This window comes from Prionailurus bengalensis, chromosome E2 (genome assembly GCF_016509475.1).
Source record: "Prionailurus bengalensis isolate Pbe53 chromosome E2, Fcat_Pben_1.1_paternal_pri, whole genome shotgun sequence".
Taxonomy (NCBI): Eukaryota; Metazoa; Chordata; class Mammalia; order Carnivora; family Felidae; genus Prionailurus; species Prionailurus bengalensis.
Window position 1 is genome coordinate 20,983,080 of NC_057352.1, and position 144,179 is coordinate 21,127,258.

Genomic DNA, 144,179 nt, shown 5'->3' on the forward strand with positions numbered 1-144,179 from the left:
GCACCCAGAGTTTGGTGCCACTGCTGGGGCTGGGAACAAGCGATTGAGCAGGAAGCCGGGCCTGCACCTTCTGGCCCTCTGCTGCCACCACTGCTGCTGGCCAGGCCACCGTCCCCTTCCCTGCTGGCCTTCTTCCACTATTGCTGGTACCTCTGTTGGGAGAGATGCAGAAGCTGGGAGAATGGCTTCTCGCTTCCTCTTGCCTCCCACTTTTCTTCCAGTGCTTTCTGGAACCTCACCCGAGCCAGCCAGCTAGCACAGGAACGTGCACACGATGGCTTGCAGGGGTCCAGCCCCGGTGCTGGGGGGGTGACTTTCACCGAGAGGCGGTACCTACTATGCTCTGTGTTCACCTAGGCCTGACTCGTTTTCTCTTTGTGGCCAAAAATGTGAAGATTAGAAAATTCAACAAATATGCACTGTGCGCCTGGTCAGTGTCAGGCACTCTGCTGGGCCCTGGAGCCGCAGTGATGAGCGAAGCCCACTTCCCGCTCAGAGGGAGCTGACGGGTCAGGGAGAAGTCGCCGAGACCGTGAGTGCGTTCCCGTGGCCAGGGACTGGGCTGCGTGTTGACTTGGCTGATTGCATTTAGCTCTCACAAGAGCCTGATGCATTTCCAGATGAGGTAATACAGGCTCGGGTAACTTAGGCTGCGATAGAAAACTTACACGAGATCGCATGCACTGGGAGGCTCAGTGCCGTCCTTTGGGAATGCATGGGAAGTCCCTGCCGTGTGGGGGTGGGGTGGGCGTCTTGCCACCCTAGGTGAGGAGGGGCCTGAAAGGCCTGTCTTGGACCTTGTCTAATGGGGCCCCAAGATGGGTGGTCCCGGCAACAGTGATCCCTGCTGCTGTTGCACGTCCTGGCACCCGCCCATCCCCCGGCGGCCCACCAGCGCACGCTAGAGGAGTTGATGGCACTCCTGTCTGGGCCTCGTGGGAGTGATGCAGCCATTATCCCTGCTCCGTCTGTGCCGGAGCCTCTTCCCCTCCTGGTGGGCGCCGGAGGAGGGCCCTAACTTATCCATCTTTGTATCCCTCGAATCTGGTATAACATCTTGCACGTAGCAAGTGCTCAGAAAGACATTATTCATGTAAATCACCTGTATAAAAAGACAAGGCCATGCAACCAACCCGTATTTGGCAGCCTTCAAAAGTAAATTCAGCCAAAAAAGTGGAAAGCAGGGACTTGAACAGATATTTGTACACCTGTGTTCATAGCAGCATTGTTCACAACAGCCAAAAAGTGGAGGCAGCCCAAGTGTCCGTCAATGGAGGCACGGATAAACAAAACGTGGTATATACTCACCGTGGAATATTATTCAGCCTTAAGAAGGACAGAAATTCTGACAGGTGCTACAACACGGGTAAACCTCGAGGACATTATGCTTATGCTAAGTGAAATGAGCCAGTCACAAAAAGATAAGTGCTGTATGATTCCACTCACATAAGGTGCCTAGAGTAGCCGGGTGGTTTCCAAGGGCTGGGGGCGGAGGTGCGGGGGGAGGAGGGAATGGGAAGTTCTGATTTAATGGGTACAGAGTGTGAGTTGGAGAGGACCAAAAGGTTCTGGAGGCAGAGGCACAAAGGTGTGAATGTACTTAATGCCACAGAACTGAGCTCTTAAAAATGGCCCAAGTGGTGTATTTCATGTTACGTATATTTTACCGCAATAAAACCAAGGAAACTCAGGATTCTTCACTGTGGCATCTTGGTTTGTGATGACTCCTGACTCTTCCAACCTGAGAATCCTGTTTAGGAAGGGGTCCTTGAGAGGGTTTGTCTCTGCCTGCCTCCATGAAGACTGCCTATCAATTGCAAGTAGTGCCTTGGGCCTTTATTTGAGCCCCAGAGAGGTGCATTTGTCCTGCTAAGATACAGTCTCTGGTGACACAGTGTTTGCTTCAAGATGTGACGTGTGAGCACTTCCTTGGTTGTTCTGGTAGCACATCCAGGGACAATGCCCATCTGTACTCATCAGCGGCTGAAATGAACTCTTGCAAATATCAGTACATTAGGAATTTACTGGAAGGCCCCAGATGGCTCCAGAACTGGGCTCAGAAGAAAGGGTGGAAGCGAGGTGGCCCAAGACCCTCAGGTGGTGTGATGGCTTCTGCGAGACCAGGCACCAAGGCTGGAGCAAAGGGCTTCCTTCCTTAAGATTCAGGGCCCGAGTTAAGCAGCCTGATTGGCCAACAGGACAGCAGGCCGCCTCTTGGCTTGGAGGGGGGGGTGGGGTGGGGAGAAGTCCTTCAAAGAGCACTGGGACCTGGGAAAAAGAGGCACTAGATGTCGAGTGGCCGCAAGTGGCCAACGTGCCCTCAGACGAGGGCCCCATCCCCGCTGAGACCTCATGGGAGCACAGTCCCCCTGGTACCCCACTGTGCCCCTGCTCTGAGCTCCAGATAGGTCTGGGGAGCAGGAGCAGTGCCCTCCTGCGAGGCCTGGACATGCCTGTAGCGTTTCCTAGGTCCCTGGGCCGCAGGCTGTGGGAGGCTGTGGGCAGGCGCTGCTGTCTCCACTTGCAGAGCAATGCTGCCATCTTGCAGCTGTTGCCTCCTGGTCTGTCTTGGGGAGAACGCTTACTGTTGCCTTTCACCGCAACCCCATAAATCTCCAGGAATAACAAAACAGCAGTGTTTGGGGGGCCTTCCCGAATCTTTACAGGACCCCGTGGAAGGGAAAACCAGCCACAAACCAGTGCATGACCTCGTTTGCCCTAGAAAAATATGAATCTTGGCTAACTTTTCCCTGCTTCCCAAACATGCAGTAAAATGTTTACTTCCACATAGACTTTTAAATGCACCACTGATGCGCTTGCTCCCCAAGTATATCAGCAGATTTAAAAGGTTCATAAAAATTCCCTTCATATGGCTACAGTAAACTTTTGTGCAATTGTTCTGTGAGATTAGTGGTTCACAGACCATCTTTTTAAGTTTGATCACTGATTTGTCTGAGAGCTCATTATCAGCAGACTGGGGAATGATGAAATTTATTTATCACCAAAGCTGGTGAGTCAACATAGCCCATTAAGCCTCCAGGGCCTTATATCTCAAGGACCTTATTCCTTTGTGGAGCATGAAGTGTGTTCTCTCTCCCTCTCCTTGTGCTCTTGTCTCTAGCACAATGCTACCAGCGAGCAGCTGTGGGTGCCTCCGTCCGGGGCCCGCACGGCACTCCTGGGGCACCTCGCGTGGGGCCTGTTAATCTACGATGTCATCTGCAGACACGTGTGCTGCCCAGAAGAATGTGCTTTACAAGATGCTTATTCCTCAAAACCCGACCGGTGGGGGCTTAAGCAAGTAGGTGGCAGATTGAGGCTTGTGTGTGAGGAGCTGAGGGTCTAAGACCTCTGCCCACGTGCACCATTGCCCGTGGGCTGGAGGTCTGGGCAGAGGCTATGATTCAGCCACACCGAGCATTTGACTACTCTAGGTATTTCACACAAGTGGGAATCACACATGTGGAATTGCTGGACCCTACGATAATTTTATTTTTAACGTTTGGAGGAACCTCCATGTTGTTTTCTATAATGGTTGTACCATCGTACGTTCTCACGGGCAGCGCACACGGGTTCCATTTCTCCATGTGCTTGCCGACACTTGTTGTTTTATGTATTTATTTTATTTTGTTTTTTATCGTAGTCATCCTAAGGGGTATGAGGTGGCATCTCACTGTGGTTTTGGCTTGTACTTCCCTAATGGTCAGTGTTGTTGAACATCTTTTCACGTGCTTATTGGCCATTTGTACGTTTTCCTTGTATATCTTCTTTGGAAAAATGCCCTGTTCAAGTCCTCTGTCCCTTTAAATCTGTTTTAATGCTTATTTATTTTTGGGAGAGAGAGAGAGAGAGAGAGAGAGAGAGAGAGAGAGAGAGAGACATAGAATCTGATACAGACTCCAGGCTCTGAGCTGTCAGTGCGAAGTCTGATGCTGGGCTCGAACTCATGAACTGTGAGATCATGACCTGAGTCAGTCAGAAACTTAACCGACTGAGGCACCCAGGCGCCTTTGCCCCTCTTAAAATTGGATTGTTTGGTTTTTTGTTGTTGAGTTGCAGGAGTTTTGGTTTATTCTAGATATTAACCCTGTATGGGGTATATGATTTGCGAATCTTTTCTCCCATTCTGTTGGTTGCCTTTTCACTCTATTGTGTCCCTTGATTAATTGAAGTTTCAAATTCTGACACTAATTGATCTATTTTTTCTCAATATCCAATAAGTCATGCCAAATCTAATGTCATGACACTTTATTTTCTTCTAAGATTTTTTTTTATATAGTTTTAGGTCTTATGTTTAAGCATTTGATCTAGTTGAGTTAATTTTTGTATATGCTGTGAAGTAAGGGTCCAACTTCATTCTTTTGCATGTGGTCTTCCAGTTTTCCCAGCACCATTTGTGGGAAAGACTGTCCTTTCCCCGTGGAGTGGTCTTGGCATCTTTGTTGAAAATCATTTGACTCTCTATGTGGGATGTTATTTCTGGGCTCTCTATTCCATTGGTGTGTAGGTCCATCAGTCTATATGGTACTGTCATGACGTCTGTATCACTCTCTTTTGTTTACTATAGATTTTGTACTAAGTTTTGAAATCAGGAAATATGAGGCCTCCAGCTTTGTTCTTCTTTTTCAAGGTTGGCCCAAATCTCACTTTCTCGAATAGGCCTGCACTCAGGGCCTGAGCTAGGGGGAGGTTCTAGAGGTGCCTGGGGCATGAAACATCGGGAGGGGCTCACTCAGGGTGGGCCCCGTGCTTGCCCGACCCTGACAGGGAGGGCCTCCTTACCCGTGGCACTGGCACCCTGAGCACCTGCTCGCTTTCCTCACCCTGGTCCCTGCCCTGCTCTCCCATCACCCTTTTTATTTCTGCAGCCCACTCTCTCCCCTACCCAATAAACCCCTTCGCCTTCCTCTCCTCTATGTTTTCCAAAGCACTCGGCCTCTGCTAGCCTACCATCGCATGTAATTATTTGTTATGCTATTGCTGTTGTCTGACTCCCTTCACTGGAAAAGAAGCATCCCTGAGGCAGAGAAATTTCCTGGTTTGATTCTCTATGTCTGCAGTGCCTAGGGTAGGGCCTGGCACATGGTAGGCACTCAATAAATATTTACCAAATGAATGAATGGAAGAGGAGAGAATACTGCTTTCCCTAGGCCCTTGTAACCTTGCCTGGCAGGCAGGCAGGACAGAGGGTTCATCCTCAGAAGCTTTCTCCTGCCAGTGACACAGCTGATGAGTCAGGGCCTCCTGCCCCGGCCATCAGGCTGGGGAGAGTCAGGGCCTCCTGCCTCTGCCCTCAGGCTGGGGAGGGGTTGGGGGAAGTGGAGAGAAGGATGCTGGCAGTAGCAGCTGGCTTTACGACTTCATGCTGCTTAAGCATTATGATGCTCTGATGGATAGTCTGGTCTCCTCTGCCTCATAGGACGCCGCTCAGGAAGGTCCTTCCCCTGCCCTTCCCAGTTCAGAGCATAGAGCAGCTGCCCCCAAGCCAGCCTTGGCGACTCTTTGCTCGGACCACTCAGGCAGCTCCCGGGCCCATGTCCTTCCATGTGTTCCTTCCACTGTATTTCTTACTCTATGGGAAAGTAGAGCCAAGATATTGCCCTCAATTTAAGACTGCTTGACCCCAATTTCCCCATTCACCTTTCCTCCATCATTGCCTCTGATGTTATTTTATGTTGGTGTGTTGAAGTTCCTGCTCATGTTGACTAAGCTAAAAGCAGCCTTGTGTATGTATGTATATAGTCTCTCCCTCCACTGTATTAAAAATGTTCACACACTGGTGTATTACAAGGAAGTGCCCAGGTTTGGGCTTCTTCAGCTAATTTTCACCCTCTAGGTAAGGTCCTCCTTTTGAAGTCGATGAGGACAATTTTATGTAATGTTTATAATTGATGTAACAAACGTTTAAACGGCACTTACTCTGTTCCAGGCACTCTCTTAAGCCCTTTCCACGTAGTATCTCATTTAATCCTCACATCACCCCAAGAGGTATGTCCTGTTATTGTCTCTATTTTTCAGATGAGGAAAACAAGGCATAGAGAGGTCACCTGTTCCAGGTCACCCAGCTGGTAAGCAGAAAGCCAAGGATCTATCCCAGTTCTGGAAACCAAACCCCACGTTTCTAACTGAGAGTCTAGCTCCAATAATCTGCTTTGGTTCTGGGGCTGCAGTCATGTTAAGTGGATTGACATTGCGGCATTAACTGGTTTCTGTTTTGTTCTGATCACTTTCTGATGCCTCTGGGCGGATCTACATGGGTCCAGGGAGAGAGAGGATTCCAGAGAGTCCTGGCAGTCCAGTGCATCATCAGCCTGGGAGCCAGGAACCCCTGGAGGAAGGCATGGTGGTGGAATCAAGAGGTCTGGTGGCATCCAGTGGTAAAGTGTTCCTTTTCCTTTTAAAAGTTCACACACAGGGCAAGGTGGACTGGAAGGGGAGGGCTCCAGCCCTCCCTCATTTCCCAAAGCCCGATGAACCTGAACTTAAGAAACTTTTGCTAAAAACTGGGGCTAATGGGAGGGAATATAAGATTTTTTAAGGCAAGAACAGAGAAGCTGATGGCAGTAGTCCGTGGGAAAGGCAGCAAGCACCAGGGAAGAACACGCTGGCTCCTCCCGCGTATCCACACACCTATGGGGGGGGGGGGGATCTGGGATTGCCCATCTTCTCCTGACAGGAGACAGGGCTCGGAGAGCATCGTGCAGGAAAGGCCGTGGAAGGGGGAGAACAAAGCCGTGTAGTCCCTGTCCCAGAGGGGAATGCGATCCCCCAGGGACAGCAGCTTGTCTCCAGCACAGATCTGATTCTGGTCTAGCTCCCACATTTTCCAGGGAAGAAGGTGGATCTAAGCCAAACCTGAAAGAATGATTTTTCGGAAAAACAACACGAATAACAGCAAAATGTCTGGACCCAACAACAAAGAAAGCTGATAGGACATTGTGGCAGCTGTCCCTGGCAGGGCTGGCTTAGGAGCCTTCTAGTGAGGCCTTACTGAATAGGATAACTACACAGCTTCCCAGCTCGAGGGGCCAGGGCAGTGTGATGGCACCCAGCACAGAGGGAGACTACAGAGGTGGGGAGGAGAGCCAAGCTAGGAAAGGCAGGGATGCTTGCGGTGGGGGAGGGGGTGCCCTGGAGCCTGCGGGAATCCCAATGACAGTCAGCAGCTGCGACGAAGCAGTGTTTCGTGGGAACTCCAGATATTGGTGGGCAGACGTCCCACATTAGCAAGACTTGGTGAAAATAGTATATGCCTTTATATTTTTGAAAATCGGGTAACATTTGTGTACAGCAAAATTCTCATCTTAAAAGTACGATTCCGTTAGTTTTTTTTAAAGTTTATTTATTTATTTTGAGAGAGAGCGAGAGCGTGAGAGCTCAGGGGAGGGGCAGAGAGAGGAGAGAGAGAGAATCCTAAGCAGGTTCCACACTGTCGGCACAGAACCTGACACGGGGCTCAGTCGCACCAACTGTGAGATCGTGACCTGAGCTGAAATCAACAGTCAGACGCTTAACCAACTGAGCCACCCAGGTGCCTCATACCATTCCATTAAAAAAAAAATTTTTTTTAATGTTTATTTTTGAGACAGACAGAGAGACAGTATGTGAGCAGGGGAGGGACAGAGAGAGGGAGACACAGAATCCGAAGCAAGCTCCAGGCTCCGAGCTGTCAGCATGGAGCCTGACGTGGGGCTCAAACTCACAAGCTGTGAGATCATGACCTGAGCCGAAGTCGGTCGCCCAACCGACTGAGCCACCCAGGCGCCCCACAATTCCATAAGTTTTGACAACAGTATACAACTAAAACCAACACCATGATCCAGATATAGAAAACGTCCATCATCCCAGAAAATTCCCATTCCAGTGAATGCGTACCACCCATAGCCAACTGCTGCTCTGATTTCTATCCCTATAGATAGTTTGATCTGTGCTGAACTTCAATAAAATAAGATTACATAGCATGTACTGTTCTGTGTGTGGCCACTTTCATTCAACATGTTTTAGAGATTCGTCCATGTTATTGCATGGATCAGCTGAGCTGTGTCCCACTGTATGAACACATACCGGTTTGTTGGTCCCTTCTTCTCTTCGTGGACATTTGGGATGGTTCTTAGTTTTTGTCTATTCTGAATAAAGCTCTTAAGGGGCACCTGGGTGGCTCAGTCGGTTGGACGTCTGACTTCGGCTTGGGTCATGATCTCGTGGTTCACAAGTTCGGGCCCTGCGTCGGGCTCTGTGCTGACAGCTCAGAGCCTTGGAGCCTGCTTCAGATTCTGTGTGTGTGTGTGTGTGTGTGTGTGTGTGTGTGTCTGCACCTCTCCCGCTCATGCTCTGTCTCTCTCTGTCTCTCAAAAATAAACATCAAAAATGTTTAAAAAAAGGTCTTATAAACATCTGTGGACAAGTCCTATGTGTGCATACATTTTCATTTCTCTCCGGTGAATACCTAAACGTACACTTGCTGGGTCATATAATACATGTAGGTTTAAATTTCTAAGAAACGGCTGCTTTTCAGAAATGATTGTACCTTTTTAACCCTCACTAGCAATGTATAAGAGTTCCAGTTGTTTTTTTTAACCTTGTCCACATTTGGTGGTGTTAGTCTTTTCAATTTTAGCCATTCTAGTTGTTGCAAAGTGGTGTTTCATTGTGATTTTAATTTATAGTTCCTAGGGGTGCCTGGGTGGCTCAGTTGGTTAAGCGTCCGACTTCGTCTTAGGTCATGATTTCACGGTTCCTGGGTTCGAGCCCCATGTTGGGCTCTGTGCTGACAGCTCAGAGCCTGGAACCTGCTTCGGATTCCGTGACTCCCTCTCTCTCTCTGCCCCTCCCCTGCTTGTGCTCTCTCTCTCTCAAAAGTAAATAAACATTAAAAAAAATTGTAGTTCCTAGAGGATTAATGATGTTGAACACCTCTCATGTGCTCATGTGCTCATTCATATATATATATATATATATATATCTATACCTTTCTTTCTTTCCTAACAATAGATAGATATTTTAATGTTTATTTATTTATTTTGAGAGAGGGAGAGAGAAAGAGAGAGAGACATGCGGGCAGAGAGAGAGGAGAGAGAGAATCCCAAGCAGGCTATGTGCTCTTAGCACAGAACCTGATGAGGGCTCCATCCCACGAACTGTGAGATTATGACCTGAGATCAAGACCATGCTCAAGAGTCAGATGCCACCCAGGTGCCCCAGCCATTTGTGTATCTTTTGTGAAAAGTTTGTTCAAATCTTTAGTTCATTATAAAAATTGAATTGTTTAGCTTTTCGTTATTGATCAGTGTACGTTCTTTATATTGCCAGGTATTTGAATTGTGAGTATTTTCTCCCCGTTTGTGGCTTGCTTTTTTGTCTTCCTAAAGTGACTTTTGATGAGTGGAAAATGTTAGCCTTGATGAAGTCCAATTTATCAATCATTTTTCTTTTAAAGTGGGTGCTTTTTGTATCTTCTTTAAGAGACCTTTTCCTACCAAGGGTCATTAAGATATTTTCTTGTGTTTTCTTCTAGAAACTTTATAGTATTGACTTTTCTAGTTAGTCTATGATCTAACTATCAAGTTAATTTTTTGCGTATTCCTGAGGTAGGAGTTGAGGTTCATTTTCCCCCATATGTTTATTCAGTTCTTCCAATGCCATTTGCTGAAAAGGCTTTTATTTCCCCCATTGGGAGGTACCTTGGTACCTTTGCTGAAAGTCAGGACATATGGGTCTGTTTCTGGATTCTCTATTTGGTTTTATTGATGTATTCATCTGTTCTAATCCTAATACCATATTGTCTCAATGACTATTAGTGATTAATTAGGTAACATAAGTCTATCAAATTGTTCTTCCTCCCTCTCTTTCTTTCTTTCCTTCCTTCCTTCCTTTCTCCCTCCCTCCCTCCCTCTTCTTTCTTTCTTTCTTTCTTTCTTTCTTTCTTTCTTTCTTTCTTTCTTTCTTTCTTTCTTTCTTCATGCCTAGTGTGGAGCCCCTCGTGGGGCCTGAACTCACAACCTGAGATCAAGACCTGAGCTGAGAACAAGATTTGGATGCTTAACTGACTGAGCCACTCAGGACCCCCAAATTGCTATTCTTTTTCATTATGGTTTTGTCTTTTTATAAGTTCTTTTCATTCCCATAAAAATTTTAGAGCTTATTTATAAATTCTTACAAACTCCATTGGGATGGTTTGAATCTATTGATCATTATTGACTCTTCAATATCAAGTCTTCTAGTATCAGAAGGCTAATTAGAGTATCAATCAATGTTGTGTCTTCCAAATGCTTAACCTACTGAACCAAATGCCCCAATGTTATGTCTTCCAAACCACGAACACGATATATTTTTTCCATATACTTAGGTCTTCTTTAATTTCCTCAACTGATATTTTCAGAGAATGATCTTTCTTTGTTGATGTATTTCTAAATATTTTATGCATATATATTAATTTTTTTGTTTAAAGTTTATTTATTTGAGAGAGAAAGCAAACAGGGAAAGACAGAGAAAGAGAGAGAGGGAGAGAGAGAGAGGGAGGGAGGGAGAGAGAGAGAGAATCCCAAGAAGGCTCTGCACTGCCAGCATGAGCCAAATTTGGGGCTCAAACTCACGAACTGCGAGATCATGACCTGATCAAGTCAAGAGTCGGACACTCAACTGATTGAGCCACCCAGACACCCCTCTAAATATTTTATATTTTTGAGGCCATTGTAAATGGCATTGTTTTAAAATTTCCTTCCCTTCCCTTCCCTTCCCTTCCCTTCCCTTCCCTTCCCTTCCCTTCCCTTCCCTTCCCTTTCCTTTCCTTTCCTTTCCTCTTTCTTTCTTTCTTTCTTTCTGCTGCCATTGTATAGGAGTACCTTTCATTTTTGCATACTGACTTATTTGCAACCATGCTAAATTTACTTATGTTTTTACAAGTTCTCTGTAGATACCTTAGGATTTTCTGGATAAATCATCATATTCTCTGTAAATGAATTCAATTTTATTTCTTCTTTTTTAATCCTTGTCTTTTTATTTTTTCTTATTGCATTGGCTAAGATCTCAGGACAATGTTGAATAGAGATGGTGAGAGAGAACTTTCTTTTGCCTTATTTCCAATCTCAGGGGAAAGAAGTTAACATTTTATCAGTAAGTGTGATGCTAGCTGTAGATTTATCATAGAAGGCTTTTATCAGATTGATGCAGTTTCTTTTTACTCTTAGTTTGCATTTTTCCTTCTATGAATGGGTGTGACATCTCAATAAAGTTTTTTTGGTATGTAGTCAGATGATATTTTCATTCCCTTTTTCTGTTAATATAGTTCATTACACTAATTTATGATTGTTAAACCAATTGCATTCTGTGATAAGCTCTACTTGATCATGATGTATTATTCTTTTTATATATTAGATTTATTTGCTAATATTTTATGAGCCATTTTGTGCCCATGTTAATACAGAAGTATATTTATTGGTAATTATCCTTCGTTGTAATTTCTTTGTCAGGTTTGGAAACAGTGTTCTCTTGGCTTTATACAACTGGCTGAGGAATATTTCCTCATCCTCTCTTTTCTTTGAGAGTTTATGTAATGCTGGTATTGTTCTTAAATATTTGATAGAATCCACCAGTAGAACCATTTAGGCCTCAAGTTTGTTTTTGTTTATGAATTCAATTCCTTTAATGGAATTAAGATTTTTCAGATTTTCTATTTCCTCTAATACCAGTTTTGGTAAGTTGAAATCTTCAAGGAATTTGTCCATTTCATATAAGCTGTTAAATTTACCTGCAATAAAGTTGTTCATAATATTGCCTTTTCCCCCTTTTCGTGTCTATAGAATCTGTAATGATGTTTCTTTTCTCATTTCTGATATGAATAGTTTGGATTTACTCTTTTTTTTCCTCTCAATTGGAAAATTGATTTCTACATCAATTTTGTTAATATTATAAATTCAAATTTTGGTTTTGTTGATTTTCCTGATTATGTGTTTGCTTTTTATTTTATCAATTTCTCTTCTTTATTACTGCCTTCCTTATACTTACATTAGGTTAAATCTGATTTTTTTTTCCAGTTTGCTAAGATGGACACTTCAACCATTGACTTTAAATCTCTCCTTTTCTAGCATACCCATTAAAAGCTATACATTCATTCTAATTACTGCTGTAGTTGCATCCTCCTAATTTTGATATGTTGTGTTTTTATTATCATTCAGTTTAAAATATTTTGCAGTTTACTTTGTGATTTCTTCTTGGACCCATGGGTCATTCATTCATTCATTCATTCATTTGTATTTTTTATTTTAGAGAGAGAGAATGTGAGACAGAATCTTAAGCAGGCTCCACACTCAGCACAAAGCCCAACATGGGGCTCGATCCCATGACCCTGGGATCATGACCTGAGCCAAAATCAAGAGTCAGATGCTCAACTGAATGAGCCACCCAGGCACCTCAGGGCTTTCTTCTTTGACCCGTGGGTTATTTAGATGTGTGTTGTGAATTTCCATATATTTGCAGTTGTTCCATTGTGGTCAGAAAACACACTGTTTAAACTTCCGATATTTTGAAATTTATTGACACTTGAATTTGGCCCAATATAAGACTTATCTTGGTGAACATTCTAGGTGCACTTGGAAACAGTGTGCCTTTTACTGTTGGGTGCAGTGTCCTAAAAATATCAATTAGGTTAAGTTCACTGAAAAGTGTTCTTGAAATATTCTATATATTTACTGATTTTCTTGTCTAGTTGTTTTATCAATTAACAAGGCATGGATGTTAAAATCTTCAACAGTTGTTGATTTACCGACTCTCTTTTGGGTTTGGTTAAGTTTTGCTTCATGTATTTTGAAGCTCTGTGCACATAGTTTGGATTTTTATGTCTTCCTGATAAATTGCCTATTTATCACTATGAAATGTCCTTCTTTATATATATTCATACTCTTGGTTGTAAAGTCTGTTTGATATTAATATACTCAAGCTAGCTTTCCTATTTACTTATTGTCTTTTTTCCACTCTTTTAAATTTAAACTAGCTATTTATTTTCATTTAAAATGTTTCTTGTAGGCAGCATATAGTTGAATTCCATCTGACTATGCTTTTCGATTTGAGAGTTTTGTCCATTATATTTGTAATGTCCAATATATTTAATAATTGGTGTCTACAAGTCTACCAGCTGCAGTATGTTTTCTAGTTGTTCCATTTGATTTTTATTTGTCCTTCCTTTCCTGAAGACTTTTGCATTATTGTACTATTTTTTAGCATTCCATTTTAATTCTTTTTATTTTTTTTATTATTTAAAGAAAAAAATTTTTTTTCAACGTTTATTTATTTTTTTTGGGACAGAGAGAGACAGAGCATGAATGGGGGAGGGGCAGAGAGAGAGGGAGACACAGAATCGGAAACAGGCTCCAGGCTCCGAGCCATCAGCCCAGAGCCTGACGCGGGGCTCGAACTCACGGACCGCGAGATCGTAACCTGGCTGAAGTCGGATGCTTAACCGACTGCGCCACCCAGGAGCCCCCATTTTAATTCTTTTTAATACAAAGAATTCTATTGATCAGTATTTTTTTTAAGTTGATCATGCTAGGCATTCCAATGTTCATTTTAAACTCATCACCATCTATTTTAGTTAATATTGTACTTCACATAAAGAGTAAGAGCATTACAATAATAACGTCCTTTTACCTTACCATCCTTTGAGCTATTGGTGTCATATTTTTAATAGTACTTAATAAGCCCTACAACACTGTGTTGCTATTTTTTGCTTACACAATTGTCTTAAAAATAAATTAAGGGAGGAACAAAATTTTTTCATTTTTACCCACATTTTCTGTTCTGATGTTTTTCATTTTTTTTGTAGATCTGAATTCCAATCTGATGAGAAATCAGCTGTCATTCATATTGTTGCTCCTCTGTATGTTGTGAGTCTTAAAAAAATTTTTTTTAATGTTTATTTTTTTAGAGAGAGAGCGAGAGAGAGAGCGAGTGGGGGAAGATCAGAAGAAGAGGGAGACCCAGAATCCAAAGCAGGCTTCTGGCCCTGAGCTGTCAGCACAGACACTGATGTGGGGCTTGAACTCATGAACCGTGAGATCTTGACCTGAGTTGAAGTTGGACATTCACTGACTGAACCACCTAGGTGCCCCTGTATGTTGTGAGCCTTTATTCAGTGGCTCCTTTTAATATTGTTTCTTTATATTTAGCTGTCATCAGTTTGGCTATGATGTGATCTAGGTGTGGTTCTCCACAAGGAGATTTATGTTCTTTGGGATTCACTGAGCTTCTTGGATCTATAAGTTCATGTGTTCCACAAAATTTCTAAAAAATTTGCTTGTTATTCTGTCACATAATTTTCTCTTTATTTTCTCTCTTTCCTTTCCATCCTGGACTCTAATCACATATATGTTCAACTTATTTTTTTGCCTAACAAGTCTCTGAAGCCCTGTTCATTTTTTTCTCCAATATTTTTCTCTCTGTTTTTCAGATTGAATAATTTCTGTTGATGTGTCTTCAAATTCATTAACTTTTGTGTTCAGCCCCCAACTTTCTGTTAAAGCTATGTATACAGAGCTTTCATTTCAGGCATTACATTTTTAATTTCCAGAATTTCCATTTGGTTCTTTTTGCATATGTGTGTGTGTGTGTGTGTGTGTGTGTGTGTGTATGTGTGTGTATCATTTTTCTGGATATCCCTGCTGTCACTCATGATTGCCTTTTCTTTTAAGTCCTTGATTGCATACATATTTATAAAGCTGCTTGAAAGACCTTTCCCTGATAATTTCAACATGTGGGTCATGTTAGGGTCAGTTTTTATCGAATTATTATTATTATCATTATGGATCGGATTTTAATGTTTCTTTTCATGTCTAGTAATTTTTGAGTGGCTAATAGACATTGTCAATGATGATGCTCTGTGGGGATTCCAGATTATGTTATTTTTCTCCAAAGAGTTTAACTTTTGTTCTGTCAGACAGTGATATTACTGGTGGAGATTTTCTGTCCTGTTAGGGTTGGTTTAATTTGTTAAGATCTATCTTAATTTTGAGTTTGTCTTCACTTTGGACTATGGTTCTTAATCTGAAGACATGGCCTTCTGAGATCTCAACTGGACACTGAGCTTTCAGTGAAGCTTCTCTACTTTGACTTGGCTGAAACTTTGAGGTCTTCTAACAGTGCATAACCTCTGGTATCACCATACCACTCTCAGCTCCATGGGAGGAGGTGTCTACTGGGCTTCCTGGAATCTGACTCTGTGCATGCACATCCCAGCCCTTGGTCAAGGTACCATGGTGAAACCCTAACTAGATGTACGGGGCCTCTCTTTGTGAAGTTCTTTTTTTGTTGTTGTTAATCTGCTCCACCAAATTCAGCCGCTTCAACAGCCTAGAACTCTGATCTCTCCCTCTTTAGCTTAGTGCAACTACTGGATTTGGATAGAAATAATGGGGTCCACACCACATGTATGCCTTCTTTCAAAATTACAGTCCTGCATCGTGTTTTTCACTGTCTGGAAACAGTTGCCTCATATAGTCATCCAGTTTTATAGTTGTTTTTGGCAGGAGGGCATGCCTCTTATCAGTTATTTTGTCATGGCTAGAAGCAGAGTTCTCCAATTTTTTAAAAGAGAGTATGTTATTAAAATATACATGCTGCTGGTTTTTGTCTATGTCAGTGCTTTAAATTTTAGCAGGACCCATTTAATGTATGGATGGATTAGATGTGATTTAATTTTTTCTCTGCTATTTGATAGAACCAACTCTTTTATTTACAGTTGGAGATACAGATTAACATTTACACTAAGCTGCTAAAAAATGAACCTTGGGCTGGTTGTTAGGACAACTGAGCCTTAGCCCTGGGTCTGCCACTAACCAGTGGTGTTACCTTAGATTTCTGGCCTCAGCTTCACTATATGTAAAATGAATTGAATGAGTTGTATGCCCTCAGGTCCCTTCTAGCTTTGACATTCTGGAATTGTCATATTGAATTTGACATTTCACTCTTTGCTGGCAGCAAACTTTTCTTAGACAGGTGGTTGGCAGAGATGCTGGGTAGGTCGGGCCCCTGAATGGTTGAAACAGGCAGAAAACAAAAAAGGGGCATCTTGAGGCACAAAAACTAAATTTTATCAATTGGCAATTTTGCATATTCTAGCCTTAATTATGAAAGATAAGAGTATCAGTGAAAAGGATTCATGGAACCAGGTGTGTACCATCTTTTCTAGACCTTTAGTAATGAAGGTAGTCATTTTTTGAGTACCTGGTGTGTTCCAGGTACTGAGATTCTCTCTTTCTGCCAACTCTGCTGTCACTCTTACTCTTTTTTGATACATTATGCCATTTTTTTCTTACAACAACTATCAGAGGAGTCTTACTATTCTTATTTCAAAGATGAAAAAACTTGAGGATCAAGGAGATTTGGCAACTCCTCAAAGGCCATGGAGTAAGTGCTGTGGACAGGACTTTAACCCAGGCTTTTCTAACGTGCTATTCGCTGCATTCCTAATATATGGGGAGATTTCTATCTTAATACCAGGTGACTGTAATATTAGCCAATAAGACCCACAGTTTCTTTCTAATCCCTAATATACATATATAGTCTTACAGTTTGCAAAGCACTTTTGTGTATAAAATCCAATTTGATTCTTACAAGAACATTATGATTATGGTCTCTTCGCACATCAAGAGTCTGAGGTTACATGAAATTCTCCAAAGAAACACTCACGGCTTAGGCAGGTGGTGAAGCCAGGGTTTATACTGAGCTCTGGCTGCCTTGCAGGCTCTACACGTGGTCACTTTAGTTGGGTCATGGTTAGGAACGGAGCTGAGCTGTTCAAGGAGGTGACAGCTAGTGGTTGAAGGTGTTCAGGGTCGTATTACTGCTGCTGGGAGCATAAATTGGTACATCCCCTTGAGAAGACTGTTTGCCTTGATCTACTAAAGATAAGCCCAAAACCCAATAGTTTCTCATATCTGCATATGTATAAAAATATTCATGATGGTAACCAAAAATAATGATCACCAATAGATTGCTTACATTGTGTCTTAGTCCTTTGAGGCTACTATAACAAACTATAGATTGGGTAGCTTATAAACAACAGAAATTTCTGTCTCATGGTTGTGGAGGCTGGAAGTCTGAGATTAGGGTGCCAGCATGGGCAGATTCTGGTGGGCCCTCTTCTGGGTTGCAGACTGCCGACTTCCTGTATCTTTAAGTGATGCAGGAGGATGAGAGAGTGCTCTGTGGTCCTTATATAAGGTCACTAATTTCATGCATGAGGGCTTCATCCCCATGACCTAATTATCTCCCAGAGGCCTCACCTCCTAATGCCATCTCACTGGGGTTTAGGATTTCAATATGTGAATTTTGAGGGTACATAAACATTCAGTCCATTGCATACAGATTACAGGATCTTTCTTTCTTTCTTTCTTTCTTTCTTTCTTTCTTTCTTTCTTTCTTTTTTAAGTTTATTTGGGGCACCTGGGTGGCTCAGTTGGTTAAGTGTCTGATTTTGGCTCAGGTCATGATCTCATGGTTTGTGGGTTCGAGCCCCGTGACAGGCTCTGTGCTGACAGCTCAGAGCCTGGAGGCTGCTTCAGATTCTGTGTCTCCCTCTCTCTCTGCCCCTCCCCAACTCACTCTCTGTCTTTCTCTCTCTCAAAAATAAAAGTAAAACATTAAAATTATTTTTAAAAAGTTTATTTTGAGAGAGACAGAGACAGCACAAGTGGGGGAGGAGCAGAGAGAAGGAGAGAGGGAGAATCCCAAGCAGGCTCCACGCTGCCAGCACAGGGTCTGATCTCATGAAACTGCGAGATTATGACCTGAGCCAAAACCAAGAGTTGGACACTTAACTGACTGAGTCACCCACCCAGGCACCATCAGATTACAGGATATGAATATTAAGCAACAATGAAAACAAATGAACTACCGCTACATGGGACAGCTGAGTGAATCTCTTTTGAAAAAAGAATCCCCACACAAAAGAGTATATACTGTATGATTCCATTTTTATGAAATTCAAAAGATAAGCAAGCTTCATCTATGTTGTTAAAAGTCAGATAGTTGTTAACTTTGTGTGGAAGAATTAGGGTAATGATTGGTAGGGGATCCAAAAAAGGCTCCTGGGGCTTTCTGGCTACCTCAATAGTAGTTACTCGAACGTGTTTACTTTGGGATAATGAATTGAGATATTATGAATATTATATGAAATATAATGAATCGGGATATGACTTGTGCATTTGTCCATCGGTATGTTGTATTTCAACAAGCAAAGTTCAATGAGTGGAAAAAAAGAAGCTATCAAAGTTGAAACTAAGTGGTTTCTTTAAAAAAAAAATCTTGGTGTAGCTGTCTCTCCAGGTTTATCTATCTTCTAGAAAGCAATTACTTAATCTGACTTGTAATCTTAATTAAAATTTTAGAAAATATATAAAGCACAAGTGACTTGGTCCTACAGTTCACCTTATTACTCTACTTCTTGAATAGGGAGTTTTTAATCATTTGGTGTAAGCTTTATAACTTGAGAGTGGCAGCTATTCAAATCCTGAACACTAGTGATTGCAAAGTTCACTTCCAGGAATCATTTCGGTGAACCCATCAGATTCTGGAGATGGCAGGGGCCCTGTGCAATCTGGATGCTGACAGCTACGGGGCATTCCACACAAGTAAGTGGCTATATTCACTACTCAGACTGCGAATAAACTCTGGCCAAGCTACCTCGGCCAATGGAAATTGGAGATTTTTGGTCCAACTGAAGATTGGGTCTTGCGATGCATTGAAGTGGGCATTTGTTGCATTTTTACTTCCACCATCCATTCCTCCTAATTTTACTGGGTGGGGCTTACACTTCACTTCTCTGAGCCTGCATATTTTGGCCAAGCTTTCGCCCAGGGAGATGCACGAGATCTAGTCTCAGCCAAGCAGTGCACTCTATCTCTCTGGCTGCAGTGATTGGCACAGGCATGTGCACATGACCCAAGTCAAATGCAGTTTGGGCCAATCAGTTTCAGTTCTGAGCTCTAGTTTGGACTCATCTTCCTCTGGCCTAAGTGTTGATTTATAGACACGAACCCCAGGCTACCAGGTCTCCCCACCAAGCTGTGGAAGAGGATTACCCCAGGAAGCATAGGCTGCGGTTGACAGCGGTAGGTCTCTGGTTCATTTCTTCCCTAAGCCAGCTCACCCTTTGGAACCTTCATTTATGTGAGCCAATACGTATACTCTTTCACCTTGAGCTTTTTTGCTTGGGTTTTCTGTCACTGGCAACCAAAAGTGTCCTAATTGTTACACTTACTTATTCTCTGCCTCACTTGTGTCTCTGGATCTGTTTTTCCACATGAGTGATGGAGATAGTTCTTTTTTTCCCTTCCTTCCTTCCTTTCTTCCTTCTATCCTTTCTCTTTCTCCCTCTTTCTTTTTTTCTTTCTTCTGATGGAAGTAATTCTATTTTTTTTTTTTTTTTTTGGGACAGAGAGAGACAGAGCATGAACGGGGGAGGGGCAGAGAGAGAGGGAGACACAGAATCGGAAACAGGCTCCAGGCTCTGAGCCATCAGCCCAGAGCCCGATGCGGGGCTCGAGCTCACGCACCGCGAGATCGTGACCTGGCTGAAGTCGGATGCTTAACCGACTGCGCCACCCAGGCGCCCCCTGATGGAAATAATTCTAATGACCACTCTCTCATGGCTCTTGAGAAAAATCATAAGCACACGTGCCTGGAAAATTTCTTTGGCCTGACGACAGTGATGACGAGGATAACAATACTGGCAAAACCCCAGGCTTTTCCAAACTTCTCAGCCATTGTGTGGCGAGTTCACACCATCTTCTGTTGGCAAGATGTGGCAAATAATTGCAGCTCAGCGGTAACAGTGAGACACCCAGGTCCTGAGCAGTTGGGTGGCTTTTCTTAGCAGCTTTAGCTGTGCTGAAGCCTCTCAAACTTTGCTCTGTGTGTGTGTGTGTGTGTGTGTGTGTGTGTGCGTGCGCACGCACGTGTGTGTGTAGGTGCATGCATGCGTGGGCATGTGCATGTGTGGGCGTGTGTATGCGTGTGTGGGCGCGTGCATGTGTGGGCGTGGGCGTGCGCGCGCGCGCGCGTGTGTGTGTGTGTGTGTAGGAGGGTTTGGACTCTCTTCCTCTTTTGTTATGAGGGAGAACAGGGAGCAGATGGGAACAGGTTGTAACACTTCCGCACGCCAGTGTCCTGGTGCTTATTTCATAGTGTCGTCTGCCAATTGGCGTCTGGATCCCATGCCTCTTCGATTTATGTATTTACTGTAAAGCAGCCAAATTTCAGAGAGAAGAGAGGATATTCTAATTTAATAGTAAGAGCAAGGTGTAATTTCTTATGAAGGGAGGGAAATACACCGCCTTCTTATGTGATGTCAGAAAATAAGACACTGTGCAAGCCTTTTCCCTACCCATTTAAAAATTAAGACATAGGGTGTCGTTTCACCAAATGGTTATCTCAGTGTTTTATAAGATCTGATCCTTTTATTGTGCATATGTGATTTTAAATTAGGTAGACATTGTATTACGAAATAAAGATAAGCAGAATAATAATAAAAAAAAAACCACAACCCAACCTTACAAACAAGCAGCCAAGCAAACAAATCCCCTAAATCTTCTCGCCAACCATTATTTTCCCTTTTAAATTGGTTAAAACTGGTACCTGAAGGCCAAGAGTTTGCATGCCGGAGCTTGAGGCTATTGCTACATGCGGGCTGAGGGGGCAAGCACCTGAGATGGCAGTTCACGGGGACTGGGATGGGTCTGTAGAAGGAGTTGGGGGGTGAAGAACCAACATGGCTACTGTGGCAACAGCTCCCCGAAATCCCGGGCACTGGGCTGGGTGGTTTTTGTGTGCCTGACTTGCACCAGGAGCTCCCGAGGATACGGTCGCCATTGCCCTGCAGGGATATTTTCCACCTTGGATACCACCCTCCCAGGCTTCTCTCGACAGCAAGTAAATGCATTTGATTGGTTAAGCGATGCTGCTTAGCGTGGTGGATGTGTGGGCATCGGGGACCACAGGCAGGGCTCGGGTCAGCAAGGGGCATTGTCTAACCTCTTCCAGCGCCTGGCGCTCAGGAGGGGCTCAGTCACCCTGCGCTGCAGCCCCAGAATTCCATTTGTCTCATTTTGAAATTTGAAGTTCTGTTTGTCTCCATCCTGCCCCAACTCCTACTTCCACTGGTACTTGCTCCTTTTGTATACTGGAGTTCTCGAACCCTCCCCAGCACTTCTGGGCGGCTCAGTCTTGTCCTGGGTGTGCTGTGACTTTGATAGGGCGGTGAGAGAATCCAGACCTGGGTTCCAGCCCTGACTGATAAGGAGAGTAATCTCAAATCTCACACTATGCCTCAGTTTCCCCTTCTTTCAAAATGGGTACAATAATATTTTACCTTTTTATCTCTTGCAGACCTTATGAAGTTCAAATGAGATCATGGATGTGAAAGTAATCAGGAGAAAGGGTCTATGCAAATCCATCACTGTGATTAGCATTATGGTTATTACTTTTATTCAGGCTCAGAATGATCACATACTTCTGTGAAAGACATGATCTGGGAACAGAAAAAGAAATGAAAGCTGCGTCTACCTGCAACCTTGGAGTAGAAAAATCCCTTATTCTGTTTCCTCTTTCAGAATAGGACTTGATGTGATCGGGTCATTGCATGTAAAATGCTTTAAGAATGTGATCTGCACTTCATCATTTTAAAATTCAAACATTCCTGAGCCTTTTTTCCCCTCACCCCGTTCATATTTATCTTCTCGGTCTTGCCTTCATTGGGCACCACATTTGTATTGATAAATTGTAGGTGGTAGGAGATGTATTGATGGGATTGAGACAGTTCCGAATGTAGAGTGCTGGGGCTTTGCATATCATTACACCTAGCTAGCTTTTTGCCTCCTGAAAGCTGTCGATTTGTGCATTATTGCTATTCAGGCTGATAAATGACAGTAATTGTTCTTAAGTTGAAGAGCTGGTTTAATATGCTGTCTGGCCTGGGAATTTCCTGAGCACCAGGGTTAAACTAGTGCTCCACTCGAGCTAGCAAAATGGCCCTTTTTTCATCTCAGACTATAGAGTTAATTGAATTACTCGCTATTCATGCAGTTTGTAGCCTTGATTCTAAAGATACCATGAACGGTAGGGGGAGGGAGAGGCTTTCTAGGGGGCTCAGGGTAACCGTGGGCCCTGCTTCAAGGACATGACCTCCCTTCCCCGAGTGGAGGGCGGTTGGTATACTCTGGCACAATTTACTTTCCTGTTCCTCTGCTTGCGGCTGATTCTTCGGGGTGGGGGTGGGGTGCCTGCAGGGCTGTCCAGATCATGGCAGTCCCGGTGCTGTGAACATGGTTTCTCCGAGGCTGTACCTGCATATTTCGAAAAAGTTGGATATCAGAACACTTGAGTTGCTCGCCTTTCATTTTGTTTACTCTCTTAGCTTCTGAGTTGGGAACGTGTGCTATGATTTAGGGAAGATGTGAAGTTTGCCACGTGTCTGTGGGGACAGCCCCTGGACACGCCTCTGGTGCCCCGGCCTCTCACTCAGCCGTTCAACCCAAAGGGCTGGCTCAAGCCATTCTGAACCAGAGAACCCTCCCCGCACAACGCCCCCCTCACCCTTCCTTTGACCAAAGGTGGGGAAGGTCTTAACTGCAGGAAGTTGGGCAGGAGAACCTGCCCTTCAAGGAATGTCTCACCTGAACCTGGAGTGTGGGCAGAGATTTCCAGAAAAGTATCGTCTTACCGGTGGAACCAACCACCTTGTCTTCATGCTGTCTGTGGATTGGTTGTCTGGCCTCCCTTGGAAAGAATGAACCGAAGGCAAATGCAAAGCAAGTGAGAGACCCAGCCTGCCTCATTTACCCCTAGCTTTTAAAAACTATTTTTATTTATTTTTGAGAGAGTGCAAGTGGGGGAGGGGCACAGAGAGGGGGCCAGAGGATCCAAAGCGGACATCAGCAAGCCCGATGCGGGGCTCGAACTCCCAAACTGTGAGATCATGACCTGAGCCAAAGTCGGATGCTCAACCGACGGAGCCACCCAGGTGTCCCTACTCCTAGCTTTGAGATGACCCTTTAAAGCACCAAGGGGTTGGGGCGCCTGGGTGGCGCAGTCGGTTAAGCGTCCGACTTCAGCCAGGTCATGATCTCGCGGTCCGTGAGTTCGAGCCCCGCATCAGGCTCTGGGCTGACGGCTCAGAGCCTGGAGCCTGCTTCCGATTCTGTGTCTCCCTCTCTCTCTGCCCCTCCCCCGTTCATGCTCTGTCTCTTTCTGTCCCAAAAATAAATAAACGTTGAAAAAAAAATTAAAAAAAAAAAAAAGCACCAAGGGGGTTGAAGATTCCAGATTTATTTCTGTTTGGGGACCAATGTCCAGTTTCCCCACTCTCATAGCTGTGTCTTGGCAGGGGAAAACCAAGTCATTTCTCTTATATGTTTTTGAAGCTTTTGTACAGCTTTTGGCTTCATAAGTGGGGAACCCTCTTTCCCTCTTTCTCTGTCTCTCTGGATGGATGAGAATGTTTGGTACCAAACGGTGTTCAGTGTCCTACCTGGAAACATTTCCTCTGTTTAGATCCAACTTAAAAAAAAGTTTGAAATGCTCTTTCCACGTGCCCTTTCTCTGATCTCAGCTCTCAGATGTGCCCACTGAAGCAAGACTGAGGGATGGGACCCCCACGCCCGAACAGCTGGAGTAGGGAGAGCCTCCCATTGAGGGGCATTAATCATTTCTCATCACAGAAGCCATAAAAATCCATCTTTTGCTACCCGACAAGGTACGAGATAATGAAAAAGATTGCTTAAAATGTAAATCATTTGGATCTGTTGGTAACACTGTTTAGAATTAAATTCATGTGTAATAGAACTTCCGATCAGAAACGAACAGTTTCCCAGACAAAGCCATCATACATCCCATAATCTCGTATAGGTGCTTCCAACGTTAATGTAGCTGGTGCAGCTCACTTGATGATGCTCTAGGCAGGAGAGGATCATTTTTCCCCGTTCTGTAACTAGCAAACATGACTGCAAATCACTCACTCCAGTTCTTCCTGTCCAGCATCCCAAAGAGTGCATCCCACACCTTTACTGGGCTAGAGAGAGGGGCCAGCTGTACCTGGGGCCTCTGTACCTGGGAGAAGACAACCCCCGAAGGTCTAAGGGTGACCTGCTGAGTCCCCCTTGGCCTAACAAAGGTCAGGGTCCCTCCTCACTCTCTGGGCCTCCTACTGCCCCCCTCTGTGCTGTCCCCCACTGGGGAGGGCTGGCTTGGAGCTCAAAGGAGCAGCAGGCGTCGGTCTAATCCGGGCTTTCCCTTGGGCTCGTCCGCAAAGCCCGGTGACCTCAGGAGCATGGGATGTGTAGCGCTTGTGGCCTGTAAATGCTTGTGGGTGCTGCAGGGACATGGCAATGAACGCCATTGAATCAAATGTCAGTCTTTCTTGAACCCACTTTTAAGCCTTCTCATTACATCTAAGAGAAAGGCTTATTTGGTGCAAATATATCTTTAACACTTGCCTCTCTAACATCTGGTAAATCTCCCTTTATTAAAAACAGGAGAGATGGCCTTGGACTCACAACCTTTTTTTTTTTTTTTTTTTTTTTTTTTTAAATTTTTTTTTTTTCAACGTTTATCCATTTTTGGGACAGAGAGAGACAGAGCATGAACGGGGGAGGGGCAGAGAGAGAGGGAGACACAGAATCGGAAACAGGCTCCAGGCTCCGAGCCATCAGCCCAGAGCCCGACGTGGGGCTCAAACTCACGGACCGCGAGATCGCGACCCGGCCGAAGTCGGACGCCCAACTGACTGCGCCACCCAGGCGCCCCAGACTCACAACCTTTTTTAGGAGACAGTGTCTAGGTAGAACCAAAAAAAATGCCACTTTAGAAAAATGGTGTTTATTTTATAGTTACATTTTATTAGTGACAAATGATACTGATTTCCTTTATGGTAGTGGTAACAATTCCCTCTAAATACATTTTTTTTAAATAAAAAGAGTCAATTTAAGAATAATATTAAGTAGGGGAGTATGGGTGGCTAAGTCGGTCAAGCATCCGACTCTTGACCTCAGCTTAGGTCTTCATCTCTAGGTCGTGAGTTCAAGCCCCGCATCAGGCCCTGTGCTGCCAGTGTGGAGCCTGCTTGGGATTCTCTCTCTCTCCCTCTTGCTCTGCCCCTCCCCCACTCATGCTTTCTCTCTATTTCAAAATAAATAAATAAACTTAAAAAAAAAATTTAAAAAGGAGGGGCACCTGAGTGGTTCAGTCGGTTGAGCATCTGACTTCAGTTCAGGTCATGATCTCACGGCTCATGGGTTAGACCCCTGCATCAGGCTCTGTACTGACGGCTCAGAGCCTGGAGCCCCGCTTTGGATTCTGTGTCTCCCTCGCTCTCTGCCCCTCCCCCGCTCATGCGTTGTCTCGCTCTCTCACTCCTTCAAAAGTAAATAAACATTAAAAAAATGAAAAACATTAAAAAAAAAAAAAGGATACCAGTAAGTAAACAAGAGTATAAGTGGTTCCAGTTTGTCGGGGAAATTCCGAGGGTGCCCTGAGAAGAGAGGGCTGCAGTCCAGGTGACCTCCCCTTTGCTGTGAGGCCCTGGAAGCGAGAGGGCAAGGCTGCTCCTCCTGGACTCCATCATTGTTGCAGAAATCACAGTAACTCAGCCCAGATTCCAAAGTACTTTAAAAATACCACGGTCTTACTGTCTGTTTAAAAAGGAATAGATGTTCTTTGTAGAGAATTTGGAATCTCTAGAAAACCCACACACATACAGAGGGCACAAAAGAAGGGAAAAGAAGGAAAGGAATAACCCCCTAAGATCCCATTCACCAGAGACAGCCATCGCTAATGTCTTGCCTTGTTTTCCTTCAGTCTCTTAATATGCAAACATACATACATTTTTCCTTCTTGAAACAGAACTGTGGTTACGATGCACATAGTCTTGCAATCTGTTTCTCTCTTTTCACTTACGGTATTGTGAATGTTTTCCTGCATCACAATTTTCCTGTGGTGCTTAGTGTTTTATCGCTGAGTTCAAATTAATCGGATACTGTTAATTGAAGCTCTTTCTAGGCCTTGGGGATACACTGATGCCCAGACAAAGACCCCAGCCTGGAAATGACATTCTAGGTACATTTGGATGGAAAGCAATCGCTTAACCAATCCCTTGTGGTTGGAGACATCGAAGCTTCCTTTTGTTGTTGTTGTTGTTGTTGTTGTTGTTGTTGTTGTAAGTAAATAATGCTTCAATCAACATGCTGGATCCTGACATATTTTTTGCACATTTCTGTTTCCTTCAGAGAAATCCCCACAAGTAGAATCTCTGGACATAAAAATATGGGCCTTTCAGAGCGTTGACACGTCCATTTTTCCTTTTCGTGTGATTATTTGCCATCCGTACATCCTTGTCAGTCAAGTGTCTTTTAATGTTTTTTGCCCACTTTGTAATTGGACTGTTTGTGTTCTGTTAGCTGTTGCGTTTGAAGGTCCTTTATATATTCTAGGTACTAGCTCTTTGTGGGATGTGTGGTTTGCAACTATTTTCTGCTCTTCACATGGCTTTTGCAGGGCCAACATTTTAATTTTGATGAGGCCAATTTGTAAGTTCACGTACTTTTCTTTTAAGCCCAACTGTATGCATGACTTGCTAATAAGAATCAATGCTCCATTAAAACTATGTATTTCCCAAGGACCTACTAAGCCCCAAGTACTTGTCTGGGGTGGGAGATACCAGGCTGAGAAAAATGTACTATTCTTGCCCATATAGAGCTAGACAGGTAGTAAAAATATAAATTTTAATATATAGTAGTATATCTAACTTAATATATAGTATATTATTTATAGTATTAATACAATACTATTATATACAATATATATTTTTAGCATATATTATTTAATATACAGTAACTATGTAACTTTACTGGTGAAAAATGTCTCCAGGGGAAGGGGGAGGTGTTCCAAGAGGTTGAACAGATGGCAGAGACCCTTGCCTGAAGAAGCATCATGTGTGTGGAATGAAGAGAATGAGGAAAAGTTGGCCAAATGGAGACAGAGGAGCAGACCCAGGGCCTGGCCTTGAACCAGAGGGAGATTGGCATGTTGTTTGAGCATGGGAAGACCTGGGGCGGGGGACCTGGCAGACATGCCCATTGGGAGGCACACCAAGCAGGTGCACCCCATAGGCCCTGGCGGGAGTTGGGACTTGATCCCGAGACTAATGAGAGCAGGGAGAGGTTGCATGGGTTGCAGGCCCTTGTGAGCCATTTACTGAACTTTGGGAGAGCAATGTCGTATTCTTTGTTCTACAGAAATCTCAAAGCTGCATTCGTGTGAATAAGCAGGTAGATGCTGAGATTAGTTGTTAACCTATTTACAGATCCTGAGGTCTAGAATCCAATGCAGTTAAAAAAAAATCATCTTAGGAACTTCCACGTTACGTCTAGGATATGAAAATAGCCTCTAAATTATGAGGGAGATACACATGCCCAAAGCAGAATGAAAACAGCTCTGGCATGCTCAGGTAAGTTAGAAGACATTAAGGATTTCCAGAGACCTGAGGTTTGGTGGGCGTACGACCTGGGGATTGGGCCGCTTGTGTTCGCTACTCACCAGGTGGGGTGGGGCCTGGCTGTGGCCGACTGGTAGGCACGGATGAGGCTTGGAAGTGCACATGTTGTTGGGTCTTTGTGGGGTCACCTTCTCAAATTTGCTTCTGTGTTTAGGGACCGTTTCTTAGCACCGTGGACTCAGCAAAATTCTGGAGACGCTCACTCCCTGGGAAACGGATCGCCCTCACGCATGTAGGGTTGCCAGGCTAACCCACAGTCTTAAGACTGTGTTGAGACAAAGGACAAGATTAAAGAATATACAGGGCTCTCAAGGGGCGCCTGGCTGGCTCAGTTGGTGGAGTGAATGACTCTTGATCTTGGGGTTGTACGTTTGAGCCCCGTGTTGGGTGTAGAGATTACTTAAAAATAAAATCTTAAAAACCAAAAAATGCTCTCAAGGCATACGGTGTGTCCGGAATTCTCATTTGTCATGCCGGTGGGACACACATGTCCTGTGTGACTACTCCTTAGTGGCACTGGCCCTTCCCTCGGGGCCTGTGGCCTGACCTATGAGGTGACGAAGGCATTCTCATGGCATAGAGTGTGTTTTGGACCCTGACGGTGTCCCCAAAGGCGTGTGTTGGAAAGTAGGGGATAAATATTTTAGGGGTGGTTCCTGTGCTGCCCCAGGACATCTCCAGGGCTGGGCGAGGCCCCCACAGCATCCTCACCCGCTTCTGCAACCCCCGCCCCCTCCCCGAGGAGAAGGTGGCTACCGGAACATGTGCGAGCCTCGCTGACGCCATCCACCCACTAAGTTGGCTTCTCTGTGGGGGCGGAAGGGAGTAGGCCGGTTGTAACACCAGCTGTCAGCACACACACTGCTTAATTTCAAAGCCACGTCATGGACAGAATCGAAAACACCGCACTTGAGTTAAAGTAAAGCCAAAGGAAGAAAGAGAGGAATTTTTGACACAGAGCGGAGTGGCCATGTGTAGGAGGGACCCGGGAGCCCTAGAAGAGGGTCTATCGCGGCGATGCTCAGGAAGCCTATCAGACAAAACAGGTAACCCTTCACCACCTGCCCACCATCTCAGAATGACCGGTGACTGTGGGTTCTCTGACTCAGCTTTCCCCTTGCTCGTCTGTCATGTGAAATGTGGTGAATTGTTGACCCAAGGATGCTACAGATCCACCTTTATTTCAACTGTAAGATCTGAGAGGGTGGGAAAGAGAAGAATGCTGATGCCCTGTCTGCCTGCCCTCCCCTAGGAGGGACATGCTTCTCTTCCCTCAGTGTCTCTAGGACTTGGTCCCCTGCCTGTGGTTAGATGTTCAGCACGCAGCTCCAAGCAGAGTAAACTGGGAAGCATTTAGGTAGTCCACTTTACTATTATGTATATCTTTTGCAAGTAGACACAGCCTCAAGTGAAATGCAAAACAGCAGCTCTGGGTAGCTAGCGGCAGCCTCTTTCCCTGTCATGGTATCTGGGACATGTCTGAAATACCTGATGGGACGGGAGGTGTGAGTCACCAGGTGGACTTGGAGAGTTTCCTTTCATTAGCTGAGCTGGAACATGGGCCACGGCCTATGGGGCCATGACTCCTTGTCCGTAGTAAATTTCTTCCTATTCTGTGCTCCTTCGGATGCTTGATGTTTCTCCTTGAGCAAGTCCCCGCCCAAGGCATTTGTAGGTACCTCTTCTGCACCTGCCTAGCGTGGGTTCCTGGGGAGACCAGAAGTAAGACACGGTTCTCCTTTATTTATTTCCGTGCCTCTCCTTTCCCCTCCCCGAGGTGGGCTGTGAGCATCTGGAGGGCAGAGGAAATGTCTTATTTACCTGTGTCTCCCCTGGGCAAAATAGAGCACCTAGCACCACGTGAGTGCCTGGAGAACCCTGAGTTGGAAATGGTGTTAGGAATGCTGACCTTTCTTCTTTCCCTCTTTGGGACTCAACATCTGCTTCTTTGGCCAACCCATTCTGAGCACATCGCCAGATGCTAGGGCTAAGTCATGTGGTGGCCCTGGTGTGTGTCTTGGGGTATCCTCACCATGGGTAGGATGTCTGGCTGTCTGTGACCACTCAGCAGATGTGGCCTGTTACGCCCCCCAGATATGATAGGAGGGGTGGTGGGAAGGGAGACTTAGGGTCCCTGCCTCTCCTGAAAGGAGGCAGTAGCCTTCTGCATTTCCAAACACATGGGGGATCCAATGTGTATCCAGGTTTACTAGTCAGGAAAACCTCTGATGCGTGAGCCAAATGTTCAGATCTTTGACAGAAGAGTTTAGTCTAGATAGGGTATTCACAGATGGGCACAGCAATTGCTCCCAATGAGAGCTGAGTTAGTTATAATACCAGAGGTTGAAGCAAACTTCCAACATGCCTCCTGCTGTAGTCCCTCAGCCAGAGATGGGTCCCCAGGGATCCATGGGTCTATCAGGGACCAAGGCAGACCTCTAAACTCACTCTTGAGCTCCCCTTTTCCTTGATGCCATTCCTGGGAAGGATGAAAAGTTGTTAAGAATAAGACACAGCAATGCGGGGCTGGGGGCCAGCACTGTGGAGCTGGGGGAGGTGAGCGCATATTCTGGAGTTCACGGGATTTTCAAGCTGACCTCAGGGAACATTCTGGAAACACCCAAGGCAACCCTCCAGCGTTGGCACCCAAGACCTACTCCTGGCCCGGACAGGGGTTTGCCACCCCTGGCCCCTCTCTCCAGCCCTCTTGGCCACATGGGCATGAGGCTCAGACTCTGAGCTTCCCTCCTCTCTCCCCAGGAAGCTGCTTCCAGGAATTCTCACCTTCCCCAAACCACTAGGGGAAGCCCCTCCTTGCCTCATTTGACTCGATTACATTGCTTCTTCTTTGAGACTCAAAACAGAGAAGTACACTGAGGAGGAAAACTTATTTTTTCTCTCTTCACTCTGGAAGCCAGCCTTGATCTGAATGTTCCTATAGCAACATTAATTCTCCCAAGTTGCACCTGCTGTACGATAAGTTATATATATAGAAGACCCACTGGGGTCCAAATACCCCATATGTGCAAGCGAATGAGTTAATGCTGCCGTGAGAATTAGCAATGTTCCGCTTCCTGCTTTTCTTGCTTTCAAGATACAACCCGTGTTTGCTGAGCGCTCTGGATGCAGGGTTTGGGGAGCAGTAGGTGTGGGTGCAGTACTGGCAGGGACCCGCCTTCACAGCAGAGGGAAGGGTGTCTGCAGAATGTTTGAGTCTCGAGATGGAAATAGACTTGGGGATGCCAATGTCCTTCCTAGTCACCACTGAATGATTCCTCGAGCTCAGCTCTGGCTGTTGGCCTCCACAATCCTCTGACGGTGAAGCTGCATAGCAGGGGCTTCAGGGTGAGGAAAAGAACCGGGGATGACTCACGGGCAGATGGGGGCCAGCCGGGGCCAGCGTCTGATGCTGCTTGAGTCCTGGGGGTGGGGGCGATGTAGGCAATCCTGGGCCAGTGTTTTTGCCTGTTGGTGCAAAATGTGGCTCTGGGGAAAGTTTGGGCCCTTTGTGGGTCTCTGGGCCGTTGTTTATATTGGGTAGGATAGATGCAGCGTCAGGAAGAAAGGAATGGCCGTGATGGCGGGAAAGATGGTTTACATTTCGCGCCAGGGACAGGCATGGCGCTCTGCACTTTTATGCAGGGTGTCATTCACTCTTCCAGCAAGTTCTGCGATTATCTCAATTGTGCAGGCTTCGATCCAGTAAGCCAGCAGTGCCAGAGCGGGAGTAAGACATCCCAGGCCCGTGTTGCTGGTAACACGCTACTCACCGTGCCTTGCTCTGACAGGGCCCCGTGCATGGCCTGAAGACCCGGTGACTCCTTGGCCTGCCCTTGCCCCTGTGAGCCTTGTCTCGCTTCCTAACCCAGAGCCCATAGTGTGTGAGAGTCCAAGGGCAGGGTGAGGTGTCCTGAGGATACGCGTGAGAAGCAGGGAGCCCTGGGGCCTCCCCAGCACGGCGTGCAGCTTGTGGTCCCTCTGCTCCAGAGCCCGGTGGACACGAGACATAGGTCCCATGGGACATGGGCCATCAGCTGTCCCTCACCGTCCCTGCCTCTCTGGCCCTCGAGGCCTGCACACCCAGCTAGGGGGCTTAACACTTCTGCTGCGTCTCAGGCTAGAGCTTAGACGGCCATCAGCTGCCAGACAGCCTCACCCTTCCATCTGCTGGCCGCTCGCAGGTGGGAACTCAGGGGTTCTAAAAGCATTACCTTAAACCAGAGGGTGAAGAGTCCGACTCATTTCTGGCTGTTCCTGTCTCCTGCATTTAATGAAAGGCCTTTTCTTCCTCTGCCCACAGCCGACGGATACCCTGAAGGGGTATAAAATTCAATAGACACTCACAGAGATAAAAACCCCTGTAAAAGTTCTTGGTTCTAAACCTTCTTTTATGGCCCCGTATGGGAGTGTTCCTGGAAGGCTGTTTTGGGAAATGAAACGGTCCATTTGTCCCCTTGTAAAGCCGAGCCGAGCCCTGGGATCCCCTGTCAGCCTGCTTCTGCCTCTGGCCCTAGCACCCGGAAGAGGGCCGGGCACTGCAGTGGGGTACCTGGCCCGGGCACCGGTGTCCCCAGGATGGATGTGTAGCCGTCGGGAGCATGCAGGCTGCTCTGGGGCTCCAGAGCCCGGGCTGAGCACCCACCTAGGGGCCAGCCCCTCGCATCGCTCTGTGTCCTCCGCCTCTCACCCAGGAGGCACAACTGCCAAGAGGTGCAGATGTGTGGGGGCTGTTCACTGGGCACCAAGGGGCAGACCCGGGTGGAAAAGACAAGGCTCAGCTCAGGGGTCGTGGCCCAGTGAGCAAGCCCAGTGGATGGGACGGTGGCTGGGATGTGGGCTGAAGTCCTCGTGTCGGTCTTCTCTTCCACCTTCTCTTCCACGATGACCGCGTGGGCAGGGTGCACCTTGTGGGAGGGACGGAGTGGCAGAACACAGGAAACTGTAAGTTGCTTCCCCACTCTTGGGGCTCAGAGGTGTGCCGGTTCACCCAGGCTGCCATAACAAAATATCACAGACTGGGGGGCTCACCATCAGAAGTTTGTTTTTTTGCAGTCCTGGAGGCATAAGTCCGGGACCGAGGGGTCGGCAGGATGGCTTCTTCTGAGGCCTCTCTCCCTCTCTGGCGTGTACGTGGCCACCTTCTCACTGTGTCCTCACATGGTCTTCCCTTTGTGTCCTAGTCTTTTCTCTTTTAAAACCATTTATTATGTATTTATGAGAGTGAGTGAGTGTGCATGCGTGGGAGGGGCAGAGAGAGAGGGAGAGAGAGAATATCCCAAGTAGGCTCTGAGCTGTTAGCTCAGAGCCCAATGTGGGGCTTGAACTCACGAACCGTCAAAATCAAGGGGCGGATGCTTAACCGACTGAGCCACCCAGGTGCACCCTAATCTTTTCTTATAAGGACAACAGTCATATTGGATTAGGACCCACCATAAAGAGCTCATTATAACTTAATTACCTCTTTAAAGACCCCATCTCCAAATATGGTCACACTGTGAGGTCCTGGGGGCTAGGACACCAACATCTGAATTTTGGGGGCATTTAATTCAGCCCAGAATTCCTCAAGTTTGATTGGTGCAGCTTATTGAGAAAAAAATAAACCACCGCAGATCCTCACTAGTAACTTGGATTATTTTTTGCTACAATATTTATTATTATAAAATAAATAAGATTCAGTAACATTTATTGAGTACTTCCCATGTGCCAGAGATGGTGCTAACTACTATCCCTGCATTATTTCACTTAATTCTTTTTTTTTAAGTTTATTTATTTATCTTGAGAGAGACAGAGGCAGCATGAGTGGGGGAGAACAGAGAGAGGGAGAGAGAATCCCAAGCAGGCTCCATACTGACAGCATGGAGCCTGATGGGGGGCTCGAACCCACAAACTGCGAGATCATGACCTGAGCTGAAATCAAGAGTCAGATTCTTAACTGACTGAGCCATCCAGGTGCCCCATGATTTCCTTTAATTCTTACAACCACTCAATGAATGAATATAGTGTTCTTGACTGCAATATTACAAAAGTAGGTTAAACTCCTTATGCTTATAACTTGTAGACAACTGTAAAACCAGGCCTCATGTACAAATTAAATACAGACACAATGATAAAACCAATGAAATTTAAAATAGCAACTTTCATTTAACAGAAAGGATGATGTTGTTTTGCTGACCCTAAATCACAACTCACAGGATGAATCTGGAACTGGCAAAGACAAGCCAGGTTCTTTCCAGATTGGTAAGATTGCATGTGTTGGGGGTGGGGTGGGGTGGGAGGAGGGCGGACTCAACTTTTCTACCATTTTTCTTCTGTTCGAACTATCACTGGTGACAGGACAGGCATTCCTTCTTTTCTTGACCCCTTCTTCTCTTACCTTCCTCATTCCTTGCCAAAGAACCAATGAAGAGAAGGTACGTGAATGGCATAACAACACATGAAAATTACACTCTAAGACCTGCCAAGATTAGGAAGAAAGGTTCATTGAGACAGTCTGAAGAATCCGAGCTATCTAAAATCTCAAAGTAATACAGCATCTGGAAAATCTGACCCTGCCCCTCCGGTGTGGGATGTGGATCCAGAGGGAAGGCGTAGGATGCAAAGAAACCAAGAGAGCTGGAGGAGACAAGAGCCACCAGAGAGTGAAGATACCAGGTGTCCACCTGGGGGACTCTGTGTGGACTGAGAGATGACTCAGAGGAGAAAAGCAGGGGCGTGTTATATGCTATCCTCTGCATTATCCTGATGGATCCTGGGTCAGTCTGTCACAGTACATGCCCCCTTTTTCCACACCGAGGTTGGAGTAACTCAGGGCTCACACTGCCATGAACAGAATTCTGGAATTAAGAAAAAAATGTATTTATTTTTGAGAGAGAGTGAGACAGCGTACAAGCAGGGTAGGGGCAGAGAGAGAGGGAGACACAGAAATCGAAGCAGGCTCCAGGCTCCGAGCTGTCAGCACAGAGCCCGACATGGGGCCTGAACTCATGAACTGTGAGATCACGACCTGAGCCAAAGTTGGACGCTCAACCGACTGAGCCACCCAGGTGCCTCCAGGCACCTAGAATTTTATTGCTCCTTCCATCAGCCCCAGTGCACACTCAGTCCCCACCCCTTTAGTCTTTGATGATGACAAAAGTGTGCTTTGACATCTACGGGATGGAAAACACAAAACCTAGCATGGGAATGGTTACCTATGCGGTCCAGAATATTTATACTCATTGTGTCTTTTAGATGGATTTTCACCAATGTAAAAATACTAAAAAAAAAAAAAAAAAAAAAAATTAAAAGCTGCCAAAAGCAGTGAGGATATATACATGGGCCTCAGTTTTGAGAGTCAGAGTCTGTCCAAAGGAGGACAGAGGTGCTCCCCGAAGGAGCACTAGCCCCAAAGGCAGAGAAGGTGGATTTTAATTCTGTGGTGCTATTCACTAGCTGGGTGACTTTAAGATAGAGACTTCATTCCTCTGGACCTCAGTCTTCTGAAAAATGGTGGTATTTATAAGATGGGGGGGGGGGTCAAAGTTGACCATAAGGACACCTGTAGTGTGACCTTCGTCAGCCAGGGTGGGCTGCACACCTGGATGATGGAGGGGTCTATAGGTGCCCAGTGTCTGGGGTGGATCTTCCTAGTCCCAGGGTCTAGGTGTGGGGGGTGGTTGGGGCGTGCAGGGGGTTGACTCCTGTTGGGGAACCCTCTTTGGTAAAAAGGGAGGGGTAAATCGGAACCACCCCTACTATGATGTTTGACTCAAAGGACAAGGGCACTGAGTGATGGCTCCTATAGAGGGCCAGGCTAGTCCTGAGTCAGGGCTGGGGGACAGGGCACAGGACTCCTGCCTGGTACTCAGAGACACTTCCCCCCCCCCCCCCCAACACCTGCCCCCAACAGAGCCCAGACTTTCTGTAGGGCCTTTCACATGCTAGGACACCTGGGACAGAATTCCCCAACCAAACAAGGGCCGAAGAAGGCCCAGGGAGTAGCTAGGCATGTCTCCCTGGCAGTGACCTTTGGAGACTCCACGAGCAGGGCTAATAGCTTAGGTCCCCTCCGGTGCTGGGGCACAGGCCAGAGCTGTGAGTCCACACTCCTGCATGGGCCGGGAGGGGCTTTTGGTGGGAAGTCAGGCGTCTGGAGAAGGGAGGGGGGGCAGGCGAGATGAGGCTGTGGAGGTGGGTGCAAGCCAGAGCCCGCTAGGCTAAGGTGGGGTCTTGCCCTCACAACAGGAGGCGGCTCACCTGGTACTCCTCGTCTCAACGTGGACGGAATAGATGTAGGTCCTGGACTGAGACCTTGCGTGGTCTCCTCTGGCCAGCGTGGCTTCCTTCTCCGTCTCTTTAGAACTCTGGTGGGTTCTACCTGCAGCTCCAACAAGGACCTGCAGAGGGGGTGGGGGTCCAGTTCTTTGTCACCCTCTGGTTCCCCAGCCTCCGAGGCTTTGCAGGGTTCAGCTCTGAACGTGTCCAGTGCCGGGGGCTTGTGCTTGTCTCATCAATAGGCACAGGGTGGGGTGGGGGTCCGGGGACGAAGGCCTGGAGGGAAGGGCTGCACGCGTACGCTCAGGTCAGGTGTGGCGAGGAAGTGTTTGGGCACCAGCCCGCTGCAGGCATCGTGTGGTTTTGTCCCCGCAACCCCCGAGGAGCTGGACACGCCCTCCCCTTCCTGCCGGAAGTCCCCGCTCCTCCTGTGGGTGGCGCTATTTTCTTATGCAGCCAAGTTGCGGACCGGGTGTCTGTCTGTCCACGGAATCGGAGCTGCAGAATGGGCTCCCCCAGTCATCCTGCTGCCCTCTCAGTATGGGGTGCTCTGAGACCCAGTTCAGAACGGTTTCCACCCTGGGAGCGGGTGGGGCCCGAAGTTAACTTGCTGCCCGCCACCCCCCCCCCCCCCCCCCCCCCCCCCCCCCCCCCCCCCCCCCCCCCCCCGGGCCAGTGCAGCAAATTTCCCGTTTATTCCTGCTCGGTAATTAACGCCCTTGCTGCCTGTTCCAGCAGCAGATGTGAGAGATTTAAGGGAATATTTGAATCTGAAATCTAGCAGCACGGAGATAAGAGTGGCATGGTAGACTGGGCTGCAACCGGCATATTTATCGTCCGAGGCTGACCGTCCAACGAGTGAGTTCCGTTCGTCACTTCAGACGGATAGCTCATCGCTCTCCGTGTTTATGATTTCAATTCCTGTCCTTCAACGGGGTTGTGGTGAATTAGCTCGGTGCCATTTTCTAAAATATCAAGCATTTTTATACATTAGGTATAGTGAATGGCAAATACTTGATGTAAAGTCTGCAGTTTTACTCCATAACCAGATTGTAAAATATGAACTGAATTAATCATAACTGCAAAGACTAATGGTACGTTTTCTCTTATTTTATCTTTAGTGCCTTTCAGATCATGTTTTAAAACCTTCCACGTCTGGCGTTGGGAACGCAGCCGCGGCTTGGTGGTGGATAGCAAGAGGCAAAGGTCAGACCGAAGGCTGCGCAAATATTGTGTGCTGGATTTATTGTTTTAATTAAGAGCGTGGCAGTTCATCATAAACTGTTTATGGCGTTTCTGCACAGTGCAGCATTTTGAAATCAGCTGTTTTAATGAAAACATAATGTCATATCTGTCAAAGTTCTAAATATTTTGAAAGTGAAATATGGAAACAAGAACTTTAATTCTGGGTTTACTGAGATTAGCTCATTGAATTGCTTTTAAATCCCTTAAGAGGGTCACATCATGGGTACCGTATGGCTTCCTGTAGGTGACTGGGAAGAAAAAAAATTCCAGGAGGTTCTCAGGCTGGTTGTTTAACAGTGAAAATACAAGTTGAAGGTTAATGTATCGCAAAACAAAACCATTACAGTTGGCGTTGGGGTTTCAGATTAAAGATGCAATAATGGGTGTGCAGAGCCCTGGATGCCCAGTTGTTTGGGGAGACCTAATTGTGTCGAGAGGGAGCCGAGAGCCTCTCAGGGCGGGAGAGAAATGGAGGCGCCCCTGTCCTTTTCCAGTGGTGAAGCCGCCACGTCGCCGTGTTTGCAACTAATTATTTATAATGACCTCAAAGATGATGAGGTTTCATGGACTTTTCAGGCTGAGCAGTTTGCAATCCTAGTAATTCCCTCTCATGGTCGCTGGGCATCTGTGGAGACATGTCAGCCATTCCTGGTTACATTTGTTAGGGAGTCGGATAAAATATTTGTCTAATCTGGAAATTGTATTTTTAGCTGTACCCTCATTGGAAACAGAAATTAAGCTTGTCATTAGATGCCGGGCCACAGGAGTTGACTGAACAGGGTAATGTATGTTATATTCTGTGCTATACTTGGTCAAGTTTCATATATATCGTATTCCACATTATTTTATTAACTTTAATATCTGCACTTCCTATTACCAGACATGCCCCTCGTTCAAAGCACAGAGGCACAGTTCTCTAATCAGAAGTGACAGGCTATATACTTTCTCTCAGCCATTACTTGGTAGCCTAGAGCAAAGAACTCTGTTTCCTTGAAAATGTTTTGAATTGGGTTATTTTTATTGAAGTATTAAAGTAATTCTTCAGATTTTAGGCTATTATTTAAGTACTTTTGGGAGAATACAATAACCTCTGGATTCTATAGGCTTTGTTACTTTAACAACCCAAGCTGCTAAATGCATCTTTTTAATGCTGGTTATATGAGTGTCTGAGAACTCATCTGACCAGCGGAAGCTAAGAGCATTCAGGTAATTATAGAAAATTAGTAGGCTAAATTAGTTTAGGAAAGCACAAAAGTGTAATATTTAAACCGCTTGCAAAATACAGGCCCTGCTTGCCAGATTTCCAGTGACGAATTAGCATTTCTGATTATTCTGTCTTGGCGTTTTTGGTAATTTGGTCGAAGGAGCCGATAGACTGGTTAAGGAAGCTGAATTAGGCACGGGTTGGTGTAATCTGAGAATGGACCCATGAAATCGATACCAGTTCACATCTGTGATGTTGGAGGAGGCAAGAACAGCAAGGGCCAGACTCTGACTGTGGGTGTCAGGCAGGAAGGCCCACGGTTGGATGGGATGGCCCTGGTGTTGGGTGCTTCCAGGAGTCAGAGTTCAAGCCACGAGGGCACCTTTCTGAAAGGGGCTCCATTTTACCAATAGGAGGTATAAAAAGGAGATGATTCACACGCATGCTCTGAGTCAGTGTGCCCGTGACACTTACATGGGGCCACGGTCATATGGCACTTTGGACGTCCAGGGGTGAGCATGTCACCAGAGGTTTGAGTAAGAGAACTACCCTTCACGGAGCACTCCATACTCACCAAGCCGCGGTCTTTGGCATGTTGTCCATGGAATCGTCCCTATATTGTCCTCCTCTCCTGCCGGGAGAGGCCAAAGAGAGGATGCCATCTGCTCAAGGCCAAGTTAGCAAATGGCAGAGTTAAGATTGGAACTCAAGGTCAAAGTCAAGATTCTTCTGCTCTCCCACACCATGCCGTCTCCACTGAACCAGTGAGAAAGGTTCCAGCTCATCTTTTTCCTTTTGTCGTGTCTCAAAGGTAGTTTAGTTTGTAATTGGTCATTTCTGATGGGCCTAGAGATGAGGCATCAAGAAGCTTTTAGGAATAACAGTTCGCAATACGTGGATAACCAAAAAAACAAAACACACAGAAACCCCCCAGAAACCCAGTGAGAAAATCAGCATTAGATCATTGGAAAAATGGCTGGACCTCATGCCCACACATACCCATTAGAATGAACTTTCCAGTGTGGGCAAACCAACAAAATTAACCATGTGCTAAGTGCAAATCTAAGAACCAGATAGGGAGTCTGAGCTGCAAGATACCCCAGGATAGTGTTGGAATTCATTTAAAAAACAAAATTTGGGCCAATAATCTAGGCATTCCACTGTGGGATCAAGTAGATGGAACCCAGAATTTCTGAAACTCAGTAAGAACTTGTATATAAAAGATAGGGGGTGGTGGTGGTGGGGAAGAGATGTTAAAGCAAATGGGACTATGAAGGGCATTAAAAGCAGTGTGGTTTCCAAAGCAACCAGCTAAACATCAGATAGAACTGAATGCGTATCACCATTTGTTGACCACTCTGGATGCCATGGTTCTAGCCATTGAAGCGGGGCACGTCCCAACATGCTGAAATGCACTGGCCATATGGCTATGGATGTTATTTCTACTAGCCTGTATGTGTGCACTAATAGTACGTGGTTTGAAATTCATGAAGTCTTAGATCTTTATGGTAGCCTGTTAGACTGGTATTGTGACCCCCATTTTATAGATGAGGAAACGACATTGCCTTGATCTCGTAGCCTAAGGAGTCCAGTTAAACAAAGCCCAGTTTAGTTGGACACGAAAGGAGAAATAGTGTTTTAGAAAAAGTGCTTGGAATGTGCTTCATTAGGTGTTCTGCTTAGGACCTGCCTTCCTTCTATCATGATTGACTCTCTGTGAAATGGTTTGTTCCCAGTGGTGGAGATGGCGATGTCCATCAAACATTCCCTTCTGTTCTCCCAAATTTCCCAGCTTCCTTGCAAACACAGAGAGTGTGCCTTCTGCTGGCCAAAGGGCTGCTTCTGGGTAAAAGCACAGACTAGCCTGTGTGTGGCTTATCATGGCTTTTTCTGGCTTCTTCTGCGCATAGGGGCCTATGTTGAGATGTAGGAACCTTAAGGTCAACACAGCCTGGGTCACTGAGTCACATGGTATGTGGCACAGCTGTCCTATGAGCCTCCCAGACCCTCAGGGGGTTTTGTGAAGCTGGGAAAGTAACCTCGCTGTGCTAAGCTATGGAAGTTCTGGGGTTGTTTGTTACAGTTGCCCAAGCCCGCCCTGTCCTAGCCTACATATCCCTCTAGGCACTTGCTTTGGCAACCCCTCCCCTCTTTCCAGGGCCCAGAAGTAGAGGCTCCTTGTCCTCCTCCTTCTACCTGGTTGACGTCCCATCCTCTTGGGTTTAGCTCAGTGATGACTGACTCCACGAAGCCATTTATGATCTTGGTGTTAGGGATGTGGTATGAAAATGAATTGTATTGTTTGTGTAGATGTCACCAATGGCTCCTCCTTGCTGAAATTGACTGTAACAAGTGGTTGGAGTTTCCACTGGAGGGTAATTTATATTTATTTGAGCTGCCACCAACTCTTATTTCGTTTGCATAAACTACCCAGGACAGAAGAGGAATCTCCCTGGACCCTGTTTATCTTGTGAAACTGGAGCTTGCTCCACAGAGTGGGTCACTCCTCACGTGGACCTCCCTCCATCCCTTTTAGTGATGAATAATCAGTCATCAGGAGAGGGAATTAAAAAATAGATTTATTGCTATTTCTAAAAGTCAGAACTAGAGGATGAGTAAACATAACAACAGATGTATAAGAACGTAAGTAGAAACACTATTTTACAATAACATGTACTGAAACACATTTATGTACTGGAAACTATGAAAAATAACTCTCTTTAAATGATTTAACATTTGCTCTTCCTTATATTCGGTTGAATTTCCAGTGGGAGAACAAAGATGCTCATGGCTCTCTGGGCCTTCCTTCGTGAAAACCCTTCCTTAAAACCTTCTGGAATGTTCCATGAAAGCTGGTGTACAGTGTAGCAGGAAGTAGGGCCTGCCTTCAGTGCACACATGTCTTCCCAACACCCCCCCACATGTGGGATCATTACTGGGGTTCAGAGGACCCCCAAGGACAAATAAAAAAGTCCTCTGGAACAAAGCCTTTTAGTGAAGTTCCCTTCTGCAGAAAAAAAGAGAATATGCCTTTCCCTGAGAAGACCTGCATTCTGTGTCTGCCCTCCTGTGAGAAGTCTCTGTTCAGGGTAGCTCTGGGGCAGTCATTTCTGCCAGTGATGGGGATGCAAAGCATTAGGAGGGGAAAAAGAGCTTATTTCAGAGCTTTGACCCTTTTTTCAGAGGCCTCATCGGGTGGGCCATGTGGTTGGCTGGATTGACAATATCTAAAAGGATTGTAATAAAAGGTCCTGATCTAGACATGTAGACATACTTCATAGTCCTTGAAAGTGGGTGATATTTGTAGTGTTTTAAAAGTGGATTGGTTGGAAGAGTATTGCCTAGGGGTTTTTGAGGACCCTGAAGACCAGGGGGGGCCTGAAGCCAGCAGAGTGACCTCTGGAGTAATGTGGCCTAGAGTTCGTGATGGCTACACAGTGTTACAACAGCCCAGAAATGAAAAGCTGGCTGACCAGTTCAGTTTGGTCCACATGCTGGGGATGACCATCTTTTTCTGGAAAGGGACCTCTTCTTAACAGCATCGGCTGCTTTGTATTGGCATCTGGGTGACTGTGTAGGCTTCTTCAATTTGGTCCAACCCAATGAGTGGAGAACGATAAGGGAATGGAACGATTTGGGATAAAAGATGACACTGGGCACTCAGATCTCAGATACCCTTGATGCAAACAATCTCTCTTACATTCTCTTCTGGGCACAGCTTGGATGCTGGGAGTCTGGTTTTTCAACCCTTTCCCTCATCTTGTGTAGCTAGTTCAATCTTCTTTTCTTAAGAAAGTGACCTGAATGAAATGTGCATGTGACCACAGAAATCCCCTCAGAAAAATAAGGACAGAATTTGCAATATTTAGAGGTGAGAATAAAATGTGTGGCTCGTAATCTTTGTCTTTACGTAGGCCAAATCACAAACCCGTGTGTGTGTGTGTGTGTGTGTGTGTGTGTGTGTATACGCACGCACACATGTAATGCCTAAGTTTAATTGCCTGCTTTGGAAATCCGTGACAGAGAAATAAGATCACATAGGTGTGTGTTGGGTTTTTGTGTAGGTTGTATCCCTATTTCGGTGTTATTGAACTGGCTTCTATCTTTCTCTCTTCCACAGTTTCCACTGAGCAACCTCCATACGAAAGCAATATTAAGGACTACATAATTAGCCACCTTAATAAATTTTTCCAAGATGGATAGGCAATGTTTGGCTTTCTTCCGAAGAAAACATTCCTCTAATAGTATTCTGTGGGAAGCTATGGAGGGAACAATGAACAGAAATATCTGGAAATATATTAAGATATATGTGCATATATTGGACATTAGCACCATACACTAAGCATATTGGGAATATGCTTCAAAATATTTCAAACATTGTTGACCTTTGTTATATAATCCCAGGCTCGGGGAAACATATTTGCATAGACTTAGCAATATATTGTAAATAACTACATAGGACAGTGTGTATTTTTCCTTAAGATGCAGTATTATAAGCAAGACATTAAATTATGCCTATCAGACAAAGCAGCCGGATCTCTACATTTTTTTATAGCACATTCTATTGGGAAGACATCCCTGCTTCTAAAAAGCACATGCATTAACTGCCTGATTCATGTGGTGACATGTGGCATATCCAAATGCATTATGGATCTCTCAGGAATAAAAACAACATAGCAAAACCATCACCTTGGGATGTTCATTGAGTGAATATTTTACAGACACACTCCTTTTATATTTATATAATAATTTAGTGTTATGACAATTTTTTTAGCAGAGTTGGCAGTTTTTCTTTTTTATAATGGTATTATATTTGTGAGCCTATTAAGTGCATATGGGATAAACTACAGAAAAAAGTATTTTTCATAATTCCTCAGGGTGCTTGTAGCAAAAAAAAAAACATATTGGTTTAGAAAAATGTTAATAAAGGTCAAGCAGAACTTTCCAGTGCTTAGCATGACAGCAATGGCAATTTTGAGGCCTTTTTTGAATTGTGTATCGAGGAGATGTGGGGATTTATGGGGCTTCCAGGAGGAAAATGGCACCTAATGTCCTTTCTGAAAGGGAGACTGACCCTTCGGCAGGGCTTGTGAGTCTTCAACAAAGAATCACAACAGCGTGTTGCTTTCCCCCTCTGCAGCCGTCCCCCCTCAACAACGAGCCAGGCTGGTTTCCAGCGTGGCCTGGGTCCTCAGGAGCCAGCAGCGCTGGGCTGTGGCATCAGGGGCTGTGCATGGGCACCCTCTCTGGCTGGCATCTTTCCAGGAGCCAGGGGAGTGAATGGTGGAGACTGGGGCGCTTCTCCCCCTTTCCATCAGCAGAGAAGCACAGCTGCTTCTCCAGACCGGAGGGAAAAGGCAGGTGCACGCAGAGGCTGGGGCAATGCCCACCTGCAGTGCGGGAGTGTGTCAGAGGGCAGGGGCAGCGGGCATGCGCAGACTGCCCGTGTGGCGATCCCCCCGTGCTCGTGTCCCCCCCTCCTTCCTGTTTCTCTTGCAACTGGGACATCAGGTAAGAGAGTGGAAAAATTCTGTATTTCTTCATCTCTCTCTCTCTTTTTTTCTTTTTCCTTTCAAAGAACTTGTAAAAACGCAAAAACAGAGCATGGTTATTTGGGGATTTTTATTGAGCAGTTGTCAGAATTTGGGCATGTTTCAGGCAAACCTGTACACTGTGATTCCAGACCAGCCTCAGATGACACTTCCTCAAAATAGAAATGTTCTCTGTGAAGAGGTGGACAGAGAGTGACCGCCTTGGAATATGGATCCAGCCTGGTTCCCCAGCGGCAGGAGCCCAGGCACCCAGGCGCCTGGAGGGGCAGGACATGCCTTCCCGCGGCCGCTTGGCTGTAGTCCTCGGGAAACGGGGAGAAAAGTCGCAGGAGCCCCAGGAAATTGGTCCCACTTTTTCTCTGGGTCTGCCTGATTGTTTTTCTCACCTTCACTGCATCCATCCTGTCAGTTCTGTACTTAATATATTGTCTCACAAATGACGGCAAAGGGCTCATCAGAGCCCAGCTCAGGCTCCTACCTTTGAGAAGAGGGGGCTGGTTGCATAGCAGTGGCTGGTCCTGCAGGGGGTCCCCCGGGGCAGGAGCTGGAGCCTCGAGGCTGTCATGCATCTGAGCGGACAAGAACCGCTCACAGCACAGCTTTCAGGGCTGTTTGCCACCTGTGATCAATCCGGGGTCCCTGGGCATCTCTTTACCGTGCACCACGCTCTCAGCCGGAGGCCAGGCACGCCAGGGCTAGTGAAGCACGCTGCCCTTGCCCTTGCCCTCGTGGGGACAGAGACTAATCCAGCCATCACCCCAACGAATATGGACTAGCCCCTGACCGTGTGAAGTGGCAGGGCCTGGCCTTGGGGTCAGGCGGCTGACGCAGGGTTGTGCTGTGCCAGGCCAGACCCTGTCTTTATTTATATAATTTTGAGATTTTTTTCTCATCTGAATTTTTTTTCCACATCAGTTGTGATTTTTAAAAATATTGCACTTAACCTTGATTGTTGAGTGTTTTGGTGCCTCCTTAAATTTTGAGGTGAGCATTTCCTTTTTCCACCCTGGAGAATCAGGAGATGAGGCCAGGTGTGGGGTGGGTGGAAAAAATGCCCCTGAGGAAGGGAGGGGTGGTTGATCTGCATCTGAATACATGACTGTTGGTTAATGAGGGAGAAAAGTCCAGAAAGAAGGGGTTGCACACAGTCGTAGTAGACCAGGAGGAGGGCTTGGTGTGTTCAATGTGGGATGGGGATGGGGGTGAGACCCCAGTATTTCAGGGTAGTTAACTTTCAGATCTAATGACCTCCCAGCAGGGTGCCCTGTCACTTCCGTGTGTGGATTTCAGAGGCCGGTGGGTAGAATGTGGCAGGCAGTAGGGGTGGCCTCACGGCCGGGACTCTGGCTGGTCTGAGGGCCTACACTCCCTTGATGTCTCCTGCCCTGAATGGGGCCAGCTCTGTGGTTCTCATGCTCTTTTCTGAGGAGCGACCTGGAGGGGCCACGCTGGCTCCTCCCGGCCACTGGGCACAGTGCAGACCAGGGAGCCTGTGATGAACAGTTCTCTTGAACCTGGAACACCGCTTGGTAAAGAGCACACTCTACAGGCTGGAAACTCACGGCCCACTCCCCCAGGACATGCCTCTGCCTGCCCAGCCTGCGTGGATCTCTGCCGGGCTCTGTGGGGCCACATGGCACAGGGCAGTGACACCCTCGCCTCCTCCCTCAGGATCCCCTTGTAGCTTGGGTCTTCTTCCTCCACACTCGTGAGCTCCCTGGGCTGGACCTGCGTCTTTGCCTTTTCCGGTGATCTCCTCAGGCCTAAGTGTGGCGGGACTGAGACAGGCTGTCAGGAGACACCTCCCAGTCTCCAACTTGGCTGTTTTGTCCCCGGGTCCCTTCAGGGAATGGCTTGAGGGAGAGCATTCTGGATTAAAATATGTTGTGTATCTTTGGTGAGCCTGAGGGTGGTGAAGGTCACTGAAGGGGATGGGTCAGCCCCCCAATATGCCAGTGGGTGCAAAAGACGGCTCCCACTTCCTGGAGTTCTGCCTTTATGATAAGTGGGGTTTGCTGTTGGTAAGGGCTCTCATCCTTCCCTTTCGAGCTTGGGGACCCTTTCCTGGTCGTGGAAACAGCCTGACACAGACTGTTCCCAGGGCATGTGGCCTGGTGGGAAAAGAGCAGGGTCAGTGCAACTGATCCCTTTGTTTCTAGTTCGTTCTACACTACTCTTGTGGAGGAAGCATGGCTGAATGCCTGCTTAGTAATCTAATGGGGTAAAAAACCCACAACAGAACTCCGTGTTTAGTAAATGTGCTTATCTATTTCCTAATTTATATCACCTCTCATCTCTTAACCATTAAAAATTAATTATTTTGAGAGACAGCACGAGTGAGCGGGGGAGGGGCAGAGAGAGGGAGCGAGAGAATCCCAAGCAGGCTCCACACTGTCAGCGCAGAGCCAGACATGGTGCTCAGACCCGCGAACCGTGAGATCGTGACCTGAGCCAAAGTCAAGATGGATTGGATGCTTAACCAACTGAGCCACCCAGGCACCGAATCCCTTAACCATTTTGAGATAGGCGTGGAGGTGCCCCCGGGGGGAAAGGAGGTCACTTGGAGCACAGACACTTAAGTGTGGGGCTGCCTTCCCCATCTCGCCAACCATGAACCCTCCCCTTCCTCCAGGGCAGTGCGTTGCTGGAGGTCTACAGCTGCTCCTTGCTCTGCACTCCACAGGGACTCATCCATCAGCCAGTTCTGGCCCCCACGGGGAGGGGCAGGCACCCCAGGGCTAAAATTCTGGCCTCAGACGCTGATAGGTGTGTTCATCCCCTTCCACCCCCTCCCTGCTCTGGCCAGTAGCAAACACGGCTTCCCTTCAACATGGCACAGTGATGCCTTTAGCCCCCTGGCTAACGAGGGGCTTTTGTGCTCATTAAGTCATTAGAATCTCGGGACAAGCCTGGGTAATTAGCATCGCCTCGCATGTAAGGACACAGAGATCCAGCGTTGTCCAAATTTCCCTGTAGCCAAGTCGGTGGTGGGTGTTCAACTTCCAGCCTGCCGGCCTCTGCTCTGCAGCCCACCTCCGAGGGCAGTTCTGACTCTGCCGTGTCCCGCCTCAGCAGCACTTGGACACCTCGGTGTCTTTCGGCAGGTGATTCGTTATGAAGGTACAAGCCACCCGGGCTGTGGGCCTGGCCTTCTCTCCTACAGCGATACTCGCGTGAAATTGATGACCGTGCACGCGCTCTGCTGTGCTGCCTTTGGATATAAAACAGGTAGAGAAACAAGCCCTTGGATTGTGTCTACACGTCCTTTCCACTTTCCCCTGTGATATTCTGTATTTAGCAAACACTGTTAGGTGTCTTCCGTGTGCCCAGCATCACCTTAAGGACCAGGGCAGAGCAGTGGAGTATGAGTCCAGAGGTGAGATGCTCACAGAACTGCACACACACATAGCACCGCGCGTGTTACCACTCTTCCCTTTGTTGAAGCAGTCAGAGTGGAAAGGTAAGGCCTGCCAACTGTATGCCCGGGCTGTCTCGGTGTCGTGATGTTGTCTCAGGCTGGGCTGTGGCTTTTGTGATACCTTGGGGGCCTGGGGCACGTCAGAGTCAGCTGGCACGAAGATATCCATAGACAGCTTTGTGTATCACGTGCTATGACTTTTCCAGCCAGTGCCGTGGGTCCTGGGTTAGCCTTTACGGTGGCACTGTGCCCGGAGGGCTTGGGACAGATGGATTTTCAGTTGGTTGAGAGGGTCCCGACCTGGAATGCTACTACCTATAGCCACACAGATACCTCCCTCTCTGATGCCTTCACATCTACTCAACCAGGTTATCCCCAGGCATTCAGACACTGGCTGAGCTCCTGAGTTGTCTCGCACAAAAGAACCTCCCTATCCCCCATCCCCCCATGCACATGGTCCCCCAGGTACACACAGAGCAGCCAGCTCTAGCTTTGGGTGAGGATGATGGAAATCACAAATTCATGGGCTGATCTATTTGCACAGAGCTGATGGACCCTGGTGTCGGGCTCCCAGGAAGGCAGGCGACTAACCCCAGACTGTCCCCAGGGCCCTTCTCCCACTTTGCCTATCCCCCAACACCCCAAGAGGGCTTTCTGAGTATAAAAGAATGACTTTCCCAAGGAGGTAACAGACCTCTTCAGAAATTGGGGAAGCAGTGTGCAGAGAAATGGGAATATGGCACCAGGAGAGGCAGAGACCTCTTGTAATTGGGGGATACTAGATGTGTAGGTCTAGAACAGACCCCTCAGTTTAGAAGAATAATTTTAAGAAAAAATTTTCATTAATTTGTATCATACAAGTGATAATAATGTCTTTTAAAAGATTTGGTAGGAAAAACATAGAAAATTTTCCCCATATGAATACAGTGGGCTCACATTGGAACTCAGGAGGAAATAAGTCATGGAAATCCATCAATGATCTCCCAGCCCTGAAAAAAGATGTGAGATCACGTATATCCTTCCTTCCATCACATGCGGCATTGGATGCAGGAAAACTTTTGATCCACGTTTTGTGGAAAGTGTGGCTTCTGTGCTGTCCCATGTGGGGATGGACACGAAGTAAAGGTAGATGATTGAATGATCCAATGATTCATGTTCTCCTTTCTTTGCTTAGCCACTAACTGGTCACCGTTTTGGTTGGTTGTAGGATGATTTCTGGACTGGAAAGGGATGGCAGACGTTGTATCTTCGGTTGACCCTCTCAGCCTAGTTTTCTGTTTTCCAGAAATGTCCAGATCTACTGAGGGATGAACTGCCTGAGCATCCTTGTTAACTAGGGGCCCTGAGAAATTTAAGATACCCCCCCCCCCCCCACCGCCAGATGCTCTCCTGGCTGCTTACAAAATCAGCACGTGTGACGGCCAGTGCTGCCCGGTTCTTGAGGCCACTCCAGTTCAGGCTCAGTATCTGCAGTGACCTCCTGACTCAACCCAGAGTAGTGGTATCCTGGGGACATGAAATTGGGTCACATCATTCTGCACAAAATCCTCCCCGGGTCCCGTTACAATTACACCCAGAAGAAAATCTGAACTTCCTATGATGGCCCAGAAGGTTCTCCAGGATGCTGCTACTCATCCCCTCCCTCGATGTCCCTGACCCCACCTTCTGCCAGCTCGTCTTTGCTTTTTCTCTTCCAGCCAGACGAGCCTCCTTCTGCCCTAAACCTTGCTGTTGCCTCTGCAGGAAATACTTGCCCAGATGTGCAAGGACCTGCTCCTCACCAGACTCCTGTTTCTCCTCTTTCCTCCCTTCGCAGAGTGGCCCTCCCCAAGCTCGTCCCTGGGATAGCTCCCTTCCCCAGCCTCTCGATATCCGCTCGCTTCCTCTGTATCATCCCAGTGCTGCTTTCTTGCTTTGTTCTTGGTCTCTCTAACTTGGAACTCCTTGAGGGTGTATGCCTGTGGCTCTGCTTCTAGAATGTGCCTTAGTCTGTGTTCTGAGCATATTCTGTGAATCTGTGAACAGACACCTAAATGCACTGCTCGTGGGAATGTATATCAGTACATTTCTAGGAAACCACTGAAAACTATTTTTCTCATTAACAATTGATTAGAAATCATTAAGGGTAGAAAGTTAGAAAATACCAACCAGCAAAAAGAATATTAAATATCACTTATAACCTTGAACACTATTATTATTTGGAGGTAAACCCTTATAGTTTTTCTATGCGTGCAGAAAGCATAGTTACACTGTTTGTAATTTGCTTTTTATTACTTGACAGAATATTATGATAAATCCTTAAATGTTAATAAGTAAATTTCTATAACATTACTTTTGGGGACTCTCTTGTATGGAGAATTTATACATATATACATACATATCTACTCTACATGTATATTTACTTTTCTGTTGTTGACATTATGATTTGTTCCCAAAAGCAATGAACAACTTAAGTGAAATCTTTATACACATCCATGATTGATTCCTTTGGGAATAGAATCTTTGGGTCATGCATTTTAAATGATTTTGATAATATTATCAAATTATCCTTCATAAAGTTTGCCCAGCTTACCCTATTACTAGTAGTGTAGAAAGGGTTCATTTCTTTGTCCTTGACAGTCCTATATATTATCATTGTTTCTTTTCTTTTCTTTTCTTTTTTTAAGTAGGCTCTAAGCCCAACGTGGGGTTCGAACTCACAACCCTAAGATCAAGAGTTGCTCACTCTGCAGCCAGGCACCCCTATATTAGCATTGTTTCTATCTTTACCAATATAAGGGCCCAAATGAACTAATTTTTGTTTAAATGCATGTGTCTTTGATTACTAATAAGGTCAAGCATCTTTTATATGCTTATTTATCATTTATGTTTATTCTTTTGTGAATTGCTACTTCTGTCCTCAATGCAGTTTTTCCTGTTAAAATATTTCTTTGTTATACATTTGTAAGAAAGCTTTATGCATTAGGGGAATTAACCTTCTGTTATATGTATAAAACTTTTCCCCTTGGCTTTGGTTTACCTTCAATTGCAAAATTGTTTTTTTCACATGTGGATATTTTATTTTATTTTATTTTATTATTATTTTAATTTTTCAATGTTTATTTTTGAGAGAGACAGACAGAGCATGAGTGAGGGAGGGGCAGAGAGAGAGAGGGAGACACACAATCCGGAGCAGGCTCCAGGCTCTGAGCTGTCAGCACAGAGCCCGATGTGGGGCTCAAACCCACGAACTGTGAGATCATGACCTGAGCCCAAGTTGGACACTTAACCGACTGAGCCACCCAGGAGCCCACACAAGTGGATATTTTAAATTTGTATAATTCAACATTAGTTATCTTTTTTTTTCTTTCTGGTTTTTGCCTTTGGAATTGGATTTAGAAAAACCTTCCCCATTGCAATTTATGTAGAGGGTACTTCTTAGTTTCACTTAAAAATTTAAATCTTTAATGCCTACAGGGCTTGCTTTAATATGTGGTATGAAGCAGGGCACTAATTTTGTTTTCCCAATGAGTGGCAGATTGTACTTCTATTTTTATCGATGAGCCATCCTTTCCCCATTGATATGAAATGCCTTTGTGTTAAAATGTAAATGTATGTGTTTGTTAATTAACAATCAATTATTGTTGCTTTCTGCAATACATTTTAATATCTGGTTGAGCAAAACCCCATTTCTCTTTTTTTTTTTTTTTACAAAAATGTTTCTTGGATATTTTTTACTTATTTATGCTTTCAAATAAAATTTGAAATCAGTGTGACAAAATATCAAAGAGGCTTTGATGGAATTGTTTTTGGACTTGCATTTGGTTGAAAGATTAGATGGGGGAAGACTGACCTGTTGAGAGTACAGAGCCTTCCTGCCCAAGAACTGGTGCGTGTTCTTCTATTATTTATTATGCCCACCCATCATTTCTTATAATAGTCTTCATACAGCATTTCACATCTAGAAAATAGGAATGTCGTTAAGAGGTTCACACATGTTTATTTTCTTAGTGATTCCACCTCTGGTGATCTAAGCAATGTGAACAAAAGTTCATGCATGAAGATTTTAGTTACAACATGATCTACAATGATTCAAACATTAGAAACACTTTGGACAGTGATTGGGGGATGGTTAAGTAACTTTTGATATAGTCACAAGGTGAAATATTATGCAGCCCTTAAAAATATATTCATGGAAATTAGTTTAGTTTAAATGTTACATGGAAAATCATGATTGAGCATTGCGTGAACACTTTTTTATATTTTGTATGTCTAGTTTCTGTACGCATCATAGGATGAGACCAGAAAAATGTGCTAAAATGTAAATAGGAGTGGTTATATTTGGGAGAGGGGTAGTGAATGACGGTTATTTTTAATGTGGGGTTCTCTGTACTTTCTCACTTTTCTGCAATTTGTATGCATTGATGTCCTCACTGGAGCGAAGTGAAGCGTGTAGGAAGTGAGCCCGCCCCCTGCGCTTGGAGCCCAGGCTGGCGGGCGAGTCAGGCGGTCCCGGCCGGCGCAGTCCCGCGCGCGACCGGAGGGTGGCAGTGTCCGCTCGCAGACCCGCCACAGGCGGCCCGCTGACCTTTGTCAGCCTCCGCAGTCTCTCGTTTATCACTGATCACAAGAGTGGAATGAACATATTTACTTGTGTTTTGCTTTCCACTTATAATATCTAGTGGCATGGGAGGGAAATGAAAACAATTGTTCATAGGGGAAATTTATGAGCTTCATCTGGCTGCGAGATTTCCGCAGTTGCCCCACGCCGCCCAGGGACTCGGATTGCTTTTTGCGTCTTCAGGCGAGGGGAAAGGCGCGTTTCCATCTGCCCAAATGGCTCTTGAGTGTTCGTCATTCCTGGCTTTTTGTGGCAATTGCCTGTGAACAGCAGACTTTTCCAGCCATCTTTCCCTTCCCCTTGAGCTTGAGAAAAGCACACGTTCTCCCCTTTGGGGCTCTCACATTACAGTGGTCCCCCTTTCATGCTGGGCCCTCCACCAGGAGTCTGGATTAGCCACGGTTTCCTGACTATCCAGGGGTGTCCAAAAATTTCTTTCCCTTAATGAGCTGGGGTGGGGTTCTGCTGACCCCTCGTGAACCTCAAGAGGAAGCCTCAGTATCGTGATCTAGGGGGAGGTGGGGGTTTGTGGGCAAGTCCCTCCTCCTGGGGGGCTAGCAGCATCCTGAGACCGATTGTCTCACATCCAGGATTGGGGAGTTGGTGGGCCTGCAAAGAGGAACACCTGAGAGCTGAGGGCTTTGTTGGATATGCACGGTTGTGTGTGTGTGTGTGTGTGTGTGTGGCGGCTTACATCTCTGTCCAGCCTGGCTTTCTCAGCCTGGCAGAGGGCAGTGTGATAGGACAGGAGCTGATCACTGTGTGATTCAGGAGAGGACAAACCAGTGGACCCATGTAGTCTTCAGACCCTGTAGACCTCAGGCTCATGGAACTTGCTCCTGGGAGCCTGGAACCAGCTCTGCCTGAAGCCCAGCCCAAGGTGGGACTGCCCATGCACCTAACCGTTCTGTTGCCCTGATGAACGGCCCCCTCCCAGGTTGTGGACTGGGACATGCTCAGTCTGGGCGGAGAGGTGCCAGCGGCTCACGCTCTAGGTGATGCTGGAGGGCTGTGTATAAAAAGAGGAAGCCAGGCTGGCTGTACCAGGGGCTTGGAGTACCAGAAGCATAGACAGAGATGTGAAAACCACAGGAACGCATTGCTAGTGTGCTTCGATGTGGGACTTTTGTATCACTTGATGCATGTCAGTATGTGTGTGTTTTATGGGGGTGCTAATATTGTCTCCAGTGGAAAAAGTTGTTTGGGGTTATAATGGATCTGGGATTCTGTCCTGGTTTCTTTCTCCTTCGTTCCTTCCTTCCTTCGTTCCTTCCTTCCTTCCTTCCTTCCTTCCTTCCTTCCTCCCTCTTTCTCCCTCCCTCTCTCCTTTCCTCCTTCCCTCCCTTTTCTTCCTTCCTATTTTCCTCCCTCCTTCCCTCTCCCTCCTTCCTTCCCTTCCTTCCTTCCCTCCCTCCCTCATTCCTTCCTTCCCTTCCTTCCTTCCTTCCCTCCTTCCCTTCCTCCTTCCTTCCTTCCTTCCTTCCTTCCTTCCCTTCCTCCCTCCCTCCCTCCTTCCCTTCCTCCTTCCTTCCTTCCCTCCCTCCCTCCTTCCTTCCCTCCACCCTCCTGTCTTTCCCCTTCTCTCCCTCCTTTCTTTTCTTGTCTGGGGGAGGTTTTCCTAAAGTGTGCCCTTGTGATCCCGTGAAGACAAAGCCCACAGGGTGCTCACTCCTTGGTGACACAGTCTCATCTTGGCCAGGACTGCCTTAGCTCTGTGCCTGCAGGGATGTGACAGGGTGTGGCTGCTGCAGTGAGACGTGTGAGGCACACGGGTGAGCCTTTGATGCCAGTACAAGGGCCCCATGGAGCCTTGTCCAGGACCCTCTCCTGCAGTGGCATTTCCAGCGCCCACACGTAGGACCTGAGCTTCTCTCGGGGTACCTGAACATCACTCAGGGATCAAGTCCTAATTCAGCCAGAGCTGGTTTTCTCCGGGTGAGGTTTGCACCCTCAGGAGCAGTAGGAGAACTGGTTCGCTCTGCACCTTTGAGTGAATATTTAAAGACCCCACGTTTTCACCAGCGAGGGCGCCGGGTTCGCACTCGCTGGTAGACGGTGGTCTGGTTCTGTCTCAGTGTCTCGTGCCCACAGGACCCTCCCTCAGCTCATTACGATCCACCACATCTCCCCAGCAGTCTTACAATCAAATTACTCAAAATTGCACTGCTTTATTGCATCCTGCTAAACTCCAAGACAAGCAAATACCCAGATAATGAACAATTATTTATGACAAATTATTACCTTTACATATAAGATTAACAGTTTTTATTAAGTTCGGTCAAGGTGACTACCCCTCCCTGAAAAATAGCCTGCAGTTTTCACGCGGAATTTCGTGGGTGCCTGCGGGAGGTCAGGTGTGGAGGGTGCTGCGTGCGTGCACGCTCCTGCTGGCTGTTCTAGAGGTTGCCCTTGCGGGCCGAGGGGAGCCCGCAGCCGATGGGGCAGACAGTCTACTCTTTCTGCCCGAGGTGGCCATCTCGCCAGCTCAGGAACTGGGCGGTTTCTGCAGGGTTCCCAGCTCTCTTTGTCTTCCTTTGAATATGTAATGAAAAAAGCACTAAACAATGGGACATGTTACACTAATTTCATTTGCATTTAAGTTTGAAAACGCATTATTTGAAATTGAACTCAACTTCTAAAATTATTTATGGACTCACTAACGTATGGTTTGGTGATTTCTCCCCATCTCCATGGTCCTTCTTGTGAACAGAAACCTCTCTCAGCTAATTATAACATACAGTATTTCCCCAGCAGTCTTACAATGAAATTATTCAAAATTGCATTTCTTTATTGCATATTGCTAAAACCCAAGACAAGCAAGCATCAAGATAATAAACAATTATTTATTGCAAATTATTACCTAATATATAAGATTAACAGCTTGTAACTATTAAGATTAATACATGTGGTAAACTGTATTTATTATACTTATTTTGTAGCAAATATCTTTGTATAAAACATATGTTTATGTATTGCAATTAATGAGAAAAAGTGTAAGATTAACAATTTATGTTGGGTTTTGTTTTTAGATTTATGCACACTGTAAAACTTATTTATTGCACTTATTAAAAGTATTTAATGATGGACTTTTAGATGCTATATTTTTAATGTGCAAATATAAACTAAAGGAGTATTAAATTACAAAATGGAAAATTATAACCGAAGTCAAAGAATCCAACTATTTTCTGCGATAAATCTGCTTTAAAAAGATCATCACTGGAATTACTGAATCTTTAAATAGTGGCCTTTATAGTACATAATGAGTTCCAATGAGTTATCCTTCGAAAGGCTTTTTTCATCATTAAAACTAAACTCAACATCTTGCTCTTAAAGATAAATGTAGCTAACAGCGTAAACAGCAGAATCATTTCAGTTTATGACGAGAGGTTGAAGTCACATTGTTGAAGAGCGATGTGCCCGGATGGGTCCCCTGAAGGTGAGGGAGCAGAACCGGCTGGCAGGAGAGAGCCCTGGAACAGGTGTAACTCCCCTGGATGGCACTGAGCAGCCTGGGGGCGGAGGGCGAGATCCTCAGCCTAACCACCCGGGCTCCCTTCCAGGGATGGAAACAAGGGCAGGTGTAACCAGAGCCATTTCTTTGCCACAGAATTAGAAAAAGATGCACCCGAAAGGAGGTTGTATTCAGACTATTGAAATAGAAACGAGGCACCGGCTGGGCATTTCTTGCTTTGCCCAGCTGCTTTGGTAGGACAGGAGGGGAATCCTAGCAGAGGAGTAAAGAAGCCCCTTGAGAAAACCGGCATCAGTTTTGGGTCCCTAATTTTTCTCAACGTTTTTAGGAACGAGTAATGCAAATGAGTAATTCCTAGGCTTTCTGTGGAGAGAAAACCCTGTAACCAGGGGCTGCTGAGAAAATGGAGCACTGCCCCCGTGTGTCCCTTGCCTGCCTGTGGCCAGTGGCTTCTACTCGACTTGCGGACATACATTAGCTCCCACGACTGGGCGCTGTCTCCTGAGTCTGGGGTCTGGTGCCACCCCAGTTGCCCGTGTGACACCGAAGAAGCTGAAGACAGGGTTACGACACAGCTTGCAAGCTGGACAGAGCAGACCTCCAAAACATGCTGTTGGTGCAGCTGGTCGGAGACCCTGGACATGGGGTTGTTCCTCTGGGCGAGGGTTGGCCACACTGTGCGGAGCGGGTCACGGTGCTGTGGGGGTTGCTGAGTGGCTTGCTCCTCCTCCAGTGCTGCTTGGGATGCTAACCCTTCTTAGGAAGACACACAGGAAAAGGTGGAAGGAGGAGGTGAGGGGAAGTGAGAAGGGAGAAAGGAGCTTTTTGATCCTAAGCTATGCGGATCTCTGTTCACTGATGGAGATTTGGAACATAAACTCCGCTTACTCAGAATACAAGTGCTCATTTACTGGGTAGTTTGCATTATTTTATTTCAGGTGTTGCGAGCACCGCCCCCCACAATTATTTGATTTGTAGTATAGGGCACATAAAAAATTCTTTGAAAAATGTGTAGAAAACATTAAAAACTCTGTTCTTTTGAGTCTGGAAGCATCAAGGGTGCTGTTTGGGGCTCCTGTCCCAGGGTGCACATGCCGGCCTCCGGCCAGCTGAGGGAAGGTGACCATGGGATCTTTCTCTCCCTCCAGAAGGCTGCCTGCAAGCTGGGTGGGGAGGCAGGGAGCAGATGGGTAGGTTTCTGTGTTTGTCACATCCTCAGACTCCCTGCTTGGGATGAACGGTTCCTTACTTCTCTTAGGCACTTATTTATCTATTTTTGTGGTTTTTAAAATTATTTTTTGTATTGAAGTGTAATTAACATGCAGTGTTATATTAGCTTCAGGTATACGGTATAGTGAGTCAACAGTTCTATACAATACTCAGTGCTCATCTTGAGAAGTGTGCTGTTAATCCCTTTATCTGTTTCACCTCCACCCACCTCCCCTCTGCCAAGTGTGTTCTTGGTATTTGAGAGTCTGTGGTTTTTTGTTTCTGTTTTTTTTTTTTTTTTTGGTCTCTTTCTTTGTTTTGTTTCTTAAATTCCACATGTGAATGAAATCCTATGGTATTTGTCTTTCTCTGTCTTATTTCACTTATATATAAAGAATTGGGGCGTCTAGGTGGCTCCGTCCGTGAAGCATCCAACTCTTGATTTCGGCTGCCTTCATGATCTCGTGGTTCTTGAGATCGAGCCCTGCGTCGGGCTCTGTGCTGACATTGCACAGCCTGCTTGGGATTCCCTCTCTCCCTCTGTCTCTGTCCACCGCCCCCCCCCTCCCCCACACACATGCTCTCTCCCTCTCTCAAGATAAATAAATGAACATTAAAACAAAACAAAACAACATAATATATAGTTTGTGCGACTCAACACCAAACCAAACCAAACAAAACAAATAATCTTATTTAAAAATGGGCAGAGGACCTGAATAGACATACAGATATTTGTCTTCCAAAGAAGTGTTTTATTGCATATTGCTAATGTTTACGGTTGCCTCCTGGGCAGGACCTCCAACTGTATCCCAGCCCAGTTTTTAAGGATGAGGAACTGGGACAGTTCTCTGTAGGTCTGGGTCTTCATAAGAATTTCGCAGTGATGCCCAGTCTTCACTCGTAGAGACTGCTTCTAGAGGTTTTCCTTGGGACCTCCACTCTAGGCGATTGGCAGGCACGAGGCTGGGGCTCCACACTGGGAATCACAGCTTAGGGTGTGGGCTTGGGCCCTGGAGGGCTCAGCATCTGAAAACTCACTCTCCTGAGTAAGGTTAAACGCTAGACCTTATTTTCCTAGGGAGCCCAAGGAATTAAATTTCTCCTGTGCCTCTTGAGTTTACCACACTGGAGTTTTTAACCTCCCAGTTATAAAAGATGCTAATGTTAATAGGAGGTGACCTTATTTTAACCCATCAAATTGGTCAGTGTTTGTTTGCAAATGTGATGGTATCTGGCCAGAGGCAAGGAGCCAATTTACTGCCGGCTGCAGGTGGGAGTAAAGGGGACAGACTCCCAGAGGGCAAAGTCCCTTTCCTTTTGACTGGTGGAGGCTCCTCTAGGAATTTGTCCCAAGGACATTATTACAAAACAAAGGTGTGATTTACCCCAAGTGTGTTGTTTCAGCATCTTGAATAAAAGAGACAGAGCACCTATGTCCAGCTGCTGAGATTAGGGGAAGAAACGATTTTACCCTCACAGATGGGTGCAAGCAAGAACTAGGCAATTATGAACTATGAGAATGAGGGTTTGAGTGCTTACTAAAATTTGGTTTCTTTCATGGAGGAAGAGCTTATCTGGGCCAGAAGGAGGAGGGGTAGCAATCAGAGAGGGCAATCTCTACCTCTAAAAATGTTCCCATTCCCCGCCAGGCAGTCCCGGGCTCCTCGGGTTTTCTCCTGTCCCACCACTTTCCTCCAGCAAAGCATTTCAAAACCCATACAGTGTGCACACCCTTCAAGTCCTAAATTCCACTTCTAGGAATTGTCTGCAGGGAAGAATCCGGGATGAAGACAAAGAATCATGTGGGGTGGCATTTATTGCAGCGTAATTTGTGACTTGTTATTACAGACAACATAACAAAGGTACAGAAGTGGCGTGTCCAGAAAAACAGAACCCCATGTGCCTGTTTTCAGATGCCACCCCTGGGCCCCTTCCTGTCCCCTGGTTTCTTGAAGCAAATCCCAGATACCATGTTATTTCCCCCATCGATCATTTAGAGTGCATCTCTAAAAGGGAAGGCTTTCTCAAAAAAGCGTAAACACAATGTTTTTATCTTACATTAAGAGTACCAAAATTGGGACGTCTGGGTGGCTCAGTCGGTTGAGCATCTGACTCTTGGTTTCGGCTCAGGTCGTGATCCCAGGGTTGTGGGATCAAGCCCCACATCAGGCTCCGGACTGGGCATGGAGGATGCTTAAGATTCTCTCTCTTCCCGCCCCCCCCCCCCCAACCCCACACCTGACTCCCCTGCTCTCTCTCTCTCTCTCTCTCTCATAAATAAATAAATAACCCCGAATTCCTTCATATTGTCAAATATCCAGCCAATGGTCAGCTTCCTCTGCTTGTCTCAGAACCTGACTTTTTCTTTGAAACAATTTCATTGAATCAGATAAGGTCCATCCATTGCAATTTGGTTCACATGCCTCATCTTTTTTCACATTTCCTCTCTCTCTTCCCTTTGGAATGTATTGAAGGAACTGTTTGTATGAATTGTATGAAAAAAAAGTATGAATTGTACTGTTTTCCACAGACTTGATTTTGCTGATTGCTTTGTTTTCATGTCACTTAACATGTTCCTTTGTCTCTTGTATATTCTGTGACTTTGTCCCCAATAGAAATTATAGCATTATAGCTATTGCAGATATCTGTGTCTCAAAATACAACTTATGCACATCTCCACTTTGAAATGATTGGATATTCCACTAGACCTTATTATTTGATAAATAAACGAGTATTCCACATATATTATTATGTCACAGGTTTGGTTTTTTATAAAATATTTTGATAACCATAAATCAATAGTTTTTAACCTATATAGTTTATTAAATTTCATTTTTCTGAGAAGAGGTGTGTGTATCCTCTTTACCAAAAACCAGAGGGGTCAATGACCCCAAAAGGTAAAATCTTCCATTATTTTTTAAAGTTTATTTATTTATTTTGAGAGAGAGAGAGAGAGAGAGAGATTGAAAACAGGGAAGGGGAAGAGAGAGGAGAGAGAGAATCTCAAGCAGGCTCTGTACTGTCAGCACAGAGCCTGACCTGGAGATTGATCTCATGAACCATGAGATCATGACCTGAGCTGAAATCAAGTCACACACTTAACTGACTGAGCCACTCAGATGCCCCAATCTTCCATTATTTTAAGTCTGCAAAATGGTTACATTCTATTTCTATGACATCTTCTCTTTTTTTGTTAGTGAAAGAGAGAGGAGAGAGAGAGAGAGAGAGAGAGAGAGAGAGAGAGATCTCAGGGGAGGGCACAGAGGGAGAGAGAGAGAGAGAGAATCTTTTTTTTTTAATTTAAATTTTTAATGTTTATTTATTCTTGAGAGAGTGACAGTGACAGAGTAAGAGCAGGGGAATGGCAGGGGAGAGGGAGACACAGAATCTGAAGGCAGGCTCCAGGCTCTGAGCTGTCAGCACAGAGCCTGACATGGGGCTCAAACTCATGAACTGTGAGACCATGACCTGAGCTGAATTTGGACACTTAATTGACTGAGCCACCCAGGCACCCTGAGAGAGAGAGAATCTTAAGCACGCTCCATCCTCAGCATGGAGCCTGACACAGGGCTCGATCCCATGACCCTGGGATCATGACCTGAGCTAAAACCAAGAGCTGCTGCTCAACTGACTGAACCAGGTAACCCTCGCATCTTAATTCATTAGCTGGAAAACTTTTTAATAGGGAGAAGTACCTATCATCAACTGTTTGGTTATCTTGATTTTTAGGGGCTTTAAAAAATGAAACTTTTTATTATAAGATAATTATAAATTCACGTGCAGTTGTAAGAAATAGTACAGAGAAATCCCATGAACTCCTTTACACAGTTAACCCAATCATAACAATCTGTAAAACTATAGTGCACTATCACAATCAGGATATTGACATTGATGTAGGCAACATAGAAAGCAGTTCTATTCCCATAAGAATACTTTATGTTGCACTTTTTCTAGCTACACCCATTTCCTTCTCAACCTAGCAACCACTTATCTGTTCTTCATTTTCTATACTTTTGTCATTTAAAGAATGTTACATAAATGAATCATGCAGTGTACAACATTTGGGGATTGGTTTTTTCACTCAGTGTTTTTTATATATATATATATATATATATATATATATAAAACACTCAGTGTTTTTATATACACACACACACACACACACACACACATACACACACACACATATATGTGTGTGTAATTTTGAAAGAAATTGTATTAAACCTGTATATCAATTTGAGAAAAAGTAATCTCTTTAGCATGTGGAGTCATCTTATCCATGAACATGGTATGTCTCCCTATTTATTTAGATCTTCTTTGATTTCTTTTTTTTTTAAGTTTATTTATTTATTTTGAGAGAAAGAGAGAGAAAGTGTGTGTGTGAGCAGGGTAGGGGCAGAGAAAGAGGGAGAGAAAGAATCCCAAGCAGGCTCTGTTCTGTCAGCATGAAACCTGGTGTGGAGCTTGATCTCATGAACTGTGAGATCTTGACCTGAGCTGAAACCAAGAGTTGTTTGCTTAGCTGACTGAGCTACCTAGATCTTTTTTGATTTCTTTAATCAGCAAGTGTAGCTGTCTGTATATATCTTGCATATGTTTTGTTAGGTTTACACCTTAGTATTTTATTTTTCTAAACAATTGTAAGTGTATTCTGTTTTAAATTTTGATGTTGATGTGGTTACTGCTAGTATATCGAAATACAATGGATTTTTGCATGTTTATCTGGTATCCTGCAAGTTTACTGGATTCACTTGATAGTTCTAGGAGATTTTTTAAAACTAGATTTCTACATAGGTAATCATGTCATCTGCAAATACAAACATTTTCATTTCTTCTCTTCTCATTTGTATGCATTTCATTTCCTTTTAAAAATTATTGTACCAGCTAACACTTCCAGTAACATGTTGAATAAATGCGGTGAGGGTGACATCTTGCCTAAACTCTGGTGAAAATAATTCAGTCTTTCACCATTAGGTGCAATGTTAGCTGTAAGTTGTTTGTAGATGCACTTTATCAAATTGTGGAATTTCCCCACTATTCCCAGTTTTCTGAGAGTTTCTTCTTCTTCTCCTTTTAATATCATGAATATGTGTTGAATTTTGTCAAATGCCCTTTCTGCATCAATTAACATAATCATATAATTTTTATTTTTTATTCTGTTAATATGGTGGATTACATCGGTTGATTTTCTAATATTGAAACAGACTTGCATCAGTGGAATACAGCCATTTGTTATTGTGTGTAATGTATTTTTTATATTGCTGAATTCTATTTGCTAATATTTGTGAAGGATTTTGCATCTATATTCATATATTCCCTCTCTCCTCCTTCCCTTCCTCACTCCTTCTCTCTTTCCCTCCTTCTCTCCCTCCCTTCCTTCCTGGCTTTCACAGTCTTTGTCTGGTTTTCATATCAGGGCAATACAAGTGTCATAATATGAATTGGGAAGTGTTCCTCTATTTATTTTCCAGAAGAGATTACATAGAATGGTGTTAATTCCTCTTTAAACATTTGATAAAATTCACCAGTGACACCATCTGGGGCTAGAGATTTCCTTTTTGGGAGTTTTTAAATTACAAATTCAAATTTCTTAATCATTATGGGGCTATTCACATGATCTTTTTCATATTGAATGAGTTATAGTTATGTGTAAAGAATGTAATACCTAGAGCAACCACTAAAAAAGTTATACAACGAGAATTCACTGCAAAACACAACAGATAGTCTACTGGTATCATTATTTCACCAGCGTGAATGAAGCATAGACATATTACTGCCCTTTAAGTACCTTTATCTCCCCCAGTTATAATACCATTGTTTTCAAATATTTTCTCTACATACATTTAGAATCACATCAAACAGTGTTATAATTTTTGCTTCAACCATCAAACGCGATTTGGAAAACTCAAAAGAAGGGAAGCCTATATGTTTACCCACATTTTTGCTTGTTGAATTCTCTCTTCCTTCTTGATGTTCCACGTGTTTTTCTTTTAGAGCAACATTTCTGCTTAAAGAACTTCCCTTAGCCATTCTTTTTAGGGTTGGTTTGCCCCGAACAAATTCTAAGTTTTTCCCTATTGGAGAATGTCTTGATTTCTCCTTACATACTGGCGGGTATTTTTGCTGCGTATAGATTTCCGGATAGGCAGTTCTTTTCTTTTCAGCATTTGAACAACATTGTGCCACTTCTACTGGCCTCCATAATTTCTGATGAGAAATTACGGTTATTCTATTGCTTCCCTTCCTATATTGACATGATTTGTTTTCTGGTTGTTTTCGATATTTTGTTTTTATCTTTAGTTATAAGAAGTTTAATTATTATGTATCTTTATTATTATTACTATTATTTTGTGTTTATACAAACTTAGCTCCTTGAATCTGTAGGTTTATGTCTTTTGTCAAATCTGGCAAGTTTTCTTTCCTTTTTTTTTTAATGTTTATTTACTTTTGAGAGAGAGAGAGAGAGAGAAGGAGACACAGAATCCAAAGCAGGCTCCAGGTTCTGAGCTGTCAGCACAGAGCCTGACGCGGGGCTCGAACTCACAGGCTGTGAGATCATGACCTGAGCCGAAGTTGGATGCTTAACCAACTGAATCACCCAGGTGCCCCAAATCTGGCAAGTTTTCAACCATTTTTTTTCTTTCAGTACTTTCTAGTTCCATCCTCTTTCTCCTTTCCTTCCAGGACTCTGATGAAATGAATGTTAGCTCTTTTGTTATAATCCCACAGGTCTCTGTGCCTCTATTATTTTTTTCAGCCTGTTTTTTCTCCCTGTTGTTCATATTGGGTGATGTCAATTGTTCTCTCTTCCAGTTCACTGACTCTTTCCTCCTTCCCCTCCATTCTCCTCTTACGCTCATTGACTTAGCCTTTTACTTTGGTTATTATCTTTTACAGTTCTAAAATTTCCATTTGGTTCTTCTTTATATCTTTTATTTCTTTTTTGAGACTCTTTTTCCTCATTTAAGTGTGTTTGCAATTGCTCACTGATGCATTTTTTTAAAAGTTTATTTATTTTTGACAGAGACAGAGTGCGAACATGAGCTGGGGAGGGGCAGAGAGAGAGAGAGGGAGACACAGAATCCGAAGCAGGTTCCAGACTCTGAGCTGTCAGCACAGAGCCTGACCTAGGGCTCGAACTCACAAACTGTGAGATCATGACCTGGGCTGAAGTCAGACGCTTAACTGACTGAGCCACCCAGGTGCCCCTGAAGCATTTTTTAAATGATGAATGCTTTAAAATCTTTGTCAGATGATTATAACATCTCTGTCATATTGGTGTTGGTATCCGATCATCTTTCTCATTCCATTTGAGACCTTTGTTTCTTGTGGTAGGATGATGATTTTTTAAGTTGACACCTGAGAATTTGTGTTACATTGAGACTCTGCATCTTACTTAAACCTTAGTTTTAGACGGTTTTGTCACCAGTCTAGTAGGAGAGGGGGGCTGCTTACCAGTTTTGGCTTTGAATATTTTGCAGCTGTTATTTGGTGTGCGCACATTTAGGACTGTGTCTTCTTGATGGGTTAACCCTCTTATTATTATATAATGTCCCTCTCTGTCTCTGGTAATTTTCTTTGCTCTATTTTAGTCTATTTTATCAGATATAAGTATAACCTACCTCCAGCTTTCCCACTTGCCTTTGTTGACACTGGAGGGAGTAGGATCCTTACTACTTTGGGTGTGGGTAAGAGTGCTAGCTTCCCATGTAGGCACCACCGACATGGTGATGGGGGTGATCTTGTTAGTGCTGGATGATGGTGAAAGTCTTGCTTTTCTGCTAGGCCTGCTCTGACTCCATCAGAGATAGAAGGCACATTTTGTTACTGCCAAGTGAGAGGTAAAGTCCAGGCTCCCCATGGTCTCTATGGACAATTTGGAGAGAGGGCCCTTACCCCAGTGGGGATATTGGGGTTCCTTGTTACAGCCTCCTGAAGATGGATCCAGACTTCCCATTTGACCTTTGCTGGTGTAGATGTGAATGGGACCACTTTTTAATGTAATGTAATGTAATTAATTAATTAATTGCAGTGTTTGGCTGGAGTAGAATAGAGCGGTCATTATCTAAAAGTTTTCTGTCTTACTTGCCTGCCCCTCTCCTGGTCCTTTGGCTAGAGAGATCAGGCTTTTGTTGGGGTTTGTTTTCTGTGACTATTGTAGTTTCCAGATTTCTGGTTGCTTTAATTCCAAGTCTAGCATATATGAAACGAAAAGAGAACCAAGGGAACTGACTACTGTGTCATTTCTTGGATTTTAGGTCCTAGCCAGACTGCCTTCTTTTTTTTTTTCTTTCTTACCGCCTCTGGGACCAGCCCCCTTCCCTGATCACTTTCCTTGGGGTTTGTTCTAGGCTATGGAGCACATGGCCTTTTGGATCTCATTCATTTCTTCTTCGGTCAACAAAATTGTTTGTGTGCCTACTCCTGTGGATGTGACGGTCAAAGCCCTTGAGTTACGGTCAGTGGAAGAGACAAACAGTCATCTTAGGGTCCGGGAAGACAGTCTCCCCTGAGCTGGCCTTGCACTGTCCTCGTGAAGGAGACTCTAGAGGTCAGGTGTGGTTGCTCCTGCTCAGGATGAGAAAGAGCTCCGGGTCAAAGCCTTGGTAGGAGGCACCTGGGGGGGCGTGGCTCTTTCAGGATGCATTTCCTCATCTACTGAGCACCTGCTACTACAGAGCCTGTGCTGCAAAGAGATGTGGTGCAAGAGAGGTGGAGCCAGCTGTTGGCAGCTCTGGGATGAGGCTATAGAAACAGTCGGTCCCTGGAAAGCTCACCCTTGAATGGAGGGTGAGGACACCAGTAGGGCTAGCGAATCAGGATACGGTTTCCTTTAAAAGGACACTTCTGAGCTAGACCAGGGTAGTGATTGGAAAAAAAAAAAGTCCTGGTAGACGGAGGAGTAGTGAGCCCTATTCTCGGCTCCCGTCAGGTGGAACTGGGGGACCCAGGTTCCCACCCAGGCCCCATCCTGGTGCTGTCCCCCTCCCCTCCACAGGCATTGTCTTTCTCCTAGCATGATGCCCATCTGGGCCCCCACCCTGCTCACTCCCCCCTCCCCCACGGGCACTGCTCTTCTGCCCATGATGCCCGTCCAGGCCCTGCATTGTGTCGGGAAGATGTGGCTCACCCGCGTGGGTTATTATTAGCCTGCAATGAAGTGAAAGGCCCTGAGTGGGGGATGCCGAGCTCCTGCCTGACACCGTGGCCGAGGCAAGAAGGGAATGATTCATTATGGCTACAAGGCGTGCTCTAATTTCATATAACGAAATAAATGACAGTCGTATTTTGGGCGCCACCACGCGCAGATAGCATTGTTCCCTGACTGCCTCTCACCCAGGCTGCAGGGAGAATTAGAGCAGCCTTTGTGCAGGGAGATGAGAGGCTGGGGGAGCCTGGAGGCCGGCAGGTGCCGTAACCCTGGGAGGCTGTGTAAAGTCCCTGTTCAGTGGCTGGGGTGGCCAGGGAAGGGGGCCCCCGGGGCCCCATCCTTCCAGTCAAAGACCCCCAGCCTGCTGATCCCCACTTCAGCTTCCTGTGTTCCACTTCATCCCCTTCCATTCTTGTGGCTTCTCCAGCCCCTGCTTCCTATCCAGTTCTCCATCCCGTTCAGTTCCAGCTCTGGGCCCCCTCCTCCAGGAAGCCAACAGCACCCATCCTATGCTGTTCTTCCGGTTTTGCGTGAGTGCCTCCTTTCCTCTTCAGGCTCTCAGGCTTTCCATCAGCCTCCTGGCCCTGACTGGGCACTCTGCAACCACATGCAGGCAGCTTTGGATGAGCCGTCTTCAGCGGGGAAGGAAGGTGGCCCCAAGTTCAACGCAGTGCGCCTTCACCTGGTGTCTCCTGGGGAGGAGCATTCCCTCACGAGCTGAGACCCACAACGGGTGTAGCTGTCGAAGTAGGAGCCCTCCAGGGCAAGGCTGGCTGGGTGATTTGTGGAGCCTGGGGTCACGTGGAAATGCAGGGCCACTTGTTACAAAATTAGCAGAGGATTTCAGGATACGGTAGCAGAGCCTTAAACCCAGGGCAGGGCCCTTCTGAGTGAGGGGCCAGGGCGGTGAACAGATGCCAGGTGCGTGAAGCCGGTCCTATCCAGCATCAGAGACAAGAGATCCAAGGTTGGAGCCTAGGGTCCCCCTGGGGACAGCATGGGGTCATCTTACCTCAGCTGTGGCCCGGCAGGCTGGCAGGGCCATGGGGAAGGACACTGGATCAGCTGGGAGGCAAGCACATTGGCAGGTGCCTGGAAGCAGCCCCAGAATTGTGTTTCCCCAGTGTGCTTCCTTTGTGCTCTGGAACCCGAGATAAAAATAATAGAGGAACAGGATCACATTCAAGGGCAATTTCATCCTTGGGCATCTAACCAGGAGAGGAAGCCCTGGGATCACTGGACCAGGGAATTCTTGTTTCTGCAATATTTGCACACAAAATGGTCTCATGTTTAAAAATGCACATTAAAAGTCACGTCAATCATAGACACTTGGAAATTGGTGCTGACTTGACAGGGAAACAGAACTTTTTCATGGAGTTTAATTTGTTCAAACGCCTTTTACAATTGGGGTGACAGGGGGGCCGTGGACCAGGGGACCCACAGCCTCCCCGACCTGCTCCCGCTGCAGTAGAAGTCACTCCAGCATGTCAGCAGGGGGCTGCTGGATGCTGCTGCGGAAGGGCCCTGGGCAGGCCTGCTGGACAAGGCTCTCTCTCCCTGGTCTCTCTATTGTTCTCCTCGAGTAGGTCCTGCCATCACCTACGGACCACAGTGGGGGGCTGGGCGGGGTCTGCACTGGGTCCTCAGCCTGTGGGGCCTCCTTAGCTAGGCCAGCTTTCCCTGGGTGCTATGCAGGTTGCAAACAGATGTTCCATAGGCCCAGATCTTCAGGCCCAGGGAGATTTTTTGGTGCGGGGATGCTATGCATTGTTTTAATAAAACTTAAATTGGATGCCAGCCCGTAAATATCAAAAGACTGTACGCAAAAATCCAAAGTCCTAGCTTCTCTTGGAAAAACCTGGAGAATCCTGCATGACCATGACTGGGGTGTCGAGGAGGGCTGCTCCTTTTAAACGGGGCCGTGCTCTGTAGTTCACCGTGGGCCCCGCCGCTCTGAACTTTGGCCCAGTCCTGCAATGAGGGACTGTCCCCAGAGACTTTGATTTGCACAGTTGTGGTTCTTACGCCTGACTGGAGTTGCTCATTTAGGGTGTCTCCCGCTCCCCTTCGGCATTTTGCCCCTTTCCTCCTCATTTAGAACTTGCCTCTGGTGTCTTGCTGATTGTGGAGGGCCCAGTGTTGAGGGTGTAGACGCACGTAAAGGAAGTGTCTATACTGTCTATCCCTGCTTCTGTGCTCACATGCTGAGTGTACTTGGTTTATCCTGATGACCAAGTTATTGGGCCGCAGATTTCTGACCGCTGATTGGGAGCAAAGTGGGGACATAGTCTCACACTCTGCCTACAACCTGCCTCCCTGCCTGTGGGGAGGCTGGAAGGGCAGAGATGGCTGTGACTTTTCTGGAAGGAGGCTAGTAGGGCAGGAATATTTTCTAGTGAGCTGCATCCACTGAGGAGGGTCAGCTGGGCTGGCTGCTGTGGGTGGTTGCCCCAGCAGGACATGCCTCATAAGATCTGCCTCTTTTCCTTCTCTTGGACATCTGTAGATCCAGGAGTGGGGAGACAAGGTCAAGGCCGCCACGTGGCCCAGGAGGCTCTGGCTTGTGGCTGCTGCTTATCCTTGGGCCTTTGGAGCAGACCATGCCGCCCACAAGTTCACTTTGTCTCTCATGGCATTCTATAAGGCACGGTCTCTGCTCCCCAGCAGGTGCCTTGACGTTTTAGGGAGGCAGGGACAGAATTTTCTTATCAATAGAAAAATGGCAAATGCGAGGACAGGGGTGTGGGCAGCTACCCCAGTGTCCGATTAAGGGAACAGTATGCTTTTCGAATATTACCTTATTATCCAGAAGAAGTTTGAATTAAAATGTTTTTAATGTTTAATTTTATTTTTTGGGAGACAGAGCATGAGCAGGGGAGGGGCAGAGAGAGAGAGAGACACACACACACACAGAATCCAAAGCAGGCTCCAGGCTCTGAGCTGTCAGCACAGAACCTGATGCGGGGCTCAAACCCATGCACATGAGATCGTGACCTGAGCCAAAGTTGGCCGCTCAGCTGACGGAGCCACTCAGGCACCCCTGGGGCCCAATTGAATTAAACTGAGGGTAGCGTATGTAGTGGTGGGGATGTGGCATCGTGCAGTGTCAGGTTAAATGTTGCTTTGCATATAGCTGATGGACATCATTGCTTTCCAGAAAGTCCCCTGGCCATGTGGTAGATTGGATTTTTGCTACACAAGTGATAGAGGGTTCCTTTGCCGAGGGTTTCTGGAGTTGGGTTATGCAATGTGACTGCCTATCTTGGGGATGAATGACAGTGCTCTGGTTTCTGGGACCCTCTCGTGGCTCTCAGTGGGGATGGGGCGGTCTGAGGAGTGTAACCATTACCCCCAAACAGGCTTCAGCTGCCACGTTGGTATATTACCATGGGTATATCACGCAAACTTTTGGGGTCCTTAGCTGGAAAATGGAGTCAAACTCTGGAAGGGTCTCCCGTCTCCCTGCGGAGACATTCTCCTGGTCCGTTAATGTCATTTTCTTCAGAGGACCTTTTCTGATTCTCAGAAAGGTTGCCACATGCAAGACGAGGCTGATGCTAAAAGCCATTCCGTCTGGAGGCCGAGGGGCTTGGGGACATGGTAGATCGGTCACTTGGTGGCGAAGGACAAACATTGGCTTTGAAATGATACCACGCAGGGCCCGGAACCTGCCCACCCAGACTATGTGGTCAGTGACACTTGCCCACGGGCAGGGCTCGAGTTTCCAAGAGCAAACAGACCCAGGGGTCTGTCGTGCCTCTCTGTGAGTCCTCACCACCCACCTTAGTGGCTCCAAGCAGGGGCCATTTGAAAAGTGAGCCTTTGGACCATTTGAACAACTTTCCAGCCACAGAGGAATCCTGAGGAGCCCGAGAAATCCTGTGAGGCCAGAAATCAGGTCTGTAGGGCACACTTGGCTGTAATGGTGGGCTGGCCGCCCCCGCCAGGTGGTGGGCAGGAGCGGAGGCTGGCAGGGTGAGGCAGGCTCCACTCGGCCCTGGAGGTCCCGGGTTCAGACGATGTGCTACTCCTCTACCGCGCCCTTAGACATTGACAAACTTGTCCCGCTTTGCCCAGGACTTCCTTGGTTCTGGCATTTTGAAAGTCCACATCCTGGGAACCCCCTCAGTCCTGGCAAACCAGATGGCCGGTCACCCTAACCTGGGCATGGTCCCCGAGCCAGAGGGGCGGTCAACGTGTAAAAGGCGGGACAGGGCTAGGGGTGGTCTGAGAGTGAGGAGCAAGCCCATGGAAGAGGCAGCCACCCTTGGACCAAAGGGGCATGAAATGCTTCATGCGTTTCCCAGCCTCCCCTGCATATGCAACACCGTGACGTCATTGCATAGAACACGGCATGTAACTCGTGACGTGCACGCGATGTGATCACGGCGACCCCTCCAATCATGGTAGTGCTCACGCTGAATGTGCAGAGCGGGCCAGCCACCATGTTGCCAGGTGATGCTGTTAGCTAAGTCGTCTCCCAGGGGGTGGGGGGGGGCCCTTGCTCCCCTCAGGGTGGGGGGGGGGGCCCTTGCTCCCCTCACCTCACAGAGGTGTAGCCTGGGCTGCTACCAGCCCGGAGTCAGTATGTGTGGAGCTGGGATTTGGAGCTGGGCCGTCAGGCTCTATAGCCCACACAATAACTGTTCCACCTGGTGGGAAGTTGGTGACAGGTGTCACTTTTGGAGACCGTGGTCTGTGAAGCAGCTCGTCTTCTTGTGTTGGAACCTGGTTCTCTGCAGCGAGCACCCTGCTCACCCCGACTCCTGGGGATGTGACTAGGATAGGGCACGTCCCCACCCCCCACCCCCCCCCAGCTGCCCCGGGAGGAGGTGGGCGCCCAGTGCACACGTGCTGAGTGAACGTCAGCATCTGCACACGGAGCCCATCCAACCTTTCTTCCTCACCAGATGCCTGAGAGCACGTGGAGCTTAAATACAGACATGTAACAGCCATGTGACCTCTCTGGGGATTTATGTTGTCCTTCTCAGCCATGGTTTTCTCCCAGTAAAATGGGGAAAATAAAAATGCACCTGCTTCACAGAGGCTCCAAGTCTGCGAAGCTCTGGGATTCTGAGCGTTCCACTTAAATGTCAGCCGCGTCTACCTACCTGTATTCACCTGCCCTGCCCAGTGATGTCCTCTCCACTGGGCAGTGTGGGGGAATTCTCCTCTCCCTCTCTCTCTCTCTCTCTCTGCTGTGTCTCCTCACAAGTGGCTGGCCTGGACACGGGGACCCAGAGCCCAGGGCCGCGGTGGGGATGAAGCTGGTGTTCAAAGCTGCTGAAGAGTCAGCTGGGCAGGAGAGAGGCCTAGTTCTGAAAGAACAGAGGGACTTACCACAGTCTCACATGTAGAGAGGATGCCCCGGGCTCTGTGTGGGCCTGGTGGGGAGAGCCTGGCACGGACACCTCTGAGCAGGTGCGTGGAGACGAATATGGAGAAGGTGACGGGTTCAAGTGACCACAGCCACTCTCCATCAGGCAGACCAGGAGCCGTGCAGGCAGTGACGGAAGACACGGGGCGGAGAAAAGGGACAGAGGATAGTCCTCCGCCTGCAGAAACCCAGCGTCATCTTCAAGAGCCAGTGCGCACTCTGTCCCCTCCGTGGGGTCTTCTTGTGTTCTGATCATTTCTTCATTTGTGTCCCCAGACGTTGTGCTCATGTTTTCACCTTGTCATGTGTCCTTCTCGCATAACCGGGAGAAGCCTGCAAAGGCAAGGCAGTGTCTGAGTCCGGGGTGACTGTCGCTCTCAGGAGCTGGCAAGGACACAGAGGGGGAGTGGTGTCGCTTCCTGGGGACGGCCGGTCAGCCATCCCTCATTAGACATCCCGGGGCATCCCTACGTGCCCAGCTGGGACAAAGTTATCAGAGACCCAAGGGCCCAAGTACATAGTGACGCTGGCCTGAGTCACAGCAGGTGATGTAGGACCACCTTTTAGAGTCCTCCGTCGAGGCGGCTTTGCTTTCCCGCATGGCTTTCACCTTTCATCCATGTGCTCTGTACACACGGTATGATTGTTGGTGGGTTGCCGTGTCGAAGGACACAAAACACAGCCCAGCAATCTGCGTGCCGTAAACGCCAGGTCATGGGATGACGCACAGTCCCAAGAGTTAGCGGTCTTTTTTTTTTTTTTTTATTTTTAACATTTATTTATTATTGAGAGACAGACAGAGAGCATGAGCATGGGAGGGAGAGACAGAGAGAGGAGGAGACACAGACTCTGAAGCAGGCTCCAAGCTCTGAGCTGTCAGCACAGAGCCTGACGCGGGGCTCGAACTCACGGACCGCGAGATCATGGCCTGAGCCGAAGTCGGACGCTCAACCGACTGAGCCACCCGGGCGCCCCAAGAGTTAGCGGTCTTGATATCTCCCTGCCTGACACCACTTCGACCTTCCTCTGAGCTCTTTGGTGGGGGTGGTTTTCTTTCTTTCTTTCTTCCCTGTTTAGAGAAGATGCTTGTGGGAGCTTTTGGTGCCTTGTGACCGTAATGATGGGGATTGTGATGAAACCCATGAGCGTGGAGCTGGGAAGGGTGAGGAGGTCCCCTGCACGGGGTGCAGAGTGTGGACCGGGGCTGTGGGCTTCTGCAGAGTTTGACACTCTCTTAGCATTCGACTTTCCCTGGCCCGCAATGCTGTGTGGCGTGCTAAATAAGAGGGTCGGGCAGGGCCAGGTGCGATATGGAGGTGGGACCCTTGTCCTAGCCTGCTTGAACTACCATAACAAAGTAGCACGGGTTGAGCGGCTTCCACAGCACGAATTCGTCTTCTTGCAGCTCTGGAGGCCGGAGGCCGAGGTGAGGGTGTTCGCATGGTCGGGTTCCCGTGGGAGCTCTCTTCTTGGCTTGTGGACAGCCACCTTCTTGCTGGACCCTGCCCGAAACCATCCAGTGGCTCCCCACGGTATTAGATCAAACCTCTAACCCCTCATCACGGCCTCCAAGGCCTCCATGATGCGGGGCCAGCCTGACCTCTATCTACCCCAGGTCACTGTCTCCCGATGCTCGGGAAACACTGACCTTTCGGTCTCTGACATTTGGGCCTCAGCGTTTGCTGTTGCCTTTGTGTGCGAAGTGCGTTTTGTCATTCGGGTCCTGGCCTCCTGATGGCACAGCTTCCATGGGTCTTGCTGTTGCTCTGTCACATCACAAGTCGTATTTCTTTATAGCTCTTGCAGCCGGGAGGCTCGCTCGTCCCGTTCGGAGTCAGTCCCACGAGGCAGGTGCCTCCTCTCTGGCCCATTGTTGGAGAGAAACGCCCGGCCCGGAGAAAGCCCACCGTCAGTATTTGGTGGCTGTGCCCTTTTCCTTGGGCAAAGCGTGGGGGCACTCAGAGGATCTTCAGAGGCCTCCCTCCCACCCCCTGCCAGCTCTCAAAGATGTCTGTTCTTCCCCCAGGCTTTCCTCCTTGGCTCCCCCCAACCCTCCCGGCCCCACCCTGTGTGGTCAGTGCCTCCACTGACCTCAGACCACTCTGCAGGCTAAAAGCACACCCAGGGCATTAGCCCCATGCTTTGCAGAGACCTTCCCAACTCCCGGAAATATCCAAATCGGGGTCTTCTAGATGGTTCTGAAAGTCCTCTCCCCCCACCCCAAGGCGTCTCCCCGCCCAACAAGGTGGCATTCATCTTCTGAGGAATCACTATTTCGTCCCTTCACCCTGCTACTTGGACAGAGCGGCGGTCCCAGGCTCCTGGCAGCTGAGGAACTGGGTGGAGAGGTGGGTGCTTCAACATGGGCTCTTCCCTACTCCCCCTCAGCCACGTGACATGCTTGTGCGGCTGCTCCCCTTCCTGCATTTCCGTGGCACTCTGTTCACACGGCCACCACTTCTCGGAGCCTCCTTAGTTGTTCGTGTTAATTTACTCATTCATTCATTCATTCATTCAAGTGTCCAGGATGTTCCAGGTACTGTGATAACTGGTCAGGATGTAGGGAGAACAGCCCTGCTCACCAGCGGGGGATGGGTCCTGGGTCTCAAAGGTGGTGCGACGAGGAGTCTCTCGTGTGTACCACTCAGTAGATGACCCATTATGGTCACCCGAATTGATTTTGATTGCGGAGTTTTTATTTATTTTTGGGACAGAGAGAGACAGAGCATGAACGGGGGAGGGGCAGAGAGAGAGGGAGACACAGAATCGGAAACAGGCTCCAGGCTCCGAGCCATCAGCCCAGAGCCCGACGCGGGGCTCGAACTCCCGGACCGCGAGATCGTGACCTGGCTGAAGTCGGACGCTTAACCGACTGCGCCACCCAGGCGCCCCGATTGCGGAGTTTTTAAAAAGCATGCAGACCACTAGCATCCTAAGAAGTATTATTTCCAAGGCAAATTTTGTTTTGAGAAGTGTAAGAAAATTGAGCATTCGAATATAATTTAAAAATCCTGCAAAACAAGGGTGGGACATCCCTGTCCCGGCCTGAGGCCATTTCCCTGGAACCCTTCAGCAGGCACACACAGGCCCCTGAACAAAGCGTGTGGGACAGCAGAGGACTCTGTCAACTCTGGGCCATGTAGGGAAGTCAGGAGTGAAATTCGCAGGGGACACAAGTGAGCATTTATAGGACAAGGAAGCCATGGCTGATGGCTGCCCTTATGAGTGCCTGCTGTATGCTCTCCCTGTCCACTGGGGTGTGGATGCTCCAGGGTCCTTTCTGGAATCTAGTTCCAATTGTTTTTGGAAATGTCCACAGACGTTGTCTTTCCTTCTTGGAATGATGTTTCACTTTCTCATTGCCTTAAAGCTTATCTGTCCTTCGAGAAGCTTCCCTGACACCCCCTGCTCCCTCTGGTGCTCCCTGCCTTTGCAGTCATCACTGTTCCTGGCTGCTGAGTGCACACAGGAGGGGCTTGGGGGCTAGGGATACCAGGGCTCCAACCTCCATCGGGGGTCCCCACGCCTGCTTCTCTCAGGTTGTTAAGGAGCTTCTGGGTCCAGCTCTGCGCAAACCGTGGATGCTGTCACCCACCCTGGGGCTTATTTAAAGGTTGCTAATTACTCTTTCCATTCCCCAGCAAGATTATACTTCCCTTGGAGTCACATGGAGCCCAGGACTGTGCCTACATCCAAGCTGTTAATAAATATTTGGGTAGGACTTGGAAAAAGGCAATAAATGTGAAGATGATTTGAAAAATCCCCCCCTGTCCCCTGAATTTAACTTCTGGGAAAGTTCATTTGGATGATTAAATGAATAATAATGGCACAGAAATTTTGGGAGGACCTGTGGGGGGGAAGGTGAGATGGAGAATTTGTATTAGATGTTAAAATGCATTTTAAAGCCACAAAATAAATCAAGATAGCAAAATACAAATCCAGAAGCAGACCTGCTCTGGCTCTTTGGAAAATAGAGTTTGAGGGACCCCTGGGCGGCTCAGTCGGGTAAGCACTGACTTCGGCTCAGGTCATGATCCCGTAGTTTGTGAGTTCCAGCCCCACGTCGGGCTCTTCTGCTGTCAGCATGGAGTCTGCTTTGGATCCTCTGTACCCTTCTCTCTCTGCCCCTCCCCTGCCTGTGCGCTCTCTCTCTCTCAGAACTAAAATAAACACTAAAAAATAAAATAAAATAGAGTTTGAGGCGGGGATGCAAGGAATGGCTCTTTATTTGGGAGGGGCAAACTGTGGGCAGAGAGAGTGGGGGAGAGGGGAGCGAGGCAAGGAGGGAAGGGAAGCCACGCACGGTGCAGAGCTGGACAGGGAGACACAGCAGGTGGCTCAGCAGGTGGCTCAGCTTGGCTGGTGGTCTTCTCCAGATGGGCTGTGCGCAGAAACGCTGTCTCCGAGTAGTTGGTGGGTGAGAGGGAAGAGGGGATTGGTGCGCCTGGCTCCCCCCACTTCTGCTTCCCACCGGGCAGAGCTCACCCCGTGGGTGGTTATCTCCTCCACATTTCTGCCCTGCAGCTTCTGGCCTGCACCTTTGACAGCTTCTTACAGCACTAGCTTCCTGCCCAGAGGTGAGGTGCCTCCTGCAAACCCGCAAGGGCCCAGAGATGCTAGAAAGAGGAGGTCAGCGGCTGGGCTGCTGGATGCATAGTGCTGATCCAAGTGGGAGGGGTCAGGGACTAGGGTCAAGAGAATGAGGTACTCACCTCTGGTGCAAAACTCAAGGGAGTGCCGACAAACTCTGTGATCAAACTAAATCATATTTTAAAGCAATGTTTAAAAAGCCAACATTAACACACAAATGATGAACAAGATATCAAAATTTTATTTTTTTATTTTCTTAATATTGATTGATTGATTTTGAGAGAGAGAGAGAGAGAGTAGGGGAGAGGCAGAGAGGGAGGGAGCGAGAGAATCCCAAGCCGGCTCTGCGCTATCAGACCTCACGAACCGTGAGATCATGACCTGAGCCGAAATCAAGAGTCGGACGCTCAACCGACTGAGCCCCCCAGGCATCCCCCAAAATATCAAAATTTTAAATAAAGACGAGAGGAGGAAGGGTTGGGATTCAAGCGAAGTGAGCAAGGTACTTGTGCAGCGTTGCCTCCTGCCTTTTGGAGGTGTGGAGGGACGTCTGTGGACGTGTTAAATGGGAGGCATGAGCTGGACATTCAGGGGGTGATGACTGGGCAGTGGGACCTGAGATGTGCCCTTCGCTGGTCCTGGAAGCCGTGGGGCTGGAGGGAGTACCAAGCATGTGAGTGTAACCGGGGAGGAGATGAGAGCCAGTGTCTGAGCCCTAGGCACCCCCAAACACAGGGCTTACCGAGAAGGAGACAACTGAGGAGCAGCAGACAATGGAAGCCTGGAAGGATCACACCGGAATGCCAACAGTGCTGGTGGTCCAGATGGATTGTGGAATCATGGGTGGTCTCTCTTGCTCATCCACTCGCGCACAATGCTCGAGGATGAGCAGCTATTACTTGTGCAATGAAAAAACTCTCCACATTTGCAAGATACTGTCGTGTGGATGGCTGGTGCGGAGAAGGAGCCCGTCAGAGAACGGAACCAGTTTCGGAAGAGGTGCTCCGTGCTGGCCACGGTGGGGCCGACGCCGGGCGCCAGGGGGTTGCTGTATGTGTGGACCCCACAGGTATTCTTAAGCTCTGGGGTGCTGGTGCTGGGCTTGGAGGACCAGAGTTTAAATTGCATTGGGAAGTTTGGCCCCTGGTGGGCTCTATTTTGGGGGTGGAGATTGGCAGGGGGAGGGCTTAACTGCGTTTCTTGAAGAAGGGCAGGACGGTCTTTCTAGAAAACGTGGGCCCTGTGTCTAGCCTGCTAGATTCCTAAGTAGGTGGTCTTGGTACAAATTTATCACAAACACGGCTATGTGACAAAAATCCCAATTTGCTCATGGCCAGTTTTCACCAAGCACTTATCTTGAGTAAATGTTTGGATGAATAAATGTGCCCGGCTCTCTCTCATTGGAGCACTTATTGAGTGCCTATTATATACAGGCGCCATGCAAACAAGAGATCAGCCATCACTGCTGCTGTGAAGCTGGCAGTCTAGCAGGGAGAAGGGACACGTTAGATTAATTATTGCACAGATCATTTATTGATCAGGATGATGATAAACATTTTGAAGAAACAGAACAGATAGACACGTGAAAGCCTGGAAGGTCTCGGTCAGAGTCTCCGGGATTGTCGGGGAGGTGGAAAGGAGCAGGGTGAAGACCGGGCCCCCACAAAGGGGGTGAGGGGAGCCTTGGAAGAGGGGACAAAAGGACAGGAGGGCCCTAGTGAGTGCTAGTGGGCCTGCTCCTTCCTGTGGCGTGGAGCTGCCCTCCACAGAGCATGTATGTGACAGCTTTGTCCTCCTCCCTGCTATGGCATCGGGGGACACCTTGGGAATGTTGGCCAACAGTGGGAGGCTGGGCCGGCATGCCTGGCCTCCTCCTGGGTGTCTGTGGCCAGGGACAGAGGTGGAGTTTGCGCCCACAGGAAGAAGGGATACTGGGATTCCACGACGGGCTGCAGAGAGCCCCTCCACAGTCCCAGCACCCGCGCTCCCAGCCTGGCCCCCCCGTAGAAGGGCTGGAGAGCACCTGCTCCCTGCTTCCCCCCACCGCCCCACGCTGACCCACCCTCAAGATGCCTTCTTGTCCCCGCGCCGTGCTTGCCGTGTGTCACCAGGCAGCAGGGGGTCTTCCCCCAGGGGGACGGGCATGCTTTCCAGTATACTCTGTGGTGGCGGGAGAGTGAACGTGGATGAACCAGTGGGTGGTGGGGATGCGTTCTCGCCCACCGGGTCAGACATAACAAAGCGGGGGCGATACTGTAACTCTAGTTTCTGTAAACATCGTGCCAGCAATAGAAACCAAGTCTGCTAAATTCTGGGGAAACAGTTGACTGGGAGCTCCTCAGCTGAGTCCGGGATTGGCCATCACCATATCTCCCGGGATGGAGGGGTGGCTGGCGTGCAGGCGTGGGGCCGGCCACACATCCTCAGTGCTGCTGCCCAGCAGCTGCCCATTGGCCCCTGATGTGTCCACACCTGCCAGCACCTTGTCCTGCAGCCGGGAGCTCCAGATCCACATGCTTTCTCTTCTGGCTAACTGCACTCCTTTCCAGGGGGTGGGAAACATTGGCGGTCTTTCTGGGCTGCCCGGGGCCTCTGGGAACTGCGAGGGGCTGACTGGCACCTGCCTGCCTCAGCCCCAAGTGCCCATCTCTGCCCCGTCCTTCCTGGTTGGTGTAGGAAACGATGCAGGATGGTGAATTGCACAAGGGCTGGGCTCGGCGGAACCCGGGGGCCTGCTTGGATGCTCACACGGGCCGTGTGCTCTGCACTCTGGTCCCCTCTGACTCTTTCTTCTTCCCTACACCAGTTTTGACTCGGGGATGGGAACACCTGGATTGCCCGTTACCCCTAGTTTCTTCCCACCTATTTCTCAACGTTTGAAAGACAAGAGTAAAAAATTTGACTTCGTCATACTTCCGTTTTTAACAACAGCTGCATTGCTTCGAGCTGCCTGTGCAGCAGAAGGTCGTACGGTGGGGGGGGGGGGGGGGACGGGGACACACAGAGGTCTGTCCTTCCTGGTGCTGGTGTTTTGCCATCACGGGTGCCCACCGCTCCCGCTCCTTGCTTTCCCCGTGGTCCTCAGGCCCCACGAGCACATGCCTCCAAGCCACGGCCCCGTCATGCTAAGGCAGAGGGCAACAGCAAGTTCATGTGCAGGTGACAGCATGCATCAGCTCGGGAAGAATTGCCCCTCCGTGTCTTTGGGTCCAGAAATGTAAGTAACACGCACACAAAACAGAAGGAGCCCAAAGAGGAGCACTGAAGGAAGTAACTTCCCTGCCTCCCTGGATGGGAACCACCGGGTGTTTCCCTTGGTAGCCTCAGTGGACCTAAAGGAACCCCGAGTGGGGGTCTGCGTCAGAAGAGGGACTTGAAACAAATGGTTAGTCAGGTGTTGAAGAGGAGACTGGTGGTCTTGGGCTTCGTTACTGCATGCATGCATCAAGATTTGGGACCCAGAGCCCGAAGGATGCCATGACACCATGTGATGAAAGGGACACGGGATGTACGGTGCACCAGGCCCTGCAGATAGAGGGACGTCCACACTCCTCCTGCCCTCGAGTGGCTCAGCACCCAGCGTTGGAGACAGGACGGTGCACAGACGATTGCGTGAGAGCATCTGGCCCAAAGGCTGGCTCCTAGCTTGTGCAGGTGGGGGGCTGGCTAGGGCAGTGAGAGACTATGAACGAGGCATAGAAGTCACAACAAAGGAGGGAAGAATTCACTCTTCTGGGGATGGGGCAGGAGGTGGTTCCCGTAAATGTGACACCGAGAACACGGAGGCTTGGGGTCTAACCCTGGCACTGCCATGGGCACACTCTGTGAGCCTGGAAAGCCACCCCCCAGTTTCTGGGTCATATTTTTGCCAAGTCGACTAGTGACCAAACCGGAGGCTGTGGACTCAGATGCCTTCAGGGGCCAGATTGGTAAAATACCTGGGTTTAGCGTGCTGGGAGGGGCCGGCAAGCTGAAGGGTGCCTCCTTGATGCATGGGGCACCTGCAATCCTGTCCTGACCATCTGTGCCATGTGGTAATATGGACTGTGTTTGGCCCTATCTTCCCACTTTCTAGAGAAGCCAGGAATGTGAACGTTTGTGAGAAAACTCAGAAGTTTTACTTATTTTTATTTATTTTTGACAGAGAGAGAGAGAGAGAGAGAGAGGGAGAAAGCATGAGTTGGGGAGGGGCAGAGAGAGAGAGGGAGACACAGAATCTGAAGCAGGTTCCAGGCTCTGAGCTGTCAGCACAGAGCCTGACGCGGGGCCTGAACCCATAAACTGCAAGAGCCCGTAAACCTGAGCCGAAGTCGGATGTTTAAGCGACTGAGCCGCCCAGGTGCCCCTCTGAATTTTTAAGTGACAAGTACTTCAAATAAAAAGGAGGAACAACACAAAATGGGGCAAGAAGTCTGTGGGTCAGATCTGTTCCCGGTTCTTCTCGTTTGTGGCCTGGGGACTAGGTGCCCTCTGAGGCTTTTCCCCACTCTGTTGGCCTGGGAATTACGGTCAGGCCGGGATGCCCTGTGGCACAGAAACCTTGCCAGTGAGGTCAAGGGCATATGTGGCCACCGCATCCTCCAGCAAAACCAAGGACAGTCTTGAGAACCTGGGGTCACTCCTGCTCCCTTATCAGGTATCCCCAATTGTTCATTTATTCAACAAACTAGGACCGAAGCCCTTGTGAGCACAACTACTTTTCGGAATTGTCTAAGGTTCTTCGTATCAATGGATTCACAAGCCGGGAAAGCGAAAGCCCGTGGTTACACCGCACACTCCCCTTTTGGCTGAGCACACAGGGTTACCTTAGGCTGCGGAACCCTTCGGGGCCCAGCGTCTGCCGGCCTGGAGCCTGGCAAGCCAGCCGATCCCCGCCGCCCCGTGGCTCTGAAAGTGCGCGTTCTTGCTCCTGGAGCCCGGGCCCGCTTTCCTGGGGGCAGGGCCAAGTCTCAGCGGCGCTGGCGGCTGAGGGCGATGCCGGGGGAAGCAGCAGCCAGCGCCTGGGATATGCACCTGGCCAGGCAGTTCCTCTGGTGTGGCCACTTCCCGGCTGCAATAATTCATCACAGGCGGGCTCACAGATGTACTTAAGAAAGAAGGGATGATCTATTTTGTACATGCTCCTTAAAGGGATTCCATTTTAGCTCCAATTGTAATTTTTACCTTTTTCGGGGGAATTTATTGACACAGTGCCTAGCTCAGCCCTAGTTTTTGCCACCACCCTTTTGTCTGGTAGCACACTCACCAGCGCTTAATTTGTCATAGCCCTGGAGGTATCAGAACTAATGAGCTTTGTTTGAATAGACTTTTTCCAGTTCATCTAGCACACTTTGGGGTAATCACTCAGTTTCTGTTTGCTTCGGATCCGAGGCATTGTGGGAAATATACGAAAATAACGGTTAAAAAAGCAGTATAAATCGGTAGCAGCCACATTTTCCACAAAGCCCTGAAGATGTTATTTTTTTAATTTCCCCACTTACTGAAGTATCGAGAGGATTCTAAGTACGACCATTAACAATATCATATCAGAGGAGAATCTGATAAAATGCTATTTTTCAATTAGCCAGGAGTTTATACTTTGCCTTCTTTAAGCAGTTCATAGCTAACAAATCTTTAAACAATCTAACCTCTTAAGGTTTGGAAGTGGACAGATAATAACCGCGAACACATAACAGTGTGTCAGCGCCGAGAATTTAAGAATCTATTACGGAGATTACATACAGGAATGCTTTTTATTGGTCAGACAATTGAATTTCCTATTTTCCAAGGCAGCGCCTCACAGCCGCCGTGACACCACCGAGCACGTGGCCGAAGGTCTAGGAAATGAAGCTTGGGTGCAGGGGCGCGATGCAGGCGGGGCTGGGGGTGTCTGCCTGGAACCCCGGCTTTCTAGGCAGTGTCGTCATCTGTGCTGCCCAGATGGGCCGGGTCTAGGGTAGGCCTCCCTTTTTCTAGGGATTATGATGCATCTTCCCAAGGACCCTCAGAGATGTGGCTTTAAGGGCTACTTAGATCTGTGAAATGGGTCGAGCTGGTGGAAGCTTGGATTGCCCCAGAGTCCCTGCTTGGGGCGGGGGTGGGGGGGAGGGTGCTGTCACAAAATGTGGTGGGTAAGAGAAGCCGCCTCCATTCGGGGGGCAGCGTCCTGCAGATTCCTGAAATCAAATCAAAGAAGCAAAGAGAGAGAGAGAGAGATAGTGCCTACCCCCTACCAAAGATGCTGGGGTGGCCTTTCCCTGTGGGAAGGGGCGGGAGGAAGACGGCACACGGGCATGCGCAGTGCAAGTTGCACCGTGGCGGGGGCGGAGGTGGCTCTGGGCGGGGAGGGCGGGCGGTGCTGTTACTCAGCGATGGCTGTAGTGAGCATGCTAAGCTCAGCTGGTCGGGCTGGCTGTGGTATAGACGAACCTGCAGTTACATTCAGCTCTCCCAGTGTCCCTGTGGATCCTGCAAGACTCATCAGCTTCCCTTTGCAAGTGAAGAAACCCGAGTCTGAGCTTGTAGGGAACCTGCCCCTTGAGCACAGGGTAGCGAGCAAAAGGGGCATGATTTGAACCCAGTGCTGGTTCCACTTCGTCACACGTCCCCAGCCCTGGCTGCGTTCCACCTGTAGGGCTAGTAAGGAACACCACCGGCAGCCACAACAAACTCTCACCAGTGCCCCTGGAACCTCAGGGCCAGGCTGTGTGGGGTGTTCTAAGATGAGGATAAGGCCGTGATCTCTGGGGAATGAACTCCAAGGACAGAGCAGATGATGAGTGACAGTACAGGCAGCAGTGGGAGGGGACAGGGGGGAATGGACAGGGCCGTGGCCAGCCTAGAGTGGGGACAGCTGCTTTGGTCTCTCTGGGAGATTTGCTCCCCTCGGACAGCCCCAGGCTTGGGGGCCTTTGTCTTTGGAGATCCACTGACAGTGGCCGAGGAACGCCCCTGCTGCAGAATTCATCTGGCGAGGCAGGGGCAGAAGTTTTGGGCCCCCAGGTGAGGAGTAGCTTGGCCAGTTCTGGGATGCAGAAGAGTCATGCAGCATCCCTGGGAGGCAAAGACATGGCAAGGTTTGCATTTGGAACGGTCGCCCTGGAGGCTGAGGGTCAGAGGGGCTGAGGCTGCACAGGGGAGAGCTGGAGGGTTTTTTGTTCCTGCCTCTTCATCTGCACAATGCAGTTGTTTGGTGTCTCAGCTACTCCTGCGTAACAAACAACCTCAAACGTGTTCCCTAAAGAAACCACCGTTCTGCGGGGTGCTGGGCAGTCTACTGCCTGGGCCAGCCTGGCGGTTTCCGCTGGGCTTGCTCACATGTGTGCAGCGCGCTGGAGGGTTCCGGGCAGCTGATGGCCTGGGTTGGCCTCGCTTGTGTGTCCGGTGGTCAGCAAGGGGCACCTCGCTTGTCCTCTGTGGGAGCTGTCATCTTGCAGTGTCCGAGAGGGCGAGAGACCAGTGCGCGCCGACCCTCTCTCTTCTCCACTTCTGCCGTGGCTGGGCCTCTAATCCAACCCTGTAATTTCTGCTGACCTGCAGAAGCCATCTCTCTCCGTGTGTGGGCTGGGAGTGAGCTCTCTGATAATAGTAATAGCTGTTATTATGATGAAAACCACAGTTACTTGTGTAGTTCCTGTTTTAAAGGATAAAAGACAGAACACAGGGAAAAATTCCACACTGCAAATACTCTTTTTTTAGAATGTTTATTTATTTATTTTGAGAGAGAGAGAGCGCACAAGCTTGAAAGGGGGAGGGGCAGAGAGAGAGGGAGACAGAGAGTCCCAAGCAGCCTCTGTGCTGTCAGCACGGACCCTGACCCGGGGCTCGGTCCTAGGACCTGTGAGATCATGACCTGAACTGAAATCAAGAGCCGGACGCTTAACCGACTAAGCCATCCAGGTGCCCTTCTACATTGCGAATATTCTTTTTTTTTTTTTTTTTAATGTTTATTTATTTTTGACACAGAGAGAGACAGAGCATGAGTGGGGGAGGGGCAGAGAGAGAGGGAGACACAGAATCCGAAGCGGGCTCCAGGCTCTGAGCTGTCAGCACAGAGCCTGAAGCGGGGCTCGGACTCACCAACTGCGAGATCATGACCTGAGCCGAAGTCGGGTGCTCAACCAACTGAGCCACCCAGGCGCCTCAACATTGTGAATGTTCTTAAGCTTCTTCTCAAAACAAGTGTCAAAGGTCATGTTAAGAGGGGCCAACTTTATAACCCTGCTGGTCCCCAAGACCACTGTGTCAGCAGGAACCCCTGATGCCTGTGTGCTGCTTCAGGTTTTCCAGATGCTGTCACCCGTGTTCTCTCTTTTGAGCACCCAAACCAACCTTGTGAGGAAGACGGAAGGGGTATTGTTCAACTGCCATTTTATGCCTGAAAAGAAAATGGAGACGTGAGACAGGATTGTTCAAGGTTGGTTGCAGAGTAGGGACTTGGACTCTAGGGGTGATTTTCTTTCCACTCTGCCTCCCAATCCTGACTCATCGTCAGTAGTGGCCCACTATGACCCCTGGATCATTCTCTTTTCTAATGAAACCTACTTGGCTCTTATTTAACAATATGATGCATTGCTTCTGGCAACAGATGTTCTGCTAGAAGACTGAGCTTCGGGTTGTGAGTGATCCAATAGCTAATTTGAAATGAAAATCACCCTACTTGAACTGTCATTTCGAGAGTCTCCCTAAGGTGCATTGCCAAGGACAGGACTGATAAAAATACCCTGTGATTTATCTCTGAGCATCTCTTTCTAATTTAAATGGGGTCTTCCTTCTTCTGGAGTTTTTCAGAGATGACCACACACACATACACCTTCTAAACAGCTGTGCTCAGGCAAATTTTCCCGTAATTTGAGATTTGTTTCCCCTGTGTTTGCTGAAGGCCCCGAGAAGGTTCGGTGTGGCCTCTGCTCATCCTGCGGGTGACTTGGCATGCCTCTGAGTCATGGTGGAGCTCACGAGGAGTTCAGGAGTTGCAGTCAGGCAAGGAAGGACTGCCCTCAGGCCTGAGAACGTCTGCCCTTTCCCTTGTCCGAGGTCTAGCACAGCCCCTGTGAACACGGAGATAGTCATGTAGAGGGGCTTTTCCACCCTAGGGAGCAGAAAGCGAGCCCTAGATTGGCATTCTAGTCTCAGGGTGGTCAGTCACTAAGTTGCTGTGGGACTTTCTGTGAATCACTCCACCTCTCTGATCCTCTTTCTTCACTGTAAGGCCACACACCCTGATTCTGAATACACAAAGCATGTTGCTCAAGAGGGCGAAGCGGGTGCTGGTCTCTTCTGCAGCCGGGGCGGGTTGTCTTTTCCTACGTGGAAGAGAATTTGCTTCTTCAACTTAATTTGCAGCAGCCCCAGCCTGTCAGGAGTGCAAGTTTGGAGGTATTCACGTGAACGTCGGTGGTTCCAATTTTGTGTGATCAACGGCAAGATAGACATTCTGTTAATTTCACATAGTGAATTCTTGCAGCTTAAGTCATGATGCAGAGTGAAAAAAAATGCTGTGGATAAATATTGCCTGAACTCACTCAAACTTGTGATAGCATAAAAAAAAAAAAAAAAAAGAAAAAAAGATTCCTTAAGTTGCTAAACCCTGAGCTCTCTGATTCAGATTCCCAAAGTCAACCCTTCTGTTTTCTCTTTAATACCTTGAGTTTATAGGACATAATCCCTTGGGGGAGGACAAAACCGGAGTAAGTTTATAAGACTGTAATAGTTCATATGACCCTTTCTCAAATGTCATCTCATTTGGTTGATACAACACCCTGGTGGTGGCCTCAGCTTTGGGGCAGTGCACACCCCTGGCTTCCTGCCCTGTACAGCGACCTCGGGAGTGCAAGTCTCCTGAGTGGGCCTCTCCCTGCCTGTAGGATGGTGAGCCTTTATTTTCTGGAGATTCAAATGACATAAGCATCGAAAGTAGTAGCTCACCCTTCAGGGTTCTGGCAGAAGCCTTTGGGAATCGTTCCCCGGGGCTGGGGAGCCTGTGAGCCCGGGAGCCTGGACTTTCGGGTGCCTGGGCCTCCCAGCCGCTTAATCTCACTGCCGTCTCTGCACTGTAAATAGATGACAAGCCCCTGAGGGCTGGACCCAAATACTCTTATTTTCTTATGTCCCCCTCTCTTCCCACCACAAGGGCCTCGTAAATGCATCTTGAAACTACTACAGAGAGAGTTTCCCAGAAAAACAGATTTCCACCAATTTCATTTCAAAGGGGCCTTGCATTTGCTGTCCTGGGGTGGGAGTTTTGTGACTCACGGCTGACCCCAGTCTCTGCGCTGTCCATTGGGTCACCTAAGTCTGAAAAGAGAAAAGACTCATCCTTGGTATTGTTTTTTAGTGTTTATTTATTTTTTGAGGGGGGGGGGGCGTGCACGTGCGCGTGACTGGGGGAGGGGCAGAGAGAGAGGGAGATACAGAATCCGAAGCAGGCTCCAGGCTCTGAGCTGTCAGCACAGAGCCCGACATGGGGCTCAAACTCACGAACCGCGAGATCATGACCTTAGCCGAAGTCGGACGCTCAACCGACGGAGCCACCCAGGTGCCCCTACTCACTCTATTTGACATCTATGAACAGCAAATTTAATTCTTCCGGCACCTATAAAGCAGGTGGAATAAACTTCCCTTCTAGAAGCACCAACAGAAGCTTTGACCTCCTATGACGTGCCCAAGGCACTGTGACTGCTCCCTGCTTCTGATTCCACGTTCAGGCTGTGGTCTTCAGCCCAAGATGGAGCATAACTGATTCAGTGCATGAACAGGGTGCTATTCAGAGACTCACGAGTTTGCATGATGGCTCTCATGGTCTGGGTAGTTGGGAAAGCCAGGACAGGGAGAAGCCAGAGTGTGGGGGCTGAGTGCTTTCTTGGCTAGTATCCGGCAGTGAGTTATCTGTTGCTTTGGGGAGACATTTGGTTGCGGACCCACCTCGGTGCCTTCCCTCCCTCTGTAAGGGTTACTGATGGGCACTGACAGGAGGCAGCTTGAGGGCACCCCACAGTAGCTGAGCACATCTTTCTCTCTCTAATACATGCCACTGAGCTGCTCGGGGCAGTGGGCAAGTCCGTCTAGAGAGGGAATGCAGCCCAGCCGGCAGGAGCAGACCGGGGAAGCCCGGGTTGCACACAACAGGGTAGGGTCCGCCCGGAGCAGCAGGGTGTGGGGGTAGCCGGGGCCTGCATGCTTGAGTGCAAGTCTTGGACTCATAGCTTTCAGGAATTTATTTCAGTTCTCCATAAGTCCAAGGATTGAACACAGGCAAGTGGACCAAGGCTGGTTCTAGAACCTGAAAGCAATGTAGGGATGGGCCCAGAGTTGGGCCAAAGCCCACAAGACCTCCTAGGTGATGAGCACTAGTGGTCACTCTACTGGGCTGTTGGGGAGTGCTTAGTCTAAGGGAGGGAGGAGTTCAGGCTCTGCTAGTCCAGTGTCCCTCTGACCATCATGGGGGTGAGGGGAGTCTGCCCTTTAGAATTCCAAGATGTCTCCTTTACAACCATTCAGCAACAAAAGTGTTTATATCCATCATGGGTGTGGGCCTGAAGTCACAAGCTGGGGGCCCTGGGATGGATTTGGCCATCAGAATATTAAAAAAAAAAATTTAATGTTTATTTACTTTGAGAGAGAGAGAGAGAGAGAGAGAGAGAGACAGACAGACTCCCAAGCAGGATCCACAGTCCATGCAGAGCCTGATCTGGGGCTCGAACTCATGAATTGTGACATCACGAGTGGAAATCAAGAGTTGGATGCTTAACCGACTGAACCACCCTGGTGCTCCTGGCCATCAGAGTATTTAAAAATAATTTTTTTTTAAATGTTTATTTGTTTTTGAGAGAGAGATTGTGAGCGGGAGAGGAACAGAGAGAGAGGGAGACAGAATCTGAAGCAGGCTCCAGGCTCTGAGGTGTTATCACAGAATCCAACGTGGGGCTTAAACTCAGGAACCCTGAGATCATGACCTGAGCTGGAGTCATACTTAACTGAATGAGCCACCCAGGCACCCCCAGAGTATTTTTATGTAGCCAGCAGAGTGGTTCTTTCATTTACTTTAAAAAATGTCAATCGACACTTAAAAAATGAAGAAATTCTCTGAAACAATCCAGATTTCCAGCTTTCATCAAAAATTCAGACTCTGGCCACGTGCAGCAGCTCTCCTTTGTAGCACTGTGTATTTGAGCAGAGGTACAGCTGCCCTCTTCAAAGGTCACATGTTTGAAGTTAGCCGCGGCCCCCACAGCCCCCAGTGTCCCTGACTTGGGGGAACAGGGTCAGATGCTGTTTCTACAGTTCTCATGCTCTCTACCGTTCGTTTTCCTCCCGGTGGTGAAGGACTGTCTGTTTCCATGTCTCTCCCCAAAGGGGGAGTGGGAGATGGCGTTTTTCAATTTTATTTTTAATTTTTTTTATGTTAATTTTTGAGAGTGGGAGAGAGAGGGAGAGGGTGTGGGGGAGGGGCAGAGAGAGGGAGACAGAATGTGAAACAGGTTCCAGGCTCTGAGCTGTCAGCACAGAGCCTGACGCGGGGCTCGAACCCACGAACTGTGAGATCATGACCTGAGCCAGAGTCAGACGTCCAACTGACTGAGCCACCCAGGCGCCCGAGATGTTTTATCAAATGCAGTCTTTCTCCTTCTGTGACCTTCCTGGGTCGAGCAGCCATTTGCACCCGAGACTATTGGGATAAACAGACTCGCTCAGATGAAAGAGTGGGGTGAAGAGAAGCTTCTGTGACCCGACATCTCCAGATGTGCTTAGGAAATCCCCAGGGAGATGGCTGGGGGGACTCTGTAGGGGCAGGTGGGTGAGAACCTGGCTTAAGTCAGGGACATCTTATTAAGGTGTAGCCAGTGGAGGGCAGTCGGGATTTCACCAGGACCCGGAGCCAATTGCTCAGAATCTAAGAGTTCGTTAGGTGAGGCTCAATTTGCAAATCTCAAAATGACAGTTTCTCACTTGGCAATCTCTAGTGTTAATAAGTCAGTTACGAATGCAGGGTTAAATGAAGCAGCCACCCAGCTTGTGTGTATGTGTGTGCGTGTGTGCGTGTGTACGTGTGTGTGACATACCATGTGTGGTTTCTTGGAGTCGGGGAAAATCTGCCAGCCTTTCTAATACTGACTTAGTTTTGACAACAGAATAAGATGTATTTTGAACACATGCACGTCCTGCCTTTTCCAAAGGGGGGCTAATGAGTGTGGGGCCCCAGAGGAAGGCGGGAGGGTGAGGCTGGGCTGCTTTCTGGGGTATTTGCTCATGGAGCTTCTTCTGGGGACAAAGGCTCTGGGCATCTGTGGGCCACCTGAACGCCAATGGCCTCTTGGGCTAGTCCTGAGGGCAGAGAGGGCAGGGGACCTCCCTTTGGACATTCAGCTTCGCTGTTAAAGGTGATTCAGAAGCCAAATCTTCACCTTCCCCTCCCTCCACCCGCCCCGCCGCTCCCAAGATAGGGTTCTGCAACTCCATGTGAAATGGGGAGCGATCTGGTCAGAGTGGCCTGCGGAGTAGAATAAATCCTTTAAACCAATTGTATAAAAATGCAAATTTAAGGCAAGCAATTAAAAACACATAGAAATTAGAGATTTGGATTTTGCAGAGCAAGCTTTCTGCAGCCACTGTCAGATCTCTGTGCAATTTATCTGGATTCCGTCAGTGGTGGCCAGGCTGGATTTTGATAAAGAGCCACAAATCTGTCCCTCTCCAGCTTCTGTGACTTGCCACGCACTCCATTCAAGCTGAAGCGTCTGCACGATCCCTTGCATAATTTGAAGTTAATCATTTGTACTTCACAGCCTCCGAGAGGCCTCAGACTTGGGAGGTGGGGACAGATTTGGCTTTTTAATCGCCTTGTATATTGTGTAGCTCGAGATAAATGACACCGACTGTCTGAAATCTACATTCTTGCTTCTGATGCAAAACTGTAATTAATTTTGTGCAGTGTTTCAGAATTGATCGTGGTCACTTGAATTTCTAATTTTTCATTCACTTCAAAGACCCTGGTTGGTTTTTTTTTTTTTGTTTTTTTTTCCCTCTCCCCTTTCCTTAAAGGAATGTGCTCAGGGTATGGGAGCGCTCTGTGATGCACTAAATGATTCTCTTATGTCTCTTCTTCAATAAGGTGAACCAGAGGTCAAGGCCTGTGGCTCCTGTTTATGTCTTAGCTTGTATTCAGATGTACTTCCCGACTTAGAGGAAATACTATCAAAACTTATTAAATTATAACTAAATAATTTGGCGACACTTACGTATTGTCAAAGGCTCAAAAAGCTTCATTCACACATCCTATTCACTATAAGACAATTAAGCACAATTTAGGCAATAATTACCCTAATTAACTACACTATAATGTTTGTATTCAAGATTATGGCAACGTTGTATCACTTCACTCTTTAAATAATAACAAGGTTTCCTAATTTCTCTGTATTGATAGTTGTTGTATGTGATTCTTTGTTTGGAATATTTCACTGTAAAAATATTTGTCAGTGAAAGATTGAACAATATGAATGAATTTGATTATGCCATTGTCAAAAGCCCCATGCATCACAATTCCTTGTTTTTAATCACTACTGTAAACCTTGCAGCCGGAGGGCATAGTTTTAATTTGGGTGTCTTACTAATGAAAAGAAAAAAATAATTGTTTTGCCAGGATTTAATAATAAGCAATAAAATCAGCCAACCAGATTTTACCTCTGCATTCAATCTCTTTTTTATTATAAAACATTTTTGTCCTTTTTTTAGATTACAGGCGTAGATACTGAACATTTTACTAATAAATATTTCAGTTTGCTTATGGAGGCTAATGCTGTCATCTGAATATGGAATTATATTTCTTTCATGCTTCATTATCATTTCATGGTAGTAATGACAGTGAGGCGATGGAATATTTACAGGCTTTTCAGAAGACATTTATCCAATACATTCCCTGAAGGGCACCTAGGCTTAAAGATACATTATCCTTTTCTAAAGCTCTGCCCAGAATCCCAATTCCTGAATCAGCCAATCAGAACTTTCTCCCCCCTTGCAACACTTAACATAATGATGAAACCTCCCTCCCCTCCAGCCCCATTGGTGGGGCCATTTATCCTGGAAGTTAAGAGGGATAGTCGGGGAAATGGGACTCTGACCTCAGCTTACCCTGCCTGTGAAATGGGCGTGTAACTCAGGCCTTCACTGTTGCCTTGGGCCTTGGGTGTGATTTTGTTCTAGGTTTGTCTAAAGTGTTTCTTTTTCTTAAATTATTTGCTAAATAGTTTCCAAGCCTCTGGAAGTTATTTGTCTTATTAGATGCTGCTGCTATGAGGGTTGTAGATGGTGAGCCTCAGGCCGTTGGGGACCTGCAGGGGAGCTAACCTGTGACTATGGTATAGAATGATGGTGCTTCTGACGGATAGAGGGCAGAGTTTGCCTGTGTTCTTGCTGTGGTCCTGGGGGCCACGGGCAGGGACTCCCTGGTGCCCCACAGAGCAGGGACCACACAATAGGGAGTTTGGGGACCACGGGAAAGTGGTAAGCATGTGCCCCGTCCAGGTGGGTGGCTGTTCCATGGCTCTTGATACCTGGATGGACACAGGCTCAGGATCGCAGGATCTTCTGATTTGTTAAGGGAAGGCAGAAATCTGGATTTTTCCTTTGAAAGTTCCTGCCTTTTATTTTTATTTTATTAAAAAAAATATATTTATTTGGGAGGGGGTGCAGAGAGACAGAGGGAGAGAGAGATTCTTAAGCAGGCTCCACGCCCAGCACCGAGCCCGATTCGAGCTCGGTTTGAGGCTCATCTCACAAGGTGAGATCCTGACCTGAGCTGAAATCGATGGTCGGAAGCTTAACTGCCTGAGCCACCCAGGCGCCCCCCCCCCCCCGAGTTTTAAATATTGGCAGTTATTTCAAATCTTCTCAAACTACTGCGGCAAACCAAATAAGACTATGGGCTGTATTGAGGGCTGTGAGTGCCAGGGTTGGGCCTGTAGTCAAGGGGTGCCAAGAGGACATTCGTAGTGTCTTCCGGGCACCACAGAGGAGGGCTATCCCCGTCCTGTTGCTCAGGTCGCTGGCTTCCCCAGGCAGCCATCGGGCGGTGGAGTCCTGGGTTTGCCCCCACTCCAGTTGCTCTAGGGAACGTGGGGCTGTCGGTGCCTCCCCCTGGACTCGTTATTCTCCTGCTTAATTTGTCATTGTGCTTTGGAGAGGCATTTAGTGGCTAGTCTTGTGCAACTTTTATCTCTTCTAAAACTTTTCTCCTAGACAGGCTGACGTGTGTCGGACTGCACTGATGCCTATCACATCCGCGTCTGTGTCCTCTTCGGAACAGCTCTATCCGCTGCTTCCCCTCAGCTTTCCAAACCTTGGGGCCCAAAGACCCTTCCTGAAGGATACTGAGCTGCTTCCCCATGAAAGGCATTTTTGGGCACTATTCCCCAGAATTGGGTGAAAGGAAGGAACATGCAGATGCAGAAATCGTGGGCAAGCCTGTCGCCGGAGGGGTCCTGCTGCCTCCCGGGTGCCGGGCTGCACACGGGTGGTGCTGGGGGCACAGTAGGACTGTGCTGTGGAATCTTCTCTGGAGTCTCCCGCCCTAGGCTGATGCGCAAGGGCAGACGGCTCTTCGGCAAAGGCACTCTGCCGTGAGGCAGCCGAGATGCCCTGTGTCCCTGTCACTACGCCACGATCGTGACGGGACGGGGGCTGGAGATGTGTCCAGAGGGCAGTGAATGGTGTGTGCAGAACCCAGGTACCGCAGCTGACAGGGAGCCAGGTTGAGTTGTCGCTGTGACCCTGATGGGTAACCGGCCCTGTCCACCAGGCTAGGATCACTGCCGAGGACGCTGTCCTGAACCTGGTCTGGCTGGCGTCTCTCTAGTTCAGAAGAGAGGGGTGAGAATCAAGCTTTCCCTGGGGAGAACGAGGACACTGGTTTTCTCCGGCTTGTCCTTCTGCAGACGTGTCTATATTTAGGTTTCCATATGATTAAGAAGCAACAGGATGTGAGACTTTCTGGTCTATGAGGGAAGATGAGTCAGTCTGGCCATAATTGATTTGAAACAGGAAGCAGTGCTGGCTCCCCTCCCCCCACCGCACCGAGTGCATTATGTTCTGTTCTGGGATTGCTGCCAGGCCAGGTGGGAGAGGAGGACCTCCGAACTTCCACCGTCTTCTAGAAAAGGCTCCGGTCAGGTCGCCTGGAGGTGCCAAGGTTGTGCGTTCTGGGAGCAGGAAGGGATCTGTCGAGGAGCATTCTGGGGGCCCCCATCTTTTTGTGGTCCCGCCTTCGTATCCAGCCAGAGAATGCCCCCAGCTTCAGGTCTCATACACACCCCTGCAGAATCCAGATGTGGTGGGGTCCTATCTACTCGGGACCAGGGTCCAAGTTTGCTCCAGTGAGTGGGCTCCGGGCCCAGGAGGAGGCAGAGTGTTTGAGGAGAGCCTGGGTGGAGGGCCGGAGGCGGTGCCTGTGTGCGGCTGACCCGAGTTCGGAGCCCGGTTTTACTTTTACTTCTTTCTCCTCGGTCACAACCCTGGTTCTCTCCAGGGCACTTTCACAGAAACATCCTGGATAGGATTGCCGGATGAAACAGAGGATGTCCAGTGAAGTTTGAATTTCAGATAGCTCATCTTTTTTTTTTTTTTTTTTGCATGAATATGTTTCAAATACACGTGGGACATACTAATCCCCAATTTTTTTTCCTTTAGGATTTATTTTAGTACTTAAGAACAGTACTTAAAAAATATAAGTATGTGTCATGCATATTTGGGATGTATTTATACTAAAAACTTATTTGTTGTTTGTCTGAAACTGAATTGCCACCAGGCATCTTGAATTTTTAAAAAATATTTATTTTTGAAAGAGAGAGTGTGAGCACATGCACAAGTCGGGGGAGGGGCAGAGAGAGAGGGAGACAGAAGATCCCAAGCAGGTTCTGTGCTGTCAGCACAGACCCCAACACAAGGCTTGCGCTCTCTCTCGAACTGTGTGAATCATGATGAGCTGAAGTCAGAGGCTTAACTGACTGAGCCACCCAGGTGCCCACATCCTGAGTTTTGTTTTTGTTTTTTGCTAAACCTGGGGAGGCTAATACTGAGGTGGTGCATTTGAGACACCTGGAGTCTGCTCAAGGCTGCTTGAAAGGGAGATTTGGCCTTCTCTGTATCGCTCACAGCTGTCTATTTGGAAGCAGGGTGGCAGCTATACAGAAAGCAGGTTGCCTCTCCACAAATGCTTAAGCTGGTCCATATCGCTCATTAAAAATCTCATTGGATCTTTGTGAGCTGGGTGAACTTCTGCCTCATTCATTCCTATTCCTGTAGAATAAAAGAAGGTTCCAGGCAGAATGCCTGTACGAATCTCTCCCCCACTGTCCCCGCTCTCCCCTCCACATCCACAAAGATCCCACAGACCCCGAATCTGCCCACCCGGTGCCCAGGCTCCACTCAGTTCAGGTTCGTGAGGTCTGTTCTGTTTCCCAGGGAGGCTTGCCTGCCGGGGGAGGGTGGGAACAAGGCTTCCTCACAGGGTGGAGCTAGCAGGGCAGAGACTTTCCTCTCTACACTCTCCTCCTCCCCCCTACACTGGCCTCAGCACAGACTGAGGTGTAGGGAAATGTCCCAAGAGATTCAGGCTAGTTTTTCAACCCGGATTTGTCTTGGGCTGAGTGGGAAGGGCTGGAGGGTGGTTGGAGAGACATTACCTTTGTTATTTTGTTTCCTCCCATAGTGTTTGAATTTGTTGCAAAAAGCATGTGTTATTTTTAGAACATAAACACCAACCACGATGAAGAGGAAATACAATGAGCTGGGATCTAGAAGCTTTTGCCAAGTGGGTAAGGAGGCCACCAAGGAAATCGGCTCTTAGACGTTTGAAATGTATCTCCAAACTTTTCCCCACTCCTGGACCGGCGTAGGGGACAGCAGTTAGGACACAAAAACCAAAGCATGATGATAAGCGAGCGCACAGTGGATCCAGTAAATCTTTGAGAGCATTTCCATTCGGGTCGGAGGGACTGAATTCCGAAGGGCTCGGCTGTTCACCGATCCTGAGTGAAGTGTCCATACCGGCCGGGAGAGTGCCTGCCTCACTCCTGTGTGTTCTTTCTCCCGCAGGGCACTTCCTTGGCCTGGTTGACCCAGTGCCCAGTGGGGACGGGCAGGGTCAGGTCCAGCAGGATTCCAGCCCCAGCTAAGGGCTCAACCCCTGCGGCCGAACTTGGAGATGCTCCGCGCGCTCAGCCCACCACGGAAGGCCCAGGATGCGCGGGAGGCCAAGGTTGCAGGCGTTCGGTCCCCTCCAGAGTCTGCCCGGCCAGCCCTGGCTTCTCCCAGGCCGCGAAGGACGAGACACATCATATTTTTGACGTAGGGTTCCAATCACAAAAAGCAGTGATGGCTACTGCAAATGTATCGATTTGTTTTTCCTCCATAGACCCGTGTGCTGTTTGTAGGTAGAGGGGGAGAGAGCCTGCGAACAGAGTGGAATCTACTTCTTGGAAGCCTGGGTTATCAAACTCATTAATCTACATGTCAAGAGGCTAGGAATGAATAATTGTGTGTAGAATTTATCTGCCAACATGATAGCTACTTTTCAGCTCTTCCCTCAGAGCTCCAGCGCCGCGGTGCCCCTTATTAGACGCTTTGTCTTCTCCACGCGGCGGCGGAATCGGACCTCGGCCCCTGCGCGGACGGTGGCGGGGCCACGGGGGGCGGCCGGCGCCTGCCCACGCAGAGAGCTGTGGCCCTATTGGTGCCACGCGGTGGCCATCCCATCGGCACGGTGGCTGATTAGGAACAAATGCCAAGCCCCTTCCTCCCTGGCAGTACAGGATCCTCCTTTTCTGATTTAGTGGAAGGTCACTTAACTGTCTGAGCGGGGGCAGGGGTGGGCTGATCCCGGCACCTTCGCTGTCCTCTGTCCCCGTTCGAGCTGAATGGTTTGAGCGGGGGACGCTGGGGTCGCTGGGAGGGCCGAGGTGGGCTTCCTGGATGCCCCCCCCCCTCCACCCCCTCACTCTGGGCTGGAGGCTCACCCCCTTCACCCCCCATGGGTTGGAGACGCTTGGCAGAGGTCCAGGTGCTCTAGGCAGAGAACATACAGGCCTCAAGTTGGAAGACAACGTGGCCCGCACCCCTCAGAGGGGCCCGTGAGGACAAGCACCACCACCCGGGGCCCCTCACCAGCTGTAGGCTTCAGGAAGCTGCAGACGCACAGCGTGGACAAGCGGTTTTGGCCTCGCCCTGTCGTCGGGTGCATCAAGTCAGTGCTTTCCACAGCGACCCCCTTGCCAGGAGCATCCCCGGGCAGCCTCTGCCTTGTCAGCTACATTTATGATGTGCTCATAATTAAATGTCCGCCAAGCTCGCAGCGCGCTGACCACAGAGGGGCCATAAGCTGTAAGATAAATGAGACGGGGAGATGTAATATTGCTTCACTCGTGGGCTCCGGCTGATGTTAAAGATTGTCAGTGATAATTATTAATATGTGACCTGGTTGAGTCTTTACGTGAACGATCACAATTTTAATAAAGTGGTAAACCCGGGGCTCAGCCTATCGCACATCCCGCATCTGACACCCTCACTTTACGCTTGCAAATTTTAGAAGAGCCCTTCTTTTCTGTTTTGCAGGTGGTATGACAACCCATTAATGGAAACTTCCACCCAAATGCAGATTGATGCAAAATCTGGCAATGACAGAGCATGCCCTCGACCTGTACCTTCACTTCCTGCCTGAGGAGGGGACAGGTCCCAGGGCGGGTGGGCAGGGTGGGGCCGGGTGTTGGCAGCTGAAGGTCTGGCTGGTTCTTTCCGCCCAGGCGCCAGGAGGGCCCGGGGGCCACTGCACCTACCTACTGCTTTATCGGGTGTTGGTGTAGCTGACCCCATTGGTGCCCTGTCCAGACCCTTCCCGCCTTTTTGCCAGCTTCTGATGTGGTTTGCTCTTAGCAATCCCACACGCCAGCTTTCTCAGAGAGGCGTCTTTTGGACACTAGAGCCATTTGACCTGAATGGAGAACTGGAACCACCCCGGGGGAATTATGTGTTTCTTCCAGCACCCAGGGTGGCCTGGGGCCAAGGGTTTGGTGCAAGTGGAAAGAGGCCCAGGTCTTTGCCTGGAAGAAGCAGCACAAACATCAAGGTGTAATTTATGAGTTAGGAAATGCTAGTCTGCGTGACTGAGACTTGTTTGAAAAACTTAGTTCAAATGTTAAAAAGTAACTTTTGTAGATCAGTTAAATCTTTAAATATACATATATATAGTGCAAAAATTAATAATATCCAAATATAAAATATCAGTTCATTTAATAAGGGTCTAAGGAGCATTTGGGGAGAAAACAATTGCAGGATAAGGTTTAGAGGGAGAGAATACAAATGTGCTAACTACAATGTGTTAAAAAGGAGAACCGAAAGACTCAATTTCCTTTCCAACTTTAAAAATTAGGGAAATGCAGAGTTTAATATAGTGGTTAAATAACACTTTTGAAGCACTTAAAACCACTTAGTACTTGAATTCTAAAACTGGATCACTGCTTATTGACTACAATCACAAAGATAATAGATTTCATCGATCAGGGATAAGTCAGAAGAGGAAACACAAGAAAGCAAAAAATAAAAAACACACCCCCCCCCCCCCCCCCCCAAATGGCTAAAACAAGATACACAAGTTCTATCAGGCAAAACGAAGTAAGAAACTATGGGGACAGAATATTAGCATCAGATGAAGGAGAAGTGGGGGTAAAAATGTTAGCTGCAGCAAAGAAATTGTTTTTATTGATGAATGATGTCTCCCTTACACTGATGCGCTGTCATTTGTAAATTCTTAGATTTATTAGTCAATAAATAGTGAGCTAGGGCTGGCAACTCAATGTTAAGCAAGCACGATATGATTCCTGTCTTCCGTGGGCTTATAGTCTAGCAGACTGAACTACTCATGGATCCTAATGAGGCATGTGACATTAGCATGAAATATGGTAAGCAAATTGTTAGGAGAAGAAGTGGAAAAATTCACAGTTGTGCTAGAAAACTTTAAGACATCTCTTTTGGTATTTGGTGGATTTTGTAAGCAAAGATTCTACAGATTTAGATGGTTTCAAATAATAAAGTTGTTTCTGAAACTGAGATGTTTCTGCCAATGAGAGATTATATCAGAGCCCATGAAATGTTCACAAAACATAGTATTTATTGGCTAGAAAGAGAACATCTAATAATTCTAAGTGGATGAATTTTTAAAAAGGAAGAAGAAAGGTAATTGAAAATCTTAACGAGTAATTTTAAACAATAATTAAAACTTCTCTGAAAGAACTTTTACTTCAAAGAGGAAACCAAAGCTATATTTAGGGACCAATGAGAAAAGTAAGGACAATGAGAACTCATGGTGTTTGGTTAAAGCTATACTCAGAGGAAAATACATAGCTTTAAATACCAAATTATTAACATAGAGTAAAAATATATGAATTACGCATTCAACTCACAGTAAACTAGAATGACAACAGGAGAAACCTAAAAAGATACTGATAAAGACAAGATACTGTTAGTGAACCAGAAAACAGAAGATTGTCAAAGAATGGGAATCAGATGAAGACATTTGAGAAGTTATTCAAGTAAAACAGAGAAAACACATGTGATGGCGTTAGAATAAAAAAGAAATATTCATGCATTCCAAAAAGTTAAAAAATGGTAGAAAATATAGTATATATTAACATCGAAATGTTGTGGAAATGGGTGATTTTCTAGGAAATTTTATGTGATGAATTTTAATGGTAGACTAGTTGAATAACAAAGGAAGGAAGTGGAAAAGTGTTAAAACAGATGCTTGTATAGGAAATTCATTTAAATCTCTGAAGGGGAAGAGGATGATCATGCAATAATTATAGATGGAAAGCATCCCAATCCACTTTATAAATCAAGCATAATCTTACACCGAACCCAACAAAAGTGGTAAACAAACAAAATCTACAGATTGACCTCACATGTAAACATAAACGTAAAAGTCATAAAAATCAATTCCATATCTGTATGTATATTTATGTATATATGTGTCATATCTATAGCTAAGCTTTACTGAGGTATAATTGATATGCAAAAAATTGCACACATGTAATATATACATCTTGACAAGATTAGACTCATGCACACACCCATGAGACCATCACCACAATCAAAGTACTAAACATATCCACACCTCCAGTCATTTCCTAGTGTTCTTTTGTGTGTGCGTGAGTGTGTGTGTGTGTGTGTGTGTGTGTGCATGTACTTGCTGGTAAAAACACTTAACATGACGTGTGTCCTCTTAATGTATTTTAAAGTCCACAATACAGTATTTTAACCATAGCTACTATGTTGTACAGCAGATCTCTAGAAACTTGCTTATCTTGTATAACTGAAATTTTATACCCACTGAGTGACAATTCCCCATTTTCTCCTCACCCTAACCTTTGGTGAACATGATTACATTTTCTGCTATTATGAGCCTGACAATGTTCGATTCCTCAGATAAGTGGAATCATGTATTACTTGTCCTCCCGTGAGTGGCAGACTTCACCTATAATGTCCTCTCTGTTCATCCATGTTGTCATAAATGGCAAGATTGTTTCTTTTTGAAATCTTTTTAAAGGGCTGAGTAATATTCCACTGTATGTACAATTTCTTTATCCATTCATTTGTTGACGAACGCTTAGGTTGTTTCCATGCCTTGACTGTTGTGAACAACGCTGAAATGAACATGGGGGTGCAGATATTTCTTCAAGACCTGAATTTCAGTTCTTTTGGACATACACCCAGAAGTGCGATCATATGGTAGTTCAATTTTTAATTTTTTTTTTAATTTTTTTAAATTTTTTATTTTTGGGACAGAGAGAGACAGAGCATGAACGGGGGAGGGTCAGAGAGAGAGGGAGACACAGAATCAGAAACAGGCTCCAGGCTCTGAGCCGTCAGCCCAGAGCCTGACGCGGGGCTCGAACTCACGGACCGCGAGATCATGACCTGGCTGAAGTCGGACGCTTAACCGACTGCGCCACCCAGGCGCCCCCAATTTTTAATTTTTTGATGACACTCCATACTGTTTTCTGTAGTGGCTGCACCATTCTACATTCCCACCAATAGTGTATAAAAGATTTCCAGTTTCTCGACATCCTTGATGACATGTTTTTTCTTGTTCTTCTCCTTCTCTTCTCCCTTCCCTTTCCTTTCTCCTCTCCTCACCCTCCCTCTCCCCTCTCCTCCTCCCTCTACTTCTTCTCCCTCTTCTCCATCCCCTCCTCCTCCTCCTCCTTCTCCTGCTCCTCCTCCTCCGAATTCCATGTCCTAACAGATGTGGGGTGACAGGTCATTGTATCGATCTTCATTCCCTTGATGATCAGTGATGTTGAGTGCTCCTTCATATTCCTGGTGGCCATTTTTACTCAAGTTTATTCAAGTTCTTTGCCCATTTTTTCGTTCAGTTATTTGTTTTCTTTTCCTTTTTTTTTTTGCCATTGAGTTGTAGTAGATTCTTAAATATTTTCTATATTAACTTCTTACCAGATAGATGGAATTTTTTCTCCTATTCTGTAGGTTGCCTTTTCACTTTGTTGATTGTTTCCTTTGTTGTGCAGAAGCTTTTTAGTCTGATGTAGTCCTACTTGTCTATTTTTGGTTTTGTAACCTGTGCTTTGGGTTTCAAATCCAAGAAGTCTTTGCTGAGATCAATGTCAAGAAAATTTTCCCCTATGCTTTTGTCAAGGAGTTTTGCAGTTTCAAATCTTATGTTTGTCTTTCATCCATCTTGAGCTGATTTGTGTGTGTGGTGTAAGAAAGGGGTCGCATTTCATTCTTGTGCATGTGGGCATCCAATTTTCTCAGCACGAATTTGTTAAAGAGACTGTCCTTTCCCCATTGTGTATTCTTGGCATCTTTATCAAAGATCAGTTGACTGTATATGTGTGCGTTTATTTCTGGGCTCTCTATTTTGTTCCATTGGCCTATATAGCTGTCCTGATGTCAGCATCTTGTTGTTTTAATTACTGTAGCTTTATGGTATATTTTGAAATCAGGAAGTGTGATGCCTCCAGCATTTACAGGCCATTGTCCATACTGAAATAGATGCAGAATTCCTCAACAAAATTCTAGCAAACCAAATTCAGTAGCATAGTAAAAGGATCACATACCATGATCAAGTGGGATTTATTCCTGCAAAATAGGATGGTTTAACATATGCAAATCAATCCAAGTGATAGATCACATTAACAGAACGAAGGGAAAAATTATATGATCACCTCAATAGATGCAGAAAAAACATTTGACAAATCCATTACCCTTTCATGATAAAAAAAACACTTAAGAATTAGGTATGGTAGGAATGCTCTTCAGTGTAATAAAGGCCATACGTGTTAAGCCCACAGCTAACATCACACTTAGTGAAAAGCTTTGAAAGCTTTCCCTGTGAGATCAGAAACAAGGCAGAGATTTCTCCTCTTGTCACCTCTATTGAACATAGTACTGAAAAACCTAACCAGAACAAGTAGGCAGTAAATAGAAGGTATCTAAATCAGAAAAGAAGAACTTAAATTGTTCCTGTATGCAGATGACATGGTCTTATATAGATAGAGGGAGCCCTAAAGACTCCACAAAAAACTGTTAGAACTAATAAACAACTTTAGCAAAATTGCGGGGTAAAAAATAAACGTAAAATTGGTTGTAATTCTATACACTAAAAATGAACTATCTAAAAAAGGAAATTAAGAAGGCAATTCTGTTTACCGCAACATCAAAGGGTAAAATATTTAGAAATAAGGAGGTAAAAGACATACATGGAAAACTATAAAATATCAATGAAGGAAATTAAAGCAGATACAAATAAGTGAAAAGACATTTGTATTCATGGATTGGAAGAATTAATAGTGTTAAAATGTCCACACTATTCAAAGCACATAGATGCAATGCAGCCTCTATGAAAACTCCCATAGCATTTTTACAGAGATAGAAAAACAATCCTAAAATTCATATGGAACCCCGTAAGACCCCAAATAGCCAAAGCAGTCTTGAGAAAGAAGAACACTAAACTTATATGAACAGAACAGCATATTTTGACCAATAAGGCTTTATTCCAGCATTGTAAGGATGGTACCAAATTAGGAAACACCTAATTAAAAATTTAACACACCTGTAGGTCATTGGAAAAAGTATGTGATCATATGTAAGAAAGGTATTTGCTCAAGTTCAACATCCAGTCCTGCCAAAAGTTTTGATTAAAATAGAAAAGAGGGAGAATTCATTACCTTAGTGGTTTGTAACCAGGGACAGTTTGCCACTCAGGAGATGCTTAACAATGTCCTGATACATTTTTGATTATAGTGATTTGGGGGGTGGTGCTATTAGGATCTTGTGGGTACAGGTCAGGGTTGCTATTAAAAATGCTACAATGCACAGGAAGCCTCCCTCTCCCTCAACAAAGAATTATCTAGTTCAAAATATCAATAATGCCAAGATTGAGAGATCCTGGTTTACATGACAAAGATAATATGTCTGAAAATTACAGCCTCTACCATACTTAAAATGGAAAACATGGAGGAATTCTTGTGATAGTAACAAAACAAAGTCTAAGTAATTAGGTTATTATAATCAAAATACTAAAAACAATTGGGAAATAAGTGCTGGAATGGGCAAATCCAAATAATTGTTATTTAAGGATGACATTAAAAAACTCAAGAATGTTATCTACGCTTACACCATATAAAGGAGTTCAATAATATGTCCAATTATAAAACAGATACATAGAAATCAGTAGATAGCCAATATTTTAAAGTAGTAATAACAGCCATGAAAGGGGTAAAAACATTCTATTCATATAGATGACACAAAATGTAAATTATCTAAAAGAACCCACACAACTTAAGTAGGCGAGGCACATATGAAAGAAAGAAATAAAAATTTTCTGAGCTCATGTCAGAAAAAAATACAGAGATCTCCTTGAGTTGATTCATGAATAATTCTATTCTGGAACAACTATTAAATTGTATTTTCTTGGGAATTTTGCAAAATAAATGTAAAGTTAATATGGATGAATTAATATACTAGAGCAGCCAATAAGTATCTATATAGCAAATTAACTTACAAAGCCACAATGGGCAAAAGTATGATACTGGCTCCAAAATAATAAGTTAAATAAATGGAGAGAAACAGTGAGTCAAGAAATAAGCCTATCCTGTATTAAAAGTTTGTGATTTGATTCATTTTAAGTCAGAGGGGACACATTAAAGAGTGCACAGAGGAATTCATATTATTAAGCAAAAATCTACCAGGACGATGTATCAGTTGTGCACCTTGTGCCCTTGAAATTGTAGCATTGGAAACCATAAAAACAAATAGAAATACAAAGATAAAATGACAAGTCTGCAGTTAAAGTAGGACACATCTCACACTTTTTAAAAGAAATGATTCTTTCAAGTAAACAAAAATAATGACGCATAGTGTTTAGATGACATAATGAATAACTAGTACTAACAAACTTACAGAAACCACTCAAATTGGTAATATATTAGATGACAAAGGAAACCTCAGCAAGTTATAACATGTACAGATCTTATCGGCTTCATTCTCTGGCCAAATAAGAAAATAACAACTAAAGGACAGATGAAATAAATCTCTATGCTCATAAATATGAGAACACTTATAAGAAGTCTTATGTTAATAAGGAAATAAAAAGTGGAAATTACCAACTATTTAGATATAAGCAATGGAGCATTAAATATTAAAACCTGTGAGATGTGGCCAAAGCAGCCATCAGAGGAAAATTTATGGACTTCAGGGCATAAATTAGAAAATGAGGGAAATTGAAATCAAATGGACCAAGAATAATATTCAGGATCCTAGAAAAATAACAAAAAAAAATCAAATCTTCCGAAAATAGAAGGCAATAATAAAGATAAAAACTGACATCAATAAAATAAACAAGAACAACAAAGCCATTAGAATTGATCAATAAAATCTCCTTGAAATTTTATTAAGAAAAAAAGAATATAAATAAACAGCATCATTAATGAGATAAGGAGATTTCATTACAGATACAGAGGAATTAACTTTTACAAGATACTTTATATTAAAAGCTTTGGAAAAGTAGATGAAATGCATGATTTCATAAAAAATAAGTTACCAAAATTAACTCAAGAAGTCAGAAAACCTAAATATGCTAATTTCTGTTGAAAAGACTTCAAAGCTAGTTAAAGATATACTCTTTTACAGAGAACATCAAACCCAGAGAGTTTTACTGTTTAGTCCTACCACATGTTCAAGAAATAGACAATTCTTCTGTTATAAATCGGGAAGATACTCAGCTAATTTTATAAGCCTAGTGTATCTTTGACATTAGAATCCTAATAGAAGCCAATGTATTAAAAAATATTCTTTTATGATAAACAAACAGCCATCCCCTAATATTCTTGTGCATGAGAAACAGAAGAAAACTTCCATTAAGAAGGTACAGATATCTTCTGCAAATCTGTAGCAGTGGTGAAATCATCAGAAATACTTCCATTCAAAACATGAGAAAAACAAGGATTCCTAAATATTCAGTATTGCACTGGAGGTCCTGGCCAATGCTATATAATAAGAAAAAATTTAAAAAGCATGTGAATATTGGAAAGGAAGACACAATAATGTCATTTTGGTTTTTTGCAGCCAGGTTCTGCAGGAAGTACAAGATAATCCATTGAGAAACCATTAGAACTAGTAAGTAAATACTACAAAGTGGCCTAATACAAAATAAATGTATAAAAACCAATTGCTTGTATACACCAGTATAAAACGGTAATAGAAAAAATTACTCAATTTTCATAGCAATGAAAACTATAAAACTATAAAATATGGAAATAAACATCAGATTATTAAGGTGAATAATAGACCTGAATAAATAGAAAAAATATATTTTATTGTTTTGGATGAGAATACTTAATACTGTAAATGCATAGTATTGCCTCCAAATTAATTTATAAATTCAACATTTTTATGGAGCTTGTCAAGTTCATTATAAAATTCATTTGGAAGAGTAAATGTGTGAGAAAAGCCAAGATAAGGTAGAAAAGAATGTAATAGGTGTGCTTGCCTTATTAAATATCGAGACATATTCTAAAGCTGTAATAATTAAAATGCAATGAGATTCGTGCCAAAGATTTAATTAGAACAGTGGAGTGAGAGTCCAGAAACAGATCTCTGTAGATACAGGTATTCACTTGTGGAAAAATTGGCATTTCATATTAGTGAGGGGAAAGAATACACTATTTGTTTTTTAAAGAAATGCTTTTTTTTTAACGTTTATTTATTTTTGAGACAGAGGGAGACAGAGCATGAACGGGGGAGGGTCAGAGAGAGGGAGACACAGAATCTGAAACAGGCTCCAGGCTCTGAGCTGTCAGCCCAGAGCCCGACGCAGGGCTCGAACTCATGGACAGAGAGATCACGACCTGAGCCGAAGTCGGACGCTTAATGGGCTGAGCCACCCAGGCGCCCCAAGAACACACTATTTGATAAATTGTGTGGAAAAAATTAGTTACTATTTGGAAAAAATAAAATTTGGAAAATTTTATTTGGAAAAAATAAAATTATATTTTTAACATTACACTATTCACTAAAGTAAATTCCAGATGTACTAAAGACCTAAATGTTACACAAAAACAAAACCTAGAAATGTAGTGAAATAAAAAAAATAGTACATAATATGCAAAGCAAAATCTTGTGAATTTGTACAGATAAAATTATGTTTATTTATGTCTTGAGAGAGCACATGTGAGAGAGAGAGGGGGAGAGAGCTAGCCGGGGAGGGGCAAAGAGAGAGGAAGAGAGAAATCTGAAGCAGGCTCCACGCCATCAGCACAGAGCCTGGTGCGGGGCTGGAACTCATGAACTGTGAGATCATGGCCTGAACCAAAACCAAGAGTTGGATGCTTAACTGACTGAGCCATCCAGGTGCCCCACTGTACATATAAAATTAAAGGCTCATATATCAGTCAGTTAAGTGTCAGATTCTTGATTTCAGCTCAGGTTGTGACCTTACTGTTATGAGATTGAGCCCTGCCTTGGGCTCTGCACTGGGTGGGCGGGCATGGAGCCTGCTTAAGATTCTCTCTCCCTCTGCCCCTCTTCTGCATATGTGTGTGTGTGTGTGTGTGTGTGTGTGTGTGTGTGTCTGTGCATACACCTGCTCTCTCTTTCTCAAAAAAAAAAAGGCTCTTATATGATAAAAAACACCATAGACAAATGAACAAACATATGCTGGTAGAAAATATTTGCAACAGTCGCTCTGGAAAACAGTGTGGAGATTCCTCAAAAAATTAAAAATAGACCTACCCTATGACCCAGCAGTAGCACTGCTAGGAATTGATCCAAGGGATACAGGAGTGCTGATGCATAGGGGCACTTGTACCCCAATGTTTATAGCAGCACTCTCAACAATAGCCAAATTATGGAAAGAGTCTAAATGTCCATCATCTGATGAATGGATAAAGAAATTGTGGTTTATATACACAATGGAGTACTATGTGGCAATGAGAAAGAATAAAATATGGCCCTTTGTAGCAACGTGGATGGAACTGGAGAGTGTTATGATAACTGAAATAAGCCATACAGAGAAAGACAGATACCATGTGTTCACTCTTATGTGGACCCTGAGAAACTTAACAGGAACCCATGGGGGAGGGGAAGGAAAAAAAAAAAAGAGGTTAGAGTGGGAGAGAGCCAAAGCATAAGAGACTCTTAAAAACTGAGAACAAACTGAAGGCTGATGGGGGGTGGGAGGGAGGGGAGGGTGGGTGATGGGTATTGAGGAGGGCACCTTTTGGGATGAGCACTGGGTGTTGTATGGAAACCAATTTGACAATAAATTTCATATATTTAAAAAAAAAAGAAAATATTTGCAACATTTTTAAGACAAAGGATTAATATCCAAAATAAATGTAAAAATTTACAAATCAATAAGGAACAAACCATTAAGCCAAAAGGAAAAACATAAGAAAATACAAATAGACAATTCATAGAAGGGGAACTGAAAAGGAGAGTATAAAAAGTTACTCAGTTTTACTAGTAATAAGGGGCATCCAAAATAATACACAAGGAGATATCGTTTTTCATCCATCATATTGAAAAAAGAATTGACATTATTGACTGAGGGGATGGTATGAAGAACCAAACATTCTCATGCTGTGCTTGAGTATAAATTGGTCCAGATATTTTGAAGGGCAATTTGGCAATATCTGCTGAAACAAAAATGCACAGACCACACGGCCAAGGAAAACCAAGAAAAACACAAAAATGTGTAGGGAATTGTATTAAATGATGTTCTTTGTAGCCTTGTCAATGATGAAAGGCTGGAAACAACCAAAATATACATCAATAGAAGAGTTAAATAAACTGTGGTAAATCATACTGTATAACAGTTTTAAGAAACTTGAGGTTGATTTATATGGATTAATATGGAAAGACAACCAGGATATATTGACATTTGAAAAAAATAGGTTACAACTTAATATGTATTGTATGATAGGAAACCCCCAAACTCTTTTTAAAAGAAAATAATACTATGCATTTTTTACTGATGTGCATTGCAAGACAGCCTGGTCTCAGGTTTTTTTGTTTGTTTGTTTGTTTTATTTTTTTGTTTTGTTTTGTTTTTGTAAAATGGTAAGATGGAGGTAGCATATGTCATGGGCTGTTGGGACGATTATATAAATGAAAACGTCTGAAGCACAGAGCGTTGCCTGACATGTGGTAAGCACTCCTAGGTGTTAGCTATTTTTATGATGGAAAAATATTCTGGATTTCTATACCTCACACTGATACTTCTGATTAGAGAATGCAGCTGAGATTGAATGAGTATTTCCTAAATAGTCAAGGAGAAGTTTTGCTTTGTCTGGATTGTTTGATTTTTACCAAAAGGATGTATTATAATATTTCTTGTGGAATTACATGAAGATCAGTGGGGAAAGTAGAAATGGTATTGAGAGAATCATTCAATCATTTGACAAAAAAATAAAGATAGAGCCTTACCATAAAGCTAGATCATCTCAGGTGTATTAAAGATTCTATTGCAAAAATGAAACTACAGAAGAATAGGAACAAAGGCAAATGTTGATTGAATAGTGAGGACAGGCTTTTCAACATGACATCAAAGGTGGAGAACACAAGGGAAAAGAGCTGATGTATTAAAATATAAATTGTTTTTCAAATAACATTACAAGTGAAATTAAAGTTTAAATAAGTTGTGAAAACAATTTAAAATACACGTGCCAAATGGATAAAGCCATCCTTTATTAGTAGCCTTTACAGATTAATAAGAAATAGAAGAATGATCGAGGAGAATAGACACGCAATTACCAAAATTAGAAATGTAAATGGGCAATACATACATGTAAAGATTGCTTAGCTTTAGTAGTAATAAAGATATGCAGATTTGAACAGTCTTTTCTTATTGGTTGGCAAAAATTTTTTAAATATTATCAGCGCTGCAGGAAGTTTGGTGAAGTTTCACTCAGTAAGACAATTTGCAATACGGACTCAATGTCTTAAAAACGAGTATATTCTTTGATCCAGTGATGCATTTGCTAGAAATTAGCCAGGTGGAATAAACATGTGCACACAGATACATGTATAACGGTGTTCATTGTGGTATGGCTTCAATTAGTAAAAAATTAAACACTACTTAAATAGCCAATAATAAACTGTTACATAAACCATGGTGCATACAAAGTATGCAATATTACTCAACCATTAAAAATAACGCTGTTGAAGACTATCTATTGGAAATATGTTATGAGTATGTAGGTTTTGAAAAAACAAACAAAAAACCCCTCTGCATGTGAATACGTATAATGCTAGCCTGTATCTCTGTATCTTTATCTCTGTATCTCTATATCTATATATTTATGTATGTGAATATATACAACTAGATAAAAATGTACTACGGTGTTAAAATGTATGATCCCTGGGCAGAGATGACGTTTATCATTCTCTCTGCACTTTATATTGATACTTTTGTTTGCTGAATATCACACCAATACATGAATACATTCTTATAAAAATGAATATGGTACAGGGTTGCCTGGGTGGCTCAGTCGGTTGAGCATCTGACTTCAGCTCAGGTCGTGATCTCATGGCTCGTGGGTTCGAGCCCCACGTAGGGCTCTGTGTTGACAGCTCAGAGCCTGGAGCCTGCTTCGGATTTTGTGTCCCCCGCTCTCTCTGCCCCTCCCTCGCTCATGCTCTGTCTCCCTTTCTCTCAAGAATAAATAAAACATTAAAAAAAATGAATATGGTACAGAAAAAGCTGAAGCCCCTCGGACCAATTCCTTGCTCCTCCCCTCCGCCCTCCCCACAGGGATTCATTGTTATCAGCGTGGTGTGCAGCCCGACAAGACTTTTCCCACACATATACATACATATATTTCCTCCACTCGTTTGGCAGTGAAGACATCTTTAAAAAAGTCATTTGTATTTGCTCTGAAAATATTCATTACATTTTCGTTCGGTATTTAGAACTAATTGAGATCTCCTTACTCTTTGCTTCACGACTCCTTCTCCCACTGTTTCCTGCCACCTTCAGTATCTTTATCAATTGAGATTTTATTCCCAGCTTGTTTAATTTTCTTTCAATTAAATGCCTCAATTATCAACTTTACTGATTTCCTTGAGAGCCATTGTTGACTCCCAATAGTCTTAGAGTCTTCTTTTTTCTTTTTTCTTTTCACTGCAATATATCTTCAAATAATTCTTCCAGGAAGGACTTGTGTGTGACAAACGTTGAATCCTTGAATGACTTAAACAGCTTTTATTTTGCCTGAATGCTTGCCTGATATTTTGGCTGGATATAGAAATGTAAATTCAATATAATTTTCTCTCAGAAGTTTGATGATACTGCTGTTCACTACTCTGAGTTGCTGGAAAGAAATCAGGTGCCACTGTGATCCTTATACTTTTGCAGGTAGCATTTTTTTTTTTTCTGGAAGTTTTTAGCGTTCTTTTACTTGGTTCTCTGAATTTCACAAAATGTGTAATTTTAATTACAATTTTATCCCCTTTTATCCTGCTGAGTAGTTATGGAGCCTTTCTATCTAAATACTTGATGTTTTTCTTCAGGTCTTGGGAATTTTCATGTGTTATTTCTCTGACTTTTGTTTTCTTCCATTCAATTCTCTGCTTCCTGTCTGGAATTAAATAGATTTTAGAACTTTTGGCTCTACCTTCCAAGTCTCTATCAATGGCTTCCTTCTTTTTCTTGCTGTCATTTCCTCCCCTGTGTTTTATTCTGGGAATCAGCAGTTCAGTGCATCATTGTGCTCTTCAAGTGTCTCTATTCTCTAGTTAACCCATTTTTGAATTTTTTTTCTTTTAAAATTTAGTGGTCAAGGGGTGCCTGGGTGGCTCAGTTGGTTGAGCTTCCAGCTTCGGCTCAGGTCATGATCTCACAGCTCATGAGTTCCAGCCCCGCCATGGGCTCTGTGCTGACAGCTCAGAGCCTGGAGCCTGCTTCAGATTCTGTGTCTCCCTCTCTCTCTGCCCCTAACCCACTCGCATTCTGTCTCTGTCTCTCTCAAAAATAAATAAACGTTAAAAAAAAATTAAAATTTAGCGGTCATATTTTCCTCTGTAAGATCTCCAACTGATTGTTTGAAATAGCCAATTTCAGAGTTACGCTGAAGATATTATGGTATGTTGTTCATACTTCGTTTACAGTTGACCTCTACTTGTTCTGTTGACTTAATTTACACTCTTCTTAATTTTCTATTTGTTGCATTTGGTGTCCCTTAGAGATTGGGATAGGTTTCCTCAAATGTTTGGTTGTTTTGGGTAGCCTCAGTATTTCTATAATTAGGATTCTTGGTTAATGTTTTCATACTTTTAGATGTGCAGTTTAATGAATTTTGACAAATGTAGACAGTTGAGTGAACGTCCCCACCATCAATAATATGCCTTGTTCCTGTTACCCCCGAGCTTCCCCTGTGCTCCTGTGCAATCTCTCTGCTCCCCCTACCCTAGCAACCACCAACTTGTTCTCTGTCCCTATAGTTCTACCCTTCCAATATGTGATATAATGGAATCACACGACATGTATCCTTTCGAGTCTGGCTTTATTCACTAGCCACAAGGCTACCGAGCTTCACGTGTTGTATATGTCTACAGTTTTTCCCTTGGTAAGTCGAATTCCATGTATGGACGTGCTGCAATTTGTTAATCTCTTCACCAGCTGATGAACATTTGGGTTGTTTCTAAATGTTGGTGATGAGGAAAAATCACATGGAGGTTTTTGTGTGTACGTGTGTCATCATTTCTCTTGGGTAAATACCTAGGCGGAGGGTTGCTGGGTCATGTGGTAAGAATATGTTTAATTTTATAAGCAACTGTCAAAATGTTTTCCAAGTGGCTATAACTTAAAAAAAACCTTTTTATTTTGAGATAATTGTAGATTCACATGCAGTTGTAAAAAATAACAGAGGGAGATCACATGTACTCTGTACCTAGTTTTTCCAATAGTAATATCTTGTGAAACTAGTGTACTTTAACAAGATATTGACATTGAAATAGCCCAGAAGATATATAAAAGTTCTACCCTGCAAGGATCTCTCTTCATTGTCACCATAGCCCTAGTCCAGACAATCACTAATCTGTTCTCTGTTTCTATAATTTTGCCATTTAGAGAATTATATAGTAGAACCATATAATATGTAACCTTTTGAGACTGACTTTTTTTTTTCACTTAGCTTAATTCCTTGGAGATTTATCAAAATTGTTGCATATAATTGGTATATTATTGCTGAGTAGTATTCTAGGGAATGAATATATCACAGTTTGCTTAATCGTTTATTTATTGAAGGGCATCTGGGCTCTTTCCAGTTTGGGCTATCGCAAACAAGTCTGCTATAAACACCTGTGTACAGATTTTTATGTGAACGTAAGTTTTCTTTCTCCGGAACAAATACCTAAGAGTGTAATTGTTGGGTCATATGGTAGTTGCATCTTTAGGTTTTTAAGAAATTGCTAAAGTGTCTGCCAGAGTAGCTTACCATTTTGTATTCCCACCAGCAATGTATTGAGCAATTCAATTTCTCTGCCTCCTTACCTGCATTTGATATTGTCACTATTTTTTTATTTTGCCCATTCTGATAGATAGTTGTGGTGATATCTCATGGTGATTGTTATTTACATTTCCCTTGTGGCTAACGATGTTGACTGCATTTTCATGTGCTTATATGACAACTGCATATACTATTCAGTGAAGTGTCTCAATGTCCTTTGCCCATTTTCTAATGAAATTATTCGTGTTTTGTACCGTTGAGTTTTGAGAGTTCTTTCTACACATTAGATACTAGTACTTTGCTGGATATGTAGTTTGAAAATGTTTTTTTACCAATGTGTAGCTTGTTGTTTCATTCTCTTCACATGTGTTCTTGCAGGGAAAAAGTTTAAAATTTTTTCTACGATGCAACATGTCACTTTTTCCTTTCATGATCATTGTTTTGGTGCAAAGTCTAAGAACTTCTTGCCTAACCCTAGATTCCCCTAAATTTTCTATTATTGTCTAAAAGTTGTATAGTTTTATCTTTTACATTTAAGTTTGTGATCAATTTTGAGTTTTTTATTTTATTTTTTTAAGTGAGAGGCTTAGATCAGGGCTCAGTTTTTTGCCTATGGAGATTTACTTGCTTCAGCAGCAGGGAATTGTGGTGTCAAAAATCATTTGCATATATTTGTATGGGTCTATTTTTGGGATCTTTATTATGTTCTGATCTACCACACTCTATTGAAGCTTTGCTATCAGATAAATTCCTTATTTATTTTTTTATACTTTATCTTTTCTTTAACCTTCTTCTCAAGAAATTTTTTAAGTCTTTCTAACATTTGTGCCTTTCCATATAAACTTTAGAATCAGCTTGTCTATGTCTACAAAATTCCTTGGTGATAGCTTGATAGAAATTGCATTAAACCTATAAACCAGTTGGGAAAGAATTGCCATCTTTAGTATCTTGAGTCTTACATCCATGAACGTAGTATGTCTTTCCATGTATTTAGGTATTCTTTTATTCTGTTCATTAGCATTTTGTAATTTTCAATATACGAAGCATGGACATATTTTGTTATGTTCATAATAAGTGTATCATTTTCCTTGGAGTGATTGTGTGTGGTATTGTGTTTTCAATGTTTGTTCTTACATGTTCATTGTTGATATATAAAAATCCCAGTGTTAATCTTTGATTCTGTGATCTTGTTCTAGAAATGTTTTTGTAAAGCACTTGCATTGCATATGTGGATAATCATGTCATTTTCAAATAAAGATGACTTTATTTATTCCTTTCCAATCTGTATGTCTACTATTTTTTTTCATTTCCTTTCGCATTGGCTAGAACTCCCAGTATTATGTTCAATTAAGGTGGTAAGGGTGACATTCCTGCCTTTTTCCTCATCTTAGAGTGAAAGCATTCAGTCTTTTGTCACTAAGTTTGATGTTAACTATATAGTGTTTTTGTTTATGTTCTTTGCCAAGCTGAGATAGTTCCTTTCTGTTTCTAACTTGTTGAGAGTTTTTATATTGAAGAGGTTTTATATTTTGTCAAATGTTTTTCATTGTCAATTGATATAATTATATAATTTTTCTTCAGCTTGTTGAAATGGTTGATTACACTGATTTTTGAATGGTGAACCCCAGCTTTGAATATCTTGATTAAATGTCATTTTTGTCATGGTATATAATTATTTTAATACATTGCTAGATTCAATTTGTTAATATACCTTTGAGCATTATTGTGTCTAATTTCATGAGAGATATTAGTCTATAATTTTCTTCTCTCTCTCTTTTTAAACTGGTTCTGTCTGGTTTTGGTATCAGGATAATACTGGCCTTGTAAAATGAGTTTGGAAGTATCTCTTTTTTTTTCTTTCTGGAATAGATTGTGTAAAATTTATGTTATCAATGTAAATTGTTTTTTACATCTTTGATAGAACTCTCCAGTGAAACCATCTAGGCCTAGAGATATTTTTCTTTTTTTCTTCCTTTTTTTATTTTTATTTTTTGAAAGTAGGAGGATTTTTAAGGTATAAATTCAAATTCTATAATGTTTATAGGTCTATTCACGTTATATATTTGATTTAAGTGAATTTTTATAGTTTATGGTTTTTAAGGAATTGGTCCATTTTTTTCAGTTGTTGAATTTAGGGGAAAAGTCATTAATAGTGGTCTCATGTTGTCCTTTAATAACTCCAAGACTTGAAGGATATTGTTTCTTTCATTTGTGATATTAATGATTTGTATCTTCACTCTTTTTGTCATTCTTGCTAGAGGTATATTAATTTTATTAATTTTTCAAAGAACCAACTTTTTGCTTCATTGATTTTCTCTGTTGTTTTCCTGTTTCATTTTCATGGACTGCTGCTTTGGTATTTATTATTTTTTTTCTTTTGCTTCCTTTGGGTTTATTTTACTCTTCTTTTTCAAATTCTTAAGGCAGAAACTTAGATTTATTGATTTGAGTCATTTCCTCTCTTCTAATGTATGCATTTAGTGCTATAAATTTTCCACTCAGCACTGCTTTGGCTGCAGGTCATATATTTTGACATGTTGTATTTTTGTTTTTATTCAGTTCTATGTTTTTTAAAGTGTAGTTTTCTTTAAGGCTTCCTCACTGACCTATGGAATATTCAGTAGTATGTTACTTAATTTACAAATGTTTAGAAATTTTCACTTCTTTCTTTTTTCCTTCTCTCTTCTCTCTGTTTTTCATTTTGTTTTGATTTCTATTTTGATTCTGTTATGATCAGAAAACATACTTTGTATAATATAAATTGTTGTATATTTGTTGAGGTTTGTTTTATGGCCCCATTATGTGGTTTATCTTGGTGAATCTTCCATGAGGCCTTAAAAATATGTATTTTCGGGGCACCTGGGTGGCGCAGTCGGTTAAGCGTCCGACTTCAGCCAGGTCACGATCTCGCAGTCCGTGAGTTCGAGCCCCGCGTCGGGCTCTGGGCTGATGGCTCAGAGCCTGGAGCCTGTTTCCGATTCTGTGTCTCCCTCTCTCTCTGCCTCTCCCCCGTTCATGCTCTGTCTCTCTCTGTCCCAAAAATAAATAAACGTTGAAAAAAAAAATTAAAAAAATATGTATTTTCTGCTGTTGTTGTATGTATGTATGTATGTGTATATATATATGTATATATATATACATATATATGTATATATATATATACATATATATGTATATACATATACATATATATATGTATAATATAATATATATGTATATATATGTGTGTGTGTATATATATATATATATAAAATACTTCATGAGAATGTGATGGTTGATTGTGTTGTTCAGATCTTTTCCATCTTTTCCTGTCCAGTAGTTCTATCAGCTGCTGAGTACATAATGAAGTTTCTAACTGTAATTGTGTATTTATCTATTTATCTTTTTAGTTCTTTCAATTTTTGTTTTATATATTTGAAACTTTTTTTTGGTGTGCACACTTTTAGGATTATTATGTTTTTTCTGGTGGATGGATCTTTTTATCATTTTATCTGTTTGTCTCCAATAATTTTCTTTGCCCTGAAGTTCACTTTATTGGATATTAATATGGCCTCTCCTGGTTTTTAGGGAGTACCTGGGTGGCTCAGTGAGTTAAGGGTCTGATTCTTGATTTCAGCTCAGATCATGATCTCATGGTTTGTGGGTTTGAGGTCTGTGTTGGGCTCAGTGCTGACAGCGTGGAGCTTGCTTCGGATTCTCTCTTTCTCTCTGCCCCTTCCCCACTTGCTGCTTGCTCTCTCTCTCTCTCAAAATAAATAAATAAGCTTTAAAAAAATTTTAAAAAGTATAGCCTCTCCTGCGTTTTAGAAATTAATGTTTTCATGGTATATCTTTTTCTATCATTTTATTTGCAATCTACTTAAGTCATTGAATTTGAAACGAGTTACTTATAAATGGCATATAGGTGGGTCATCATTTATTTATTCACTCTTCCCAATCTTTGGCTTTTAATTGGTTTATTTAAACCATTTACATTGAAGTTAATTGTTGATATGTTAGGGCCTATGCTTGCCATTTTATTTTATGTTTTCTATTTGTTTCCTATTTCTGTTTTTCCATTCTTACCTCTCTATGGGTTATTTAAACCTTTTAAAAAAATTTAATATTGATTTATTTATAGTGTTTTTGAGTATATCATTTTGTATCATTTTTTTAGTTGTTACTTTGGCTGTCACAATATTGATACAGACCTATAATGGTCTACTAATATCAATATTTTACCATTTGGAGTAATCTTTTGAGTAGAAACTTTACTTATGTTAGGTCTTCCCTTAAAAAAAATATTGTCTTGGGCAGCAGATAGTGTTGTAGTATTTGTTTCAATCATCACACATGATTTAGACCACTCACGAGAAGGATGGCCTATTGTATTTATCCACATTTTCTAGTCTTTCCATCGTTCTTTTCTCCTTCTAGATGTTCTGATATTTCTTCTTTTGTTGTTTCCTTTCTATGAGAAGAACTTCTTAGACTTTATAGGTAGGTCTGCTAGTGATAAGTTCTTTTAGTTTTCCTTTGAGAATTTCTTTATTTCCCCTTCTTTCCAAAAGGATAATTTTGTTGGGTACAGAATTCTCAGTTGACAATTCTTTTCTTTCCGCCACTTCCTTCTGGCCTTCATGGTTTTAGATGAGAAATCTAATGTCATTTGACTTGATGTTCTCCTAGGTAGTGTGTTTTCTTTTGCTGCTTTCATATTTTCCTTCATCTTTAGTTTCAGAAATTTAATTGTAATGTGTCTTAGTATGGATTTTTTTTTGGGGGGGGTTATTCTATTTGCTCACCTTTTTAAATCTGTGAGCTTATATCTTTTGGCAAGGGAGTTTTTGGCCACATTTCTTCCAACACTTCTCAGTCCCATTCTTTTTCCTCTTCTGGGACTCCAGTGGTACAAAGCTTGCATTTTTCCAAGATCTGTCCCAGAAGCTCAGTTTCATTTTTTTCAGTTGGTTTTGTGCCTGCTGTTCAAATTGGGTAAATTCTCTTGGTCAGTCCTCACGTTCATTGGTTTTATTTTTGCTTATCTCCATTCCATATTGAGCTTATCCAGAAGGATTTTTATTTCTTTTATTGACTGGAAAAAGTCAACTGAAAAGTTCTATAATTTTCATTTAGTTCTTTTTAATAAGTTGTTTCTTCACTGAGATTTTTCTAGTGTTTCATTTGTTTCAAGAGACTGTAAACTTGCTGATTGAACCACTTTTATGACAGTAGAACATCCTTGCCGGTTATCTCCTCCAATATCTGATTTATTTCAGCGTTGGCATGCACGGATTGTCTTTCTTTCATTCAACTTATGATTTTCCTGGTTCTTGATCTGGTGGGTGACTTTCGACTGTATTCTGAACATTTTGGCTATTCCTTTAGAAGACTATGGGACTCATTTAAACTTTCATTTTAGCAGGCAGTTACCCTGTTTAGGCTTGGCATGCAGGCTCTGGCCTACTTTTGTGGGCTGTGGTTCCGATGACAGTCTAATTTTCAGAGCCTATGTGGTGTTATTTTGATCTGCTTGGTTTATCTCCTCCCACAGGGGCTCCCACTATCCCTGCTGCTTCTGTTTGAATGGGAAAAAGCTTCCCCAGGCTGGGACATCTGGTAAATCTTGCTAGGAGAGGATGTGTGCTTGTGTGGCATGTGCCCCTTCCTGTGGGATATGGAAAGGGCCAGATGACTGTTGTGGCAGGGTTTCCTTTGCCAGTGGTGCTCTGAATTCATGGTATCTTTGATCGAGTGAGGGGACTCTCAGGTCCTGTGGGGGAGGGGAGCACTTGTTGCTCTGGGGCTGCATGTGATGGTGTGATATCCCTTGCAAGTGCCCCTGGTTGCATGGTATTTCTGGGCGGGGGACAGAAGTCTCAAGCCTGGTGTCTCCGTTAATTTTTAATCTTTTTCTGTAGCTTTCCCTATGTATTGTGTGTGGGATGGGGAAGAGCTGGCCCATGTTTCCGGGTGAGGGCTCTGGTCACCCAGGCACTGTTCTGCCTGTCTGGAGCGGGTACTCGTGAACATGACCTCTTCTACAGGCCAATGTCTGTCCAGAGTACTGCTTGACATATTGGCCATGTGTAAGAAACGATTGGGGGTGACTCACTTGGCTTCTAATGTAGTTTTCAAATAGTGGTCTTTAGGTGCCCCAGGGACAACACCCTGCCCTTTGGCCCCAAGCCCAGCATACCCCTGGTGCCTTTGCATCATTTGCTATGGTTCTTTTCTGAGTATGTGTTTTCTTCTATCAGATCCTATCTTCCTTTTATATTTCAGGGAATTTTCATGCCTTCTGATTTACTAAGAATATCCCTTCCTATATCCAGCACAATTTAGAAGAATATATATATTATATGTAAAATACTACATATATATAATATTACATATATATTATATGTTTTTTCTAAATATTTTGAGAGTAGAAGTTTAGTTCCTCTTCATAAATCTCTTTGTGATCGCCCATGTTTTCTCAGAATTTTCTAAAATACATGTGCATTACTTTTATAATCAATAAAACCATTAATATGATTAAAAAATATTTTTTTCACGGCTGTGTGTTGAACACTGTTCTGGGGGGTAAGCACTCAGAGGCCTCGTCCTGGGGAGATTACAGGGGAGTGAGAATGTGTGCTTTCTGAAGAAGGTCTTCCGGGCAGTGGAAACCCTATTCACCCTTCTGGGGGTGCTAAGCCAGGCCCCCCAGCTGCAGCGCCGGGTTTAGCCGCCACAAGGGCGTATTCAACTGGGGAAGGTTGCTCCAAGTTCTCATAGGAGGGGCGAAGCCTTCCCCTTCTTCAAATTGCCAGTGTGTGCAAAATGCTAACACTACACATTTAAGTGACGTATAGATCAGAACAGAATCATAGCTTGATGACATAAATTAAAGTAATTATATTCATTAGCATGATAAAAAATATGCAAACAAATGTTTATTAAATGCAACCATACATCAACTCCAAAGGCTTTGGCGTTGTTTATGTCTTTGTTGCTCTAGCATTTTGTCAAAGGTGGCCTGTCAGGCTGAACTTAATTGACACTAATGACAGTGGGGGAGGCGGGGCCAGCCCAGAGTATCACTTGGCTCCGTGAGCACTGGAGGTTTGGGGATTTGCTAGTGGGCCTCACTTCCCTTCCCAGGGCTGACCCCAGAAAAGGCCCTGGGAAAGGAAGGGCAAGTCTCCTTGCGTTTACTGGAGGGAGGGCTGCTCACCTCTTCAGGGTATTTGTCACCGGCTGGGCCAGAACATGTTCCCAGAAGGGTAGAGATGCATTTTCTCCTATCAACGTCGGATACAATACTTGCCCCTAAAAAGGTCCCTTTTCGGCAAGATCGGATGTGTCTTTCCAACCGGCGGTGACTCTCTGGCAAGTGAAAGCCCTCGCCTGTTCTGGAGCCCCCGGAGATGGGAAACAGGCTCCTGATAGTGGGGCTGCTGTATTTTGTGTTGGGTTCTTGCTGGGGAACCTGGCAGGCTGCTCTGATGAGGTGTCTTATTTTTGCCAGAAAGCATGTGAATTATACCCACAAGCACAGTCACAGAAAGAGCCAAGTTCCTTAACTGTGACGCTCAGGCGTGTTGGGACACTGTTTTGGCCCTGAGGGCTGATGTATCACAGGTGTGCTTCTGTGTGGGGCCCCTGCCCGCTGTATACACAGCCAGCAATTATTAGCATTGTTTACTATACCCGGAGTGGTTGTTTAGAAAGAGCTGGGCCGGCTACAGTTGTCTAGTCTGCCTGTCTGTCCACCCATCCGTTGTGTGGAGTGGAAGCCAGGCGGGGAGTGAGATGTCAGGAGGGGCGGAGAAAGGGATGTGGAGGAGGAAGGAGCAGGGAGAGGGTCCAGGGCTTTCCACTGAAGCCAGTGGCTGCCCCTTCTCCCGTTGTTTTCCCGCCTCTTCCGTATGCTCCGAGTTCTGGGAAAACCGCGGCCACGGGCGGGAGGGTCTGGCGTGGCTCCGGCTGTTGACAGGCTGGGCTATCATTCAGGGTCATCCATTTTTTGTGATTCCACTTTATCCCCTGATCGGAAGTGAGCTCTCCTTGTCCCTGGGTGCTGGCCGACTTCAGAGTGGCTTTGTAGCAATGGTGACTTCCTAGGTGTCACCAACGTGGGGCCGCTTGCCTCTTAAAGGGAACGAGATGCTACGGAACACGAAACGTGTCCTCTTGGGATCCACCCCATTCCTGCCCTCACTGCAGGACGGGAAAGGTGAAGATGCTGGGTTTTTGTCGTCAGGGCGAGCGCGGAGCGAGGGGACGACGGTCCGGGTGCCCAGCGCTGGAGGCGGGGAGAGCCCGGTGGTGGCCGCCTGGGCACCTCGGGACGGCTGCTGCAAACCCTTATTTCTTCTTCCCTAAAAAAAAGGGAGGCTGCGTAATTTATTTCTGTGGGGTGGTTTATGCTGGGAGGGAAAGAACAGATGTTAAGAAAACAAAGGAAGGCACACCAGTTTTGTTTCTGAGCCAATGGTGATCAATTCTGTATACTTTACTGCCTTGTCCATGTTTTGGGGATGGATATTTCAGGCCATTTCAATCAAAAGTGGTGCCACTCTAGGCTCTAAACAAAGGCCTAGATTTATTTTTTTTCTGGCAGCACAATCCTCAAAGATTACACTTGCTGCGACATTTTTAGCCACGTCAACATTCCTTAGGAAATACAAATATGGGCATTATTTCATGGAGATGGCACCGGGTAATATAATAAAATGGATTTATTTCATCTTAATTTATTTAAAATGTGCATAGACAGAACTGGGATAAAATCCATGAGATGAAATATCTCGTTTGCATGAATATATTGAAAAATTCAGCCACCTTCTAAGCCAAAAAAAGAGGCAACTTCTTTTTTTCATCCTCAGAATAATAATAAGAATAGGTGCTCTTTTTAAAACAAGAAAATATAACCTTGACAGAGAGAAGTGATTCATGTCCCACGGCCCCTGAGAGGGTGTGAGGGGCGTGTGCAGTCGGCCGCTGATGCTCCGGGGTGAACAGTCGGGGGAGAGTCGAGATTCGCGTGGAGGGTTCGAGCGGGGAAGGCGGACTGATAGGCTGCGTGGGTTTCCTGATGTGCTGGCCGCCAGGGGTGCAGTGGCAGCCACAGCTGCCCCTGCCTCTGGCCTCTGGGGCTCGGAAGTGCCCGTCGGTGCAGTGCCCGACAGCAGCGCCTGACGCCTGGCCCTTGGGGCCGTATGCTTGTCACCACGCACCGCCCCAGGGCTTCTGTGTCCACTAAACATTCAAGGCCCTGAGGGGACCCGTGGAGCAGCAACACGACCCAGGAACCATCTCCACTCTCTGACCTTCAGGCCAGGCAGCAGAAGGTTAGGGCTGAGCTCTGGCTGTGTGATCTTGAGCAAATGTCTTAACCTCTCTGGGCTCTAGTCTCCTCATCTGCAAAATGCATTTGATAGTGGGACCTCTCACAGTCTAGGAGATCTACATGAAATGATCATCACAAGTACTTAGGACATGTCTGACTTATCATTAGCATTCAGTGAGTGTTATAAAATTTTCTTAGCAATAGAATGGAAATAATCCAACCTCCCAGGGTAGATTCGTAGCAACTATTACTGTTTGGGATTGATCCTACTATTGTTTGATGTTAATAACTGCTTTTAATCTATCCCTTCTGGGCTTATGAACGCCTTGAGGGGAGGAATGACAAGTGCTTGCCAGAAGTGTTGGCTAATGCCTGTGGGTTGAGATTTGCAGGTTTTCAGTCTAGGGAAGGTTTGTGCCTGGGAGTGCTCCAAGGGGGGCTGACTGGGCCCTGAGGACCAGCTCTTCCGACGGCCAGCACTGGCCAGTGGCGAATGACTGGCTGCTTCTGGGAACCTGGGTTTCCCACCTTTACCCTCCACCCCTGAGCACCTGCTCATCCTTGGACTGACCTGCTGAGGAGTGTGGAGGCCTCCCTGGTGCCCACCTCCCCTCTGCTTGTGGGCAAAACCCTCTGTGCCTGGGAGCTGCCCACATCTTGCTGCCTGCGATAAGGTGATAAGGTCGGTACAGGTAGTCAGGCCCTGCCTTCAGATGCCCAGGCTGGGCATAAACACTCTTGGCACAGGGTCCCTCCTTCTCCAACCGTTTGCTCAGGTAAAGGTGAAGCCAGGGGGTTTCTTGGGGAATGAGCCTTACCCGTCACCCCCTGCTTACCTTCATGCTGCTAGGTGAGAGCAGGAGGTGGGACCCAGCAGTTACTCGAGGCATCTGAGCCGGATCTGATGCCCCTTGAACTCCACTGGGCCCGATCCTATTCAGTCTTTATTCCTGGGTCCTCGGGGACTGCCTGGCAGTGAGCTTGCTCTTTCTGACTGAAGAGGGAAGTTTCGAGTGCCTGGTCTACACTGCCAAGGAGCTGCAGAGGGAGTAGCCATCATCCTCGCTCTCCTGTGACACGGAGGCAAATCCAGGTGGGATTTGACCGGCTGACCCTGCTGGGAAGCCGGGGTCACTCTTCACTGGGCCTGTCCGATCACGGAACCATCCAGGCCGGCACTCTGAGTGTTCACATGGAGAAACCGAGGCCGACAGAGGGTGCGGCCCTGGCCAGGCACGCCTCACGACCAAGGGGGTGGCAGAGCCTTCTGGTCTGCGGGGGGTGGAAACTAGCAACACTAAGAACAAAGACCAGATCAAAAAAAAAAAAAAAAAAGGATAATGTCAACATTTCCCATAGTTTGGAGAATCATTATGCTGTACAGTGTTGGATCTCAGCTCAGTCTGTTTTTGCCAGTTAAGGGCTTGTGCTCTGAGGCAAGGAGTCAGCCCTTGCTGAAGGGCAGCTGGGTCCCCTCTGTGCCTTTTCCCACCAACGTCAAACCCAGGAAGGGACAGAAATCCCTTTATTTGTCCCACTGCTCCCTCGAACTGCCTCTGCCTCCCCTGCAGCAGGAAGGAGACCATGGCCAGGAGGCAAAGACAATAAAAAAAAGCTGAAGTGTTGACCTTGGCACGTCTCAGGGACCAGGGAGTCTGTGAAGGGCTCAGGAGATATTTCTGACAGTGAGCGATGTTCACTTTTGGCTGGTGGAGCTCCAGCCTCCAGGCAGGTGTACCTCACTGGGGACTGTTTGGTCCTGTCTCACACACTTGGGTGGGATTCCCTTCTCTTCACCTAGGAGACTGGTCTCCGACGTTCTTCCTGGGGGCATCTCCTGAAGGCTTTGTGGCAAAGGCCTTGGTGGGGGGCGGGGTTGCTGATAGCCGGCCTTCCGGGACTACGTCGGCTGGGAAGGGACTTCGGAAGGACCTCTGAGACACCTGACGATGCCTGGGCAGTTCCGTGTGCCTGCAGGTTCTGTTGTGGGTGGCCCTGACTCCTGCTGATCCAACACCTCCCTCTTCTTATCCTTCCCCAGGCATGGGGTCCGCTCTAGGTCGCCACAGCAGGTGTCTGCCTGGTTCTATTGGTCAGGCGGGTCTGACTGATCAGACAAGACCCTGATCACCTGTATTGGTGCATCTGGGGAAACCTCCTGCTGATGCCCGTGATGCTGTTTCCCTACTGACGTGAGGTCTGAGTGAGGCTGAAGGCTGGGCTGGGCTCTCGATGTGGGGCGATCAGTGGAATATGAAGTCCAGCGGCATAGAGTGTCCGGGGTTCCGGATGTGAATTCCATCCAGGTGCACCTTGCATTCTCGGGGTAGCTGCTGCTCATGGGAGGCCTGCTGCTTTGACCTTAGGGAGGATGGGGGTTGCTCCCTAGATATGAGAAATCACAGCATTGTCAGTCCCAATCAGAGCCACTCCTGGGCTCAGTCTGGCATGTGCTGAGCCCGGGTATAGACTGGGTGACCATATAATTTCTTGTCCAGGCCAGGGCACTCCAGAGAGTGAAAGAGGATGTAATAAAAGCTTTGAAAGTGCAAGGATTAAATAGAGACTGTCCCCGTCCTACTGGGACACAAGGTCACCTTGGGAATAGACAGTTCAGGCACAGCTCAATTCTTAATTTGATCGCTTCCCCTGCCCATGTCTTGGGAATTTTGGGATTCTGGAGTCAGCATGAGCACGGAGGGCCTGTGCAAGCAGCCTTAGTCGGCAGGGTATGAATCTGGGCACTTCCTAGACCCACCAATGGCTCGTTCCAGGAGGCGCGGCTCAGCTGTCCAGGGATCCTGGCTTTGGCTGTGTCCGTGAGGGTGGGGGGGGGTGAGTTGGGAACATGTGCTGTGTTGCTTTTGATTTGCTTCCCTTTAACTAACTGCCTTAAGGGTGGGGTCTCTCTCTCCTCCCTGTAGTGCCTGCGCTGGGGGCTCAGGCACCCCTAGGTTTTTATCCTAGCTCTGCCACTTACTGTGACTCAGATCAAGTTACTTATCTGAGCTTCTGAACTCTCAGCCATTAAACAGGGATAGTAACGGACCTAGCAAGGCTGTGGTGGTGGTGGCGGTGGGGTGATCGTAGTAACTGTAACAACACATGCCTGTATTTGGCACATAACACATGCTCAGTTATTATTTAGGGTAGTGTAAGTCTAGAAGAAGTTGCTCTATTTTGATGCTCGAATAAAATATAACCTATTAGTATTTGTTTTATTTTACATTTAATTTTAACAAAGTTGTGGGTAGAGAAAATATGCATGGTGTATTATGCATGTAGTGATACATATATAATTAAGCAAAACATGAATACATTATTCACGTATTGGAGGGCATGGCCAAATGTTTTACCGATAGGTTTATGTGACCAGAAGCAGCTTGGGGACCTCCTTCACCATTAGGACAGGACCACCCATCCAGATCGAAATACCTAAAATTACAGGGGACACACTCATGGAACACGAGGAAGCTGTTCCCATTCATTCATTCATTCACTCAACAGGTATTTATTGAGCACCTGCCGTGTTCCAAGCACTCGACATGCACCAGTGAAAGAGATAAATTAGACAGTATACTGGAAGGTGTAAGTGCCGTTTCAGAGAAGCAGAGTGAGGGGAGCTGGGAGCTGGTGTGTGGTGTGGCTTGTGGGTAATTTACAACGGGGTGGGCAACATGAGCCTTGTCGGGAAGATGACGTTTGAGCAAAGACAGAGGAGGTGAAGGGCTTGTGTCCCTCCTACCCAAGCGCTGGCTCCTTTGTCAAGGCTGATTTCAGTTCCCAGATCCTCATCTCCATCTCCTCCCGAAATTCTTGAACTCTTGTGGGTCAAAGCAGACTTTCATCAGCATGTCACGTCTGGGAGACCACCAGCACGTGCTGGTAGCACAAAAACAGACTTTCATGAGCGCGGGATCTTTTTCTAGTTAAAAAAAACAATACCAACAAACTTCCAACAACCCCGTGTTCTGGATTTTTGTTCCTTGGATTCAGACAGAGAGCAGGAGGATGAGTGGTGCTGATAGATGCCGGGTCCCGCGTTGCCATCTACCCGCACAGTGGTGGCTTGTAGGCAAAAGAGAGGAGGGGGACCCTCGTCTGGGGAAGCATTTTTGAGGAGTGTGTGTCCTCCTCTGTACATTTGTCCCGGAGGTGACCGACGTTGGGTGGTGTGGCCCTGAGGGGACTGGCTGTAGCATGACTGGCTGTCGTGGCCCCGCCAGTTGTCCAGAGGGGACTGAGGCTCCGCCCGGCTTTACCCCCCACGCAGGGAAGAGCTTGGGATGTAATCTGGAGCTCTGGTGTTTATGTTCACATTTTTACCCTTCTGATTTATTCCGTCTGTGCAATGGGCTTTTAATACCTGTTCTATCTGCTTTCTGAGGTGATTGTGGAGATCAGATATGATGGAGGCTTTGTGAAGTGGAATTCATCATAATGAGTCGGCTGTTTCTCTCTCAGCGGCGTTTGCTACACCCCCCGCTTGGTGTCTCTATCTTGTCCATCCGCCTCTAACCATCTTGGCTACACTTTGTCCCTTGTCCTTCACTGAAAAGTCCGAAGCCGTAGGTCACAAATGACCTCATCTCTGGCACCTCCAACCCGCTACAAAGTACTTGCTCAGGTACCCCTGCCCCCTGCGCCAGCCCCCCACGCCCCACTTCTCTCTTCCTGCCCCTTCTCTTGAAACCCTGCTTGTTCACCTTCGCTCCGTTCGCCTGCACAGCCCAGCACGACCTGGCTGTTCCAGGTTACTTTCTAAACCGGCTGCGTTATCCCCCATATTTTTGAAAGCCTCATTCCTGACCTCCTATCTTCCCTACTCATTTCTCTATTTTTTTTATCCCCTTAAAAAAGGTGGAGGCTTGTGAAAGCTTACAAAGAATTGTGTACACATGCTATCTTCATATCTTTACTTCCCACTCGCTTTTTTTTTTTAACTCCTGGGAACTGGCTCTGTTCCTGCCCCTCCTGGTGGCCACTATGTTGCCACACTTGGAAACTGTCAGCTGGTGTCTTCTAGTTTCTCCCTCCTTCCCTCCCTCCCTCCCTCCCTCCTCCTCTCCCCTCCCTCCTCCTCTGAGCTCTGGATCCCCATCTCCAACTGCTTCGTTGGAAGCTCTCTTCAGACAGCCCGGCATCTCCGTGTAACATGTCCGATACTGAAACTCTAAATCTTTCTTCCCAGTCTCCCCCATCTCATCAGGCGACACATGTCTCCACCCCGTTGCTCACTTCCCAAACCTGGGTGTTACCCTTTGTTGTTTTGTGATTACGTTTGTGAGGTGTGTTTCACATAGTGTAAAATTAAACCATTTTAAAGTGGGCGATTCAGTGACACCCTGCGTCTACATTTCCAGACCCCAAAATGAAACCCCATACCTCTTCCTTCCTGCTCCCAGCCCCTGGCAACTCCCCATCTGACTTTGTCTCTATGGATTTACCTATTCTGGATGTTTCATACAAATGGCATCACAACGTGCGAACTTTTGCGTCTGGCTTCTTTCACTGTGCATGACGTTTCAGGGTTCACCCACACCGTGGCGGGAATCGGTACTTCGTTCTTTTTTATAGTTGAATAATATTCCATCGGATGCGTATGCCACAATGTGTCTATCCATTTGTCCTTTTTTGATGGACATTTGGGTTGTTCTCACTTTTGACTATTGTGAATGGTGCTGCTATGACCACGCATGTACATGTATTTATCTGAGCACCTGTTTTTAATTCCTTTGTGTATGTACCCGGAAGTGAATTTAACTTTTTACAGTGGCTGTGCCATTTTATACCCCCACCAGCAACGCACAAGGATATGTATCCTCACCAACACTTGTCATTTATTTTTTTTCAATTAAACACTTTTTATTATAGCCATGCTAGTGGGTATAAAGTGATACTTCATTATGGCTTTGATTGGCATATCCCTCATGACTAATAATGTTGAGCATCTTTTCGTGTGTCTGTTGGCCATTTGTATAGCTCCTTTGGAGAAATGGCTATTCAAGTCCTTTGCCTATTTTAAAATTGGGTTGTTTGTCTTTTGGTGTTGAGTTGTAAGAGCTCTTCATATATTCTGTATGCCAGCCCTTATCAGATATATGGTTTACAAATCATATCACTGAAACCAATCACTGGTTGTTGTTCTTAACCCCCACAGTTCCTTAGACCCCTACTTTCCCAGCTCGCAGGGTCTACCTTAAGGCATATCCTAATCCATGCACTTCTCTGCATTTTCATCATGCATCTCGCCGTCCCCACACCCCCTTTGTTTCTTACCTGGATGATGCTACCTTGTCTAATTTGTCTCTTTGCCTGAATTCTTGTCCCCTTATAGTCTCTTCTCTACCCAGATAGCCATAAATGGTCTCCCCCAAACCCCAGACAGCAGTGTTAGGTTTATAATGATATTGAGAGGAAGATGTAGAGATTTCCCACATACATTCTACCCCTACACATGCATAACCTCCGATGTCAACATCACTCACCAGAATGGTATAGTTTCTACCAAAGTTGAACCTACACTGGCACATTGTGGTCACCCATAGTTTATCTTAGAATTCACTCTTGGTGTTGTGTATTTCCTGCGTTTGGACAAATGCATAATGACATGTATCCATCATTATAGTATCCTACAGAGCATTGCCACTGCCCTGAAAACCCTCCGTGCTCTGCCTTTCATCCCTTTCTGCTCCCCCCCAATCCCTGGCAACCCCTGATCTTACTGTCTTCATTGTTTTATCTTTGCCCAAATGTCATATAGTTCAAATCACTCAGTATGTAGCCTTTTAGATCGGCTTCTTTTCCCTGAGTAATATGCATTTAAGCTTCCTCCAGATCATGGCTTGATGGATCATTGCCTTTTAGCAGCGAATGACATCCATCGTCTGAATGTAACATTCATACAGTTTATTTATCAATAGTTTATTTATCACATCCTGCTTGCTTCCAAGCTTTGGTAATCGTGAATAAAGCTGCAGTAAACATCAGTGTGCAGGTTTTTGTGTCGACGTAAGTCTTGAACTCCTTTGGGTAGATATCAAAGAGCACGATCCCTGGATCACATGGGAAGGGTATTTTTAGTTTTGCAAGAAACTGCTCAACTGTCTTGCAAAATGGAGGTCTCATTTTTTTAACCAGCAGCGAGTGAGAGTTCCTGGTGCTCCACGTCCTCATCAGCACTTGGTGTTGTCAAGTGTTCTGGATTTTGGCCACGCCGATGGGTGCACACCCGTGTATCTCGTTGTGTTAATTTGCATTTGGCTGACGACATATGATGTGGAGCAGTTTTTCACACGTTTATTTGCCCTCTGTATTTCTTCTCTTTAAAAATGTTTATTTATTTATTTTAAGACAGAGAGAGAGCAAGTGGGGGAGGGGCAGAGAGAGAGGGTGAGAGAGAATCCCAAGCAGGCTCCACACTGTCCAGAGCCCAACGAGGGGCTTGATCCCACGGACCGTGCGATCATGACCTGAGCTGATATCAAGGGTCAGATGCTTAACCAGCTGAGCCACCCAGGCACCCTGCCTCTGTATATCTTCTTAGGGACTCTGGCCCGTATTCAAATCAGGTTGTTTGTTCTCTTATTGTTGAGTTTTAAGAGTTCTTTGTATATTGGGATAACAGTGCTTTATCAGATGTGTCTTTTGCAAATATTTACTTGCAGCCTATGGCTTGTCTTCTTATTCTCTTGACAGGGTCTTTCCCAGAGCAGAAATTTTTAATCGTAATGAAGCCTGGCTTGTCAATGATTTCTTTTATGAATCGTGCCTTTGGTGCTCTATCTAAAGAGGCATCACCATCCCAACGTCATGTATGTTTCTTCTCATAACAATTCTTTAAAAATCTAAATTAGGGGGGCGCCTGGGTGGCGCAGTCGGTTAAGCGTCCGACTTCAGCCAGGTCACGATCTCGCGGTCCGTGAGTTCGAGCCCCGCGTCAGGCTCTGGGCTGATGGCTCAGAGCCTGGAGCCTGTTTCCGATTCTGTGTCTCCCTCTCTCTCTGCCCCTCCCCCGTTCATGCTCTGTCTCTCTCTGTCTCAGAAATAAATAAAACATTGAAAAAAAAAATTTAAAAATCTAAATTAGGGACGCCTGGGTGGCTCAGTCGGTTAAGCATCTGACTCTTGATTTTGGCTCTGGTCATGATCTCACGGTTCGTGGGAATGAGCCCCAAACTCTGCACTGACAGTGCGGAGCCTGCTTGGGATTCTCTGTCTCCCTCTCTGCCCCTCTCCCGTGCTCTCTTGCTCTCGCTCTCTAAAGAAATAAACCTAGGAAAACCCCAAAACCTAAATTAGACTAGGTGTCACATCTACTTTAAACCTCCATAGCCTTCCTGCTGCAGGTAGAGGGGGTTTAGGACTCCTTAATGCGTCCTTGCTTCCTCTCCAGCCTGCTGTCTGCACTTCAGCCATAACGCCCTTCTTGGACACCCCTGTGACACGTGGCTTTCTCCTCTGCCCTAGAACCTTTGTTCACAGTACCCAGCGACCCACACCATCCCTCTGGTCTTGGCTTACCTGTCACCTCTTCAGAGCAGTCTTTCCCGCCCACCCTGTTAGATCAGGCATCTTTACTGCCTACGTTATCTCAGAAGCTTAGCATTGCTTTTGGAGTTTTAAAGAATCTTCCAGGTGCCTACCGTGTGCCAGGTGCTCTGGGCTCACCAGGTTTTTAGAGGTTTGCAAGGCAGGGAAGTTTCCTGTCCCTGTGTTGCTGGCAATCTAGCCTGAGAGACAGATTGTGAAAATAAGTGTGCAAGACCTTAATATGCCACGTGGAGGACATAGACAGGGTAAATAGTGTGGGCTGGGGGAGGGAGGAAGATGGGGTTTCTTCAGGCAGTGGGGTGGCCCCCGAGGAAGTGATATTTGAGCTGAGAGCTGATGTGTGAACAGCCCGCTGAACAAAGGCTGGGAGAAGGGCCTTTCAGAGACAGGGAGGGGCAGGGCTGTGTTCCAAGGGCAGCTAAATCCTGTGGCTGTTTTCTGGCGAGGATGTTAGAGGGTGAGGGTGGAGAGGGGCACGGTGGCAGCAGCAGTCTGGAGCCAGTCAGTCCTGTGTTCTCTGGGCCGTGTCTGGCTTTTGCACTACAAGCTGCATGGGACACTCGCCTGCTTTAACACCGCTGTGCACCCAGCTCCTAGCACCTGTGCTCTGCTGGCCCAGAGCAGGTGCCGACTCGGCATTATTGTTATTAATGAGATTAACTAGATCTCCACCCCACTCCCTTGTTTACATTATTCACGTTCTTACACAGGTTTTGTTTTTGGGCCACGTCCGAGGGACACTTCAGCTGAGCCCTGGCTGAATTACTGTAAAGTTTGGTTTGGGGCGGTCTGCAGTTCATCAGTGAGTCATGGATGTGCCCCTAGTCCCCCGGGGATTGCGCGGTCGACAACGAAAACTTCCCCTTTTAGTTTTCACTAGGAGTCCTCGGAATCTTCTGGAAGCTCCTAAACCAGTTCCCACCAAAAGCCTGAGTGCTATTTCGGAATCACAACAGCAAAAGCCCTTCTTGGTCCGAAGGTGGAATCTTCTCCAGTTTTGCGGGCTGCTGGCGCTGGGGTTGGGAACAACTCCACAGGGCTCACTTCTGCATGCCTGAGGAGAAGGCTGTGTGTTTTTTATATGCAGCAGGATGTCTAGACGGGGCCATCTTTTCTGCATTTGATGTGGAATCTTTGTTAGGCACAGGGGACCCAGGAGAAGCTCGAATCCAAAACAGCTTCAGCTGAGAACCTTGCCAGGGAAGTCTGTTTTGTAATGAGATCTTTATGTCGGCAGGCACTTTATTAATGCAGGGCCAACCTGGTTTTTTTCCACACGAAATTAATTTATTGGCTGGATTGCTCAGACGTCATTTGGCTCTCACTGGTGCTCCTGGTGCTGGCCTCTTTTGGAAAAGACTTATTATTTTTAAGAACAAGGGTCTCATGATTCTTCCATGGTGTTTTGCTTTATTGATTCCCTTGGCTTCCTTGAGGAGCTGTGTCCACTTTGGAGTGTGTGTGTGTGTGTGTGTGTGCGCATGGGCCCACGTGCTGGGCAGTGCCATGCAGGAGTACTGGAACTTAAAAAAGCTGGGGGCCTGGGTGGGCAGGTGGCATGTGAGGGGAGACCAGGATGCTTGGGAAATTATAGCTCAGCCGTCTATACAGTTACAACCACGCGGATCAAACGGCAGCTGAGCATAGAATGAAACGGGCACGCTTAGAGCCGACTGCCTGGATCAGAACCCCAGCTCTGCCGCTCACCCCGTGTGCGACCCTGTGCACATTACGTCATCTCTCTGTGCCTCGATTTTCGCACTTGCAAAATGGGGGTAATAAAAGTATCTCAGAGTCGTGGGCAGATTGAATGAGTCAGTGCACCCCCGACACTTGAAACAGTGCCTGGCATATGGTGGGCACCCTGTAAATGTCAGCTCACGCGGTCATTATGACCTCTCCTTGGTATCTTTCTTACGATGGGCTATTTACAGTATTTTCTGAGAAAGCCTCCCCCACCTCCTTCTACTGACTGATCCAAGTAGGCTAGGTGTTGGATATTTATTTATGTTCCATCTGGCTCCTAGATGAGTCACCACAGGATTCTGGGGGCTGTGCCGTGCAGACCCTTGCCAAGGTCCCACCAGCATTTGCGGTGTCTGGCCTCCCATTTGACACCCCCACATCCCCTCCGCCTCTCTGTTTTGGAACTGGCCTTGTCTGTGTGCACACACCCACTCCTGCCTCCCTGTGTCCACCCTCCCAGACCCTACCACTCCTCAGGGCCTCTCCATGAAAGCCCCCAGGCTCCAGCTGGGTTTTCTGTCTGCTCTCGCTTTGCTCTGGTGTCGTCCCTGGAAGGCAGAACTGGCTGAGTCCCCGCAGAACCCCCGGGGTCGTTCAGGGGCTTCTCCCAGCTTCTTGGTCTATGCCTGGTAAACCCAATGGGTGGGGGTCTTTTTAATGTTCGTTGAATTAAGGGCAAGTTCCTTTTGAGAAAAAGCTTTTTCTATCAGCTTATTCTTAAATACACTTCTAACAAATTTATTCACCTTTTTATTCATATGTGATAAAAGTCACTCTTTCTGGTGTATCGTTCTATGAGTTTAGGCAAAAGCGAACAGAATTATAATCACCACCACCACAAAGATAATGAACAGATCATCACCCCCATATTCTCTCCTACTGCTTTTTGTAATCATCCCCTCCCCATGCCCCCAACCCCTATAATTACTCATGTTTGGATTTTTTTTTCAATGTTTATTTATTCTTGAGAGACACAGAGAGACAGAGCATGAGGAGGGAAGGGGTAGAGAGAGAGGGAGACACAGAATCCGAAGCAGGCTGCAGGCTCTGAGCTGTCAGCACAGAGCCCAGCGCGGGGCTCGAACCCATGAGCTGCGAGATCGTGACCTGAGCTGAAGTCAGACGCTTAACCGACTGAGCCCCCAGGTTCCCCTAATTACTCACGTTTTCGGATCCACAGTTTTTGCCTTTCCCAGAATGTCAGATAAGTGGAATCACACACTTTTGTGTAGGACTTCAGAGCCGCCCACGTTCTTGTGTCTCTCAGTACTTTGTCCCTTTGTAATACTGAAGAGTACTCCACTGTGTGGGCGTTTTCTTTCTGTTTACCCATTCCCTGGTTGAAGGGCATTTGGGTGGCTTCCAACTTTTTGGAGACCGTGAAGCGCATTCACTACGAACATTTGGATTCGGGTTTTTAGGGGAACGTAAATTTCCATTGCTTTAGGATTATATTTTATAATAGACCGCCTGACGGTTTCCCGAGGTGGCTGTGGCATTTTGTGGCAACAGTGTGTTTGAGAAGTCCAGCTGTTCCCCTACCTCACCAGCCCTTGGTATTCTTTTTATTCTCCCTGGCTTTATTCATTCATTCATTCATTCATTCATTCATTAGTTTTGGCATTTTAGCTAATCTAACAGGCATGTAGCGGTGACTCACTGTGGTTTTCATTGGCATCTTCCTGAGGGCTAGTGGGGCCGAATACCTTTTCCATTGTTTTTTTTTTTTTTATTTGTTATTTGTCCATCTTCCTTGGCGAAGTGCCTGCTAAAAGTTGGGCCCATTTTTTATTAGGGTGTTTGTTTTCCTATTACTAGGAGTTTTTAATATAGTGTGGATTTGCGTCCTTTGTTGGATATGTGACACGCAGATATTTTCTCCCAGTCTGTGGCTTGTCTTTTTATGCTCTTAACAGTGTCTTCTGCGGAGCAGAAGTTTTTAATTTTGATGAAGTCCAATTTATCATTATTTTCCTTCATGGGCTGTGCTTCTGGTGTCATTCCACCGGTTTTTAATTTATTTAAATTCTCCTCAGACTATGGACAGCATTGGGGTGTGGCTTCCTCACAGCTGCGGTGCAGGGCGGCCCTGCTCTCTACTCTCTCCCCACTGTCCCCTCACAGCCATCGTGGGCCCCAGCTGGCACTCCCCTCCAGAGGAATGTAGTTCTGCAGGTGTCGTCTCTCAGAAGCCCTGGTGGAAGGTGTTGCCGGAGAAGAAGATCGCTGAGGATATCTCCCATGAACACAGTGTCCTTGAGTGAGCTGAGTTGCCTGCCTAGCCCGTTGCCTTCTCAACTTGTCTTCATTCCAGAAATTTCATCGCCTTTCCTGGCTCCAGTCTTTGCCGGGGCCACTACAGTCCACCCCATGGGTTTCTCTAACTTCGAATGTCAGGAAACGAGTTTGAGCCCCTTATCTTACAAAAGGGTTTGGGACTTAATGCAAATTGTCTAGGGGGTGGTAGGCTTGAAAATATGCAAAAATCTCTTTTCCCCTTAATTGCAGCATACTGATCACACACCCTTTTCCACATTGCCTGGACAGGAAAATTGGCCTCAGTTGCCTGGCACTCTTTACTCCCTGAAATGGGACTTTTAAAAAAATATTTGAGAGAGAGAAGGAGAGAGAGAAAGAGAGAGAGAAAGAGAATCCTAAGCAGGCTCCACACTTAGTACAGAGCCTGATGCTGGGTTTGATCCCATGGCCCTGGATCATGACCAGAATCAAAATCAAGAGTCAGATGCTCAACTGACTGAGCCACCCAGGGCTTCCCAGAAACAGGACTTTTAAGTGCCCAGCTCAATGGACCTCTTGTTTGACCTTTGCTCTGACTGTGCTATGTTGTGCTGGCTGAAGCAGAAATTGGGCATCGGTGAGTTCTTTGTGTCCAGCTTTGCTGGAGTAGATCTAGGAGGCATCTGTGTCTCAGTGCCCAGGGAATTGGAGAGCCCTGGAGCCTGGAGGCCGGGCTGTGAAGCATGTCTCTCACATCTAAGTAATGTGGCCATTGCCACCGGTTTTGCTGAGCCTGTAGCACTAATGTTCAAATGTCAGCCGGTCCCTCCAAGTGAACCTGAGCCAGAACTCTGCAGTGTGGTCGATGACTTGTGTGGTGGGAGGCAGAATCTGGACCATCACTGCCGTCAATGCAGACACAAAGAAACCTCTTCCTTTGTGTGGTCTTGATCGCCGCCACCCCCCCCCCCCACCCCCCGGGACTCTCTCACATGATGCTTGGGGAGAGGGGATCGCTTCAGACCTTGAGCATCCTTACCTCACTCTGAGGCATTTTTCCCTGTCCAAGCCTCCAAAACAACACAGAGACATGTAGTGGTTGGGTGACCTTCTGCTGCGGTAATTCCCTCCTTTGGGCATTGAAATTGATTTTCTTCCTCGCGGCGTGTAAAGATTCAAAGCGTGCCCCTTGCTCCCCGTCCCAGGAGGGTCCCTACATCAGCGGTGGAGTCGGGGACGCGGCGAGTGCTGGCCACCGGTGCTGGGGGGGGAGGGCTCCCTGGAGCATCTGCCGGCTCCTCAGCTCCGTCTGCGTGTCCCCGGGTGTGGGGACCGGGCACAGGTTCTGCGGGGTCAGAGCGGGCCAGGTTTGCAGCGGCTTCCTTGCCAAACTGGATTTTAATAAATAAGAGCCAGAGGCCCCTTATCTCTCAGTGGTACCTTCTTGGAAATCCTGTGCTAGTGTCGGCCCCCAGAGAACTCCCGGTGGCCTCTCCTGTCCTGGACACCAGGCCCCGCCCTCTTTCTACAGAGGAAACCCCAGGTGTTGGGGGACACGGTGGCAGGCAGTCCCTGTGCTTTTCCAGAAGATCCAAAGAGGGCAGCTCCCGTCCGCATTTGTGCCCCTCCACACCTTTTTCCTCTGCTGTCACGGTGGCATTTCCAGAAGGCACATGGGATCCTGTCACTCCCGCGCTTAGAACAGCCTCTTTTATTGAGCAAAAGCCCAAACACTTTCAAGTCTATTGTCAGCCAGCCCTGGGTTAGGATGACTGTCTTAGGGCCGTTTTCGTGTCCTGACAAGGTACTCCAGACATACTCTCTGCCTTGTGCCCCACCTCCTCCCAGTTCTTGCTCACATGTGCCTCCTAGTTTTAGCTTCAGGGGCCTGCACTTGGTGGATCACACCCCCCCTCGCCTGCCCCTCCAGGTAGGTTGGGGGCTCAACCCAACAGGTATTTTCTGCAGGGGAAAGGGGTGGCGCAGTCTCCCCCACGGGGGCATCCGTGCTGGTGGCAGGACACAGACAATGAAGAAGCAAATAATACGCAGGATCATGCAAAGGCCGTGAGGCTTGCAGGGTGGATGCAGGCACGCTGTACATGTGGCCCGGTGAGGAGACATTTGAGCCGGGAGGAGCCCAGTGCCTCAAGGATCTGGAAAGCAGTGCTCCAAGCAGGGAAAATAGGAGGTTCTAAGGCTCCTAACTGAGCAAAGGCTTGATGTGTCCGTAGGAGCCCAGGAGCAGAGGCGAGGCTGACCCGTCGGGCACATGGAGGGGATGGTTTCCTCCGCCCTCTCTTCACCAAAATGATTTTCAGCAATAATTAGGAAACAAAGCAAATAATGGTGATGACCAGAAAAGAAATGTAGACAGGGAAACATCTTCTTTTGTTGAACTTTGTGTGAATCATCATGCCAGAAAAAAATTAGCTGCACAAACAAGAAAAATACGTAATAAATACTATAAAATTACATGAATGTGGAAAAAGTTATTCCTGCGTATTGATCTGCTGACATAGTAAATAACAACACCAACGTTTCTCATTTTGAGCCTTGGTCCCTGCAAAAGTGCCCATGGCTTTGCGTACATTTTCATATATTCATGTTCGGTAATGTCCACGGCCGGATTGGTCTGTCTTCGCCTGTGGATGGGTGAAGAACACCTCCTTATTAATTTTAATTTCAAAGAGTTTCCTTCACATGAAGCAACCGATATACAAATAGTTATGAACAGTCTTCAACATGAGGATAATTTTGGCAAAGATTTATAAAAATTCCATTTCAAATGTCTGTTCTGGTTGAAAAATCACTAAAATATCATGACCAGAAAATTCATCACCAACTTCTACTTTTTAAAAATGTTTTTAATGTTCTATTTATTTTTGAGAGAGAGACAGAGCACAAGTGGGGGAGGGGCAGAGAGAGAGGGAGACACAGAATCCGAAGCAGGCTCCAGGCTCCGCGCTGTCAGCACAGAGCCTGACGCGGGGCTTGAACCCACGAACCGTGAGATCATGACCTGAGCTGAATTTGGATGCTTAACTGACTAAGCCACCCAGGCGCCCCTCCAATTTCTATTTTATTCGGTAAAAACTTACAAAGGTTTTTCTTCTTTTACAAAAATCAGGAAGAGGGTTGAATGATAGTGAACATGACATGATCGGTTCCATTGCTTTAGACGGAGCGTCCAATTCTGGGTGTGGAAGGATCAAGGCTCTTAAGCTTTGCTCTTTCAATTTCTTCTGGAAATTTTAGAGCAGTGTCTTTTGTCATTTCTCCTGGCATTCTTCTTTAAAATTTGATTCTTTTTCTATTTAATTGTCCATTTCCTTGCGTTTGTTTGCTGCAGAATTAATGGCCTTCTCCACAATCTCTGGGCATAGATCTCAAGGAACAGCATTGATGCTTGATGTTTCTTGATTGTCCAAGGCAGGTTTTGGCTGTTGGCAAATATTTTCATGACCAATGAACCTCATTTATAAATTCACACGAGGATCAAACTACCATATTGTACCATTGCTGTAAGATGTTATTTTCTTAATTCTTTTTGCTTTTCAAACAAATAATCAACAATGGAAAATAATGAATTTCAATCGTAAAGACTCGACTGAAATTCCATAAATCATGCATGAACTGAAATTTGCACTCATAAAACAAAAGGGTCACACCATGTAGTCCACACTCTGTTTTAAATTTTAAATACAAAAGAACTTCCAAGCGATCACTTACGAAGACAGAACTGAAGTCACATAAATTCTGTTTCTTCGTCACTGCAATCACGAGGCTGTCACTGTTTATTTCCAATCTACTGTTGAAATGCAGGAGCACGTGTCTATAGGGCTTGAAGACAGGGTCCATGCTCAAAGTGAACTTGTCCAAGACTGGACTGCTACAAACTTCCTCTTAAAACAAGTGCATATAGTTGAGTTCATGTGTCTCAGGGACCTCTGTATAACCGGGAGTTATTTGATTTAACTTCCATGTAGAACTCAATGGGTATTAAAATGTTAAAATGATAAGTACGTGTTAATTTGGAGCTTGCGTATATATTATTAAAGCTCAAGGTCATGGAAATAGGTGTTTAGAACCTAGACCCAACAATGTTTTTTGCGGGGGAAGGAGTATTTTATCACTGATGTCATTTGGGATTGCTGGCACATGGCAAGAAAGCGCTCACAGACAGCGCAATCCCTTTCTGCTCGCTTCTGGGGCGGTTGCTTTTCCATTGGCAGGATGGCTGGTGTGTTTGCAGAGCAGGTGAGTGACGGCAGGGTGGTGAGAAATGAGGCGGAAGGCACTGGCCGGAGCCAAGTACTGAGGGATCTTGCAGGCCACGGGGATGAGGCGTGGCTTCTTTCTCAAGTACAGTGTGCTCTTACGGGGCCAGGTGGACATCCCTACCACGGCGCATGAACAAGTAATCAGGAAATTGGGAAACAGTGGGATGTCTTTCCCGACAGACCATGATCTCCCTAAGGGCATGAGATATATTTCATGTATCTTTGTAAACCCGATATTCTTTTCACTGCTTATAGGAGCCTGAATGTTCAGACAATAGCCAGGCCGTGTCTAAAAATTGAACTCTGACCCACAGTCTGCAGCATCCAGCCCAGGAAACGAATCCATGATCTACAGCAACCAGTCCAGGAAGCCAAGCAGTAACCCCTACAGCGTTTACCCTCAGATGGGTAGGATTTGATTAATAACTGGCAGCGTCCCTGACTTTTGCCCTTGCTTCCCATTTAGGACCGACTGGGGAAAGCCAAACGTGTGCCTCTCACCAATCACCCAGGATGCCCTGCTTCGAGGTAGCTTCCCAAGGCTGGCAGGGTATCCCCGAAGACTTCCCTATTCCTACTGGCAAGCGTTCCAGTCCCGTTTGCCTTTGAGTCTCTGCCAAACCCAAGAGGCAGCGGCGGACCCCCCTGGCCATAGTAAGCTCTGAGTACGTAGCCTTTGCGCCTTCTCATTTGGGTGGTTTTCCTTTAGGAATGAGTTAGTGAGTTACCGTGCTGTCATCAAGAAGCCAACTGAAGTCATGGCCGAGAGGAAACTGAGGTGGAGGAGACTAACAACAGCAGGAATGACTGAAGATGGAGACAGTGTAGGGCTGCTGGTAAACAGGTGCATCCTCCGGCGTCTCTCTGTCTGGTCATGTTCTCCAGATGCCCGCTCCTTTCTCCACAAGGGATCCGCCTCTGCAAGGTCAATTCTCACCTGCTTTCTTCGCTTACGAGACTGTGTGCATCGCTCCACTTCACAGTACATTCTTCAAGGATGCCATTTTAAATGGTTGCATGGTATATTCCGTGAGGTCGAGTGGAGGATTGCTTCAAGTTTGAGGCATAAAAGTCCAGAGTCAAAGTTTGCACTAAACTGTCAAGTTTTTTTTTTTTCTTGCAGGTTTCCAGATTCCTCTCCTTAAAGGTTAGAGAAATTTGCCCTCAGATTCAAAGTGTATGGGGCATATACACTTCCTCCTTTTTCCGTGTTGTGTTTAACAGTCTTTTTCGATCTTTGTCGGTTTTAAAGCCCGAAAGTGTTACTTTGTATTGATTTACATTTCTTTGGCAACTGATGGGCTAAATAACTTTGTTACGTAGTCATTGAGCATTTTATTTGTTTTATTTTTGGATAAATTTCTTGTTCATGTCCTTTCATGTCTTTTTCTGGTCCACTTCCATATGGTTTTAATGCATTACATATACAAGTCAGTGGAAAAGTGCTATCTTTATAATAAATACTATGGGAACCCGGTATATCTCTTCGTTTATCTACACCTTTTTCTTTTGCTGATAGGCATACTTCACATTTATTGTTCAGTTTACTCTAATGTATTTAGATTTTCTATTGTGATTGTAAATGATACTATTTTGTATTATTAACTATGGTTAGTTTTTAGTCGTCATGTGGATACATAGGAAAGAATATTAAAAAAAAATATATATAGGGGTACCTGGGTCCCCCTCAGGTGGTTCAGTCGGTTAAGTGTCCGACTTCGGCTCAGGTCTTGATCTCATGGTTTGTGGGTTCGAGCCCCACATCAGGCTCTATGCTGACGGCTCAGAGCCTGGAGCCTGCTTCCCATTCTGTGTCTCCCTCTCTCTCTGCCCCTCCCCTGCTCGTGCTCTGTCTCTCAAAAATAAATAAACATTAAAAAAATTAGTATAACTGACTTCCACATTGACCTCTGTTAGTTGTTCTAATGTTCATTTTCAGTTGATTCTCCTGGGTTTTCAAGGTCACCAAACATGTTGAGAAATACTGAAAAATTTGCCTGTGCCTTTCCAGTAGTTGTAAATCTCACATCTTGTCTTTGTTTTACTGAACTGTCTAGAACAGACACAACATTGCTGACGGTGATCAGAAGTGCCCTTGTCCCATCGCTCACTTGAATGGAAATGACCGTCACGTGTGATATTGGCTGTGGTTTGCAGTAGATATTTTGTATTGTTTTAAGGTCAGACTCTTTTATTCTGAATGTATTGAGTTTTTATCAGGAGGATATTGAATTCATACCATGGAGCCTTTCAGCCTCCAGGACTACGTTTAGTGTGCACGTGCAGCTTTCTAACTCCGTATTCATTCTGTGTTAGCAGCTGACATACTACTGTAAGGAAGAGTCTTTTCTTTCCACCTTGTTTTTTAAAAATGTTTATTTATTTATTTTTGAGAGAGAGAGAGAGAGAGAGAGAGAGAGCACAGCTGGGGAGGAACAGAGAGAGAGAGAGGGAAAGAGAGGATCTGAAGCAGGCACCAGGCACCGAGCTGTCGGCACAGAACCCGATGTGGGGCTTGAACTCACAACCTGTGAGATCATGACCTGAGCCAAAGTTGGCTGCTTAACCGACTAACCACCCAAGCGCCCCTTCTTTCCACCTTCCTAATGAAAAAAATTTATTTATTTATGTGTCTCTCTATCTATCTATCTATGTGCTTACTGATTTATATCAGTATGGATTCATGGACTCAATCTATTCAGTGGTTTATAATCCATTATTATCATTATATACAAAATATTTTGATCTTAAAATTGTCCCAGGTTTGGCAATCGGGAGTCCCTTCCATCTGGTTCTTCTTTTCATGACTCTTCAAGCACTTTATCACTTTCTGGTATCGAAAGATGTCAGGTTCGTGTTGTCCTCCTCTACCCTGGCTCCAGATTCAGTTATTCCTCCAAGGAGCCTTACCACAAACAAACAAACAAACAACAAATACTGATCCCTAGTTGGTGGTACTTCAGGTTGGTGTCCTTTTTGCTGTGAATTAGAATTTTGAAGCTGACTTCTGTGAGGTCTAGGTTTGAGCAAACGAATACCTATATTGAGGATAATGGCAGTTGAGTTTCTCACTGTTGAGGGAATACGGAAAGGAAGAGATCAGAGGTGTGCTGTGTTGTTCTGGATTCAAATGGAAGGTGCCAGATGAATCTATGGTTTTTAAAGTCATCTCTCTCTCTCTGTCATCTACCTATGTATTTATCATCTATGGATACAGAAATAAATACTGATGCCTGAGTAATATGTGTGTGTGCACATGTGTGTGTGCATGCATGCGTGTATGCATGTGTGTATGTGCATGTATGTGCATGTGTATAGGCAAGTGGGCACGTGTGCACATGTGTGTGCATGCACATGTGCCCATGTGTATGTATGTGCATGGGCATGCATATGTGCATATGTGCACGTGTGCACGTACACTTGCTTGTGCATGTGTGTAACACGTGCGTGTGCATGTATATGTGCGGGTGTGCACATGTGTGTATGCAATGCACGCGTGTATGTATGTGCGCGTGTATGTGCATGCACACGTGTGTGCATGCATGTGTATGTATGTGCACATACACGTCCTTCCCAGCTCAGTCTGCTGAGAGGACTTAGAAGCAATGACGCACCAGTAAAACGAACATGTCTATTGCTAAGATCTTGATTTTTAATTATTAATCTCAATTAAATTTTTAAAAGTTTATCCTTCTTTTGTGCATGTTATATTATAGGGACCTTTTGTAAAGGTTCTGGAGCACTTTACCCACTGCGTTCTGTGTAGCAGCACTGTCCAAAGCACTGTCCAATAGAACTTTTTGCAACTGAAGTGGGATGCACGTGATCTATGGTATCCACTAGGCATGCGAAAAGTGGTTAGGAAGATTGTAGAAGTGATTCTTCATTTTCATGTTAATTAGTTAAAATTCGAATTTAAATAGCTACCTACGGTTAGTAGATACCTTATTAGACTTTTGGGTATATGATTGGAAAGACGGGTATGTGTATTCAAGTTTATCAATAAAATTGTTCAAATCCATTTTGTTCAAATATCATATTGGATCTTTGGGTTTATGATGCTATGTGTTCTATAGAGACACACACATATGTCAGTTAATTAATAATATTAACCAAATCTCTAGTTTTTGTTTATATATCTGGCGAAGACAGAGTGAAAATCGTTCACAGTGACCATTCTGCTTCAATACTTCCTTTGTTAAATATTAATATTATCATCCCCGATTCATTTTTGTGTCTGCATGGTAAGTCTTTGCCCGTCACCTCATTTGGCATTTAGAAAGAGCTCAATATTTATTTGTTGAATGAATAAATGCATGAATGCATTTTGTAAACTTTCCGGGACATTTTGCTGTAAGTGTGCTCCTTTAAAATAGCACAAAGCTGGGTTTTGTTTGTGACCCAAACCGAGTTTTTTAAGAGAGAAATTAAACTCACTTACATTTTCATGTGAAATGAAAGCATAGGCATGTAGGTCCTTCTGGGTAAGGGTCCTGGGGATCATCTCGCCTTGAACGGTTCCATACTCAGGTGGCCTATGGAAGATGTTGCCTGCGTAATTACTGCTTCCTTACTCCCTTTTTCTTTTCAGTTTGAACTACTTGTATATCCTGTTTAACCATCCTCCTTTTTATTTCTTTCTCATTTTTTGTCTATTGGCCCTTTTTTAGCCCTGGTAATATCTCTTGAACTGTTCTTTTAATTCTCCACTTAAAAACTTATCAATCATACTTCTCACCCCAAAAGCAATTTTTTTGGGAGATTTTTCCTTTTAAGACTGCCTCCCATAGTTTCATAGTTGAAATGTTCTCTTGGAAGAACACCTAAAGACTACATTTTCCTCCTGTTTCTTGCACTAACTCTGCCATATAATGTGACATTTGCTCTAATTGCTCAGATGAATGTCTATATCTTGAATGGCTAAATATTTCTACACGTCTCGCGATTTCTTTCTGTTTTCTCGCCCATCCAGGGGGAGGTCAGAGGGTAATCTGGTAGGGAGTTCTGGAGAGGATATCAGGGCTCCTGTTTAAATCTGTCAGTTTCAGTGGAAGGAAGGAGGGAAAGATTTAGATTTACCAGGGTTTTCTTTTGCCAAATTAGCTTGGATGCCACAGCCAGAGTCCCCACGCAGGTGGTGTCACCTGCCTGTTTCCTGTCAGTTGTGGCAGGCCCTGGTTAATGAGAATAGTGTCCTCCTTCTCTATTTACTGTGACGGCAGAGGCTGAGAGGCGTTTTATGGCCTTAACCATCCAGAACATGTGTGTGCTTGTAGTGTTTGGACAATATAGGAGAGAAACTAAGTTTATTTTTTTTAAAGACTTAAACTTTTTTTAAAGTTTATTTTCAGAGAGAGAGAGAGAGAGAGCACACAAGTGGGGCAAGGGGAGAGAGAGAGAGAGAGAGAGAGAGAGAATGAATCCAAAGCTGGATCCGTGCCATCAACGCAGAACCCAATGTGGGCCTCAAACTCATGAAGTGTGAGATCATGACCTGAGCAGAGATCAAGAGTCAGACGCTTAACTGACTGAAATACCCAAGCACCCCTAGAGAAACAAAGTGTAAAGACTGGAGCAGAGAATTCCCTGAGATTGAGGGTAGCTCTGCAGAGAATGAGGTGCCCCCACCTTCCCTACCTGGCCGCCAGTTTGACCTGCACCCTTGTGCCTGTGGGGATCAGGGTCAAGTTGGCTCAACCCAAAGGTGCTCTTTTTGTTCCCTGTGCACCTGTTTGTGTCTAAAGCTCCAGTTCGACCAACTTCGGGGGTTGAGGAGTGAAAGCATGAAGTTTGGTTTGATTCGGAACGTAGAAAGCTGAATCCACTCAAACTGAATTCTCAAAGCACCACAACGCTTTCTAGGGCCATATCCAGCCTAATCTTGACTTGACTGGTGAGAAGTGGTAAAGGTGACATTGAACCTCTCTGCCCTCTCCCAGAGGTGAGGGCTTCCTTGAACCGGAGGTTTTTTCTTTTTTTTCTTTCAAGTTTTATTTATTTATTTAGCATGAATTGGGGAGGGGTAGAGAGACAGAGAGAGAGAATTCCAAGCAGGCTTCATGCTGTCACTGCAGAACCGGATGAGGGGCTTGAACTCACAAACCATGAGATCATGACCTGAACTGAAATCCAGAGCTGGACACTTGGGGCGCCTAGGTGGCTCAGTCGGTTGGGTGTCCAACTTCGGCTCAGGTCATGATCTCATGGTTTGTGAGTTGGAGCCCCGCATTGGGCTCTGTGCTCACAGCTCAGAGTCTGGAGCCTGCTTCGGGTTCTGTGTCTCTCTCTTTCTGTTCCCCTCACCCCCTTGCACTCTCTCTCTCTCTCTCCCAAAAATAAATAAATATTGAAAAAAAAAAAAGAAGAAAAAGAATTGGGCACTTAACCGACTGAGCCATCTGGGTGCCCCTGGAGGTATTTTACTTTGAGAAGGGGTACCGGAGGTGT